The sequence below is a fragment of the Ochotona princeps genome, chromosome 2 (assembly GCF_030435755.1).
Source record: "Ochotona princeps isolate mOchPri1 chromosome 2, mOchPri1.hap1, whole genome shotgun sequence".
Taxonomy (NCBI): Eukaryota; Metazoa; Chordata; class Mammalia; order Lagomorpha; family Ochotonidae; genus Ochotona; species Ochotona princeps.
The window spans coordinates 119,637,642-119,781,820 of record NC_080833.1 but is presented as its reverse complement, the minus strand read 5'-3'; the positions used below and the strand labels follow the sequence as shown (position 1 = coordinate 119,781,820).

Below are 144,179 nucleotides of genomic sequence, written 5' to 3'. Positions count from 1 at the left end.
TTCAGGGTCCTGGTGACCAGGGTGAGCAGATGCCAGCGGGTCCCAATCACCGCTGGTCCTCACGGCCACTGTGTCTGCGGGTCGGTCTCCGGATCGGTCGGCGGCTTTCAGTGTCTGCACTCAGAGGTGACTCAGCAGGTCAGGAGCGGAAAGTCGTCTCCCCTGCTCTTTCTTTTGTTTTTTCCCTGGTTGCTCTTCCGAGTTGTGTGGATTTTTTTGGTTCCACACTGTCCAGGGAACTTCACGTTCTTCTCCCTGTAGTTCTATGCTGCTCCACTTACTCTTTTGTCGCGTTCTAGCCCTCTCTGTCTGTGAGCTCTCTCACAGTCTTCCTCCTATGTCGGCTATCTTGCGAGTCCGCCTGTATATTGATTTTCTAATAAAATTTTTTTTTAAAAAAAAAAAGATGACAAGGTTGCAAATGGTGGCTTAACCCACTGGATGACAATGCCAGCCTCATCATTGTTCATATTAACACAATCCTTATCCAGCTTCATTGTTGGTGGCAGTGTAGGCTGTACAACCACTATGGAAGTCAGTATGGCAAGTGCTAAGAGAACTGAAAATTGATCTGCCATATGATCTGGCTACCCCTCTTCTGGGAATATATCAAAAGGACGTGAATCCTGAATATAAGAAAGTGACCTGTCATCCTATATTTACAGCAGTGTAATCCATAATACTAAAGACATGGAAACAGGCCAATTACTTAGCGAAAGAGGAATGCATAAAGAAATCATAGTACATCTACTCCATGGAATATTACTCAGCCATAAAAAAGAATGAAATTTATCATTTGCAACAGAATGATTCCAACTAGAGGCCATTATGCTCGGTGAAATAAGGCAATCCCAAAAGGACAAACAGCATATGTTCTGTCTGACATAAGACAACCTTCACACAAAATTCAAGATCAATAGATACACAGATAAACATGTATTTATATGTATTCAATTATAGGAACTGTAAGAGAGACTGGCACTGCAGTATGCATCTCTACTCCCAAATAAGACAGACTCCCAATGAAACCGTTAAATATGGCTTGGTAATAAGATGCTGAACTTTCTTCCACTGTTTATATCTGTAATGACATTGTGCACTTGAATAGCAGAATGATGGAATTGTGGCTGCTACTGAAGGACTATACTATTATAATCATATGGGGGAAAACAATGGGAGGGAGGAAGAATAGAGGGTGGAATGAGAAATCCCTCGGCTTATGGAACTGTATCACAAAAAATAAAAATAAAAAAAAACCTTATTACAATTTCAACTACAATAAAGATTTTAGAGTTTCCATCTATAGGAGGATGTTGGAATTAGTGCAATACGTTCATGAATTATGTCAATTAGTGTAACACATTCATGTATGAGTGAGTGTAAACTACATACATAACTGTACATATAACATACTCTGGTAAGGGAAGCAATGACTGAGGATTTGCTTACACTGAACAAATAAATGAACAAACTTTTTACCTGATCATTCAAGCCAAAGGGAATGCAGAAAGATGCTCAAAGAACAGGCAGGTCATTGGAATTGTCAAAGAAAGTGATCTTGAATAAGTTTTCTAAAGACCTACTGAAGCCAACTGCATGTCTGACACTTGATCTTAATCTGAAGACTTTATAGCTGCTAAAACTTCAGGTGTGTTAATTGATGTGCCACCTACTAGATGTGCAACCTTAAGTATATTACATGATCTCTCTGTGCAAAAGTTTGCCCATCTTAAAGGGAGATGAAAATAGGACTTTTTTCGTGTGGTCATGAGAATTGAAAGTTAGTATGAATAGAATGATCGGAATTGTGATGTTTGCTATGTATTATCATTAATCATGTGGTAACTTTCTTATTTGAGATTTTGCGCAAACCGCAATCTGCCTATTCAGCAAGGAAAGAGATGGCTATTTTACTTAGCCCCTTTTCTTCCTCTCCTCATCTTTTTCCCATAATGAAAGGAAGTATGCTCCAGGCTTGTTTCCTGGTCACTGGGAAATCATAGCAACACTGATCTATAAAGTAGGCCAACAATCAGGCAAGGCCAGGTGATGATATACGTGGACTCAGCAGATGAGAAATGCAGACAGCACATAATGAAATGAGATCTATCATGGGAGGAAATGCAAACTAGTTTATCCAGGAAGAAACAGCTCAATATAGAGTCAATCTGGAAAGGAAGAAAAGGAGAGGGCAAGGAGAGGGAAACAAGGAGCTGGGAGAGGAAAGGACCGTGGAAAGAATACAGCCAGACCATGCCTGCTCTACAACACGACCCCAGAAAAAAAGCTGTGAGTGCCCCAGGGGTGCTCACTATGAGTATCTCATCTTTTGGACAGCTCATTTTTGCTTGATCTGGATTTTTCCCAACTGTGATAGAGGTTAATGGTCAAGTGTTGATGTAATTGTACAAAAATACATTGTCATTTGGGTCATTTTAACAAACTGAAAAAAAAAATGACAGACTATCAGAACCACTGCTGGGCACTATGCCTTCATGACAAACACAGATACCAAACGTACAACAAAGGAAGGTCTCCGTCACACTGCGTAAACACAGCCTTGTCCTCTGAAGTGACTGCACCTGTTCAGAGGGGGGCCTGGGTGCTGGAGGAGGCAGTACTGTGGCTGTACTTCTACTGTGCAGCTGCAGCCTGCTTCCTGCTTCTGTCCAGATGGGGTGACTCATCTCAGGAGGCTTCCGCTCCCCGGCATTCAGTACTGTGCTGTGAGTATCACACTGAGCTGTACACAGCAGTGATTCTGGAAAAGCCTCTCGATCTTTGTCGGCTTAAAACTGTTATCAATGGAAGGAATCAACAGAGTAGCAGCAGAAATATCTTAGGATGGCGCCATGCAGCCAGTGAAGCATGTGGTTAGCAGAGGCTGTCAGGATTTGAACAAATGCCCCCTTGATAGTACCTTTTTCCTAATTTCTGGGATGCAGAACTCACAGGGGAGCAATCTGCCAACACAGAGATTAAACCTGGAAGGGTTTTCAGAGCACCTGGGAAAGACACATGTGAACTGGAGGGCTAACTTTCTGGTTAAGACACAACTTGGGCATCAAGAACTGGACTGACTTATGAAGCAGTTTGCAGGTTCTCTCAGTTCTCCCCTTGAATCCATCCCCAGTACTGATGCTCCCTTTGCTCATCCCCATTGTACAGTTCTAAATCAACCTCGCTGCCTCTCTGCCCAAAAGTCCCCTACTCTTCAACACCTCCTCTAATTTCACTGCTGTTCATCCTGACTTTCCCTTTAATCAATGAAGTTGTTGTAGCCAAAGTAATCTATCTAGAGTGCAAATCTGGGTCTGATGCCACCGTGTAATAGGCTAGATCTCATTGGCATCCCACATAGGTGCGGATTCAAGTCCTGGCTGCTCCACTTCTAATCCAGCTTGCTACTAATGCACCTGGGAAAGCAGGGGGATGGCCCAAGTCCTTTAGTCACTGCGCCCACGTGGGAGAAACAGAAGAAGCTCCTGGTTCCTGGCTTTGTATTGCCCAGTTCCATCCATTATGGAGATTTGGGGAGTACACCAAAGATGGAAGATGTCTCTCCCTTCCTCTCCTTCTATCTCTACAATTCTGCCTTTCAAATAAAAATAAATCTAATGTTTTGAAAAGGTAGAAGTCTGATCCTGTCAGTCTCTCATCCCCCAACTTAAAATGTCCAGTTCATGGATACAATAAAACTTAAATGTGCTTTCATGCACCTGACACACTGAGAATATGATGAAAACAAAGGGGCAGGTACAATGAAGAAGCAGGTTACACCACTAGCTACAATACCAGCATTCCATATTAGAGAGTCGGATGCTCTCATCCATCTCAAACCCCTATTACTGCACCTGGGGAGCAAACAGCTGATGGCCCAAGTACCTGGGCCCCTGCCACCCACGTGGAAGACCAGGACAGAATTCCACAGACCACTAAATGATCACTGAAAAAGTTATGATCCAGTGCTGTAAAAGAAGAGGGGTGAAAACCTCTACCAGGTGCTTTCTCTGTCCTGGGAGGTCATGAGAAGACATTCCTATAAAGGCAATATATGAGCGGAGATCTGTAAAATGAGTAGCTACACACCAGGTCACTGTGTCTAAAACTATTCCTAGAACAAGGAAAGTATTTAGTATCATAATCAAAATGTTTTAAAATGTAACAGTAGGAGAGAAAAGAGAACAACAGAGAATAAATTAAAATGTACTACAGGTTAGCAAAAGCTAGTATTATTTCAAGCAATATAAAAACATATCATTCGTGGTGGACACTGGGCCAGCCAGGAAGAGAGAAGCACATTCCAGAAAAGGAATCGCCTCTGCAAAGCCTCGGTGGTGAGAACCTGTGTTCAGCCTCATTTTTGAGTTGGTTGAGAATCCACTGATCACCCATTCAGCAAACACTTACTTAGTTCTCTAATCAAAGCTACAGACACCCTGGAAGTGAAGAAGAGGGAGGGATAGTTCTCTGTCTTGATAAGCTGAAAATGCTGAGAGAGAGAGAGAAAGAGAGAGAGAGCGCACAGGATGTAAACAAATATCACATTAATCCATTCAATGCAGGGAGATAGGCAGTTAGTCTAACACTTAAAATGCTAGTAAAGATGCTTGCATCCCATATCGGAGTACTTGTTTTCAATTTCTGCCTCTGCATTCTGACTGCAGTTCCCTGCTAATGTAGACCCTTGGAAGCAGTGGTAATAGCTCAAATAACTGGGTTCCTGCCCCTTATACAAGGTACCTACATTGAGTTCCCAGCTCTTTGACTTCAGGCCAAAGTGGGCATTTGGGGAGTGAAGCAGCTTTCCCTCCATTCCTCTAATCAACTAATTAAATTTAGTAAGTAAATTTAAAATGCATGAATAAATCAAATAAAGCAAGGACATAAAATCTGAAGAAACCACTATCAGCTGAGGAAAATCCCAGAAAGCTTCACAAAGGAGGAGGTTTTTGCTTTGCTTCGTTTTGTTTTGTCGAGGCCTGAAACGAGGTTCAGAATTCAAGTGAAAGTGTTAGGTATGGGAATAGTCAGGAGAGGTGCAAAAATCCAGGATAAGAAGCAGTTGGAATAAAGGATTGGAAAAGTAGAAAATGAGTCTGGGGAATGGTACACTGGGCTGGAACAAGTTGTCTAGGAATGGAGAGAGCTGCAGATGGCAAAACATGAGGTGGGAAATAGAGGCCAGGCCATGCTGGCTCTTCTCTGCTTGGCAAAATGATTTGGAATTTTCTTTACAGGAGGAAAATAAGCAATGAACATTTCTGACAGAGCAGCACATACTCATTGCTGTGTATTAGCAACAAATAGATTAGTGGAAGTAGCAGAGTAGAACATTAGAAGATTGCGAAATCCCGAAGTTACGGTTACTCAAGACTCAGTCTTCTTGTTGAACTTCCTCAATTTCCTGTTCAGGAAAACCTTATCTTTTTGGGCTGAAAACTAAAAAGTTTTAGGCCATGAAGAGGCAAAAGTGAGCATCAAATCAGGATACTTCCATAACTGACAGTCTCATCAACATACCTCGGAACTCTCAGGGTCTCTCCTCACCCCTAGCCATGGTTTCACTCTCAGTGCTAATTTCCTTCCTCTCTATGGGTCCTTGTTACATTAAAATCTGTTATATCTCCATCTCCATATGGGAGCCAAACAGAACTACCTTGTTCACTCACCACCAACTGATAACTCAATACAGTGTCTCCCTCAGTGGATACATAATGCATTGTCCTAATGAGATAGCATTAAATTATTACAATCAGAACTTTTGAACAACCTAAGGGAAAATGTACAATTAATCCAAGAAACTTTTTAAGAGGAAAAAATTATACACTTCAATATGTGTGTAACTCTAAAATTCTGAACTTTATTTTCTGGCACTGACTTCTTCTAACACATTAAATTTTTCTTAAAAGTAGAAAAGTATTTTAATCAACATCACCATTTGGGTCAGGACTCTAGGTTATAAGTTACAAGATACTATTCAAATGGGGTCAGGTACCAGAAAAGCACAGGCCCAGGCCTGTCTTCAAACATTACTGAATCTATTTATTCAAATTCCTCTAGCAGGAATTTATCTTTTTCCATACTTCAGCCCGCTTCGTCTCTACTGGCTTCTTTCTCAACCAGGTTATCGTTGGGTGATGCCAAAGAGATAGAAAGCTCTTGGCTTTGATTTTTATCACCCTGAAAAAACAAAGAAAAAAAAAAAGAGAACTACTTCTCTTTCCTACTAGTTCCTACTAAAGTCTTAGAGTTGACTCTGGGTCACATGACCATCCCTGAACCAATCTGGGGAGCCACTGATTGTTCATGCTCAGCCCTACAGATAGGGAAACGTGATGACTTCTCCTGAACTACCAAAAACATAAAGCAGAGAAGGAGTTCCTGGTAGTATGACCCCCCCAAAAAAAAAAAACCCTGAGGTGCAATTAACAGTGGGAGGTGGGTGCCAGACCAGGTCGTCTCCATGCTCGGATCTCTAACTCCAGTCACTGTGTGCACGTGGTGAGCTGGCCCCGGGCCTGCCTGGAATCCAGGGGCTGCTCCCTTTGGGGTGAGTACACCAAGGAGGGAGGTCTCGGGAGCTGGACAGGCCCCGGGGCCAAACCACCACCATCACTGAGCGGTAATGGGACTGGGGAGGGGTGCGACCTTGGGCCTGGGGGTTGAAACTTCCGGCAGCCTGCTGGCTGCTGTTGGGTGCCAGGCTGGGATCGTCTCCATGCTCAGATCCATGACTCCAGCCACTGTGTGCACGTTGTGAGCTGTCCGGGGCAGCCAGCGTGCCATTTGGCACCAGGCTCCGCCTGCTTTCCACCCGGTGGCAAGCTCTGGGGTTTTGGTTCTTTGAATCGCCGCTTAGGTAGCTCCAAGTCAAGCCCACTGTACTTCTGGGATGTGAATCAATCCTAAAGATTCCCAATGACAGAGTAATTTTTCCTTTTTAGAACTTGTAATCACTGAACAATGCTGACCACTAAACACCAGTCCATGCAAAAGCTAAGACTCGGGGCTTGTCTAACAGGATCATATCCTATTACCTGACATGATGATGGATCAGGAGAGGGGTCATATTAAGCAGGGCCATGACATTAACTAGCACACGAGAGAGCCATATCCAGGGGTAGATTCTGTAGGGGGGATGTGTGGGCCAAACCCCGTGGAAATACTAGCCCCATTGGTTAGCTCAAGAGTACGGGTGGTGATGGACTAAGCTAGGTGTGACCAAGGAGCCTGTTGTCACTCACAGGTAAAGGAACCGACAACAGGCTGGACTGGTCAAGGCAGCAGCACCTGTATGTGCATCCTGAATAGGGTGTGGGGTGGGCCGGGCTGCAACGTTCACCAGCTCATACAAGGCCAAATGAAAGACCAGACTATGACAGGCACTGACTGACCTAAAACCCAATGGCATATATGAGAACTGGGTCTGGAAGTAGATCAAGTGGGGGAACTTGGAAAACTGCCCTGGTGAGTCACAGCTCCCGCTGGTGAACACATGGTCCAGACCTGGGGTTTGAACAAGCTGGGCAAAGTACTCCAATGGCTGGCCAATGTATGAGTTGATAATGGAATGAAGTGGACTGGGCAGGACTGAGAAAACCTTAGCCCACAAGCAAAATTAGAAACCAGGATGGAGGACAGGTCATGCCGAGTTAGGCTCTTGCACCTACTGGTCTGCGTAAGCCAGGAACACTAAGCCACAGTGTCTAAGGCGGGGGTTGGGACAGGTGAGGGGCTGAGCCAAGCTGAGTCAGAGCAACCACTGGCATGCGCGTGATCTATGGCTGGGAACAGGCCTGGTTGGGGAGCTAAGGGGACACCCTAACGGGGTTGAGGATCCTACCAAGGGCCATGGAGGCTGGAATGGGGGCTGCGTTCTGATCAGGGTACGGTTTTAGTCTCCCTTGGCAAAAGTGTGGACTGGGACTGGACTCACCAAGCCGGGCCAGACTCTAACACCATCTGGTGTTCTGAAGGACCGGGATAGATGTGGGACGGACTAGGTTAGGCCTCAACCCCTAATGAGCCATGTGTGAGCTGTATGTGGGTATGGATGAGCTGTGGCTGGGCTGAAACATCCAACAGCAAGAACCAGTTTGGGTTGAAGGCCAGTCAGGAAAAGCCACTGTTCCTGCTAGGACAGGAGATGAACTGAGTAGGGTTGGTTCATGGACCCCCGGTATGTGCAAAATCTGGCATCGGGAGAGGTTCTGATGGAGGAGCCTGGGCAACTCCTCTGGCAGGACACAGACCCGGCAGGTAAGTGCACAAGAAGCATGATAGGAAACAGCCCAGAATAGGCCATAGAAAGTCTCCCACTGGCATACATTTGACATGGGTAAGGGGCAGACCAGGCTGAATCAGTTCACAACATCCACTGGCGAATCCAAGCACCAGAACAGAGTGTGGGTCAAGCCGGGTTCAGTTGCAACATAAAACCAGTGCACATTATGGAATGCCAAGGTGAGCTTGCCTGTACCAGATGTGACTGCAGCGCTCAACCAGCACACATGAGAACCAGGAAGGGAGGGGGCGGAGCCTGCAGGGAGACTATGGGGGGTTCCCTTGCTGGACAGCTACTCCCACTGGAGAGCGTGAGCTGGGATGGGGGCAGACCAGACTAAGGAGGGCTACAACACCTGTGTGCCTCATGTGGACTAGATCAGGGAAAAACCAGGCTGGGCTGATTGCTCCTACTGGTACAATCTACAATTAGAGTGGGTGAGGGATGTTTGGGCTTAGTCACAGCATCAGCTGGCAGAAGCTGGCACTGGGGACTAATTCTGTCAAGTCAAACTACAGAACCACCTGGAGAGTGCATAATCTGGGAGTGGGAGAGGCCTGGGAGGGAAATAGTGGGCTCCTCCCTCTTGGGTTATCACTCCCACAGGAGGGCATGAAAACTAGGACAGGGGCTGGGGTGGCTAGACAGAGAGACACTCAACAACATCTGTGAGGGCTGGATAGTTGAGCTGGTTAGATAGAACTAGGCTTTAATGCCCATTGACATGTATGAGAGCCGAAGGGGATGTGGGACAGATTGGACTAGTCTGCTACACATACTGGCAAACCAGGGTAGGGGGTGGGCCTGGTTGGGGTTATTGTTTGTCGTTTTGGCTGGGCTGCAGCTCCCACTGGTTTATGTGAGGGCTGAGTATGTGCTGGGCAGAATCAGGCTGGACTGCAATACCCACTGGTTCCAGTGGAAGTCGGGGCTGGAAACAGAACCAACCCAGCAATTGCAACAACCAGCTGATCAGGGCAACGGACTGTACCAGGCCCCGCACTTGCCAAGTAAACACAAGAATCTGGTCTGGGATCACCTCAGACAAAGTTTCTTTGGTGATCTCCCCAATCGAACTGCCAGACTCAGAACCCTAACCATGAAAAGACAAAGGACAGAACAAGTCAATCAACCACCTCAACTATATGTTGCCAGTGAAAAATTGGGCAAATAGAGACTCTAAGTTGGACTATGTCAATCAGTGGATTCTTCAATGATCTCATCATGCTTGGAGTGGTGAGATTGGCAGCAATTCATAGCTGTTGAACTATCAAAACCACTTGAGCAAGACCCTAGAAGCATCAGGGACCAGGGTGGGTGGGAGACTAGGTGAGGTTTCTCCCTTAAAATCCCCCTTTACCTCAGATACATGAAGGAAACAATATGGAAATAGTAGTCTTGCCCACTTTCCTATAGCCCTTGAACCCTTTTACCCTAATTAACTATGTAAAGATTGTCAAAAATATAATAAAAAATGGAAAAAGTTAAAAAAAAAAAGCAGTGGGAAAATGGATGCTAGGAAGGCTAAACAGGTGTCATCATCCCTAGTTGCCTACAAAGAGGTTGAGAACCACATTTGACGGACTGTCAAAAGAAAAGTTATTAAGCCTCTTGTGATTATCAATGCTGTGCAAGTATTTAATGGTAAGAGATGAGATCAAGTGCCAGTGAACAGCTGCAGGAAAGGAGACAGCAGGGCTGGGAAGGGAAGCCAAGCAGCAGTCTCTGTTAGAACCTGAGAGTTTCTCCCAAGTTTGTTTTGCTACATAAGATACCCAATCTGACTCAGACACTTCTCAAGTTGCAAAACTTGCTCTTAGATTCAGCAGATATATCTGAAACCATTTATGACCAACAGTTAAACAGGAGGAAGTTAAGGAAGATACAGACTCATGAATAAAACTTGGCCATACAGCTAATAGAGCCTACATGAATCACACATCAGTTAGGCCTCAGTGATTTGATAGTTATTTGTCGGTAGAAATAAACCAATCCTTGATGAACAAAGTGAGTTGATGCTGGTAGAACTGGAAGGCTGAAATGAAGGGCTCCTATCATTAATTATTCAAGTAATCACTCTCTTTGTAGTATTTGTGTGATATTTGGTAATTAGATGTTTTAATGATTCTCTCCCTTTGGCTTTAGCACTGATTCACATCCAAGCTTCCTTTATCTAGACTTCTCATAGAAGATGAATAGTGTTCTTAATAAGAAAACTTGTATTTGTAGATCACTTTGTACTTGATAAAATGGCTCACCAGAATCTTCCAGCAGCCTTTGGAAATAAGAAGGAAAAATATTACTTTCCCAAGGAATTACTGGAATATCTGGGATGGAGTTAGACTCAAGTAATTTGCCAGCAGGTACTGACTTGCTCACAGGGGAAGTAAAGCATCTTCCCATTGTCACAGTGGAACACATGGCACTATGGCTTAGGATCTGGCAGAGACACATGGAGCTGCTAGAACAGAACTAAGAGTCCCAGAAATCATAAATCAAGTCACAAACTTACCATGGCTTAAACGAAAGACTGCCAACCTAGGAACAGGAAGGAAGAAAAGCCATATCACAAAAAAAAAAATCCAAATCAATGTGTTTCATAAAATTTTTAAAAACCACGTGTATTGTGGCTGAGAATGCTTCCTGCATCCTTGGAATCTTTGCCAACTTAGTCCTGAATCTCCATAGGGTGACAGAAGTACCAGCATCTGTATGGCTTGAAGAAATGTCATAGACAAGAGGGACAGCCTTGCTTGCTAAAAGTACTACCACATCTTTCCCCTATTTTTGCTTCTTTCTCTGGGCTGGAAACATAGTAAATGTATTCAGGAAGTGCCTCTTTGTCTCAATTAGAAAAAATATTGGTTCATTGAATTAGTGCTGGGTTTTTTACATGACTCTGACATCCAGGCTTGGAACTACAATCCTTAAAATTGTAGTTACAAAAACAAAGACAGCTGAATTCACTCTAAGTCATTCACTTCTTCATTCATTAATTCCACAGATGGTTTCATGAACTTGATGCCAACAGCTACAGTGAAATCAAGGATGGAAAGATGGAAAGTTACAGTCCCTAACCTTGGTGGTTAGACGTGCAAGCCATCCATCACCACAGAACAGTAACAGCAGATGTTTAGAGTGCTTTACCACAGGCTGGGCACTGTGCCATGTGCTTTCCCTGTATGATTTCTTTTAATCCTTACTTTAACCACTGAGGTTTTATTACTGGCTCCATTTCACAGATGAGTAAACTAAGCATCAAATTGGGTAGCAGACTTGTCCAAATTCACATCATCTGTTAGAAGTGGAGCTGACTCTATACACATGCTCTTCGTTACATTATGAGTATACTCGTGTGGTGATGGATTGAGTTCGGTGGTGCCAAAAGGAAAGATGCAGTAAAATGCCCATGAAGCAGTTATTAAGCACTAATAGGAGACAGAGCATTTGAGCTCTGCCATAAGAAATTGGTAGCATTTTCCCAGACCAAGTAGTTTGGAAAGGGTGTTCCAATCAAAGGGACCAGCATGGCCATGAAGGCAGGAGGAAGTTTGGTGTGTCCCATGATGCACATTAGATCAGCATAGTTTGGACACTGAGTAAGAGTGGGGAGGAGTGGGAGACAAGGTCAATGAGAAAGTCAGGATATGTGGATTACTATCATGTGAACTGATTGTGTTATTATTTTTATACATGAAACAAATATGTACTGTAATTGTAACTGGTAATTAGCAGCTCTCACTGCCTGAGTAGCATCAGTGTGAATGTGACTTTAGGAGACTAGGGTCTAACCTTCTTAATGAACTGGTTAATTGTACTATGTCAGTTTAAGTCATAGATCTCTCACCTAAAGACTTAAATGTTATATTTGTTTCGGTTTTGCTTTCAAACTTGAAGGAAATATAGTGTTAGAAATTATATGTGGAATCTAAGTTCATTGGCTCAGATTTATGAATTTGGATGCATCCTCACTCTACATAGTCACGGATGTGTACAACTATAATCAGTTTTGAAAAACTCGATGAAAATGCACCAACATTTTAAGAGCTGCCTTTAAGTATTACAGAATTGTCTGTATTTTCAAAACTTTTCATAGTGAGAATGTAACCATTTTAAGAACACAGAAAATAAATTCTAGCACAGAGACTAGATTCTTATTTTTAAGTCAAACTTTGCCAAAGGTCCAATAATAAAAACAGTAGTTTGTATTTCACTTCCACTTCAGACTTATCCCCAAAGTCAACCCACTACCTCTTGAACATGTTTGCTTAATCACATGAAAATGCTATAGTTCTTGCGCAGTTCTATGAAATATGTGAGTTTATGTAAGATTTGGGTGGCAAGAACACAACCCAGCTGTCCTTCCTAACTTCCCAATGCATTTATAACACTGCATTCAGCTCCTCTGTTACTTGTTTACTTCTGAAGGTGTAGGAAATAAGCATACACTATCACTTCTTATTCCGTTAGATATTGACAATCTCTTTGAACATCCCAGTCAGGGCAAAGAGGACTTTGCTCCTGGCCTAGCCTCTATCACCCCGCCCCTATCTTCAGTGCTCCAGTCTTACAACATTCAACTTTGATAGCATATGGATCTCCAGTTATAACTAAATCTACTGGTACTTTTTCTGCCTGAAAACTAGTAAAACCACTTTTAGTGGTTATGTGAATGTTCTGCATCTAGGAATTGAGTCGTACCAATGAGTGTGGTTTCTTTTTTCCTGTACAAGCTTTTGTTTCTCCTGAATCCATCATCATCTCTTAGCTTTCCCCTTTCTTCCCAGGAAAGCTCTGTGCTAAGGCCCTCTGCCCTTCATTCTCTGAGATGCTTGTTCTATGGATGTAGCTGCAGAGTGTGATTGATGCCCCCAAATCCATTCCATAACAGATGGCTGAAGCCAAGAGTCACATCCTCAGTAAGGATTCTCCTGAGGCCTCCCCTAAACTTCCTTCACCACCTTCAACACTGCCTGTCTCCTATTCTGCTTTGCCTCATGAGCACACATCATTCCACAGTAAATAGGTGTTTTACATACTCATTTATTATCTGTTCGTCTGGATGTAAACGCCATAAAGGGGGGTGGGATTTGTTGGTTTTCTTTTCTACTCTATTTCCAGTGCCTAAAACAGTACCTGACACACACAGTAGGTCTTGAATGGAAAAATCAAATCCGCTACATTTCCTTTACTGGAGACTCTCCCAGAAATGTGCAATCCTGGGAAAAGAATGCTAGCTCTCTCTGGATGGACAGGAACAAGGAAGCACTTACCCAAGTTGCTCCTGGCAGTCATCGTATGACCAGGAGGAAAAGCAGATTTAGTACGAAGTCAAAATGAGAGATAACAGAGCAGCAGGATAGTCCAACTATTGGGTGTTTGTTCATCCTTGAACCATGGGGCCATCCTGTGGGCTCTCCCTTCACTGTTTTTCATTCAGGTTCATCTGAGTTAACTTTTCCATTACTTGTAATCAATATCAACTGTGGCAGTAGAAATGTTGAGCACCTGTCATTTTAGGGACACCTTCACTGCTTTTCTGATCCTAAAACACATTTTCACAGACCCAATGTTGTCTTTTGGTTTGCTTCCCACTTTTGATAAAATTTGTGGTGGATAACTTTATAAGAAATCTTTTTTAAAAAAAGATTTATTTATTATTATTATTGGAAATCCAGATATACAGAGAGAAGGAGAGACAGAGAGGAAGATCTTCCATCAGATGATTCACTCCCCAGGTGAGCCGCAACGGCCAGTGCTCCAATCCGAAGCCGGGAACCAGGAACCTCCTCCAGGTCTCCCACGCAGACGCAGGGTCCCAAAGCTTTGGGCTGTCCTCTCCTGCTTTCCCAGGCCACAAGCAGGGAGCTGGATGGGAAGTGGAGCTGCAGGGACCAGAACCGGCGCCCATATGGGATCCCGGGGCGTTCAAGGCGAGGACTTAGCCGCCAGGCCACTCCGGCGGGCCCTATAAGAAATCTTTAATGGAAATAAGTTTTTCTGAGTCACCAAATGTCAAAATGCTTTCATTTCTGCTGATGAATCATTGATGAGTTGGGTAAGGATGAAGGTCTGGGTTAAAAATCATAGTGTCTTGGAATTTTTAAAGTATCAAACTACCTGTTAATCAGTAAGTTGCTTATGAATTATTTGGGTGACCTTGCTTTATTCTAGAAAGGAAAATAACATTTAGCACATAAACATATAGGATATCTGATTAAACCTGTATTTCAGGTAAATAATGAAATATTTTTAACATCTTACTCTTTTTTTTTTTAAAGATTTATTTTTATTACAAAGTCAGATATACAGAGAGGAGGAGAGACAGAGAGGAAGATCTTCCATCCGATGATTCACTCCCCAAGTGAGCCGCAACGGGCCGGTGTGCGCTGATCCGATGCCGGGAACCAGGAACCTCTTCCGGGTCTCCCACGCAGGTGCAGGGTCCCAATGCATTGGGCCGTCCTCGACTGCTTTCCCAGGCCACAAGCAGGGAGCTGGATGGGAAGTGGAGCTGCCAGGATTAGAACCGGTGCCCATATGGGATCCCGGGGCTTTCAAGGCAAGGACTTTAGCCGCCAGGCCACGCCGCCGGGCCCAACATCTTACTCTTAAAAACAACCATTGTTTCTATGACACAAGCATAATTATTTTATACATTATATATCTTTGATTATCTGAAATTTGACAGTATTTCTAGTTGTAAATTTTCTGGCCTTTCAGGAATTCTTATTTATTTTCAGTTATTTGTTTGAGAGATGGGGGAGAGAGTGAGAGACATTCACTCTCCAAACATTCACAACCATTGGAACTGGGAATTTGGCCATGGTCAAGGTTAGAAGCCTGGAACACAACAAGGATCACCCACATGGTTGGAAGGGACCCAATCACTTCAGCCATCACTGTTGTCTGCTGGATCGACGTCAATAGGAAACTACGCAAACCAAAGCACTCCGATGTGGGACACAGTCATTCCAACTGATAATTGCTAAGTCAAAACTCACTCCAGTGATGCAGTGCTGAGCTCAAACAAAGAGGCATATTAACATTTTTAACTGGTGGGTTAGCAAAGACTCACAGAGGCCTAGCCCTATGTCACCTTGGGTTGAAGGAACTCAAGTCAGAGGGAAAATGCAGTGACTTGTTAACCTTAGAGTTTAAGCACCTTTAAAGACAGTAAATTACCACAGGGACCCAGCGCAATGGCTCAGTTGACTAATCCTCCACCTTCAAGCACTGGTATCCCACACAGGCACCGATTCATGTCCCTGCTGCTCCACTTCCCATCCAGCTCCCTATTCGTGGTCTGGGAAAGCAGTAGAGGATGGTCTAAAGCTTTGGGACCCTGTACCTATTTGGGAGACCCAGAAGAGGCTCTGGCTGTGGCTTTGCATCAGCTCAGCTCCGACCATTGAAGTCACTTGGGGAGTGAACCAGTGGATGGAAGATCTTTTTTGCTGTCTTTCCTTCTCTCTGTAGATGTGCCTTTCCAATAAAAATAAATATTTCAAAAAAGAAAGAAAAAGAAAGTAAATTACCACAGCAGAAGCATGGGAAGAGTCTAGTTTACTCCACACAGGGTTCTATAGTCTAGTTGAATTAGCTAATACCAGATCTGGGCACTCAACAGCCATTTCACATAAGCATCAGTGTGAAACTTCAGGAAAGGGTCATAAGTTCAGGCAGAAGATTCTTTTTAAAAGTGAATATTCTGTACATATGTAGAACTTTCCATGAAATTGCTCCACTGGGAATCCAGCATATAAACTGTATGCACATAAACTGAATCCAGCATATAAACAGCACAGAAGATGATTTGCTTGTAAGATGCATGTTTCTTGAGCTATCACAGAGTGAACTAGCCAGAACGCAAATGAAGAGGCAATAAGATAGAAAATAATCGTTTGGGGAAGTGGTAGTAAAATTAGGCAAGGTAAAAATTAGTAATTAAGAGAAGGGCTTTGTAGAGAGAGACAGAAAAAGATTAAAAAAAAAAAAAAACAAAGAATCATTGCATTAGGCACAAGTCATCTGGTCTACTCTTTCATTTTTCTGGTGACAACAGCGAGGCTAAGAGACGGCGAGAGACTTGCCCTGAGTCACAGTACCAGGCTACACCAGTTCTCCTGATTCCCAGTCCGATGTTTACTCCACTCCATTGCTGCTGCTGTTTGGGACCTACTGCACAGCAGCCCTCTTAATCATTTTGACAGCTTCTGAGAGTGATAAACCTCCTCTACAATGATCTGAGTCAGCTCAGGGTGGCGGCTTCACCAAATGTCTAGTTAAAAGGCATGGAAGCTGGGGTGGGGGTAGGAGGGAATGGAGAGAGGCTTCAGAGGGCATGCAAAAATTCCCCCAACCAAAAATACTGCCTGTACCCACCTACCCTCCTGCGTGCCTGAAATTACACCTGGAAATGTCTATTGAAATTCAAATGACTACCTTTAACATTTTGCTTAGATCCTTATAGAAACTTCTTAACGAAGATGAGTTTGACCGCTTGTAACACAGGACAAATGCGTTTTGATTGGACAGAGAATGATTAGACAATGGTCTGCAATGTATTAGAATCCATCAGGTACAAATGGCATCAGGTGACAATCTCACCATCATCATTTCATGTAAGAACAAAGCAGCAGATTACCTCGTGCTCTAATCATTTTCCTGTCATCAGATTTCACTTTTGGTATCTGGTGTCACAGTAAGAGGTTCTAGTAGACCTCATTTCCTTGATTACTTGAATAATTCACATTTTATATGTGAATACGGGATGTTTTCAGCAGAACAAAATCCTTCTAAATAGCAATTTTGTTTCAGCTTCAAGAATTGCTATGCCTGAAATCAAACTTAAAAATGCTATTTATCATCTTTGAAGGTCATTTGCTTGCTTTTCCCTGTGGTCAAAAGTTAGAAAAAAAGATAAAGCTAAAAGGTGTCCATGGGTTTTGTCAATGAAGTGGTGATATTTAACTCCAGCAAGTATAATGGAGTGAAAGAGGCTCAGGCTAGATTGTTATGTTTCAGGAAGTGAACATAGGTTGAGAGAGAGAGAGTAAAAAACAGTTAATGTAGATAATTTTTATGAAGTTAGACCATAAATAAAAAGAGTAAGAATTTCATTGAATGGTTTGGTTGGGTCTTGTTTGTTGGTTGGTTTTCTCAAGTGGGAGAGACTTGTAAGATCTATTACCTTGGAATAAAGAATTAGGGCTCCATCTCTTTCATCTGCAATATTGTAGACACACTAATACCACCCTAAACAGAGGCTAGCAAGGTTACCTGACCAGTTATCTAAAGAAATGCTATTTGAAATCAGAGTCCTTCAACATTTTGCGTTTTGTAGAGAGGTTGATGCTGCCTCTAGGTTTTGCAAATGTTTGTGGTTTTCAATGGGTCATAAGAGGTGGTCATTTCTGTACAGCACGTTTGGAGAAGGTTACAGTCTTCTTGGGTATAGCAGAGTGAACACTTGATTAGCAAATACTCTTTATATGCCAGATACTAAAGAAAGCATTCTACTAATAACGAAGCATTCGATCCTCACAGAAACTTTACGAAGTTGTCAAGTTACTATCTTTCTTTCACAGGTAAATAAATTAGGGGTCCAAAGAGACCCGAAGTTACACAGTTAAGAAGAGCTAAATAAAGTTATTATAAAATACACTGTTTCATGGTGAGGCACAGTAATATTGAATTAGTTTCACTAATTAAATAACATGTTACAATGTCTTACCTTATTATATCTTTTCCTTTCAAACAGAAATAAGACTTTTAACAATGGAGTTGGATGGGGTGATGGGGAGGAATGGGCACAGCAGTTGAGACACTGCTTGGGATGCCTGCATTTTGATTATGAGTTCCTGAGTTTGAGTCGCAGCTCTGATTCTGGATACAGCTTCCTGCTGATGTGCACCTGGGAAGCAGCAAGTGACTGAAGTACTTGAGTTCCTGCTACTTCTGTGGGATACCTGGGCTAGGATCTGAGCCCTTGGTTTCCACCTGACCAAGCCTTTACTGCTGCAGGCATTTGGGGAGTGAACTAGTGGATGGTTCACTCACTTGCTCTCTCTCTCTCTCTGCCTTTCAAATAAGATAAAATAAACCTTTAACTCTAATAGCTCATTTTACTAGGCACAGTAATGTTTATTGTCATATTTTATATTGCTTTTCATTCAAAACAAGTCTTTGAAACAAGTAAGGCAGAAAATACCTCCATCTGACGATAGAGGAATAAAACACACATTCTCTCTTTCACACACACACACACACGCAGTAAACAGAGAAATGATAGAATCCAGACCAGCACACTGCCCAAATTTTCTTGAGAGCTACCAGGAGCCTTCAGGAATGAGATTCAATCTTCTGTTTCTTTTAATAAATAGCACCTAGTGTCTAGGATGGAGAAAATAAACCAGTTCCATCAAAATTCCAGAATATAGGCCCTCTAGCCACTTGATCAGAAGTCTAAGTGAGAGGCTTCATATGTAATAGCCAAGGAAATGACTTCCAAGAGGAATAAACTCTTAAATAAATGAAATAAGTCTTGATGACCACTACTTTTCTGCCTGCTTCAAAGTGACTTCCAAAGAATCTGTTGAAATAGCAATGCTCTCAAAAGAGATGGCAATTTTGCTATTAGCTCTAGGGAAAAAAACAGAGGACACAAATTGGCCTACTAATTTGTTAACATGTCATTTTTAAAAATTATTATTTATTATTGTTTTATGATACAGTTCCATGGGCTCTGGGATTTCCTGTTCCGCTCCCCAGGTCCTCTCCTCGTTATTGATTTCCCCTCTAGTATTACAATGGATAGTCCTTCAGGTAGAGTCATAAGTCCATCATTCCACTATTGAAGTGTTTCTGGACTTTGTAGGCATGGACAATGGCAGAATCCAGGATCGTACTGTCAGGATAGATTCAACTCCTTCACTGGAAGTCCATCTTTGGTCTGGATGCAGAGAGACATACTGCACTACTGCACTGTCTCCACATCTGGGCCTGTCAGTCAGTCTCCTCTACACTTACATCCCCTTAAATACAAATCAAGAAAGCACAGTCCACAACAGGGAGAAAAACAGAAAATTTCCATCAACATGAAGCCAAACCACATACCTTAGAATTACTAATGTGTCACTAAAGTAATGAAAAAAGAAAATAAAAAACCTTCTTGTACAAATTGATGCTACTGCATGACCCATTGGAGCTGAAGAAATGACAATAAAAACAAGAACATCATTATCCATGAGATGTACCAAAAGCAGTGTTGGAAGGAACATTTGCAACCTCAGGTGCTTACAAGCAATCAAAAAGTCTCTTATGGATGATCAATTAATGAATCACAAGAACTTATTGAAAAAGATAGAATAACAAGGAAGTGCAAAAAGGTAGCATATCATTTTTTAAAAAACTGTTTGGGGCCAGTGGCATGGTGTATTAGGCTAAGCCCTTGACTGAGTTCTGGCATCCCATGTGGTACCAGTTCATGTCTCAGCTGCTCCGCTTCTGACCTGACACCATGATTATGGCCTGGGAAAGCAACAGAGGCTGGCTAAATTACTTGGGCCTCTGCACCCAGAAGCTCCTGGTACCTGGCTTTAGATCAGATCAGCTCTGGCCATTGTATCCATCTGGGGAGTGAACCAGTATGTGGGATATTTTCCTCTCTCTCTTCTTCCCTCTGTAACTCTGCCTTCCAAGTAAAAATAAAATACTTAAAATTTTTAAGAAGACAGTATGCATTCATTAATAAAAGAAATCATATTTTGGAAGAAAATGTTGGAAACACACTGCAACACTTAGGGGTAGGCCCTCACTTCCTACAAAAGACTCCAAAAGCAGTAGAAATCGAGACCAAAATAAACAATTGGGACCTCATCAAACTAAGAAGCTTCTGTACAGCTAGAGGAACAATCAACAAAGTAAAAAGGCAACCCACAGAATGGGAGAAGATCTTCGCACACGACGTAGATGATAGAGGGCTAATCTCCAGAATATACAAAGAGCTACAAAACAACCAAAATGTCAAAACAAACAAGCCACTCAAGAAATGGGCACAGGAAATGGGCAGACATTTCACAAAGGAACAAACCCAAATGGCAAATAAACATATGAAAAAATGCTCAAGTTCCCTGGCAATAAGGGAAATCCAAATTAAAACATCAATGAGGTACCACCTGACGCCAGTAAGACTGACCCACATGAATGAAAGCACCAACAACACTTGTTGGCGAGGTTGTGGGGAAAAGGGAACCCTACTCCACTGCTGGTGAGGCAATCAGTATGGAGAATATTCAAACAACTCAAAATCAACATACCGTATGATCCAGCAATAGCACTCCTAGGAATATATCCAGAACAATTGTTTTATGAGAAACCAACATGCACTCCTATGTTCATAGCAGCACAATCAGTAATTGCAAAAACATGGAAGCAGCCAAAATGCCCATCAACAGAGGATTGGATAAGAAAGCTATGGTTCATCTACTCCATGGAATACTACTCAGCTATTAAAAAAAACAAAATGCAGTTCTTTGTGGCCAAATGGGCCAAACTGGAAACCGTAATGCTAAGGGAAATGAGCCAATCCCAAAAGGTTAAATACCACATGTTTGCCTTAATTTAAGATGATATGATGTTATGTATAACATGTTATGTTATGAATGTTATATGTTGTATATAAACTAAAATTAAAATGTCAATGAGGTAGTCACAGAAGGTGGCTGGGAACTCGCATTTACTTTTAACATATTGGTTACTCATTACTATGTCAATTAATTCCATAATGATGTAAATTTTTGCTGATGGTATGTTGGAGCTTTTAATTGACTGGGATGATACTCTGCTGGCTCTGTCTTCAGACCAGAGAGGGTATACCTAAGAAGCCGTTGAACTTGACTGGACAATAAGATGCTAGACTCTATGTTTGGTATATGCTTGCAATGGGGGAATCTCAACTGAACTTGAGCTGTGGTTATGCAACAAGGTGGAGGAATCCACCATGGTGGGAGGGTTTGGGGAGGGGTGGGGAGAACCCAAGTACCTATGATACTGTGTCACATAATACAATGTAATTAATGAATTAAAAATAATAAATAATGAAAAAAAAAAAGAAATCATAAGTTTCAACTACAAATATCAGCCTCACTATGGCCTTAGCCAACTTGGTGGTAAGAGCTATGCAATGTGATTACTACATCGCCAGAACTTAGCACAACATTTGGCATATTATAAGTGCCCAATAAATTTGTTTCAATGTTTGGTGGACGTTGAATAATGATCATGTCTGCCACCTTTGCTCCAGTCTTCAAAAAATATTGTGATACTTAGGCAATCCATCTGGTTAAACATAGAATTTAAGTGACACCAAACAACTCTGACCTGAATTTCCATAAAATTGTCTCACCTTTTAAAATATTTAATATGTTTTGTATATTCTGATTTTATGAAGCAGTTTTGTTATTGGTGGATAAGCTTCAAGGCCAACTTGTAAAATTTTATGTGACCATAGTGCCCAATAGCATTATAGAATCATATTCTTACCGTAATCATGTTTAGTTGGTGAGCTCTATTTGGAATTTCAATCTGACATAACAAAAGGCTTTCCCCTGCTCAAGTCCCAGCTTCAGATTCAGCAACTGTTTTCTAAGCCCCCCTTCTTTTCTTTTTTTTTTAAGATTTATTTATTTTTATTGGAAAGGCGGATATACAGAGAGAGAGAGAGAAAGAGAGGAAGATCTTCCATCCGATGGTTCACTTCCCAAGTGGCCGCAACGGCTGAAGCTGAGCCAATCCGAAGCCAGGAGCCAGGAGCTTTTCTGGGTCTCCCACGTGGGTGCAGGGTCTCAAGGCTTTGGGCCGTCCTCGACTGCTTTCCCAGGCCACAAGCAGGGAGCTGGATGGGAAGCGGGGCTGCCAGAATTAGAACCAGCGCCCATATGGGATCCCGGTGCGTGCAAGGCAAGGACCTTAATCACTACGCTATCACACCAGGCCCTAAGCTCCCTTCTATCCAGTAGACCTTCCGCTAGCTGTCCTCCACTTCTCCCCCATGCACTGCATCCAAATGAGACCTGCTTATCCTCCTTGATTCCTGAATCTCAATAATGGCGCCACCATGTACGCAATGATCAAGTCTGACATTTTAGAATCATCCCCCAAATGGGTTTCCTCTTTCCCACAACATATACCTTTATCCACCCATACACACACACACACACACACACACACACACACATCCATAACAGATTACCAGTACCTATCATGTGTACCAGTACACATGGATACTACTTTATCTTTCCAGCATCCTGCAAAATATCTATCTCTGAGCTTCAAAGAAAATATCACTATGTATTCAGTAAGCCTTACGCCCCCTGAATTTACTTGAAATCATTTGATGTCAAACATTAGTAAATGTGTGCAGGGAGGACAATACTAGGGTGCTGGATGGGCCTCTGGATATTGTGCTCTCCAAAAGACTTACAGCCATATTCAGAACCTTGGAGAGAACCAGCAAAGGAACACAGCACAGTGAAGTGGCAATCGCTGCTGGGGCTGTAAACATTGCCCAATGCCAGAAAGAAGTCAGGTTAGATTTTCCTGTCACACAGGTTTTCTTTCCAGTTCTTGAACACATCAAGTCTCTTCTTGTCACAAGGATTTTTGCCCTAGTTCTTTCCCCGTTTTGAGCCCTTTGCTCCCTTATCTCTGCAGTGCTGTCCATATTCACCATTCAGGTCTCCATTCCAATGCCTGTGAAAATTCTTCCTTCAGTCATATTCTCTGATTTCTCCACTTCATTTTCTCCATCAAAGTTATCTTTATTTGAAACCTTGTTGCTTATCCATTTCCTTCCTTGCATGTTGTCTTCCTATCCTCTACAGAAGGTAAGCTCCATGAGATAACAGACCATGTCTGAACGAATCATTGTTACATTTTCAGTGTTCAGAACCGTGTCTGACATGTAAAAAATACTCTATAAATAATCTGACAAATAAGCAAATGAAATGAGAGAAGCAATGAGAATAGAAAGTTAGATTTGAAGTTTAGGGGATTCTTAAGGATCTTGAACTGAGCAGTTGTTGGATTTAAAGCAAGACAGTTCAAGATGTCATGCAGAGGATGTGTTCAAACAACCCATGCTGGGGTGCCAGTGCAGAGGCATAGCCGGTTAACTTTCTGCCTGCAATGTCAGCATCCCACATGGTTACAAGTTTGTATCCTGGTTACTCCAGTTCCAATCCAGCTCCCTGCTCATTGCCTGGGAAAGCAGTGGAGGATGCAATGCCTTGGGCCCCTGTGCCCACGAGGAAGACCCAGAAGAAGCTCCTGACTCTCAGTTTTGGATCAGCTCAGTTCTGGCCATTGCAACCATTTGGGGAGTAAACCAGCAAATGGAAGACCTCTTCTTATGTTTCTCCTTCTCTTTCTGTAAAATTTACCTTTCAAATAAAAATAAACAAATCTTTAATGTGACCTGTGTAGCAATGAGCATCTAACACTTAACAATAGTTCTGCCATTACTGTAATTTGCTGAATAATTAACATACTTTTGAACTAAAACTAGGCAAAGGCCCATATTCCTGTGTGTCTCTCTCAAATGTAGCTACTGTTTTCCCATTCATTCATAGAAAGGAATTGATTTTCTCAATGATATCAAGTGGAGACTGAGCAAGCAAATAACTATGAGATTTTTTTGATAACTCAACAGACGTCAGTGAGTAAGAACAACTGTTGCCCCTGCAGCCCTTACAGAATTCTTGAGCAATGACAGAATCCCAAGGCTGGGAATTTTCCATTCTGCCATCTCTGGCCAGGGGAAGGGAGGTGTAGAGATACACTGGAGTGCTAGAACAAACTGTCTGCCCAGGAACTTGAAGATATTTTCAACCTGTTAACCATACTGAATTTGGTCTATGCAAGATTTCACATTACTAATCACTTGATGAAACATCAAGAGATGTGACATATATATAGTACACGTCCAAGATCTCTTAAAAATTCAGAACTTCAAAAAACACTGGCACTTGAATTCCCATGTGATATTATTCACCTTCAGTAAATAGCAATTGCTTCCTTTAAACAAATGTGAACTCCTGAGACTATCACAGCCCCTGGCCCTTCGCCTGTGTAACACTCAACCTGCTTCACTGATTTACATGACCTGCATGGCCCTGGTCATAACTAAGTTTGAGACTCCATACTACAAAATATACTGATTAGATGATCCTAAGAACTAGAGACATGGGAACCATTAGGAAATGTCTATAACAAATTACAGTATCTATCGTCCCAAATAAATAAGTCTGTGGTATATTGTATGAAACATGTAGTTGTATGTATTATAAAGACATTTATGAGGACATTACATGTTTTTGCTTACTAAATGTTTTGGGGCAAAATATATGCTATGCATGGATGTATGTGTAGACCCATAAATGTGTGCACATGATCGATGTTCAGTTAGTTCTATTGAATGAATTAATGAGATGCACTAAAAATCCTATGACCTACTGCTAGACCTCTAATCTTTTAAATCCATCATACTTCTCTTTATTATTTCTTTTTTAAATTCTTTTGTTGTACTCATTTTAGATCAAGATTGAGAGTAGAGCAGAGAATTCATCAAAACTTATTAATAATTATAGCTAATTAATCAACCACCAATTGGTCAGTTTGCAGCAGTGTGATGGAGTTTGATAGTGCATTCATTATGTTACAGAAACCGGAACTACTCAGTCTGAACATGTAGGTTTCAGCTACTGGTCTTGGCTCTGCCATTAATGGGCTGTTACCATTTGAGCAGGTGACTTGTGTTCTGACCCAAAGAGTGCTCATCTCTAAAGTTACATAACCTCAAGTACTCCTTCCTCTCTGTTCTGAGGTCTCTGAAACTATGATATCAAAGACCCATGGTAGCAAGGGCCTGAAAAATCTAAGCCAGCAGAGTCTAGCAAGGAAACACCTTTATTTCCCGCAATAATTAAGGCAAGGAGGCGTCCAAATGCGTGGATAGCAACCCATGAAGGGCCAACAGAATAAGAGAGGAAGAGAAGGTGGTGATGAAGAAGTCCAACTGGAGACAGGAGATTATACGGAAAGAATGGAAAAACACTGCTAATTAGGTCATTTAGAAACTGAACAACTGAATGTAATTCTTGCTGAAGCAATAAAAACACAGCCAGGGGATGCATAACAGTAGAAAGAATAAATGGTAATAGACAAAAACAAGATCCTCAAGCAACTTTGGATAATAAACCCATGTAAGATAATAGCTGTCAGATGGAAAATAACATCTGAATTTCAACCCAGTCTCACTTGAGTACACAAATTTTTTAAGATATATAAAGGAAGCACATTATAAGTGCTTAGAAAATACTTGCTGAATTCAACAACATGTTTAAAAGCTGAGGTGTGCTTTGAAATTTAAAAGCCTCTTTGAAGCAAAACAAAAAAATACAACAAGACTCATTATTTTAAAATAAGATTTACTGTAAGTATATTTTAAACAGAAATCTTTTAAAGATATTCAATTAAAATAACTCAATTTGGAAAGATGACTTGAGAACAAGCTACAAACAAGATAGTGTTTCACAGAGAGGGTATACCTAAGAAGCCGTTGAACTTGATTGGACAATAAGATGCTGGACTCTATGTTTGGTATAAGCTTACAAAGAGGGAATCTCAACTGAACTTGAACTGTGGTTATGCAACAAGGTGGAGGAATCCACCATGGTGGGAGGGTTTGGGGAGGAGTGGGGAGAATCCCAGTACCTATGATGCTGTGTCTCATAATACAATGTAATTAATGAATAAAACAAACCAAGATAGTGTTTCAGAATCCATGCTCTACATTTATATGCACTTGGCTAAACACAGCATCAAGCACAGAGGCATGAACAACTTTCAGTGAATAACATCTGTTGCTACACAGGAAACTACCCCAAGTTAATGACTTAAAGCAACAACAGCTTTCTTATCACTCATAGTTCTTTCAGGTGACCAGTTTCAACAGGAAATTCTTCTGGCAGTCTTGGATTCTCTCGAGTTCTTGCTGTCAGATGGATATCTAGCATGACGTAATCCGGAAGCCCGACTGGGATGCTGGGTTGAGTGGGCCTCTCCCTCTCCATGGGGTTTTTCCAAGTAGGATAGCCAGACATCTTATATAGCACAAAATTTGGAGTTGTCTGGGATCCTTAAACCCATGGGCCTATTGTGACACACTTATCTTTGCCACATTCCACTGGTTAATGCAGGCCACAGGACTGGCCCGGGTGAGGCCACCTGCATAATGCTATAATCTTCAAGTGTGTGGTTTGAGCCTTTCTGCAGTCCAGCCACTTCAGTTTGCTCTCCCCTTGAGTCCTCAGCTTCCCATTGGGCAGGAAAACACATTTTGAGCTATATAGCTGCAGCCCAGAGCCATTCTTGTGACAAAGAAAGAGTGACAGAGACAAAGCCTGGCAACTTAAACCAAGATCTGAGTAGAACCACTACTAAAAAGCATAACTGCCTAAATCGTGGCATATCTGTTGCCTCCAATCAGAGAAACTGGACTGTCAGCTTGAATTACAGAGCTGCTGTGAATCAGCAATTGATCACACTTCTTTCCTCTCCTTTATGAATAGGAAAGCCAGTGCCATTTTCTAATCTATTTTTCACCACTATATGCTGATGAGTAGGGGGACAAATAATATGTCCTCCTTCTTTGCACCAGAGGAACTTCCCAGGAGTCTCATTCTATGAAGACTCAATTTAGTGTCAGTTTCCTGGACTTTCCACTGATGCTACACACGAGTGAAATTTGCAAAAGTGAATGTGTTTTTCCTGTGAGAAAAACATGATACTGCAAGAGGCAGAGGGGAGTGGATGGTCTCCAAACCTCTTTGTATTCATATCTCTATATAGACTCCCTTGCTTATGGAAACTGAATTTCCCAGAAACTTGATTTAACTTAGAATGTGGCAGAAATGACTCCATGCCAGTTAAGGGACTAACATTTATAAGCCTGGCAATTTCCAGGGTTTTCTCCTTGGGAGACACTGAGCTTCCATCTAAACAAGATATTGTTTACCCTTCTAGAAACAACACATTATGAGACAACATTAAGGGGCCACATAGAGAGATCCTGAGACTACATGCAGAGAGAGGCCCAGCTGTGCCCACACCCCGAACGGGACTTCCTGGCTAACCTTGAATGACAAAATTCAAGAGAAATCAAAAGAACTGCATGGCTGAACCCAGTCAACTCACAACCATATGAAGGATAGTAAAATGGTTGTTTTTCACCCCTGAATTTGAGGATAGCTTACCAATACAGCTATGACTGATAAAACATCATTAACACTTGAATGTGGGACAACGTATGTCATTTGAGGAAGTCATATTTTCCATGCCACCCAGAAGCTGTTTTGTCTACTACCAACATTGTTCAACACATCCTTCTCACATAGGAAAGAAAAATGGGGTTTCTTTTGCCCACTTACTTGCTCTCTCCTAGAAAGCTAAGGTCTTCCCTATCACTGACTCCAGCCTCCGGGGGCCTTTGGGGATGTGGCCTTGATGCAGTAGCAGCAGGACATGATGAAAGCGGTGCTAGGGAGGACCACTTGATAACAGAGCACAGATGAGTGGCAGGGAATACAACACAAACTGACCTGAGTCCAAACTAGAGTAGATGGAAAAGGGGAGAACTTGTTTACGGATACAGTTTGAGTAACTAAGGAAAATGAAAGAGAAAGGACTAAGGATTAAAAAGACAGGGAAAACAGTAATGCCATTACATGAAAATGTTGACATTTGAAAAAAGAGTCGCTAGTGAGAACAGATCCCCTTGGATCTGGACTCACTCATGTGGACCAGAGGGCAACTGTGCAGAACTTCCTCACAGGGAGCCAGTGGTAAAGAAGGAACCACCAATGATGGATAAAAGAGAGGTAGGTAGGGATCAGCATCCTATCATCTGTCTCCATGCTTGGCCTACTTGAATTGGACATGGCCTTGAACTGGACATGGCCTTGCCCCACCAGGCAGTAAACAGCATGGTCCAAGGTAGTCTTCATCTATATCTGACACACAGAATACCAGAGGTCTGTGCAGTCATTCTGCTTCCTTAGAAAATTGTTGGGAAATCCAAGAAACACAGTGGAAATTCAGCACCAGCAAGGAGAGGGCACAAAAGACCAATCCTCCACTTTGGAATGACAAGGATTGTGAACTTGACACCCAAAAAAGATTGTTTTCCACCAGCCCATTATGCAAAATTACCTTCCAAGTAGTACAATTTAATTACTTATTCCTCAAATAAATGCTACACTTGGAAGTTAAGTTCATAATGCCTCCATATCCTTCAGATTTTCCTTTGGAGTAACATGTCTTCAATATTTGTGGAACTAGCTATTTCTATATTGGAGCGATTCCTTAGACAAATAATGCTTGTGATAATGGTAAAACGTAACTTAAGATACGTCAGTTCTAGCACTGGATGTGACTACATGTTTTATTGGGGCTTAAAAGTTTACAACAATAAAGCACAGTGGCTGGAAATGACCCCTTGAAAACCATGTTCAAATGAATTTGAAATACACGTGCCTCTGTATCACACTGAAAGAAGTGTGTGGCTAAGTCATCATGTATTAGGGGCCAACTGTAGTTTACATACACATCACAAATAGTAAGCTGAACTCAAAGAAATACACCAACATACCCAGTACCTACTTCTTTATGTCTACATGGAACAAACCATAATGCTCAGTGATACCTGTCTTTTCTCTTTCCTTGGGCACATTGCCAGATCATATTCCTAGCTCTTTTTTGCATCCAGTGACCCAATACAGCCAATAGCAGCCAAGGTGATGAAGGAGGAAGAAACTTTTGCCACTTCCAGCCATAGATCCTAAAACAAGCCCTATTAGATTCTCCATGTTCATTCTTTTTCATTTTCCACTGGATGATTACAGGAAATACTAGGGGATCCCGGGCCCCAGTATTTGTCATGATTCTCTGGAGAAATAGAACCAAGAGAAGACAGAATTAATTGGTTAGTTATCTAGAGAGAGAGAAATATATATATATAGATATATGTAATAGTTATATAATAGTTATATATACATACATGAATATTTGCATACATAAATGTCTGTACATTTATATATCATAAAACACCAAATCTATATAAATGAACTGTGAGAAGAAAGAGAAATGCATCTTTATTGTGCCTTGCAACTGAGATCTTTATGTTATTACAGCTGTTACTTCACCCTGATCCAGTGCCATGATATGAATTAAAGTCATTTAACTCCAAAACCAGGGTTCCCAAGGGGCAGAGAGCATAACTCTGAATAGATTCCAACCTTCAGGGCAAATTGCCCAAATTTCACCTGGCAATATGGAAATTTGCCCTTAAAATTCCAACCCATATGATTTCACCACTGGCAGTAGAATGTAGAAAAAAATAATTGAGGAAATATTGGTGTTAGCAAGTTTTTGACACATAATAAACCACACTAAAACCAAGCGTTTTATAGTGAAAAGAAGTTATTTTAAACCTTACATTTTAGATTCTGCAGTCTGGGTAAGCTCAGCTGGTCAATTCTGTCAGCCTGGGTCAGAATCTACTAACACCAGCTGCGATCTCTCACACACCTGTGATTAGCAGCAGTTTGGCTAGGGGCTGGCCAGTCTAAGATGTCTTGGCTGGGACAGCTTGTCTCTGCTCCATGTGTTCTCTCATCCTCCAGCAAGATAGCTTGAGCTTGTTCACTAGGTGGCAGTGGCAGTAGCAGAGGTTATAAGAAGACCAGTGCTAAAGAACAAGTGCTTTTCAAGCTTCTCTCCTAGGCAAAGCAAAACACAAAACTCCATCAAAAGGCAATGTGGAGGGGAATCATTAACCATCTGGATCCAAGGAGACTGGATTAAATGGAGCCGTTACTGCAATCAACCTATCCCCATATCACTGGGATGAAGAAGGGAAATGGATAGTGTATAAAAACGTATCACTAAGGGCAGCACCAAGGTCCATGCGCTAGTCCTCCTCCTGCAGGTGCCCAAATGTGCACTGTTTCTAGTCTTGGCTGCTCCATTTCCAATCTACCTCCTGCTTGCAGCCTGAGAAAGCAGTGGATCATGGCCCAAGTCCTTGAAACCCTGCACTCTCTTGAGAAACCTGGAAGAAGTTCCTGGCTCCTGGATTCAGATCAACCTAGCTCTTGCCATTGCGGTCGTTGGGGAATGAACCAATAGATAGAAGATCTTTCTCTCTCTCCTTCTCTTTTTTGAATCTGCGTTTCAAATACAAATAGATACATATTAACAAAAACGTGTCACTGACTTTAAAACTCCTTAGGTCATTTCTTCCCATCTCTGAGTGCCAAACCTCCAGATAGATAACAGTGATGGGATCTATAGAAGCACAGAATGAGTTGACTTTTTTCTGGAGCACATTAGAAATCACACTTGGAAAGCAATGACCGACTCATTGTTCCTGTGGCTTGCTTAGCAAAACCCCAGAGGCAGGGATCTGTCTCCATCTGGCAGAAGCATGGTTCCATAGGGTGTGAGAAATCTTCCTGCACAAGTGAGTCATAAGAATCAGCTGCCAGGCCTTCTTTGTCCTCCCCAGTGTGACAAGGAGGATGTAACCAAAGCCGTGAGGAATGCATTCTCTCTCCAAAAGGGGTGAATAGAAGAAGACGTCAGGAAGAAGAAAATGACTCCTGGAACTGCTGCCCAAGTTGCAACCCAATCTGCTGTCTGCTAAAATGTCCCTTTTGCCTTAATTTCTACGTCCAGAAGCTTCTCTTTGTGGCTTGCTGTTGTTTCTGTAAAAATATCCTTCACTTGGCAACATTTTAGCCAAGAAAAACAAAACATCTAACAAGAAAAAAAAAAAAAAAAACACAGCTCACTCGTCATTTCAGAGACTTGGGCCACAGCAATAAAGAATTCTTAGAAGTTGAATTGTGTCCCCCACCAAAATCTGAATAATAAAGCCCTAACGATCAGCACCTCACAGTGGGTTCTGCATTTGGAAACAGGGTCATGGCAGGGTAAATCATTAGCATGGGGTCATGCTGGACAGGCAGGAAGGGAGACCACCCCATGAGGAAGGCAGATGGGGATGGCAAATCAAAAGCCGAGCAACAGCAGTGACTGCCAGGAAACCATCAGAATCTAGGAGAGAGTCTTCCTCCTGCAGGAATCACCCCTGACAACACCTGATCTCAGCTTTCAAGCCTCCAGAACCACAGAACAATGCATTTCTATCACTTAAGTCCATTTGTGGTTCTTTGTTAGGGCAACCCAAAATTGTTTTTAATAAGAGAGAGCACACAGATGAACAACCATTCCCTTATTTCACTCTTTATCCAAAGGTGGTTGGTCTCACTTTCAGATGAGAACACTAAGTCTAGCACTTGCCCAGTGACAGCCAGGATGGCAGAGTCAGACTCAGACCCTGGTCTCCTGACCCTGCCCACTTACGTTTGAACAGATTATCTGTGTATAAGGTGGCTGACAGAGGTTGTCAGTGAGAAAAAAGGCCTGGAACTGCACTTCTCAAGGTAGCTACAACCCCAGTGTACAATAGATTGGTTTTCTGAAACAATTCATTCTTTTTTTTGTTTGTTTGTTTGTTTGTTGTTTTCTTTTTATTTTTTTTTTAATTTTATTTTAAATTCATTAATTACATTGTATTATGTGACACAGTTTCATAGGTACTGGGATTCTCCCCACCCCTCCCCAAACCCTCCCACCATGGTATTGATTCCTTATAAACTTGATGATATTTTAAGTGCTCTTCAGGCATTTCCTATTTAAAAGAACGCCGTGGGAGATCCTTTTGTGCAGCAGAGGGTCTTTTTTGGATCATGAATGATCACCTGCCTCCTGCTAAATTCATTTGGCTTGCAAGCAGCATTTATATTCACATAGGAAATTTTTGTGCAAGTGGGACTGCCTTGCATGGACTGGCGGGGTTTGCTAAATGCTGGCACCACCATCCAGGTTAATGATAGCAATGAAGGCCACCCACAAGGAACACTGACTTTTAAATACATGTGGTGTCTGAAGTGACTTCCTCCAATTTCAAGCCATTTTAAACATCCTCATCTGAAAATCACTGCTTGGGTAGAGAAAGGGTAAAATATCATTTTGTTCAATGCAACATATAGCTGTTAATTGCTCTCTAACTCTTACTGGGCTCTGTTAATTACTGAGCCAGACACCTAGGTGTTTGCAAATGTGCAGGTGCTACATTTCCTTCTCCGGGACTTCCCTTAGGCTGCCTATACAGTATAAAATGTACCAAAGGGCACATGTGGCCCACTAGGGAACAGCTGATTGTGGCTGCAGTAACCAGAATCTTACTACTTTAGTAATTTTTTTAGTAAGAGCCTCATCTTGGAAACACAGGATATCAATGTTTTAGATTAGTTTTAAGGTTCTCTTGTGCAATTGCTTTTACTATTGATTAATTCATTTCATAAGCATCAATTGGCTAAGTCTCACATACCATCTTCAGGTCTGGAGATGACAGAATGAGTGGGCCCCACACCCATCCCTTACATCCTTGCTGTCCAGTGAGAAGACACATGTACAAATCAACAGCTACACCAATGTGGTAGGTACTCTATTAGAAGGGGGAGAACAGCACTCACAGAGCTCAAAAAAGAAGTGCCATGCTTTGCTGGAAATGGCAGAGGCTGATTCCCAGAGTTGGTGCCATTTTCACCAAACCTTGAAGGATGTAAGTAGGAGGATGCTAGCTACATGAGGTGATAAAATGCATTTCACCAAGTGATAGCAGGACACTCTAAAAGGCGGCAAGGAGAACCTGGTGTTCGGAGACTACTAGGTGGCTACAAATAAGAGATGATGAGGGAGTCATGGCAACTGAGTTAAAGGCCATATTTAGAGTGAGATCCTATAGGAACTTGGACTCTGGACTGCCACTGAGGGATTTCATCCCAGAACAGACAGAAAGCTCATGAAATTCGGGAGATGCTCTGTACTATGCAAGTGCTGGAGGCACAGAACTGAGAAACTGAACATGGAGAGAAATACCATGGATTTGGCAATGTGGGTAGCTGTGGAGATGAAGACAACAGTGACTTAGGCAGTAGCATGGAGGTCACAGGCTGGAAGGTTGTGTGACTCACAGAGAGGAAGGGTCTGGGATGACTCACAATGCTGGCTTAGCGATCCAGGTGTACTTACTGAAACTAGTGATGTAAGCAGAGGAGCAAACTAGTATGACTTGGCCCCAGACTATTCATGCTGCATAAATTGCAAGGAAACCTTTTTTTATTTTTTCCCACAAAACCAGTGTCTCAATTCATTCACTGTATTGTCCTAGGGTAGAGAGAAGGGACAGGGAGAATCAGTGTATGTTGCAAAGTGATTAGAAAATGAGAAAGTATCTAAAATGATGAAAAAAATCAACCTTCAAATAAACACATCCTAGAGATGAGGTCATTGAGGCCCAAGAGCGCTTAGTCTCCTGCAGTTCAGGAATGAAGGGAAGGGATCAGCAAAAGAACAAACACAAACTGTCCTGCCCTCCCTCACCACCCGTAAACTTAACATTTCACACAAAGCCTTGGTTTCTAGCAGTCAATATGGAACTATATTCATCCATCTCCTCTCAAACAATCTCATGGTCACTTTGACATACATTTCTCACAACTGAATACAAGTTCCTGAGTGACTGGTTATACATAGTCCCCTTCTTGGTCTCCAAACCCCACTTTCTACAGGAAGGACCCCAGCTACTTCTCTTCTTTAGGATTCCAGCGAAGTAGCTTTGGCGCTATCACACATCTCAACACCTTAAGTTTTTTACATGAACCACATCTAGAAGTAGTCTTGACTCAGGAGGTTGTCAACAAGAGAGGGAGATGTCCTATTTTATTCAGGATTTTCACATGATTCTGTAGAGTTGTGGAGACACCCAAGAATTAAATGTTTCTGTGTGGGAGTACAGGTTTCCTTTTGTGGATGAGGGAATGGAAGAGAGTGTAGGGTAAGAGTCAGGTTTCAAGGATATAAAATCCAAAATAGGATAGGGAAAGAGCAACACAAAAGAAAAGATGATTTAAGATCCCCACTTTAAGAGTGCTCCCCGGGCTTTTATTTCAGATCCTTTTGCCTGGTGCAAAAACTGCTTTGGCTATTTTTCTCTCACTACGAAAAGAAGTTGGTAAACAATAAAACTCCTAAAGAACATGAAGAAAGACTAACTATATTTACACAAACTAGACCACATAGCAATCACCAACTCAGAAACCCAGAGAAGTCCTACAAAGCTTAGACAAATAACCTGAAAGGAAGCAAGACTTAGGGGAGGCAAGAATTCAGAATCAGAACATATGCTACCCAATGCATTCTATTGCATTTGTCCCATTTCAGTACAGTGAAGTAGGCTTGTAGGCTTATGGCGGTCTCTTAGAATGCAAAAAAAAAAAAAAAAAAAAAAACTTTTTCTGCAAGGAAGCTTTTAGAAGTTTTATTTCTACTCCTTCCTCCAAACAAATCTGAGATTTGTTTGTTCATTCTGACTTAGCAACTCTTAGGAGGCTATAGCCTTGAATCACAATCACAGAGCACGTGAGTCCATCTTACAATCACATAAACGGGAAAGTCAGGTTCAGAGTTACGTAGAGTGGAATCCCCGTCTGGCTACCTTAAACAGAAAAAGAATTTATTAAAACACAATTATTTGTTCAGAAAATCTCCAGAGAGGCCAAATCGCCAGGCTTGTGCGTGGTCTAAGGACAACAGTTGGACCATTCTAGATCTGGCTACAGCAAGAAAACTCAACTCCTGATGTTCAGCCCTGGAAGGCCAAACCTCTGCCTCTCTTATCCCCCAGGTCAGTGTTCTACAGTCACTCTCATAAAACAAATGGGTTATAGGTCTTATTTTCCAACTCTGTTCTTTTTCTAGCAAAGTCTCCCATGGGTGTTAGCAACTGACAGAATTTGGATCTTATGAATATGCCATAAGCTACAAAGAAGCTGGGAAAGGAAGTGTGTGATTTTCCCTTTGGGGAGGTGAGTTTCACAATGCAGAAAATTCCCCAAGCACAGGAAAAGTTTCCCAACATGCTTCCCAGAAAACAGATACATACGGCTTCAGAGGTTTCAGAAGTTTCCTGCTGGAAGAAGTAGCAAAAATTAAGTTCTCTCCTTTTACTAGAACTTGTGAGTCCCAAGCATTACAACTCCCCTCTGTGTACTCTTGTTCCTCGTCAGGCTGGGAGGCTCCCTGTGGCAGGAGAGACTTTGTTTTCAGTTTTACATGCCACATTGTTGATGCCATTCACCCAGAAAAAGTTCTGCAAATGTGGTCGCTGAAATTCATGACCACAACAGAATATTCTTAGCTTATTCATTCAGTGAGCATTTACTGGACACCTATTGCGTCTCTTGACCTGTGCTGGGCATGGCAGCTGATTCAACACAGCAATTAGACACACCTGTACTGCACCCTGCAGCTGACCCAGCCTGCTATGTAAAGTTCACTGAGATGACATTCGGTGTCTGTCATCACAGCAATTGTATATCCTCGGGATAGGAAGCACCACAGCTTTCCCTGACAAAGCATCCTCTGTCGTCACTTAGGGAGGCCCATCCTGGTTACACCGGCATTGGTTCCTGTGGACTCTGCTTTAAGACAAAGAAGCCAAAAGAAAACTGATATTGAATTCCAAAGAGATGTAACACAAAGATCTGGCGGGCCATTTAGGCATATTCTTAAAAATGAGCATTCCAGGCCTGGAGGAGAGACTCAGTCTATTTCAACCTCTTTCTCCAAAGGGCAGTGGATGCTCAGCTCTCTAGGCTGTCATGTTCCTGAGAGCCCAGGGCACTAACTGACTCTTTTCTTTATCAACAGTTCCTGAATCCTGAAAAATGTGGATGAGTACAAGGAAAGAAAACCATTTATCACAACTCTGCCACTACACAGATAGCCATAACTCTGAAGAGCAGAAGGGAAGGCCTGGGAGGATAATTTCATTTCTGTTTTGTGTTTAATATTGGGATGCTAAGAGACCCCAAGAGGCTCAGGTCTGTTTCCCTAGAAACATGGGCACAAATATTCTTCAAAGGAAACTAGGCAAATCCACTATGGACAGGGTCCCAGGAGCAAGCCAAGTCACAGACCCCAGAGTAACCTTGAGCACCAGCAGTGTGGGGGCTCCTCTGTCTTAGTCTAACAGAGGTGTCAACAGGAGGCAGTACAAGTTACAGACCCAAGGCATCTGAGTGTACAGGTTTGAAGCATATTGGATTGGTGCCTGCATCCTACCTACTCTAGTTTTCCACACTCTAGGTCTTGGTGACTGTGACATTATTCTTCGGTTCAGAGGTTCCTTTTGAAACCAAGCCCCCAAAACTAAAGCTTTTGATGTAGGTTTTATCAGGCCCTGGTCTCTCTCCCATAGCTTGCAGTTCTGTCTTCCTGTGGGTAATTGCAATTCCTGTGGGTAATTGTGGGTTAACTGTTTACTAAAGATTAAGTCTAAATCAGGAGAGTTGCACAAGGGTCAGCCTATCCTTGCAGGAGTCAGGTTTGTAAGACTCAGAATTCAATTTCTGTCTCTATGGTTGACATTCTGGCATGAGAGTCTATTTTGAGGTTTGCTGCAGGAACTTGAAGCTCTAATCAAATAGCAGACAAACTACCTGTAGCTCAGAGATAGGCCACGGCTCACTTTGCCACCACAGCATCTTCAGAGGAATATATCAGCCTCCTGTTGCTGACCAGTCCAAGAAAGACCAGGGGCTCTGACGACCAGCCATTGGCCCACACGTGAGCTGATCATGCACTCTCAAAGCCTTCTTGGATCCATGAGATTCTCTGCCTTTATTCTCTTGGAGAACTCTCAGAATTTAATATTAGCTGACTATCTCCTTGCTCTGTATATTCAAAAAAACTCCTGTTTTCTTCCACCACCCCAGTGTCAGTTATTAGCTTGCCACACACAGGGTGTGTGGACCCAGTTTTGAAGTTCTATAGCACATGAAAAGATAAAACTTTGAACAGTCACATCCTAACCTATTTTACATCTATCTTTCTTTCTGACCAAGATGGAGCAAAGGGAGTTGAAGCTACCTTCCTTCCTACACACACACACACACACACACACACACACAGGTATATGGAACAGGACAGTAAAAGAAAGGGCTACGTGAAAGAGAACACAAACCAGGTGAGCCTTTCAGCTGCCTGAGATCTGTGCCTGGACAGTTTTCTGGACACAGAGCAGACAGGAAGATGCCAGACAAAGGGATTTCCCTGAGTTGTATTGGGAGTGTGAGGAGGCCAAGGTACCTAGATTTCATGGGGTGAAGTATCACAGAAAGCAGTGCTACACAGAGAGACAAAGCCCCAAGGAAATGAGGGGACTTTCTGTGAGTCTTAGGCTGTATACTTTACTACCTACATCCCCCCATTCCCAGGATACCAAAATCTGCAGATGCCTGTGTACCATACACAATTTATAGCGTCTCCATATAACCTACACTCATCTTACATACTTTATCTCTAAGTTACTTGTAATAGCCTCATACAGCATAAGTGAAGTACTAGTCGTTGTTAAATTGTGTAATAACGATAAAAGTCAATACATCTTAAGTACAGACACATTTTTAAATAAATATTTTCAGTTTGTGAATGATTGAATCTGTGTATGTAGAAGCCATGGACATAAAGAGCCAACTGAATGGGTTAGTGTTTATAGGAGCATATGAGGAAACCTCCTGAGGCATAAGAAAAACCCATAAGAGAGGAGCAGGAGGTACGATTTCTGAAATTCAAACATTCTGGGAGCATTTTATAGTGGAGAAGCCTGACCTATCTTGGGCATCAGGAAAGGATGAGCAAATTAGGTGTACGCGACAGGTTGCCTGGTCTCACCCAGCAAAGGTTAAAAGCAAGCCTTGATCCTGAACACACCTGTATCTTAGGACAAATGAGAAAAACATTCAAGTGCCAAAAACTCAACACTCAAACATGGAATACAAAATGTTTGGCATAAGGGGAAAATACAAATCAACAGAAAAATACGATCCCTGAAGAAAAAATACAAATCAACGCAAACAGGCTCAAAAATGACACAGAAGACATAATCGCTGAACAAGGAAGCTACCATAACTACATCAAATAACTACGTTCTCTAGGAGCTGGCAGAAATCAGGAGCACAACAAAAAGAGACATGAAGGCTTTTGTAAAAAATACAAGTTTAACTTAAAAGTTTAAGATTTATTTATTCTTTTTGAAAGAGTTACAGAGACAGTGAGACAGAGAGAGAGAAAGAGGAAAAAAAATCTTCTGTCCATTGAGTCAGTTTCAGGTACCCGCAAGGGCCAGCTATGGACCACGCCAAAGCCAGGGCCAAATCATCAGTCGGAACTCCCACATGGGAGCAGGGGCCCAAATCCTTGGGCCATCTGCTGTTGCTTCTCCCAGACCATTTGCAGGGAGTTGCATTGAAAGCAGAACAGCCAGGACTGGAACTGTCACTTCTATGGGAAATCGGCATCATAGATGACCAGCTACACCATAATGCTGGCCTCTTACAATTGTTTTGATTAACACTTAGTAATGGTGCATATTTATGAAGTGTATTGTGAAATATCAGTAAATGCATCCTCTCTATCTAACTCTAATATTTGGAGCCACCACATTCTTCTGTTTACTCATATTAAATTTGGGGGAACTATAGTCACCCCAATGTGCTATAGAACACAGAATTTACTCTGTGATCTGACACCCGTTCTTCTCTAACTCTTCTCTGTCCCTCAAACTGAACTTTCAGTGACCTGAAAATAATACAATGGAAAATACTAAGATCAGGTTAAACACTGTTGAAAATCAGGTTAGTGAAGAGCAATAGAAATATCCAAAATGAAATACAAAAAGACAAAATACAACAGAATTGAGCAAATCATAATGAACAATGGAATCATTTTAAGCAATTTAATCATTGTGGACTGGTGACCCTAAACAGAAAAGAAAAAAAAGAGAGAAGGACACAGAAAAAAATGCAAGTCATATTGAATAAAACTTTTCCCATATTTGATGAAAACTATGAAATATTTAGAAGGAAGTGTGGAAGTAAGGAACAAAGCATCACAATTAAATTGTTTGAAATCCATAAGATAAAAATATTTTTAAAGCTAGAAGGAGGAAATACCACATATAAAGGAACAAAGATATCAATGATTTAAGACTTCTCTTGGGAGACAATGCAAAGTCTAATTACATTTTTGCCTGCTGCACTCACACCTGTCCCTGAAGTAACATGTTCAAGCCCCAAAAAGGAAAAAGTCAACTAAGGACTCCCCCAGATACTTGGAGTTTGAACACGCCAACAAATAAGCTATGTGTCAAAGAAGAGGTCACAGGGGACGGCACAAAGTATCTTGAATTCTCCACCAGGAAGATACAGCATGTCAATATCAAAGGTCGTAACATGCAGCGAAAACAATACTTAGAGGGAAATGCATAGCAATGAGGCACTTATGTTAGAAAAAAATAAGAGGACAAAATTTCCATTTTAAGAAAATAAAAAAAGACTAAATTTTTCATAAGAATAAGAGAAAAATAATGCTGACTGTATAAATAAAATAAGGAATGCAACAAGGAAGAAAATTGATAAAATTCAAAAGCTGGTTCTTAGATAATATCAATATACAAATTTCTACACACATTAGTCAAAAACATTAAAAAGAAAGATATGAATGTCCAACATTACAAATAAGAGAACACTAACAGCAGATTCCAATATTAGAAGGAAAACAGAAGTTTATCAATAACTTTACATCAATAAATGCGGTAACTTAAATGGCACAAACTCCCTCAAAAGGCATAAATTACCAAATCTGTCTCAAAATGAAGTATAGAACCTGCCTATGGTCATCTACCTATTAAAGAACTCGTATAACAACAAATCTTTCCAGGAAGAAAATCCCAGCCTCAGATGACTTCATCAGAAAATTCTACCAAATGTTTAAGGAAGAAATACCATCTACCAATCATAGCGAAAGGAAAAACCGAGCAGTGTGGCAGGCAAAATAATAACTGCTCACAAACCTCTGGTCATCCTAACCCCTGAAATTACGGGTGAAGGAGAAGAGGGCTTGTACATATGGTTGAATTCAGGATTCTGAGATGAAAGATGAGTCTGCATTTTCTGAGCAGGCTCCATGTAGTTACAAGATAAGCGAAAGAGGAAGACAAGGGAGTTAGAATAAAGGACATATTGGAAGGTACTGTACTATTGCCTTTGAAGATGAAAGAAGGGACCTTGGAGTGAAGGAATTGGGGCAGCCTTAAGAGCTGACAAAAGCAAGAAAACTGACTCACTTCTAGAGCCTTCAGAGAGTGCTGAGCCTTGCCACGACCTTGATTTTAGCCTAGGAATATTCATTTAGACTTGTGATCTCATAAGCTATGAGATAATACATTTTTGGCATTGTAAGCCAAAAAATTGTGCTAATTTGTTATAATAGCAACATAAAGCCAGCAGAAAAAGGAAACACTTCCAATTTATTCTGTGAGACTAGCACCATCTTGATACCAAAATCAGGCAGTGACATAACAATAAAGAGACTTGCACACTGTAAACAAAAAAAATTTTATTACTTTTAGCAAAATCAACCTAAAAACAATATGAAGAGCATAATCCATTCTAACCAAACAGAATTTGTTTCAGGAAACCTGTTTTGTGTTCACATCCCATTGCTTTTCAACCTGCCCCAAGTTTCTTTTATGGATCTGCCCTCCAACAACCTACTCTATGTCATCATTTGTCCCTGTGGTGTCCTTAGCTCAGAATTGTCTTCATAAGCCTTCTCTTCACTCCCTAAGTACATAAAGTACCCCATGTGCTCACACCTTCACTCAGGTTATTCCACTGCCCGTAACTGTAGTCTCGTCTTACACTCTCAACGGGGACCTCTCACTAAGCCTTCACATCTTGGAGCAAGTGTCATCTGAGGTTCTAAAAAACTTGCATTTTCTCCTCCAGGCACCCCTTTCTCAGTCCTCCTCTCCACAGAACTGTACTAGGACTTCTGTTATGAGACTTCACCTTTTGGCTCAGCTATCACTTTCTTCCTAGGGTGTAGATTCCAACATGGCAAAACTGATGTTCAATTCTCCATCAGATCTCCTGCTCTGGGCACAGTGCCTGGCATGTGGTAAACCCTTCACAAATCATACATCAATAGATACTGTAATAGGGAACAGTTGACAGTCTCTTGAGGCACATTCTAATGTTCTGGGGGATATAAGAAACTTATCCAAAAGGAAGAAGTGACACTCAAAGAGGATTGAAAACCTTCCCAAAACAAATGCCTCATTTCCATCTAAAATTACATCACATGCTTAAGATGCATTTAGAGTTTAGCCGTATCAAAGCACTGATAAGTATGATGGCTTATTTGAAACAATAAGGAAGATGCATCTAAGCTTTTTTTTCTAATGAGAAACCTGAAATTCAGAAAGGGTAAACGATTTGCCTAACATCATTGCGGGACATAATGGCAGAGCTGCAGGTTCTACTCCTCAAATGGTCTACACTTTAGCATCACACTCCACTCCTTTGAGCCCATGCCACATCCTGCCCCTACCTGAGGACATAAAAATAAGTGACCTTTGTGCTGGATTTCTTGTATCATATCTACATATTCCTGAACTTCCTGCCCCCTGAATGATGTCCACACTCAATACAGTGCTGGAAGATCTCCCATTCCTAAAGTGATTGTCCCCTGAGCTCTCGACTTCTACGCATTGCTTTCATGTCCAGCGAAGCACTCCTTTCCTTCTCCCCAGATGCCAATAACAGTGGAAACGAGACTGTCTGAAGATGAGGGTGATACAGACAGGCTACCAGTTCAATGAGCCTTTCCCAGGTCACATCTCAGAGATCACCTGACCCTCCATGCAGTGACTTCCACTTTAGGAAAGCCGGGCGTCATTACCCAACCCATGTTCCTCAGAGTGGCCCCTTTCATTGTTGTCTGACATTTAGCTTATCACACACATTTCTCCAGTCTTTCCACTGGGTCTTATCATGTTTGTCAGAGAACTTTTATCCATTTTGTTTAACTGCCTTCAGGCTCCCATGATCTTGGATACAGTATAGATGACGTCTTTTGCTTTTAGCTCTAGTTCTTACCTGGAGAATGTCCTTTACAGTCTTCCCATTCAGATCCCATCACTCTCTGTCATCTGGAAAAGGAGCTAAATTGCTTCCCATTGATCATTCACTTTTTCATTTGTTTAATGTCATATTTTAATTTCTTTCTTTTAAAACAGGAAATTGCTCAATCTCTCCAGTCCTCTGCCAAACTTCTCAGATTTACATTTTTTTTCTAACAATTGCCAAAGCATGTGCAGAAAGATGTTGTCCCATCAGCTGTTCCTTCATCTTGAACAACCAATAAGAACACATAATAACCTTTGTGCAATGCTTTCCACATAAGTAACTGGGTCACAAAGTCTGGGCACACAGCAGAGCAGGCTGTAAGCCCCTGAAATAGTGATAACAGCTAACACTGTGAAATCATGTCACATATATTATCCATCTGATGGCTCTTCCCAACTCAAGATGACCATATAAAGTAATCAGGACAGGCAGTTTCCAGCAATAATAAAGATAAACCATCCCAATGCTAAGGGCTCCCATGCATTTCTGTTCCTGTGTTGCATTCATTTTCCCCATTCTGCCTGTAACCTGGGTGTGCTCTGGACTTCTATCTCCTTGAGAATTGCACGTGTTAGAATGCTCACCCTTTGCCCTCAGAAAGGCCACTCCCCATTCCAAGATATCTGTCATTCCAGGGGACTTACATGCTCATAATCTTTCCCCTGACTCTGACTTCCTGGCACTTCTAAACTCCTGGTCTCCATTCTGACTTATAGTTGCTCCAGTGCCTCTGCCCTAGAATAGACCCATGGGGCAGCTCAACTGCATTTTACACACACACATACACGGACACACACACACGTACGCATTAACACAAGACCTTTGTAAGAGTATACTGAAAGTTTAAAAGCGCAGAGTGAGTTGTTCATACGAAAACCACTCTGAACTGGACACCAGATCTCCACATGTTGATGAGGGGATCTCCTTACCCTTTCTGGAAGGCCACCAACTTGTTTCTCTTTCCTTTGTCTTCACTTTTATTCTCTTTCTGTCCCCCAAGTTCATATCCATTTCCGGGGAGAATCAACTAGCAACATTTTAGCAATTCTCAAGCTCCTTGTCAGGAAATGCTCATCTTCTGTTCCACGCTTCAAGATATTTGCAAGACAAAAACAGGAGGCAATCTGAAGACAGCCATGAAGATAATCTTCCAGAATCACAAATGCAAAGAAACTGAGGCACAAAGAATTTTTGCTCTCTTGGCCAAGACCAGAGGACTAATAACCTGGCCAATCCTCTGGTAACTGAAAGAACAAAGCCTCCAAGAAACCACCGTCCACGGAAGCTCCCGGTGACAGGTTCTGGATCTATTTTCAGATACAGTCAGTTGTGACTCGAATATTTTAGGTGAACAGCATGGCCTTCCCCATCTAGCTCCATGGGGCGGGGGGGTTGTAAAATGGAATTGTGATGTACAGCCTGCTTGATGTGTGTCTCATGTTGCTACGGGATTATGGGTGTTGTCTCCTATTGCCTCAGGAAGTGTAAACACTAATGTTATTTTTGCCTCCACTGTGTGTGATACTTATTGAGCGATACAGATAAAATTAGTTTCTATTCCAGTAAGCACAACAGCCCCGTTGAAAGAGATTCTCGGGTTTTTACTTTCCTCTTGTGTTTTTTTTCTTTCTTTCTTTCTGATTCTGTTTTCTTTATTACAATGTGATGTGGGCTTACTTTCCACTCATAAATCAAAAGTTCCCAGCTTTAATAAAAAAATAATTATTTATTCCAATGGTAAATGTTCACTAAGATTTCTGCTCTCCTGATGCACTAATTTAGCCTGAATGGAGGCCCATACTAGATTTTCTAAGAAACACATCTCACAGTAAGGCCCCCAAGTAATTCCCTGGGGAGCTCCTCCCCAGCTCCTCAGATCCTGTGCCTTGTATTCCCAGACACTTGTTGCCAGCACCCCGACACATTTTAAGTGGGACCATCCAAGAAGATAAGAACTAGGACTGAAGTGGAGATGCCAAAGCAGGTGCTAAGAGAAACACATCCAGTCCCACAAGTACACTGCAGCATCAGGAAGGCCTGGCTGCAACACCAGAATCTTGGAGATGGAGTGAGGGATGTGTCCAGGCAGGGCAAGAACATGGATAAATGCGGGAATAGTGAGAAGGTAGGTATCATGAAGCCAATGCGAGAGTAAGTCACAGACTCCAGTCACTGTCACCAAGGTGGGATTTGAGAATCTTTCATCCACCTGGGGGAAGGGAGGGACTTTCAAAAGTAGAAGGGGGCAGCACCTGTGCAAGGGCTGGGAAGGTGATTCCAAGTCCCGCACTCATCTGTGTACTCAGTAAATGCCTGGAGAATAAGCACTATGTATCAGCCATTATTTTTAGGGCTTGAAAAACAGCAACAAAAAAGACAAACATAGGAAGCAAGCAAGAGACATTGAGATTAAATAATCTCAGAAGTGATTGGGGTTGGCATTGTAATGTAGCAGGTTAAACCATTGCCTACAATACTGGCATTCCCATTTGGGTTTGAATTCTGGCTGCCTCATGTTGAGTCTAGCTCCTGATAATGCACCTAGAAAGCAGCAGGTGCTCGTCCCCTGCCACTCACATGGGAGACCAGGATGAAGCTCCTTGCTTCTGGCTGTGAACTGGCCCAGCCCTAGACATTGCAGCCATTAGGAAGTAAACCAGCACATGAAAGATTTCTTTCTCTCTGTCTGTCTGTCTGTCTCTCTCTCTCTAACGATGCCTTTCAAGTAAATAATTAGTTAGTCATATAATAAGTGCTATGGAGAAGAGGCTGCAACAGCTTTAGGCATATCCCATGGTGAGCCCTAGCAGGCTCTAGGCACTTGAAATGAATGCAGTCGCATTTACACAAGCTCCAGAAGATGGCTTGGTGTGTGAGAAGGCATGAGTTGTAGGTCAGAAACTGGAGTTCAGGGAGAGGGCAAATGAGGGAAAATATCACCAGAAGAGTGAGCATGCACAAAGGCCTTGAAGTAGAAAATGATCTCATTTGTTGCTATTGTTTGAAACTAACAGGAGTCCCAAACACACAGATTTTTAGACTTTGAGTCTTGTGTTGGTGATGATGAGTGAAAAGAAACTTAATCCAATTTCTGTGTTTAGCAGGTGGGCTGAGTGGGAAGCTCTGCCCTTGACAGGTGTCTTGCATGAGAGGGTTGGTAACAAAAGCCTGAGGTGAGCTTAGCTGCTGTCTCTGCTTCTCCACTCACCGAGTAGTCCTCCCTCCACAGTAGTCACTAGTATCATCCTACAACCTCACCAGACGGTGAACCACCGGGGCTCACATGATCTTTGTTTTTATTTTTTTGTTATACAGTTCCACAGGCTGAGGGATTTCCTTCCTTCACTCCTCCATCTTGAACTGTGAGCATCCAAAACCATGAGCAAAATAAACCTTGCTCCTTTGTAAGCAGCTTCTTAGCTATTCCATGATAGTAGTGGAAATCTGACTAATACTTATTCAATGATGCAAATGAAGGAACATGTGCAAGAGAATAGATGAGAAGGAGCCTAGTGCCAAATGAGTCAGGACAAGCCAAGAGCAAGATCAGAGAGTATCGCATCATTGACACGGACAGAGAATGAGGTCCAAAGAACCAGTAGAAACCACTAATACATTTTTTTGAGAATAAGTAACATGATCTTACTGAAATTTTTAAAAAGTCACTTTGACTGTTACGTTAAAAAAAAAAAAAAAATGGGTTAGGAAAGCGAAAGAAGCTATTTGGAGGGCTCAGGGGAATCAGAGAGAAGCCAGTTCTTAGAATCCAGTGTAGCAAGAAGATTCCAAGGAAGAGATAGACACTGGAATCAGAGGGAGACTCAAGCAGACCTTGGGTTTCAGGAACGAAGCTCTAGGTTGGAGCACATCTAGGTTGCCTGACACTGTCAAGGCTCTTACAGTGTAGCTGGGTCTCCTGAGCAGGACTTGGTATGTAAAACAGGATCACATAGGCTGGAACAATGCACATATAAATTACCAGGCACCACAACCTAGAGGGCTTAAATAGGGACGACTGATCCTCTCACCATTGTAGAGAATATAAGCCCAAAAGTTAGGAGGCTGGCAAGCGCACGCCCATCTGAGATTCTGGGTAAATCTTCCCTTGCTTCTTTCCACCTTCTGTTGGTTGCCACTAATTTTTTTTATCATTTTTGGCTACATCAAAGCCTGCACCGTGACAGGGCATTCTGTCTTCTTACAATAGTGTCAGTTTTACTGGTTTAAGGATATTACCCTAACTCCAAGATAATCTCATCTCAATTACATACATATGCAAGGACCTTATGTTTACCTAGGGTCACATTCTGAGATTTTCGGGGTTAGGACATCAACATAACTTTGAGAGGCACAAAATTTCATACATAGTAGAGCTACTGAGGTGAGGACCACCAGAGCCTAACATGTCCTTTCATAAACCACAGTTTCTCTGGCCCCTAAAATTTGCAAACCTTCAAAAAGTTGTTTGAAAATGTATATTATGAAAGCATGATGCATGGATCTTAAAAAAACTTTTGCATCAACATAATCCTTTAATTCTGTTGTCCATGAGCTTTTTGAAGTACCCACATGTTAGTATCACAACACTGATGCATTCAATCACAAAATATACATAATAATAACAATTTAATAGGAAAAGCTGAAAGTAATGAGAAAGGAAAAATTCTATTAGTTTCTTCCTCTGCTCCAGTGGAGATGACTTTGGAGACCAGTGCTCTAGCTGATGAGGACTGTACAGAGGCAGAGGAAAGGGAGAAGCAGAGGACAAGAGGTAATCCTATTTTCCACATGGCGCAAGGGCTGGAAAGCAGCTGGTCCCAAGAAATAGAAAGCCATGCATGCTTGCCTGAAACACGCTAAATTACTAGCCCACTCTTGAGCTTTACCAGTCCTACTGGCAAATGCCACTGGCTGAGCCATGAGGAAATATCAAGGTAAAGCATATCCTGCCCAAGATTTGTAACTGTCGGGCAGGAACACCCAAGGGTGAAGAAGAGAAGCAAGCAAAGCAATAGTGGATGCCTAGAAGAAATGTGAATGTGGCTAAAGCAAATCCGATAAAATAACACTATCTTCTATTGAGAGTGTTTGCGGACCCGGCTTGACCTGCAAGTGGTAATCTCCCCTTCAGCTCAAACTGAGCAACTAATTTACAGTTTACTCCCTCCAGTCATGAAACGAACACAGAGGAAGTGGAGGACTCCATAGCCAAGAGTTCCATCCACACCGACCTTTTGACCACTCTGTAGGCGACGCTTGTTTAGTGCATCTTCAGCCCAGATTTCGCATGGCCTGTCACATTTAATGGGAATCATGCTCACTATCACTGACTGAGCACCCCTTGGCTACAGGGCATTCCACTAGGAGACTGACATATCTCGTAATACACACACTGTGTTCTTAATTTATCAACAGGGAAACTCACACCTAGGGGGATCAAAAATATACAGCTAGTCATTCACAAATTAAAACTAGAATTAGGTATGTTGGGTTCCAGCAGCCTGAGCTTTGCATGCCAACTCGCCCCTCGAGTGGACACTGAGATCTGAGAGCTCTGGGCCCAGCCTCCCTTTCTGGCCAAGCTTGGCATTACTAAGACTTCCTGAGACTATCACACCCTCCCTCTAGCACGCTTCTCAGCCTTGAATGGCAATGCCTGTTGCCTGTTCCCAGACCACATTTTGAGAAAAAAAGTCTTAGAGGCTGATCAGGAATGTGAAATCTCCTGGGTCCCTCTTCAAACCTACTGAATCAAAACCAGCATTTTAACAAGATCTCTAGGTAATTTACATGCGCATTGCAATTTGAAAGGCATTGCCTTAATCTATAATACCCGTTCTCTGGCTTCTCAACAGGCCACTTTTTTCCTCTTATTATCACTTGAGCACATTAAAAAAAAAAATACTAGGCATTGTGCTTAGAACTTGGGACCCGACATTAAGCACAAACTCATGACAATATTGATAGATCCATGAGGGAGATATGCATATAAAGTGTGTTTTTTAATATGTAGTGCTATGAACAAAGTAAGAACAAGATGTAGTATCTAACATGCCTCCAAATCTCCAAGCTACATCATAATACCAGGCACCCAGAAAGGTTCAATGATTCTTTCTGGATAAAAGCAAATGAGGAAATGTAAAGGAAGAAGAATACAAACTAATAGGAAAGGAAGAGGGAGAAATGGGGGTGAAAATAATTGCATTAAACTAATATTTGGAAAATGAGAAATTAAAACCAGATGTATCCATGAGTGACTCCCAGACAGAAAATTTTGAGAGCTTGCATACCCTAAGATCAAGACCACTGCTGCCCTCAATCTCTTCTCAAATTCTTTGCATTGATATTGTATTGTCATTCTTTAAGCTATTGGTCTAAAACTCTTAAGTTCATCCTTGACTCTTCCTTCTCCTTTCCAAAATTCTATTGCCAAATTCTATTATTCTATTCATTCATGTATCAGTTAGTGTCTACCATGTGTCCTAAGCCAGACCTCAGGGGTGCCAGAGGTCATTTAGAGCCAAATGTACAAGTTCTTATGGGAGTCAGAGGGTCATTAGCTTGGGATGAGACACAGGTGTAAACTTGACCCCACCACTTCCCAGTGTGACCTTGGGGCATTTCCTCTCCCTCTCTGCAACTGTACCCTTACCACACACACACTGGTAAGGAACACACGAGACACACACCACTGCCATCACAATCAACCCGGAACACGGTTGGACTTGAACATTTAACCAGAGCACATAGTTTAATCAGAACAGAAGAGAGGAATGGAAGAAGGCCTACTGTATAAAAGCTGAGCCATCTGCTGGGGTGGCAGCCCAGGAGGGTCAGAAGCAGAGCGAAAGGACGCTAGAAAGGGAAAGGTCCTCTCCTGGAGCACTTCAGCAACCTCTGGGTTTGTGGCAACCTTGATAGTGACCAGAAAACTGAAGTTTTCTCTAATAGGGAGAAACATGAACAAAATTTGCTCTGCCTGAAGTGGCAACTAAGAGTGGCAAAACTAGAGCAGGAGGAGTCCAAGATGGATCAGAGTTTCAAGCTGAATACACTGGTGCCACCAGAGAGAGTTAGCGTGGTGGGGAGGCCACACTAGCTGGCAGGAAGCTGATGGCAACTCGCTGACATGGAGCAGGTGGCTGTGTTGAAAGCAGAAACTAGAAGCATCCAGTGGGTAGATGGGCATGCTGACCTTGAGTCGAAAAATGCTGGGCTTGCAAAACCAACTTGGAAGATATCATGAGAAATGATCCTTAAAACCACTAACCTGGGCCACTGGCCTGCAGGCGTTCAGGCTGGGGAGGAGAGCTCGGTAGCAGGCACCTTCCTTAGAGGGGAAAAAGCAGGCAGAAAATAGGAAACCTACGACTGGCAGCCACAGAGACTAAAAGGAATAAAACAGTGTCAAATTCTTCAAATAAGGACTGAGAAACTTTGAGTGGCAAAGACAGATTCAGGGGCTCAACGGAGGAGTCAGGCATACTTTGTAACAGTTTCCCCATAGCTTGACATAATCCAACCCTGTAAGTCATGACCTCTTGAAGCAGCCATCACATCTTGGACTACAGAACCACTGCAGAGCATCCCAAGTCCATGGCCTCTGTGCTACGGATTGGGCAGAACTTGCAGATGGTTAAACTGGAGCTGGCTCAAGAGTAGAGGCTTGATTTGACTGTGGTGTCTGGAAGGCAGGCATAGGAAGATGTCATCAGATTACTGGTAGTTCTCTGCAGAGAAGGCTGATGATTTTACTTGATGTGGGCCTAGTTTTGCTTTTGGCTTACTGTATGATTGTCCTTCCACAAGCACTCACTCCATCACTGCCTTCAGATATCAGATTACAAAGGCTATCTGTGAACTGTGAACCCCCAAACTACAAGCCAAACATTTTCCTTCACAAGAAGCCCCTCTCTGATAGTTTAAAGTAATGATAGGCTGGCTAATACACATGGCCATCCCACATTGAGTCTCTTAGCCTGTCCTGATAGAGAAATTGTTTAGTTTGACTTTAACATTGCTGGTGGGAAGAGTTAACCAAAAAAAACTTGCTTCCTTCATCCTGCATTCCCTGAACCTGAGGGTTCCTGTAACCCCATGCCCATGCCCACTGTGACATATATAAGTTAGACAGAAATGCATCTCTATTTTCAACAACTCAGAGGTGATTCCTCAACAACTTCTGGTAGTTTGTGCTACCCATTCTGCTCACTCTTGCCAAGGTCAACTGGAAAACAGGCCCTTGTGACCCAAAGTTGCTCAAAAGCATACTTGACAAATTGAGTAATGAGTCAATCAATAGGAAAAATCAAGTCAGCGGTGGCCCTGCTTCTGAAAGGACAGAGCAGAGGTCATGTGCTACTGAGGGAGCGGATTGTGAAGGAGGTGCTGGGGCCAGCGTCCTGGGACCTCGGCTGCAGGGTTCGAGCTCAGTGAACTGAGGAGCTCTGTCAAGCCCAAGAACATCAAAGCTTGAAGCACAAAGCAGCATTTGTGCTGCACTCCTAGAATGAACTCCAATGAAGCAGCTCGCGAAGAGTGACATTGACAGTGCCAAGCACAAAATCCAAGGTCCCAGAACTGGTGCCTACCTTCTCACCCTGCAGATCCTGTATGGTGCTAAAAACAAGAGGCACCACTTCAGAGAAAGCAGGCATGCTGGCAAACTAAGAGCGGGAGGACAGAGCACAGTGCAGAAAGAATTAACATTGAAAACATGCTTGTTCCGGGTCATGAGACAGAGCTTGGAGGGGAGGTATAGCAAATAACGTTCGCTCAGATGTCTAAGAACACTTGTAGTTATTCATTTATTGTTCAGCTCCTACGTGCCAGGCACCAGGTTGGGCAGCAGGGCACACTGGCAGAGTCCCTAAAGAAACGAACAGCCTATTGAGAGAGACCAATGTGAGCCCGCAACTGTGAAACAGTGGGATAGGAGCAAACACATGCAGCTGTGTGATGCTAAGACATGGAAGGGAAGCTCAAAAAGAAACCCAGAATGACAGAAAAGCTTTTGTTCTTCCGGGGACTTCAAGAGCTGGGTACAGTGGAGGAGGTTCTTGAGAAAGAGGAAGTTCCCCGGAGGTGGGCAATTTGCAAGAGACACAAACTTGCCCTGACTGCTAGGCGACTAGGGTGAACTTCCCAGTTACTTAGCTAGTAGGGGACCACACTTAGCACCTGGTCTATGTGCCCAAGGACAGCTTTTCTCTCCTCTTTTTATTGACATGAATGCAGTAATTCTCTTACTGCAATTAGTTTTGCTTGGCAGTCAGCAAACTAGAGTTCATCAGGAAAAGACATAAGGAAGAATGAGTTTATCTGAATAGCAAACTTTTTAAAAATGGCTTTAGAAATTACTGTGGCGGTGCCGTGGCCTGGCAGCTAAAGTCCTAGTCTTGAATGCACCAGGATCCCATGTGGGCGCCGGTTCTAATCCCGGCAGCTCCACTTCCCATCCAACTCCCTGCTTGTGGCCTGGGAAAGCAGTCGAGGACGGCCCAGAGCCTTGGGACCCTGCACCCGCGTAGGAGACCTGGAAAGACATTCCTGGCTCCTGGCTTCAGATTGGTGCAGCACTGGCCATTGCGGCCACTTGGGGAGTGAACCATCAGACAGAAGATCTTCCTCTCTGTCTCTCCTCCTCTGTGTATATCTGCCTTTCCAATGAAAATAAATAAATCTTTTTTAAACAAAAGAAATTACTGTGGCCCCCTGTTTATGGAGCTATTAAGAGCAGGAGAGAACGCCTTGTATTTTTCCATTACGTTTTATGGTGGAAATTGTTTGCCATGACACTCAAGACTCACCTAGGTTCTCCAAACACCTTCTGAGGATGTTAAAGGGTCCAAGTGTGTGGCTAGTGAATTCCACTTTATTGGCATTCAATTGGATGTTACAGGGTCTTCCAGTTTGAAAATGAAATCTCACTGACATGATTTTCCCATGATGAGGACACCACAGTTCATGGGGGCTTAGCAGGAGTCAACCTGATCTTTACGTCCTGAACTGCAACCTGACAAGTAGCTCAAATGAACAAAGGTAATAACCACATCTCTTGTTGGAATGATTTTATTTTGGTCTATTCCTTGCAACCTGACAACTATTAAAGCACAAACCTGGGGCGTTTTCCCAAAATACCTTCGAGGCACTTCCAACCTAACATGAGTGCAGCCACAGCCCCAACTCATTTTCCCTCTGCCTCCTTTGGGTGCATGTACTTGATTACTGAAGCCAGACTTTCCCTAGACCTTCCCCTGACATCCACCCTGTTACCAAAGTAAATCAATTTTGTCTCCTAAGGGTTCTCCCCAACACAGAACTGCCCTAGCTCACAGTTACAGCATCTGTCAGCACAATATCCTGAAACTCCGCCTCCTCCATCCTCCACACACACACACACACACACACACACACACACACACACAAACAGGATTCTTTTGGAAAAGGCAAATCCACCCAAGATCCAGCGAGCATCCCACTGCCATCTGACTGCTGGACAGTACTGCCGAAGCCCACGTCCACACACAACACCCTGAGAAACACCTTGGCTGTGAGCTTTCTCCCTCTAAACATACCAAGTCCCTTGAGACCTCGATGTAGGTATCCACCCTTCAGCCATCTTCACCCCTGTCTCCCCAAAGGGTCTCAATGAATCCTTCAGATTCCAATCTAAGAGCTACTATTACAGAAGATGGCCCTGGATGTATACTTCTCATCTGGCCGCCATCCACGGCCCTGGATGTATGCCTCCTGAAAGCATGCGTGAACTTGTTAACAGATTCATTTTCTCCGCTGATCCATACACTACAATGCTTGGCTCGTGCCAGGCAGTGTTTGCTGGGTGAAAAAAACAGGTGACAGAGGGCTTCAGCACACGAGGAGACACACACACCATCAAAAGGGAAAACCACCCCCTGGTTAACTTTATATAACGTGAATCAAGGTGTCAGAAAAGTTAAAACAAGGATGAAGAGCGCTTTTAGATCTGCACCAATTTTTAAATTACTCGTCACATCTGTCTGAGCTAAAGACTAACCCTGGTCACCTCCTGGGGCCTACTAGTCAGAATTTCATGCACTTGGGCACTGGATTCAGCAGCCATCCTTACAGGATCACAGAGTGCTTTAAAAGAAGTCACCGCCTTTGAACATACAAGTGTAAAGAGATGCCCAGGAGAAGCAGCTGCTCAATTATTTTTCCTGTTTGGCACATCAGATCACAGTCGCCGGCACTACAGTGGCCCCATCACACACAAAGGTCTGTATTTGCAGCGGCAGCTTCCATGGCACCACTGAAGCGAGGCGGGCCTTTGTTCATTCATTCATTCTCAGGCAAGGTTGGGCTGCCACTCCGGGCCACTCCCTGTGCGGAACCAAAGCCAACCCAGATCCCTGCGTGCTGGGCTTCCTCTAGAGAAGATGGATAAGCACACATGACTTGGATTATGAAGCAGATGCCACTTAATCCTGCCTGGCTCTGTCAGTGACCTCAGGCTCCCCTTGTGCCCTGCAGGCCTTGGGGAATCTCAGAAAATCACCAACGCTTTTTAATGACAGCTGGGCGATGGTGTTTGGGCACCAGCCACTTTGGGGTGCAGAGACACTCAGGGCACAGTCCTCACAAGCCCACTCTGCTCCCAGTTCTGTCCTGTGTAGTGCTTTGTTCCAAAGGCCGTTTCCTAGGGAGGAAAGGATGTGGGTGTGTGAGCAGGTGGGGAGCAAAAGCTGAACTTGTCCTAGAACCAACAGGCCGGCATTCTGGAGACTGGATTCTGCCAGCGCCCTCGCTAAACACAGCGCTGGGACGCCAAGAAGTCAAAGTCTGCGGAGGCGTCCACACTTCAGTCCTCCTCCTGTCACTTAGTGGCACTAGCTGTGTTCTCGGATGCGGACCACTCCCACGTCAACCCGAGCCACTCCACCGCCCCCAAGCGTGCCGGAGCCCTGTTGGGATGCCGGCTTCTCAGCCCCCTGTGGACAGCGCCGTGCCCTCGGGGGCTGCCCTGACCGGACCCCGGCCCCAGGCCCTGGTCCGCACCCCGGGCCCCGCCCCGGCCCCACGTGCCGGCACCACCCCGGCGCTGGCGGCCCTTTAAACACCCCCTTCCTCCTTACACACACGCGGCCCCCCACCCCCCGACCCGGACGGCAACCGGAGAGGGACAAAACTCATGGCGTACAGCCAGCTTCCTCCGCGGAGCGCGTCCGGGGCAGCCCCAGCCCGCGGGGTCCTCCAGCCCCAAGCCACCGGCCCCTGGCGCCCCGCGGGTCGGGCTGCGGGCCTCGGGGAACCCGGGCGCGGTCCGGCTGCGGGGCGGGGCCGACGGGAGCGCGGAGCCGGCCGCCGCCGCTGCTGCCTCCGCCTGCCGCGCGGGCCGCCCGCTCGCCCGCCGCTGGGTGCGCTGCACGCGGGGGGCAGCCGCGGTGCAGAGGTTCATGCAGCGGCGGCGGCGGCTGCTGCTGCTGCTGCGGCCGCCGCGGAGGCAGACAGACCAGGCGCTGCCGCTGCCACTGCCGCCGCCGCCCTCCCCCGGCTCCATGCCGCCGCCGCCGCCGCCTCCACCTCCTCCTCTTCCTCCTCCTCCTCCTCTCCGGCGAGGGGCGGGGGGCTCCGGCCCCGGGTGGGCAGCACTCTTCGCAGCGCCGCTCCCCTCCCTGCCCTCCGCCTGGGCGCGGGAGCCGGCGACAGCGCCCGCCGCCTCCTAGGGGCGCACGCTCCACGCGCCCTGCCCGAGCGAGGGGGCGGGCGTGGGCGGGCGGGCGTCGGGGCAGCGGCGACCCGGCGCGGCGGCCAGAGGAGGGGGCTTCCCCGGAGAATGCCCGGCGGCGACTGCTCCCTGCTCCCGGGTACGAGCTGAGCCGGACCGCGAGCGAACGAGCAAGCGGCGCGGCACGGCGCCATGCCGGCCTGACGGGCGCCCCCCGGCTGCCCGCGCGGGCCCCCGCGCTGCCCCGCGCCGCGTCGCTCCGCGCCGGCGCCGGGCGGCAGGATGGGCTGTATCCAGAGCATCACCTGCAAAGCGCGGATCCGGCGCGAGAACATCGTGGTGTATGATGTGTGCGCCACCATCGACCAGTGCCCCACGCGCATCGAGGAGACCTCGCCCATCGTCCTGCGCTACAAGACCCCCTACTTCAAAGCCTCGGCCCGCGTGGTCATGCCCCCCATCCCCCGCCACGAGACCTGGGTGGTGGGCTGGATCCAGGCGTGCAACCAGATGGAGTTCTTCAACACCTACAGCGACCTGGGCATGTAAGCTACCGGCCGCGCGGCGCCCAGTGGGGTCCCGGCCCCCAACCCTTCTCATTCCCCTCCTCGGTCCCAGTGCTCTTTCTAAATCTCCCTCCTGACTCCCCACCCACCGCCCCCTCCCTGCGCTTTTGTTTCGGTGACAGGGCGGGTGTAGGGAGGCTCCTCGCGGAGGCATTTTTTCCCCCCGGTTTGCTTCTGACTTCCCAGACACGCGGGGAGAACGCTGGGGAGGAACCCGACGCCAGAGGGCTGGAGAGGTGTGTGGGGGGGGTCAGCGTGGCTGGGAGTTTGGGGGCGCCGTTTGATCTTTGTAGGGCTCCCCGGGAAGAGTTTGGAAGGAACCGTAACGAGGGGAGTGGCCCGCCGTGCCGGGGACACATGGGCTGTGCCGCGTGTGTCCTCTGGGGAAACCAGAGCGATCTTGCAAGGGAAGGTTCCCGGCGTCCGAGTACGAGTTGGTGGTTCTGTCCTTGCCCCATCTCGGCTGTTGGATTCGAGCTCTGGACCCCGGGGAACCTGCAGGCGCTGATGTCTAGAACCGCAAGCCTGGCAGAGCCGCCTGTGCTGCGCGTCCTCGGGCCGAGGTCTGGGGCGGTGGGCGGCTGGAAGGTACCGGGCGCGTCCCTACGGAACAGAGCTTGTTGGCCGCGTTCGCATAGCTTCTGTCTGGCCCCGCGCGGGGTGCTTCTGGCACGCCGGGAAAGGACGGATGTCTTGTCTGTCTAGGGTCTTTACTTTTCAAAACTTTCGTAATTGCGCCGCTGGAAGGGATTCCCTGTCGCCCACCGCCTAGTCCTTTCGGAGAGCTGGGAGCTCTCCAACTTCTTTCAGCAGTGCTGGTTGGTGCGCGCTGCCGGGCAGCTGCGATGGAGACCCAGGTTCGCTGCAGCTTCCTCGGCCGCCAGGGGCCGACAGCCGGCCCTGGGATCCGCAGGCTGTGGACCATCTCGGGCCAGACTTTATTTACCAAATTTTCATAACTCCCTTCCCGGCTCATTTCGGAACTAGAGGTGGTTGGCAATCTGGAGTGGCTCTTGGGCCTGGAGCTTGCTCTGCCGGCTGTTACAGTGTCGATCTAGAACACCTGAATTAGCCTGCAGCCTGTGGGGAAACCCTTTTTGTGGAAATTCAACCTCCTTTCACTTTATTAATCGAAAACTCTAGAGCTCCCGAGGTTCACCTATTTAATATGGATATGGGATGGGGGGAGTGCTCGTTTGAAAAGGTCAGACCATCTTTTCAGAGGTGCTGGCAGGCTTTTTATTGGGCTCTGGGAGACGTAAGTTAACACTAGTCAGAAGTGCTAAAAGGAATTTTGACAGGTCGTTCTGCTTCTTTTTCCTTCCCAAGGAATTTGCACTTTTCAAAGCATAAAAAGCTCAGTGCTGGAGAAAGCTCCCTCCTGGTGAACAAATGGGAATCTGAGTTTCCAGTCTGCCTTTGCACACTGTGTTCCTGCCCGTCTTCGAGACAGGGAGCTGTGAACCATGGGGGACATATTAGTGTGGGTGAATCATGCCGTGGGAAAGAGGACACACCCTCCCAAGAAGGGTTGGAAGCTGTTGCCGATGCACATGTGTGTTTAAGACCACCCTGTCTTCCCAGCCCAGGGCAGGGAAAGCCACAGTCAGGGCACCAGCCTTGCCTCTCTTCCCGCTGGCCTCTCCTTGATGGAAGATCCCAGCTGCCTGGATGGCTGCTGGAGGCTCCTGGACAGGTGAAGCGATGGCGGTGACAGCCTCACCTTTCCAAGACTGCACTGCAGGATTCTGTTGCCTCTGCTCTTTGGTGAAGTCGTAAATAGGAAGGAAGCAAGTCCTTCTTTCTAGAAGACATGTTTGACTTCTGGAGCAATCCGTCTCAGATGCAGACAGACATGGGAGCTCGACTTCCTTGACATCTGTAAGAGAGCGTGCTGACGGTGGAGCTGGCTTAAGACAGCTTGAGTCGGTGCACGTATATGCCTGGATCATCTCCCACGGAATTCTTACGTTTGAACTTGTACAGTGTTTGCTTTTTAAAAACTCACTTTAAGGAAATAAAGGTACTTGACTTTGGTGTTGATGCAGGGGCGCAAACATCCCGCCTCAGATGTTATAAAACCTATTCTTAGAGTTCCATGTCCAGAGTCGGCTTGCCTCTTCATGGTTGCAATAATTGCTGCATGTTTAAGGCCACTAGGAGCCCAGATTTTATTGAACCAATTTCCACAAGATGTTTCTGCCCTGAAAACTTGGCCAATGTAAACTTTCTAATGGGAGCTCATATTGCATGAGCGCTGGGGCCAGCCTGCAGTTCTTGTGCCTGACTTTGCTAGTACCTGGAGTGGAGGAGACAGGCTAAAAGCTGAATTTACATTCTGGTGTAGTGTTCTGTCACATGCATCATGATGTGGCAAAGGTTAAAAAGCACCTTCTCAATTTTTTTTCTTTTTCTTTCTTTTTTTTTTTTTTTTAAAGACTGCATCAGAGGAAATCCACAACTTGAAAAAGGAAGAGTATCTCCAAGGTTGAAAGAAAACCCAAGTTTTTGTGGTTTTGGTTTCATACATTTCCCAGAAGAGCTAGGGGTTCTAAAAGAGCATTGAAATATTTGGTGGTCAGAGCTTCGTGTGGACTTGAGCTCAAGTGATTCGGTACCTTCCTCAGCTGACTCTGTACAAAGCAGGCTGGCAAGTACATGGGCACACCTATGCATTTCTCACGCGGCCCTGGCGAGTCCTGCTGGCATTAAACAGACGGTTCCCCATCTTCTTCCTTTGGCAGGGAGGGCTTCTTGGCTTGTCTCAGTCAATTTCAGCGGTAATCAAATATTTACCAAGTTCCATGGGTAGTATAGGCGTCAGCAAAGTAAACAAAGAAATATGCAGGGAGCCTTACCGACCTCCATCTAGGGGATGTGGACACAAACAGAAAACCAGGGTTCCTAGCAGTGTGGGAGAAGGGTCTGAGAGAGGTAGGGGACTAGGCAGGGCTTTTTTTTTTTTTTTTTAAGATTCATTTGCTTTTATTGGAAAGTCAGATTTACAGAGAGAAGTAGAGTCAGAGAGAAAGATCTTCCATCCGCTGGTTCACTCCCCAAGTAGCCGCAGTGGCTGGAGCTGAGCTGATCCAAAGCCAGGTGTCAGAAGCTTCTTCCGGGTCTCCCACGCGGATGCAGGGTCCCAAGGCTTTGGGCCGTCTTCAACTGCTTTCCCAGGCCAGAAGCAGGGACCTGAATGGGAAGAAGGGCCTCCAAGATTAGAACCGGCACCCATATGGGATCCCGGTGGATGCAAGGAAAAGACTTTAGCCACTAGGCTACCATACCAGGCCCCAGAATTTTCTTTTTTTAAAAAGATTTATTTTTATTTATTTTGAAGGCAGAGTTAAAGAGAGAGGAAGAGGTGTATAAGTAAAGAGAGAGAAATCTTCCATCTGCTGGTTCACTCTCCAAGTGACCACAATGGCTTGGGCTGGACCAAACCAAAGCCTAGAACTCTTCCCAAGTCTCCCACATGGGTGGCAGGGCCCCAAGCAGTGGGATCATCTTCCCAGTGCCTTCCCGGGCACATTAGTGGAGAACTAGACCAGACGTGAAGCAGCCAGGACTTGATCCTGCACCCATAGGAAATGCAGGTCTTGCAGGTAACAGTGGCTTAACCCTCTGAACCACAAAGCTGGGGCCATGGGCAAGTTTTCTAGAAGTGAAAGGACTCAAGGTAGACTCCGCAGGGCAGACAGCATTCAGCTAGGTGGGCACAAGGGTCTTGTTGCCCATGGGGGAAGTCACACCTGGAAGAGCTTTTTTCAAGGGGACATGGGTTGGTTGGAGGGGAGCATCCAAGGAGGATATGGGAGCCGAGATATGTGGGCAGCTGGTAAAGGGTCACTTGCTCTGAGCCCACGTCCGTGGCGTTCTGTGAGGCTGGTCAGTTCAGGAGTGATGGTGGCAGCTCTCAGCTGTGGACACCAGGGGCGTCCTTTGCAGCCGTTGCCCACTGCTCCCCTTCAGAAGCCAACTCCTGCCTAGCTTTCCTCCTGAGCCAAACTCGTCAAGGACTTGACTCCATGCACTGACCTATCCCATCCCCTCCAAGTGGCTTGCTGTTCGGAAATCGCTCTTGCTAAGTTCTGTGATTTGCGTGTCGCCAAATCCAGCGGCACTTTGGCGAACTACCTCTTCTGTGGTTTTCCATGGAAGTGGTGCTCTCTGTCTTGTATCAAGCACACGTTTTCACGTTCATGCTCTTTTCCCAGCTATTTCTCTGTCTATATGTTACTTCAAAACATAGTGTAGCAGGACCTTTTTCTTTATTGTGTCCCCTCCCTTGGTCGTTTAGCCCGCCGCGGTGGCTGGGTGTGTCTGTGGGGTTTCTGTTTGGCTCACTGGCAGGCATCTCTAGCTGTGGCTACACACAGATGACCTCAGGTTCGCCACAATGTCGCCCCACCGTTCTGTGAGATAACACCTCGTCTGCCTGGGTTCCTCAAACTCTTAATAGCTGCGTGCCACCTGTGGCAGGTCTGTACATGCGCAGTTCATCACCAGACCCTGCTGATCCCACCTCTAAGGTGTGCTCAGGTCAGCCAGCCACCACTTTCTTACTTCTGCTGCCATCGTCTTTGGACATGACCCCATCAGCTACCCCCTTGCTCCTGCACAGGTGTTCCTACTGGACTTGCTACCTCTATTCTTGACCTTCCGCTCTGTGTCTCAGTAACATTAGCAAAAAAGCAGGTGCTGTTACATTTTTTTTTAAAACTCTCCAAACTTTTTTTTTCAGATTTATTTATCTTTATTGCAAAGTCAGATATATATGAAGAGGAGGAGAGACAGAGAGGAAGATCTTTCGTCCACTGATTCATTCCCCAAGTGGCTGCAACAGCCAAAGCTGCACTGATCCGAAGCCAGGAGCCAGGAGCTCTTCCGGGTCTCCCATGCAGGTGCAAGGTCCCAAGGCTTTGGGCCGTCCTCAATTGCTTTCCCAGGCCGCAAGCAGGGAGCTGGATGGGAAGTTGGGCTGCTGGGATTAGAACCAGTGCCCATATGGGATTCTGGTGCGTTCAAGGCGGGGACTTTAGCTATTAGGCTTTCGTGCTGGGCCCCAGTACGGTTTTTAATTGTATCCCAGCTGAAGACATCCTTGAATTGAATATCATAGAAGGGTTAAACAGAAATGTCTCTGTCTCTCCTCCTCTCTGTGTAGCTGACTTTGCAATAAAAATAAAACAAATCTTAAAAAACGAAAAAGCCTGTGCCTGTACTGTCTGACCTTCCTGCTCGAAGCCATGTCGACTTCTCCAGTTCTTCAAGGCACCAGCTTTATGCCAACTGAGAACTTTCCCGAATGCAGCTCTCCGTCTGAAATGCTCTTCCTGTCGACCCGGCTCTGCTTCCTTCCTGCCCCACCTTCCTGTCTCAGCCATTACCTCTTCAGAGGCCTCCTGTTCTCTGCCTCCATAACACTCTGTTCTTCTCGTTACAGTTAAAAATTGTTCAGCTTCTGACTTGATTCCTTTGCCTATGAATTCCCTGAAGGTAGGCACTGGAGCCATTTTGTTCTCTGAATAGTACCTGGCCCATAGCAGATATTCAATAAACATTTGCTACAAAGCAGGTGATTCTTTTTTTTTTTTAAGATTTATTTTTATTAGAAAGTTAAATACAGACACAAGGAGAAACAGAAAGGAAGATCTTCTGTCCACTGATTCACTCCCCAAGTGGCCGCAGTGGCTGGAGCTGAGCTGATCCAAAGCCAGGAGACTGGAGCCTCCTCCAGGTCTCCCACGCGGATGCAGGGTCCCAAAGCTTTGGGCCGTCCTCGACTGCTTTCCCAGGTCAGAAGCAGGATGCTGGATGGGAAGCAGGGCCGTTGGGATTAGAAATGGGGTCCATTTGGGATCCTGGTATTTACAAGGCGAAGACTTTAGCCATTAGGCTGCTGTGCTAGGCCCAATCCACTTTTCTAACCTCAGGTAAATCTAGCCCTCCTTAACAAATCATATCTCTTCACATTAAACCCAAGTGGAAGCCACAGAGCTAGTGGACCATGAGCCTCTCAGCACAATTGTGTAGAGGACCTCTGCAGTGGGCTTTGCTCTTTTGTTCTGCATTGCCCCACCTGGCGGTCTACTACTCAGCCTACTGCTTGCATCTGTCATTTCCTTTGTCTCCTGGTGGTGGTCTGCATGCTGGGGGTGGCATTTTAACACACCAAAACCTCCCTCTCACTGACCTACGTGGCACATGTGGTATGGAAGCCTGCTAGCACCGTTTCGTGTGCAGCACTCATGCACCCAGGATCCTTGCAGGAGCTGGCTTAAAGACCTTTTTGAGGAGCTCCCTCTCCCTAAACTGGAACTTCCCTTCTCCTGGTGAGATCTATGTTGCTGCATGTACAGTGTGGCTTTGTCGGTGGCCCTCACTGTCACTGAGATGCTGCCTTTGGGCCGTTTTGCTCTTACGAACCAGATCAGCCCATCTGTGCAGGGAACCTGGTGAGAGTCCAGGCCACTTGCCCGGGACCCATCTCTACTTCCCGTTATATCCCTGGCACATCAGATGGAAAAGTAGGATCCAATTCCTTTATGAGAATCCCAAGTGCCCTTGAAGGGAGATGTCCTAACCCCTTTTGCCTCTAATCTCCCCATCTCTGCCGGAGAGGAGGGGCAGAGGATTAACTGTTTTATCAGTAAAGCATTAAGCTCCCTGGAGATAAAGCACAACCCGAGAGTTGAAGGGGGCTTGGAGGGATTAGGGTAAGAAGTAGAAGGGGAGAAACAATTGGGAACTAACAAAATGCAGCTCCCTGGGCACAGCCTAGGATGCTGATCTGCAGCTGTAGAGGCCTTGGGTAGATTCGGGACAGACCACAGGAGCGTAGGACCATGGGGTATCAGCAATGTTTCTGGAGGCAACCAGCTCTGCAGAAGCAGGCATCATATAACGGGGCAAGAATGAAGATTGGCAGTTGATTAAAGAGATGCAGAAGCTGCTGTACTGTGGCCAAAGCCCTCTTAGCCTTGTTGATATCCTTGTTGGTACGTCTCCCAACCATCCTGGGAGCTGGGGACTGTTATGCCCCTTGTACCGACGAGAATGCTGAGGCCTGGGCAAGGGAGATGACTTTGCCTCAAACTACATATCTAATCAGTGGCCACCATGGGACTGTAAGCTGTGCCTTCTCACCCTGTGTCCAGCCTTTTTGGATACAACCACTGCTCGACCTGCCGTGAGGACGGGTGAACCCTCTGTTCGGCACTGCCAGAGCTGATGCTGCTGGGCTTGGCTGGACACCAGGACTCCTTCAGATTCACATTTGAAATACTTGCATAAATCTGACGAGATAGCTTGATGGTGGGACCCAAACCTGAGGGTAATTGTATCCATCATTTTTCGTGCAGCTGTGTTTGGACTGCAACTCATCACATGAAGTCAAGTCTAGAATTTTCCTTTTGTCATATCAAAAAGTTTCAGCTCTGGGGGTGCTCAGTCTGTAGCTGTGACCTTGTTCTTCTCCTCAGTTTCTGGGGAAGTCCAGGGGCACCCTGAGGCCCCAGATGGGTTTTAGCCTGCTCTCCTTAGCCCCCGTGACCCACGGGAGGACCCAGATTCCTGATGTATTAACACGGCACAGGTCGCAGAAAGGGCACACCAAGGGCAATGGTGCCCACAGTGTGATGCAGTCCCCATGCGGGTGGGGGCCCTATGACCAGTTGCCTTTCATTCTCACCAAAGTGTGTGTGGTCTCCAAGGAAGGTACTGGAATTAGAATTGTCAAAGGCTTTGGTGGAGAGGGAGAAGATTATGCCTGTGCTGGGATACTTATCCAGATCTCAGAATGACTGATGAGTCTGGGAGATGCTGCTTGCAAAGGAAAAGCTGGGGGACATCAGCTGGTACATGTTAGAGACTTGGTAGAGGGTCCCGTGTGTGCCACTGTGTCCTTCACTGTCCATGTGTCCTCCTTGAAGTTGCACCTGGTGAAGCCAGTTCTCATATTGCAAGGTGTAGGGCAGCTCTGGCACTACCCCCTAGGCCTCAGAGCCAGCACTTAGCCGAGCCAGCAGTCTGGCCCATGTCCTGTGGCTACTCTAATGGACTGCCTCACTTCCTGAGAAGGAGGCACCCTGAACTCACTCCCGCAAAGTCATAGTAACAGATCTGGCTGTGCTGTTTATCTCCTCAATTCTTTGAGTAAGTTCTCCGAGTTCTGTTATGTGAACCTCATGGGATCTCCCATGGTGAAGGTACCAGCAATTAGCTAGGAGAGGGCAGGCCGACTCAAGATGGCAGGGGAGCAGGTGACGGGCGCTTGGAGAGGCCCCATCCTCACCTCTTGGCTGATCTGGGCAGCTGGTATCAACCCTGTGCCTCCATCCATGGCCCACACAAGTATCAGATCCTGCACCTTGAGCTCTGGGGGACCTCGGCTTGCCCATGAGCTCTCCAGATGTGTCTCTGGATGCCTGTTCCTTTTCTCAAGGCCCCCTCAGGCTACCATGAAAGCTGTGTGGACACTGCTTCCTCATTAAGTTCTGGGCTTCAAGCCAGATGGAAGTGCTCAGTGTGCCAGCGGAAGATCTCGCTGCGGGCTCCACCACATGGGGGCTCGAGTTGGAAGACCTGGCTTCCAGTACCAGCTGTGTGACTTGCGGCAGGTCCCTGCCCAGTGCACTGTCTACTTTACCTGTGAGTCAACAGATAATGGGACGATCCTCCCTGGGTCTTCCATGAGGAGTTGGGAACCCAGTGAGCAGAAGCAAGGGAAAGGCCGTCCACACCGCAGCGTGCTGGTGGCCGAGTACTGTGTCTGCTCCTGTGATTCGAGGGCAACTCCAGGTCCTCCTGAGAGGGACAGAGAGGTTGTGGCTGTGGTCCTGAGACTTCCCTAAGCAGAGACACGTTCAGACACCTGAGATTGTCACTGACTGGGCAGCTGCATCATGTCCCACCCACCCCACCCCGCCAGCTCATTCAGGCAGAGGAGGGGGGTGACCAGGTTCTTTCCCACTCATACTCAGAGAAGGGCCATGGAGCCCCCTCCTACCCAGAAGTCTCCTTCCAGTTCTGCTCCAAAAGAAGCCCAGTGTGAGCTCCTGATCCCGACTGTAATGCCACCATTTTAACCCATCCCCATGGGGACCACCTGCCCGATCCAGAGCCCTCTCTTGGAGATGCCGCTGGTTAAGCTCAGGTAAGAAGCCACCATGTGTCCAAGGCAGAGGTGCCAGGGCAGAGTAAACTCTCAGGAGGGTTGTGAGGCATCCAGCTAGGGCGGACACTTGAAATCATTTGTGCTCCAAATCTCTTTGAATCTTTTGTTGCTTTGTAAGGGAACCTCACATAATTAATCTCACAATAATCACAAAGCATGTTTAGGGCAGCAGCCATTTCAGTTGTAGATCAGCAAGCTGAGGCCCAGAGTGATGAAATTTATGCTGAAGTTCATCCTGCCCAACCGTGGGAAATTCAGGCCTGGGGTCCAGGACTCCCACTTCCTTCCCCAGTGTCCTGCCTTGGCCAGTACATGGCCAGTCAGCCAGGGACAAGAGTTGGGCATGAGAAGACATATCCTCAGAGGCATGTATGTTGGACATCTCTGAGTCAGCCCTTGTGGGGGCTTTGAAGGATAGCAATTACAGCCCCAGAAAACAAGAGAAGGGAGGCAGGGGCCTCTGCATCCAACAGATGCAAAGACTCATTTAGGCTGTCAGACTAAAACAAAATACCTCAGGCCACGCGCCATCCAGTACTCCCTCCATGGGATTCCTCTGCCAGGCCAGCCTCAGGAAACCTCATCTGACTGCTACTCCTGCAGCCTGACCTTTCCCAGCTGGCCTGTGGTGACCTACTGAGGTCTGAGACACTCTCAGATGGCTGACTGATGGAAAGGCATAGCTCAGAACCCTCAGGGCCTGGGTGGTGATGGCAGGGACAGGCTTGGGCAAGGCTGGGAAAGATTAGATGCTGCTTTGCCCTGGGTAGGGTGGGACCACAGGCAAGGCTCAGAGGGGAAGGAGGGGCTTGTTAGGGAATCAGGCATGCTTGTCAGAGGCCAGGATCTTCCCCATGTGTTTCTCTGCTTAAGAACAGCCCCGCTGACCTGCCATCCAAAATGGGTATTATGACCATTATTAATTTATTGTTTTAAAGATGTATTTATCTGAGAGGCAAAGTTACAGAGAGAAAGAGATCTTCCATCCACCGGTTTCCTGCCTCTAATGGCTGCAGTGGTAAGGGTGGGCCAGGTCTCCCATGTGGGTAGCAGGAATCCGAACACTGTACCGTTGTCTGCTGTTTTCCCAAGTGTATTAGCGGGGAGCTGGACGGAAAGTGGAGCAGCCAAGACACAAACTGGCACGTATGTGATGCTGTGATAAAATGCCAGCCCCCATGTATACATACACACATACATGTATGTATCTGTGTATGTGTGTGTGTGTAATGATTTAATTGAGAATCTCCTTCAGACTTCATGAACCATCATCACATTTTTAAGGGAAGGTGAAAAAGTTGGTGCCCCACACTGAGCCTCAAATTCCTGTTAGAGAAGATCATTTTTCAGCCTGCCTTTTGCCGGGATGCCTGCATACCTTGGGAGATGGGCAGGGATCTGGTTGTCATCTGACTCCCTCCGAAAGCACGAGCAACCTACTCAGCTTAAGGAGAATGACAACTCATTGCTAAACACTTCACCAGCACCGAGTGTATCATATGCATCCTGCCACGGCCCTCCTCATGTGAGGGAGGATAAAGCTGAGTGCTGGAGAGAGGAGCTCTGTGCCTACCTTTAGCCAGCTGGCCAGTCACAGAGCCACGTTGAGAAAGCAGATGAAGCTGATGTCAGTCACTCTTGAAGGTGTCATACTGCCACAAATGGGGTGAATGAAAAAGACCAATGAATATACAAATGAATGACTGCAGATACAGGGAGTGCTCAGGTGCTCAGGAAATTGCCTGCACATGTACGTTTGTCCTGGCTAAGGAGATATTTGGCAAGTGAAGGGTTTGGGTCAAGTGGGAAAGACCAGTGTCCTTGCAGACCAGCTGCTGCATTCACTCAGCTGCTTAGGACCTGGTACTAACGAGACCAGGATCGTGGTGTGAGACCCAGCGCCTGAGCTAGTGTGCCTGGCCCTTCCATCTGCCTTGCAAACTACTGCTCATAGCAGTCTGAGTAGGCAAACAGCCAGAACAGTGCAAGGGGTTGGTCAGCAGGACTTTGCTGAACTGTGGGGCCCTGGGACAGAGCTGGCAAACATCCAGGCAACCTGTCACCCATAGAGGGGGATGCTGAAACCCAAAGAAGTGCAATGACTCGGTGATGAAAGAGACAAGCACCACTGAGATCCAGGGCCACCTGCCCCCTAGCCAGTGTCCCTCACCTCTGGGCCTCGACCCCCTGGCTCAGTCTGTGCATTGTTGCTCCCAGCACCCCTAGCCCGTCAGCAAGAGCCCAAGTCACCACCTCTTTTCTCATCTCAGCCACTTCACCCCTGTGTGCTGAGGGTCCACGCCTTCAGACGCAAATGGCTGCCTGCCCAAGAGAGGAAGCAGCACAGGATGTAGGAAGAAACAGCAGCAGAGAGGGACTCCGAGGAGCTGAAAGGCAATCACACAGTTGCCAGAAGCAGACACTAACCCGTTCCCTGTATCCAAACACAGTGATTAGCAAGCAAGAAAGGAAGGGGGTCTCCCCAGAGACACCCATGGCAGATGGCAGGAAATGGGAGGGCTTGGCAGCTGGAGAGAGGAGGAGAAGCCCTGTCCTCCACCCTCCATGCCTCCCATCAGTCCCTACCCCCTGGCCTGGCCCAGGTGCTGAGGGCATCCATGGGCCTTCAGGCCTCCTGCCCACTGACAGGCAAACTATCTTCATGGCTCCTGGCTGCTCCACAAGAAACCAGATCCAAGTGGTGTCAAAGATGACAGATTGTGAGGGGGCCAAGGTTCCTCCCCCGGCAGCAGGGCTCAGCTGGGAGGCCCCAGGGAGCACAACAGATGGGGGAAGTCTGAGAGGATATCCTAGCAGCCGGAGGCCTCTGTCTGCTGTGGCTTTCCGTTGGGTTTTATCTGCTTTATTATCATCAATGAGGCGTCTGAGCACAGGGGCACAATCTCTCCTTGTGCTGTGTGGGCTCGCTCTAGAAGGCCTGGGGCTGGGGAGGAGAGAACAGGCCCCGGCCACCCCCACAACCTGCTGGCCTTGGTGGGCTTGAGGCTGGGCTGTAGAGCAAGGACCACAGAGGGAGATGAGTCTGCACTTCCGAGCAGCTGGCATTACCACCTGTGTGGGTGACTCCTAGGCTGCCGGTTGGTTGGTTGGTTGGTTGGTTGGTTTTAACCACTCCTGGTAGTCTCCCATGAGGAAAGCTCTGAAAATACAGGGAGAAATCAAGTGGCCCACTTCCACAGTCCTGACCCAGCCCTGGAAGAGGTCTTCTGGTCTATATGGGCCTGCCTTGTCCTGTTTGCCTGGTGTGGCTCTCTGAAGTGTGACTCCTGCCTGCCATCCTCTCAGCTCGCTACCTGACCCTGTGGTGTTTGTGGCCAGGCCCCCACGTGCCTTTGCTGAGATCTCTTATTTGTACTGTGTATACGTGTCCATCCAGCCGTCCACCTGCGTGACTGCGGAAACTGACTCTCTCAGAGAGGTCACTCCTTGATGCTGCTGACGCTGTCCCGCATGATCCGGCATAGAACTGGGATGCATCATCACAAAGCCTGCGGCTCCCCGGCAGAAGTCAGCTTCCAAAGCACATCCCGAGCCCAGATCCGGGCCAGAACATCCAGCTCCTAAACATTCCTAGGCTGTTTCCCTGTATGCCTGGAAGGAATGTACTTTCCTTCTGTGCGTAAGCTCAGCTGTGGTAATCGTGCTGTGCAAATGTCTGTATTCCTGGTCATTTCTATCTGCTTGATTTAGCAAGGCTTGAGAAGGTCTGTTGAAATTTTTCTCTGTGCTCTTGTGTCGGTGACTACTTCTGGAGTTCTTTCCGTTTTTGCTTTGTGCATTGAGTGTTCCTGTTCCTCCTCATTCCTGACCCCCAGGGGGATATTCCATCACACTCAACCCCGCATTCAAGGAGGAATTTGTAATGGAGGGTTTTTCAAAGACATTTAGTCTATTGCAAAGTGCTTATGGCACTCTTCTGTGCCTCAATTATAGACAAAAGGAAGTTTCCGTGGTTACTTTTTCTGGTTTGAATCAGTGTCTTTCAGAACACATTATCTGTCTGGGCAGAGCTCTTTGATAAAAACAGACAGAGGTCTCCTAGCACTGTACGTTAGGGCTGGAGAAGGTCTGGGGTCTAAAGCCAAGGACAGGGAAGTTCTGCAAGTTACCCCGCAATGCACTGGGAGCGACTGACCGGGCCATACTGTACCCACAGCAGACTCTTTCTCTGAGGTGCTGTGAGGGGCTCTGTAGAGTGACTGTGGCGTTTGTACACACAGAGCCTAGGTCTGCCTTGACAGGCCAGATTGTTCTGCTGGAGGAAAAAAACTTCATTTCTCAGAAGTCTCAAGGCCCCTTTAAGGCACAGCCGTTGCATCTCCATGCAGCATCGGAGAATCAGAAGTAGCTGGCTCCAGGTCTCCCCACACCTGTTTTCTGGCCTTATCCTTGAGGTTCATTTGTCCTAGCATCTGGCTTCCGGAAAGCAGGAAGCCTGTCTGCTCCCTTGTCTTCCAGATGGCTCCGAGAAGGACCAAAGGAGGGGCAGAGGGAGGGTACCAGGCGGTGAAGCAGCTGCCATTTGGGAAGTCCAACCAGAGGCCCTTTGGAGGCATGCATGCCAGTTACCATCCTGGCGCTCAGCAGCACAATAGGGGAAGGGGTGAAGCATGGGTGTTCCCTGCACGGAGCTGCTCTGGGATGCGGAATCTGCAGGGAAATGGGGACCCTGTATACCTAGAAGCCACGGGGAAAAAAAAAAACACGGCTGCAACTCTGTTTGCAATAGTGCTTGCATGCGTGTGACTTCTTTTGGTCCTCACCCACACTTCTAGAAATGATACTGTTGTTCTCCCTGTAACAGGTGAGAAAACCAAGGCTCAGTAAGCTAAGCAGTTTGTACAGGAAGGGGCCTCACATGCCATTTGATCCCAGATTGATTGCTGCATTTAGATAGCTGATGCTATACTCAGAGAACTTAGAAACTACATAGAGCTTGGCAATCCGAGTCCAGCTCTTCTCTTTGAAAGATGAAAAAACCAGACACAAAACAGGAGGAAGGGGGACCACCCAGGCTCTACTAAAAGTGAAGAATCCCCAAATGATGGAGTCTATTTTAAAATGTACCTGCACTTCATACAACATCTCAGTGCAGCGAGTTTCATTCTGATGACTGCTTTTCATTTTCCTGAGAAACCCACTGTGTGAAAAGATGATCTGCAGGAGTGACCCAACAGGCCGTGACCCTGGGAGAAGAGAGTCATAGTGTCCGTTGTCCACATGGCAGCTTCCTCCTTGTTTCCACTGAGTTCACTTGAGCCGCATCCCACTCATTCACCTGCCTGCCAGGTGAATCCTTTCCGAACACAGATCATTGGTTCGTCATCTAGGTTATGTTTTTTGTACTGTGTGTATTACTTAACCACAGATCAGGAAAAATACACAATATTTGTCTTTGGGAAATGGCTTATTTCACTAAACATAATGGCTTCCAGTTGCATCCATTTTGTTGCAAAAGACAAGCTTCTAACAGGCACAAGATGAACAAGAATGTTTACACAAATTATATCTCATTTAAAGCTCATTCAAATTCACACAACAACTCTATTTTTTTCACATAAAGAGACCGAGGTTCTTGAGAGACCATGCAGTTTTACCCAAACACACAGTACTAAAATCAAAACTCAATACCAACATCAAAGAATTCTGCACCTGTACCATGGACCACGATCAGGGGGACAGATGCTTTACCTGAACAGGCAAAATGCACCTCAGAGTCACCAGGGTGTGAGAAAGCTGGGAACAACAAATGCCTGGAACATCTCAAACACAACTATGACAAGCACTCTTCCCAAACCGCAACTGTGTCAAAGGTATTTCAGGACTTGTCTACAAACAGGAAAACACTCTGTAAAATGTATGATCATAGAATTGAGCTCTTTGAGTCACCAGCTGTGTAGAATCCTCGCAGCTCACTTCACATTCCTCTGAGGTTTCCAAAAGTGTGGGCTCTGGCCTTAGGGCCTGGGTGGTGGCGTTGCTAGAGCATGGTGGTCAAGAGCATCAGAAACCACCTACCATCAAACACTCATTGCCCTTAACTTCTCTATGAGAGAAGACAACACATTGAAAAAAAAAAAAGCCTCTTGAGCCTTGGTACCCAGATTCAAATCCTTCCTCCCACACTTCCTTGCTATAGGACTCCCTAATTGTACCTACTTCCTAAAACTGCTGTGGTGATTAAAATGAGTAAACATTTTGAACAGGCATTTAGCTGTGGATCGCTCTAAACTAACCAGAAGACAAAGCTGGCCTAAGTCCTGCCAGGCAGGAAGCAGTGAATGCTGGTGCTCCAGGGCTGTCTTCAGTGCGCTGTTCCCTAACAGCCATTATCCAGTGTCTCACTTTCCCGTCCTTCTGGACTTCTCTGGGCTTGGAGTTGGAAGCTCAGCTTAATGTGTACCTGTTTTGTACTCTCAGCCTCCCTCTTCTAAGTCACCTGGGTCCTTTTTAAACCATCCCAGGTCCTCCAGATAACTTTGTATCTTTGCTCTTGACTTAGCAGAGCTCTGACCTTGGACCACCTGTGGCTTAGTTACAGGTTTCAGAACTCTCCTGAGGCTGGTAAACAAGTCCCTATTCCCAGAGGAGGTAGTCATTCTTAACAATTGCTTAGTCATTCTTTGGTCAAGCCTCTTATAAGCACCAGCGCTGTGATAGGCACTGGGGGATCATGAAAGTCAATGTTAACTTGAGAAGTAAACATTTAGGAAAAAATGGCTCACAGTAACCTACTGTAAACATAAAGCTTTGTGATCTCAGATACAATAAAACCCTGAATGAAGAAGATAGAAATTGGCCGTTGGGGTCAAGAGCATGCGCAGCAGAGCAGAGGTGGCAGTAACTGGTGGGCATCAATCTATCGAACCAATGGCCTAAACCATCCCCTGAATTGTCCTCAGGGAAAATTCTGGGCCTTCTAAGCCATGCTAATAACAGCCATCCTTCATGCAGGTAGTAGAAACAGAGCACTTTGATTCACAACAGTCTCTCTGCTCCCCTCAGTAGCTTGGGGAGGAAGGCACAGAAGGTGGCATCTCTGTTTTGCAAAACAGCAGCTGAGACTCTGAGAAATCATGGATCTAGTTTAAGGCAAAAAAAAAAAAAAAAAAAGCCCATTAAATGAGAAAAGGATCTTAGTCATTACCCATTTGTCCACTTCACCAAACTACCAATCTTTGGTTCTGAATGCGACCACCAGCTCTGTGTTCAGCCAACCAACCAAAAGTGTTAAGTCCCCTCATTTGGAGAGCAGAGATGGATGGGCTGCATTGGTGCCAAGAATGTGTCCAGCTTGAGCTTGTCTTTGATAATGTACATATCCAAGACAGAACGTTCTGCTGACATAAAGTGTTGTGGCCCGTCCTGGAATCATAAGGCAGCTGGAAAGGGAATTTGAAAAAACATCTGACTCATTGCATCCACTCCTCCGTGGAACATAGAGGCTGCTGAAGGTCCTCCACCCTCTGTTCCTTGTGCCCAAAGTCTTCATGCCCTTTGAAAGTCCAGGCAGAGCACTGATGCCGTGATGGCATCGATACTAACTTGCAGGATTCCCTGCCAATAAAGCTGTCAGGTGCAGCCTGGAGAAGTTGACTTCAGATAGCAGAGGTTGACAGGTAGAAATACACCCCAAATACAAAGCCATGCCTGAGTAACATGGGAAAAGCGCCTGTGAGTTACAGAAGCCATTCTGAGGCAGGGGTGGTGGCTCCTTGGCTTCTGTCTTTCACATGACGACCAGATGGATCTGACCCAGCCTGAGAGCACGTGTCCTCTCCCTTGGGTTTTTTTTTTTTTTTTTACCCATCTGTGGCATAGTTTGAGATCCAGGGAAATGGGCAACTACTGTGTGCCTTTAAAGTGAGAGCTGGTAGGTGGCGTTGACTGCCCCCTACTCCTGCCCTGCATATTTTTTCTGAGAAGCCTTTGGCCATGGAGTGACCAGAGAGGATGGTCCCTTGGGATATCACAGAGAAATTTCTGGGTGATGATGAGGTGCCACAATGGAGATCAGAGAGGGGGCTGTCCCAGGTCTCTCCTTCCCTCCTGGGCTCTATACTTTTGATGTATGTGTCCCCTCACAGCTGAAGATTTTGCCCTAGGACAAGTTAGTTTACACCGTGCTACTTAAGATAGCTGAGGCTGGGAGATAAATGACCACTCACTCCAAGTCTGTCAAGAGCCAGCAGAAGATGAATGGGGATCTTTCTCTGCTCCCCTTCCCACCCACCCCATTAGTCTCATTCTTCCAGATCCTTCATGGGGACAGCTAGCCTCCTCCACCCCGTCCCTACCACCGCCTTCAGAGGGAGGCAGGTTGCACAAGAGCTAAGCCTTTTAAACCATACTTAATGTTCATGAGCCTTCCTTGTATAAAGCATTTTAAGGGGTCCTGTGATTCTGGATTTAAATCTGTCTCATTTCCCACAAATGTATTGCCATCTGTTGATTTCTTTCCTGTGCCACGCACATCAAGACCATTCATAAGGGGAATGAGACCCATTCGGAGACCCCTCCCTTATTCACAGCTCTTTCCCATCCAAATTCCTAAACATAATCTGTGAAAATGCAGCGTGCACACACCCCCCCACACACACACTGTCAAGCAATTTCAGGTGTCAATACTTGATTCCTGAATAATCAGAAGTCGGCATCCATTTAATCCCATTAACCCTCAGGAAGCCTGATTATGGAAGCCATTTCTGGGGGCACAAGATTTCTTTGGTACCTTCCACCTTCTGTATTGGCTGCCTTGGTATTCTCAATATAATTGCCCTTCTTTACTTCTGTCAGAGTTAGTTGGCAGGTTGTCTCCTGAGTCCTTCAGGCATGCTTGCTTGCTCTCTCGTGCGCGTGCGCACACACACACGCTCTGAGGGCTCTAGCGCTGGAGACAGACTAAACAAGATATCTGCAGAGTGGTCAATACCTGATGTGGTCATGGCCTGATGTGGTCAGGGCTCAGTACTTATAACTTTTTTAAGATTTATCTGTTCATTTGAAAGGGATAATGCCTGGGGATGGTGTGGAAAGACGGGCAGATCTTCTGCCAGCTGGTTCATACCCCAAATGGTCTCAACAGTTAGGACTGGGCCAGGCTGAAGCTAGGAACAGGACACCACATCTGGGTCTCCTAGATGATTGCCAGGGGCCCAAGCACTGCTGCTTTTTCAGGCAGTTAGCAGGGAGCTGGATCAGGGGTGGAACAGCCAGGACTCAGACATGGGATGTCAATGTTGCAAGCAGCAACCTGACACACTATAACACACCAGCCCAGGGCGGCTTTTATGCTATTACACTATTAACCAAACACTGGCAGACCCACCAGGGCTCATGTATTATGTGTATTGGAATCCTGCAGCTTGTCTTAACGGTTGGCACAGGGCAAGAGCATGGTTCCTTCCTGGTGAACCCTTCAGGTCACCCATATTTCTAGACCTCAGTGGAGCTTAAAATTAATCCACTTCTTTCCATATGAAGTGGATCTAGTGGCCAGTACAGTGGCCAGCCCATGTCAGCTTCCCATTTGAGTGCCAGTGCGTGTCCCAGCTACTGTACTTCCTGATCCAGCTCTCTGCTTATGACCTGGGAAAGCAGCGGAGAAGGGCTTAAGTCCTTGAGCCCCTATACCACCCATGTGGGAGACATGGAAGAAGCTCCTGGCTCCCAGCTATGGATTTACTCAGCCCTTCCATGGCAGCCATTTGGGCGTGGCAGCCCTTTTGGGAGTGAACCACCACATAAAAGATCTCTCTCTCTCTCCCTTCCTCCCTCCCTCTTTCTCCTCTGTGTGTATGTGTGTGTGTGCAACTCTTTCCAAATAAAATAAATCTTAAAATTAAAAAAGGAAGTGGGTCTAAAGTGCTTTTATTTGCTACAGTTGTGGGATCAGAGATTTCCAAGAGCAGGTTCTGACTTTGGGGAGCTTACATTGTGGTTGAAATAAAAATTCTGTACACAAATCTCAGGTAATTATCAGGATTCTTCAAATTACTATCCATTTCAATCCTCACATAAAAATCATCCCCCTCTTTCTCAGCTAGACTCCAGATCGCATGGGGGTGGGGGTGGGAGGAGGGACAAGATGCCAAACATCTAAATAGGTGCTGACTTCTCAGGGGACTTTAGGACTTGGCTACATCCCAGCCTCACTTACGCAGTCTTCCCAGGCCTGGGCAGTAGAGGTCACTCAGGAGGCCCAGCCATCTGGGGGAGTCCAGACTGGGAACTGATTTTGGAGGCCGAGGCCCAGGCTACCACAGATGCAGCCAGGACCCCAGGACCTCCGTTAAGTGCATGCTAATCTCCCCTGTCCCTAGCAATTCTGCGTCATGCTGCAATGTCCCCTAGTAACTGGGTATATACCTCCCACCTGTTCCTTTCTGTGCAGACATGCCTGGGGTCAGAGCAGGGCTAGCTGGCACTGTGCCAGCTTGATGGTTGAACTCTACCCAGTGAGGGGAAACCCAGGACGTCACATCTCAAAATGGCCAGCCCTGCCAGGATGTGCAGAGAGCACCACAGGTTTACAGGGCAGCCCTGGGCCTGGCATGCCCAGCTTTGAATGTCAGTGCACATAGGAAAACACCCAAAATGTCTTACACTGTGCATTAGGCACAAACCAGCACTTTGGCACCTTGCTGTGCTGTAAAAGGGGGACACGCTTGCTTGCCTTACAGAGTTTTAATACACATCCTGCATCGATTAATTTAACAAACATTTGTTGGGGGGCTTGTCACAGGCCCAGCTCTCAGCACATAGTCAACACTGAATTATGAAGCTTTGAGGAAATATCTGTCTCAAACACAACTGTGAAAAATATACAGGGAGAAATAGCCCACCCTTTTTTTGGAGCTATTTGACAGGATCTGCAACTCGGCTGTTTGGAGACTATGAAGAATCTTGTGCATTAAATGGAGTAAAAGCCACAAAAATGCTTGTGTCTCCAGACTCCTGGTGTGCTTACCCCATTCATGCCTCATCCCCTTGTGATGTAATTGTATCTTCCCCCGTTGGAGACCAAGCAGGCAGAGAACAGATGTCTGTGTCTTACATGTGTTATCTCCAAAACCCAACACGGCCCCCTCCCTAGGAGGCCATAGGTTCATCTACATTGGCCCACAGTTGGCAAGAACCTTCTGTGAGTTCCCCACGTGCTCACTTACCTAATGATGTCAATGGAGCATCGTAGGTGCACCAAATGGATACCATACACTGAGTATGTCATGCTACTCCAGCTCCACTGCGCTTGCTTACAGAGGCCTTGGTGTCTAGAGATCAGCTTGCAGTCACAACTCTGTCAGTAGCCAGTCCAGCAGGAGGCTGGATTTCTCCAAACTAAAGCGCTGCTTCTGAAAAATGGATATGTTCATGATTGTAACACCCACCTCCCAGGGCATCTCAGAGTAACAGGATTATAAGAAACTTTTTCGTTAACGTCTAGTCACTTCTTCTCCATAGTACAGATGAGTGGTAGCCCAGAGACCAGAGCACACATCCATCATTTCAATTAATAGATTTCTTTGTTGGGTTTTACCACTAGGTATTTTCTTAAAGTACCTTACCAAGCCATCCCGTGTTTCCTAGTGACCAACTGCTTTACCACCTGTTACACAAAGGGAAACTGAAGCATGACATATTAACAATTCATCATCAGCAACCTAGCATGAGACTGAGGCTTCCTGCAGGTGCGGTTTCCCTTGAACAGAGATGATGGTGTCTCTCTCTCTGGCTCAGCTTAGAAGTTGAGTTTCAGATTTCTTGGTTCCCCATTATACCCTTTGCTGAAGGTCCACAGCTTCATAATGCTACTGTTTCGCTTCCCAGATTCATGTTCTAGCCCCAGCTGTGTCCAATTTGCATATTCACTGTCGCCATCCAGTCCACATCCTCTGGACAGCAATCAAGCTGGGCCGGTACTCTCCTCTGATTGTGGTCCCACTGTTTCCAGCAAGTCAAGTCCTTTTCTCCTGATTGTACTGTGAGAAAGTCTACAAATACGACCTGCACATTTGAAGGTTTGCAGGGATGGGAAGCATCACTGCTGCTCCTAGAATGTCCAGGCCACTGTTACAAAGACTGTCTTCTGCCTTGAGGAGCCTACTTCTGCCAACGGGCGTTGGAAGCACAGGTGCTCTCAACTCTTTCCTGCGCAATTGCAGCCGTCTTTCAAGAGGTCTGCGCTCCCTCCTCATTCTGCATCTTGTATCCTGCCTCCGGCAGTGGTCATCGGCTCCTGCCTAGTCTCCCTTCCAGAGGAATCCAGTCTTCTTTCTCCACCCTCAGAGCAGCACAGCCCAATTTAGCCTTTCATAAGAAAGCGACACCAAGGGGGCGACCTCATGAGGCTCTTGAGCTCTGGTCGCTGGGTCATATTGTGCTGTGTGGTTCTGGGGGGGGTCACAGACCTGGCTGACAGTGTCTGCAGGAAGAACCACCTTTGGGATTTGCTAGTCTAGTTCAAGTCAGCTCTGCAGTCTTCTCACATGCCAGACAACATGCTGGAGTTCAAGCTCAAGACCGTAGAAAAGCCAGGCCTATATCATCTTGTTGGTCTTCAAATGCTGCCTCCTCCAGGAGGCCTTCTTTCATCTCCCAGAAGCTAACTCTTTCCTTAAATGTTCTTACCTATAAGACCAGAATGCAGAAAGGATTTTTAAGGTGCCTGATTTCTGCTTTGTGATTGTGAAACCCATTCAGGGAGCGCCAGTGTAAACAAGTACAATTACTAATTCGTTCCCCAAGTATTTACTTGAGGGATTGCATTGTTCCAAGGAGTAGTGATGCAGTAGAGGGCGAAGCAAAACAAAGTCGTTATCCTCATGGAGTTTCCATTCTGGTGGACAGACACAATCAAAAGATTAAATAAAACCAATGAATAAATTCTCAAATGGGTTTCCAGTGAGTTCACTGTGTTCAATAATACTTTGTGTTCAATAGTACTTTTAGTGTAGTTGGAATCTATTGCCAGTGGCTTGTTAGATTAAATGGATTTGTTATTCATTTTAGCTCTACAATCTGTGCACCTGAGTGTAATTAACATAAGTGATATCTTCTGACACCTCAGATGCAAAACTTGGCCCCAGACTTGATAGCTGTCATTCTGCAAAGAAAGCAATGTAAATGCAGTGGGTTGTTTATATGAAAGGCACCCACAACAGTAACTTACAGTGTGTTTGGGGCTCGGGGAGATGATGCCTTTTCTTGCAATCACTGTACTATTGAAACTAAAGAAGGAAGACCACAGGATAGGCAGCTTCTTGAAGGACCAAAGACAGTGAGCCAGAGGGAAGAAGGGGAGGATGAGGGGAACCGAGCTGGTGAAGATGAAGCCTTCAGTGAGGAGGGGACAGAGAAGGAAACAGACCCAGGAAACCTCGTCTCTTTACCCACCACATCCAGTTGCTGCTAACCACTTTTCTGAGGAGAGAGGAGTTTTGGTTGCAACATCCCAGGTTCCAGTCCCAAGGCCACACTCATTGACTAGGTCTGAAATGTCCTTGAAAGCAGAAAAGAGGAAAAAGAGAGCTGAGAAAATAGAAGCCTTGACTCATCAAGAGAGTCCACCTACATGCACACGTGCACACACACACGCACACACACACGTTGTGAGAAGCATGCTTGGGACCAGCTGCTGCAGGGGTTAGGGTCTGCTGCAGCCATGTTAGCCTTGATTTCTTCTCAAGCTCTCGCAAATGAGCTGTAGAGAGGATGTCTGTAGGTATGGGACAGATGGAAATCAGAATTTTGAGTCTTAGACTCCTGTAATAGGACTGCTTATTCTTGCCACATTGCTAATATTGTGGAGCAATCACAAGAATATGAACTTGGAAGCTCTGGGTTCTGGCATTCTTTCCTTTAAAAAAAAAATACTTAATTGAAAGAGTTAGAGATCCTTCGTCCTCCAGTTCGTTCCGTGCAGGGGCCTAAGCACTTGGGCCATCTTCTGTCACTTTCTCCAGATGCAGTAGCAGGGAGCTGGATTGCAAGTGAAGCAGCCACGGGACTTGAACCAGTGCCCATAGGAGATGCCAGCATTGCAAGCAGTGACTTAATCCCACTGCGCCGCAGAGCTGGCCCGGTTCTGGAATTCTGGCATCTCATTTGGGTTGTCAGTGATTCTGTGGGATAGATAAGCAGGAATTATTCCCTCTAATGGAATAGAGGAACTGAGTCACGTGGGGTTCATTTATTCATCCTCATGCAGCTGTAACTGCTGCTGGTTATCAGGACAAGTAGCACAACACAGTGAGAAAAGCATCGGCCTTGTTAGATAAGAGTCATGGATCCAAGTTTCAACTCCTGTGCTGTTCCTCTATGTGGGACCTAAAATGCATTTTTTGCTGATACTTAAATTTATTATATATAAAATAAATAGGATGGACTAACAAAATAGGACAATAGGTGACATCTGTTTTCCCATGCAGCCATCTTGTGCTTGTGGAAGACATAGCTAATGGATCATAGCACACTGTCCCGCTGAGCTTGATGCAGCCGGGGAATCAGTCAAGTGCTCCCAGGAGCCAGCAGCCACCGCTGACACAATTACTGTGTGCCCCTCAACTAACTCTCCAAGTTCATTGTAGGCATCAGAAACTCCCTCCCAGCCTCTTGCTCTTTCCACCGGGTCATCTTGTAAGATTACTGTTCTGTGGAATGAGGAGACAGGAGAAAGGAGGTCTAGGTGCTGGCCCTTTTCATGTCCGCTGTGAGCTCAGTTTCTTGTGTGTGAGTAGAGCGCAAACACCTGCCTCTGGTGGGAGCTCTGAACCGGAGCGGAGGAGAGCAGGCACTTTGCTGAAGCGTAAGGTGTCGTTCCAGTGCATTCCCATAGGAGATGGTGTGTGCGCACTCTGGGCTGGACACTGTCCGAGAACCTGAGCATCCACTCCCCTTGCTCCACACATCTCAGTCCTCTTCCCTCTTAGGCACTGAGCAGGAAAGCTGAGTACCTACACTGCAGTCAAGCTGCTTTGCGGCCTCTCTGCTTCATCAGAGCCAGATGGCTGAGGGTTTCCATATTATCTACATGTTACCTGCCATAAACTCTTTGCTTTTCCTTCCAAGGCATCTTTCTGTTCCCCTTTTACCTACTTAGATCCTCTTTGGTTCCTTTATTGTTTGCTATTGCTTACCCATCAAGTTAGGATGCTGCAGAGAGAAAGCAAGGGTCCACAGAGTACAGCAACACTGCACTGAGTCGGCAGGCATGCCTGGAGATGGCTATCCGATTCCCCCATGTCACTGATCTGCTCACAGGAGCCGGAGCACAGCTAGAAGTCAGCTTCTCCAGCCCTCACACCCTGTCCCTGCAGGCTCAAGCTCTCCGATCCCAGGCTCTGTGAAGATTAACGTGTCGTCTTTAAAGCACTTGGCACTTCTTGGGAAAGGCCATGCTGTGAATCCAGGCATTGCTGAAAGACTGAACTCTTATTAAATCTCTGACACCCTCCATGCATCAGAATCCTTACAGCCTTGTTCTGTTACATCCTCAGCGTCCTTTGCTCATTCCCAGCTGGTCCCCTGGGCAAGCAAATTACTGGCAGGGTTTGCTTAAGCAACTGTACTTAGTCTTGCTGTACTTAGAGTGCAAGTGAGTGGCAAGTCCTCTTTCATAGGGAGGCTCCAGAAGAGGCCTGCCTCGTCTCCACGATCCTCTGGCTCCATCTTGAGCATCCAGAAGCCCCTAGAGATTTCCCAGGTCCTACAAGACTAGATCTCTTCCTTTATATATTAAACACCAACTTTCAGAAAATAGATTTGGTCAATCCCGACTGAAATGCCTTGGATTATTCAGTGCCTTTGAACTGCCTTTGCAAAATGCACATGGAATGTGCCTGTTCAGAGGAAAGAAAACTCTCTTGGGCCTTCATCTCCGCTCCCTATTTGACTAAGTCATGGTGTTGAGTCAGACGCCCGTGGCCACGGTGAGTGCCATGAGAGCCAGAGCCTGGACACTGTGATGCAAACTGCCTCATCAGAGGTTCTTGTCTCTGGCTGGGCTCTTCCCCATTCCTTTGCAGCTCCGCCACATAAGGAGACCCCGGCAGTGCCATCTGTCTGTCTGCCCTTTCTTTGGATCTTCACGGAAGATATCTTTCGCTTTTGGACTGAGCAGACAGCAGAAGCTTACACCTTATGGTGCATGAAGCAGACAAGGGCTGTCCATGCTTTCATTGAAAGGTCTGATCTGGAAATACACATCAGGCTGTGTACAAATACAAATCAGCACATCAGGCTGTGTCAGTCCACTTCAGCGTGATGGCTGCTGACAGCACATCTCCTTGCCCACCATCCTACAGTCGGGCATCCATTCTCAGGGCGGGCACCTCTTGTCGAGGAATGGCTTCCAGTTTCCAGCTTGGAAAACAAGCCTGTGTCTTCAGCCTCTCTGTGCTGTCACACTTTATAGTTGATATAATCCTGTCCCTTTCTCTTGCTTTTTGTAATTCCTTTTTTCTGGGATAGATATAATCTCTGTCCATAGAGGCATCTAAAAAAACATTCCTACTGGAGTAGGTCCCTGCTGGAAGTCATCTCGGAAAGTCAGCTGCTGCAGGTGGACCCCACTTCTTCAAGGAACTTGTAGGAATTCAAAAGTGGCCCAATTAATGTGTTTGCATAGTACTATACCTGTTTTCATTGCAGGTTTAATTAGCTTCTTTAAAAATAATTCTTCAGGTAAAAGATGTTAATGGCTTCTCATCCCACCCTGCTGAGCAGAGCCAGAGAACTTGATAGCTTCGGGCCAAATAAAAGGAAACAGTACTTTACACTGTGGGTAGTAAATGCGTGAAAATCCTCGCTGAGAAACAGTATGGGCTGAAATTAAAAATAGATTCCAGGAGCGAACTTTTGGAGAAAGTCATGAATGACAGCTATAAATTGGGTTATTAAAGGGACATTAGGAGACACTTCCTAAAGGTTTAAAGTCAGCACTGTGGCTGAGTGCCCCATATTGTTCTGTGATATGTCATGGCGCCTCCTTCAGGGACAGAGCACAAGGTAATGACTGCTGCTCTGACCTACTGAGCTAGTTTTAAATTCTCATGCTCCACTCTTTCAACAGTAATCAGTTCAACCTCTTTTTTAATTGTCTGGTCTCTTAAACGGTGACTTCTACAGAAGTGTCTGAAATGATCTGGCAAACTGGAGCGTGTTCAGCCCCCGTCCTGAGCTCTGGGGCTGCCTCTTCAGCTGCCTGATTGCTTGACCAAAGCCATCACTGCCCCTCGCTTGTGGGAGTTCTTTCTCACGGGAAAGAGAGGAAGCTGAATTCTCCACCCCACTTCCCCCGAGGAACCACTGCTGATACAATTCTGTGAACCAAATAATACATGATATATTGCATATTTATTCCAGAAATCATTAGGTAAAAACGGTCTTAGGGGCCAGCCTGTAGCATAACAAGTAAAGCTGCTGTCTGTGGTACCACCGTGTCATATCGGCACCGGTTCATGTCCTGCTGCCCCACTTCCTGTCCTTCTCCTGCATATACACCTAGGAAAAGCAGTGGAAGATGGCCCACAGGTTTGGGTCCCCGCCACCCATGTTGGAGACCTAGATGAAGTTCCTGGCTTCGAACTGGCCCACTGCTGGCCGCTGTGGCCATTTGGAGAATGAATCAGCAGATGGAAGATATCTTTCTGTTTCTCGGTCTCTCACACTCTCACTGTCTCTGTAACTCTAGCTTTTAAGTAAATAAATAAGTCTTTTAAACAAGAAAATAGAATAGTAGGCTGAGGGGCCTGCTTTGTATTGTTGTCGAGAAGGGATAAAGTAATCCATTTCCTCTCTGTGAAGGGAGAGAATGAGCATTGTAAGGCACCATGGGGAAACCTTGCACTTCCTTCCTCGGCCTGGACAGGAGCGGAAGAGCAAAGAGAGAGTGGCTGTGGGAGTTAGGCAGCTCAGGGCTTGGGTGTGGCTTGGCACCAACTGGTTCCATGGAGAAGAGACCCTGTAGCCACTGGGCTTGCAGTGAGAATGAAAGGAGACTAATGGTGGGCGTACAGTGCCTTGTCCATTTCCTGGTACAGATTTCATGTGCAGCAGATCCCATGCTTAGAGAGGGCAGACAGATGTCCCAGAGCAGCACAGTTTAGCACGGTGAGCTCAGACAAGGAGAAGCCAGTGGGAACAGCAGCCTGGGAAAGGTCACAGGCTGCAGCCGGAAAAGCCCACAGCTGTGCAAAGGCCTGTTCTAATTAAATAGGCATTGACTTTGCATTGGAATGCATTCCCAACCACTAGAGGATTCTACCTTATACCCATGGTTCCTTTTATCTATCAGATGGCTCAACTCTGCAGAGGAGTATTATTTGAAGTGTTGTTTAAACATTTTAACAAATCATGGGCAATCATTGCCCATGTGTAGAATGTGGGAATGACTCCCCCCCCCCATGTGATGGAGACACAGCATGTGGTTGGATTTCTGTCACTACCATCTCCTGGCCGAGTATGTAAATTGAAGGGGCTTTTTTTGTTTGTTTGTTTGTTTGTTTGTTTGTTTTAACAGGAGATTGACTATGTAGGTACATCTTTGAGAAAATGTGGCTGGAAATGGAAAATGATACAATCGGAACAAACATCCTGTCTGTCCTTTTCGTTCTCCTAGCAGCTCTTGAGGAGGACCCAAGGAGGGTTGAGGTGCTGCCAGGCAGCTGCTGGGTTAGGGCTCACAGCTGGAAAAGGCTCAGCCCTCATTCCCTAGCCAGACAGTCAGGGGAGGAGCCCTGGGTTCCACCCTCCCACAAAAACCGTATTCTTTTGGCTTTCTAAGAGTCAGCAGTCTCCTTGCCCCGCCAGCTACAGTTCCCCCAACTAAATTTGTGGCATTGCTGGTGATCTTCATCTGACCCCAGAGAACATTTGTGTCCTAGAAGACATTAAAAGTACAGAGAACAGCCCTAACAACTGCCTTTTGGCATTCATCGTGATTCACAACTGGTCTTGGAAAGTTACCTTATAAAGTCATTTCATCACACGGGTGAACTAGGCTTAAAGCCCAAATCACTGTGTGTCTTAAAATCCTTCGGGATAGGAAGTAACAAGGCTGACCTCAGTGACTCCTGCAATTGATGGAGTGTATTGGTTTTTGTATTGGTTCCCCCACAGAACCTGAGAGAAGAAGCTGATGAACTTGGTGACTTGGTCCTAACATGAGAATCTCTTTCTAATTAGGTGGAATGGTGTGGTAAGGGAGAACAGCAGTGAAGTGTGGATTTCGCTGTTAGAGGCGTGGAGGGAGTCTCCTGCATTGCTCCATGCAGTGGTGCAAGATGCTGTGTAACCGCCATCTGAATTGTGGCTGTCATTCACCAGCCACTCTGCTGTATATATACCCTGTTTTTGTCCTTAAATGTCTCGTTCGATCCTCAAGAATTACCAATAAAAACGAAGAAGTATCATCCTAACAGTCCTGTCTGTGACACTAGCATAATGTATGGGTGCCAGCTAGTGTTCCAGCTGCTCCAGTTTCGATCCAGCTCCTTGCTACTGACTTGGGAAGAGCAGCAGAAGATAATCCAAGTGTTTGGGCCCCTGGATCCACTTGGAAGACTCAGACAAAGCTTCTGCCTCTTGCCTTCGCCTTGGCCGGACCCAGCCCTGACCATTGGAGCCGTCTAGGGAGTGAAGGATGAAAGATCTCTTTCTCTCTCTCTCGGTCTTTCTAACTCTGCTTTTCAAATACATAAATATTAAAAAAAAAAAAAATAAAGTATTAAAGCATTTTACAGATGAGTAAACCGTAACATAAATGAAAATGACTTGCCGAAGGCCATGTTGTTGAGTAATAGTGCCAAATTTAGAGCTCAGTGTTCAATGTGTCATATTCTTCACTCTGAATATTGGCGGAGAGCAGGTTTAGAATCACCCTGTATAATGAGGAGAAAACAAAAAGCCTACAACTTCTTTCAGTTACGAGAGTTGCTTAATTCCCATTACACAACATTAATGATGGGCAAACAATGAATGTGTCCTATTCATTTTAGTTAAGTCTTATTTCTTGAAGATGGCCAATACACGCCATCTTCATAGCCTATTGTTCTTCCCATGAGGAAATTTGCTCACAAATTTTGAGTGTAGGGGTGTACCAATAGGCGTGCTTTATGGCCTGCCTTCCTTTTGGCCTCTGATGGAAGCAAAAGTGTCTCTCCAAGGGAATGCATGGGCCTTGCTGTCATGTAGTTACAAACCTGCATTCAGCTGAACATCTCTTGCCCTGTGGGGCAGGGCTTCCCAAGTCCCCTGGGCTACTCCGGACTATGCTACTGCTGGGGTCTTGGGCTGAGGAGCTGCAGTTAGCACGTGATGTCATCTTGTATTTTCTTCCATAAAACATAACAGGACCTTGGAGGCTCCCAATTAGGAGCTTCTTCACCAGACTTTGGATCTTATCCAGTCCCTGGACACCAGATAACCCCAACACTAACCCACATGAGACCCAACTTGGTCCAGTGTTACTCTCTCCATGAATCCCAGCTTGGCTCCTCCCAAGTCCCCCCAAAATGAGACTTCTCACAGATCCCTATGGCTACCCTGAAAATACAGGAGAGAGCTCTCTGTCTCTCACACACACCCCTCCCCTTGGGTCTCTTTCTACCTCACTCCTTTCCCATTGAAGTAGCACAATGTAGGTCCAAATGCTCAGAGAAGGTGGCCTTGGTGTTTATTAGGCACTCCCTGACTGCCGGCATGTAACCACTCCGCTCTCTTGTGTCAAGCAACTGGGTAGCCAAGGCTTGGTGTCGGATTTCCTAGTCTGGAATTCTCATCAAGAGGATATCTGCTCTCCTTGGGTGGCTTCCCAGACTCGTCACGGCTCTGTGAGCAAGAAAAGCTAGCCTTGCTGTTGTTGGTTCTCAGCAGATTCACTGTTAGAGAAGATAGCCATCATTGCTTCTCTGCCTTTTGGCTAAGATCAAGTGTAGAGAAGGTAGCCATCCATTGCTGAGTACCCCTTCCTCCCACGAGCCCTTCCCGACATGAACTAGTACCATTACTTCAACTTCAGAGCGGTCCTGCCTGGGCACTGGAATGGGATTTGGCTGCCTTCTGAGCTTTTGAAATTGCCTCCCACTCTCTTGTTTAATTTGGTAGGGCTGGCCAGATATAGCAAAATACGGTATCTTGTGCCCACAGTTTTGGGATCATCTACCAAGCTTAATGATAACAGCATACTTTGATCTCGTGCTTCCTACTTCCTACCATAATGTCTGGCTACACAGACCTGTGAGAAAGAATGCAAGGTATAGGAATCAGGAACTGGGGCTTAGACCTATTTTTGTCATTTAGTAGCTGGTATCCTCTTTATACCTCAACTCAAGCATAAGGTTCATAATGCTTATGAACCTTTCTCATGCAGCATTCTTAAATAGCAGCACTGTTGGCGCTGAGGACAGGGTAGTGCTGTACTGTGCTCTGTAGGACATGTGGCAGCATTCCTGGTTTCTAACCACTCAGGGCCAGGAGCATCTCTCTCCCAGCTGTGACCACCAGAAATGTCCACACCTCTGGCCAGGAGTCCCATGGGGAGTGAAAGTGCTCCCAAGTAAGAACCACTGCAATAATGCATAGGATTATCTGGATACATGAAATAGCTGTAGAAATATGACAGTGCTTCAACAAGTTCATGGGAAGTAAAACTGGAAGTGTTTCTTTGGGTGCAAATGTATGTTGAAGTCGGTGTAGGGGTTTCTCAGAGCTCACACCTCCTGTAACCTTTTTTGCAGACCCCACCTCTGGGCCATGTGCTTGTCTGTAGCATCTTCACTGCTGGCTTTGTCTGCACTGCAAGGAAGCAGCATGTGTTCAGCCACTTCTCTCTGGCCCCAGCAGTCCCTTGCTATTGTCTGTGCTTTACTCTGTAATTCAAGGACCTTTTTGTCAGCATATTCAGTGTCTCCTGTGTATGAAGTGCAGAACCAGAAAGGTGAGGAGGAGTTCTTGTTTCTGTTGACGTTAAATTCTCTAAGGGAAGAACATCAAAGCACAGAATGACAGAGCTGCAGAGTATGCATACCTAAGAGTAGCAAGAGGTGATTGGGGAACAGAGAGGAAATCTTGGAGGAGATAACGTATGCCTGCAGATTCAGTGGGATCTCCACCAGCAAAGATGGGGCACCTTGCGCTGTTGGAGTCAAAGCGGAGGAGCAGAGTGGTCCCAAGTGCACAGCACGTAGGATGGGGGAGAGGGCAGCAGAAGGGGAAGCCTAGTGGGCGGTTTGTAAAGATTCCTACAGTATCCTTCATGGGCTCAGCAGCAGGGAGCCAGGGCTGGTTCCTGGGCAACGGAGTGGCATGGTCAGTGCTGTGCTTTAGAGGGTTGTGTAGCAGCCATGTCTGGAGTGGATGGGAGTGAGACAAGGCCGGTTTCTGATAGCGAGACATCTGAGCAAAGATTTAACTGTGGGAGAGGAGGAGAAGGAGGAGCGAAGGACTGGGCGGTGAACAGGGACCAAGACTCTGAACCCAGATCCCTGAGGAGAGTATTTCCTTTAACAGAACAGGAGACGAGAGGAGGAACATGGTGCATTGGAGAAGGGCCAAGGGAAAATAGTCAAATTGAGGGTTTCCCAAATTCTTCCACACCCATGCCTGGAATGGTCTCCCACACTTCCTGTGGGGGGAAAAAAAAAACGAGTGAGTGTTAGCTCAGTGCTTTGTTTTTTTCCATGGAGATGTAGCTTATCCAGTCCAATTATTTTCTGGGCTATTTTGGGGAACCCCCACCTCCTACCAAAAAAAAAAAAAGATATTCAGTAAAAAGGAGAAAAAAGAAAAATACATTTCAGCCTGGGGCCTTGGTTCCTGTGCAGAGCTCCTTTTGTATGAGCCCAACAACTCAAATGTAAGTTAACAGCAGGGGCAAAATTGCATGGGGAGCGTGTTCCATATGCCCTTTTTCCCTAATCACTTCACAATGCTGCAGTTGCTTGGAGTCTGTGGCTGCAGGAGTGCCCTGTTCCCTTTCTCCCCCAACCACTCCGCCAGCTCCACAGGGGCTGGGGCTCTGGGCTGTGACAGCTGGGCTTCTGCAGCTCATCCACCTAGACAGGCCGACAAAGCCTGGACACGGGGGTGCCCAGCAAGACCCGCGTTCGCGTCCTGGCAAAAGGCTTCTGTCCCGGCCAGGGACACCTTCGTCACATCCACGTCTTGTCCCCTCTAAGGGCGATCTAACTTTGGGCTATTTTTCCTCCCACTCGCCTTGCTTCTGCTTCCCCCCCCCTTTTCATTATTTCATTCCAGCACTTGATGCCACTATGATGTTGAGATTCTTAAATGCAGCTAAGAAGGGACAATCAAAACGATGGTTCCCAGGACACCCATCCATCTTCCCCCACAGACATGCTTAGCCATTAATATTTATCTGCTAACCAGGAGGAGGAATGCTCCGTATGTCACAGAAGAAGGCTGTCCTGCCTCAGCCTGGTTAGTCCTGGGGGAACGTGGGAGGAGGTGCCAGTGGACCAACCCTTGGATGTTGACAGTGGTTCCTGCTGTGACCCTCCTCCCCTCAGTGCCTTCCGTGTGGGCAGCTTGTCACAGTTCACTGGGCTCTTTCACTCACATCAGCCCATTCAGTTGTCACAGTGGACAGGAGCACAGGTATTAAGCCCCCACTTCGCACTGGATGGAGGTGTCAAGAGGGGCATGACTCAGTGTCCATTCAAGGACAGGTCCCAGTCATCTGATGGCCAGGCAGACACTGTCCACCTGCTGCCTGCTGCCTAGGCCTTTGGCGCCTCTGCCTTCTCTAGCTGCCAGCTCCCCTACTCTCTTTCACTGCTCGCTGGAGCCTGCATAGCATGAGGAATAAATCAAGGAGAAATAAAATGAATGAAATGCGTGAAACAGATGAGTGAAAAATAGATACATGAGGAACGAATGAATGAATTAATGGAAGAATGAGTAAATGGGAAATAAAACCAGATGAAATACAAAGAAAAAAAGTGCATCTCCTGCTGCCGGGGCTAATTTGGATACAAGTTTATTTTTGTTGGCTTAGCTGCCGTTTCTGTTTCTGCATTTCCTTCAGTTCCTCTGTCCTGGGCATTTACTCCTACAATAAAGCTTATACTATTGAGCCCAATTCCATAGGCTTCTGTCTTATCAAATAGCAAAATGCCTTGTCTGGTTGCGTGGCTTTGTGTTTATACTGCTTATTGCTAAAGCAGTCACAGGTACAGGCCACTGTAATTCTGTGTGGAACCTTTGCCATCAGTAGACCAGGGCTGTCGCTCGAGAGTTCTGCTCTGGGGGCCGTGTTCAGCCCTCTGTGGACAGCTGTGTGTTCTCTGTCCTCCCTAGCCCTCCACAGTGGCAGTTGCACAAACTTGTGAACTAAATTTAGATTTCAGACCTGAAAAGGTTCTTCCTTACCAACATCTGTTCTAACTGGCAGTAAAATATTTCTAAGTTAAATTGAGAATCTTGTCTTTATTTGGGAGAGAGAGAGAGGCAGATAGTACTGCTGTTCATTGAATCACTCCCCAGTGCTCACAGTTGCCGGAGTAGGGTGCAGCTGAAGCTGGGAGCCAGGACACAGGCAGAGAAACCCAGGTCTCCTATATGAGGGGAATGGACCCCACTATGTGAGCGATCACCTGCTGCCTCACATGAACAAGAGGCCAGGTTGAAGTGGCACTAGGGCTAAGAGCCAGGCACTTTATATTGGATGCAGGCATTCCACAGAGTACCTTAACTGCAGTGTCAAACCTTGACAGATCCTCATAGCTGTTGACTGAGCATCTAATACGTGCCTGACAGTTCAAACAGAGCCGTAAGTATACACAGTTGACCCCAGCAGAGAATCAAGATGAAGAACCTCTGGAGTACCAGGTCTTGAGTACCCAGGAGAAAAGTGGTCTCACCATGGAAGGGGGCTACAGAAAGGTGGGAGGAACCTCACAGTCCCAGGTTCTAGGGAGTGACTCAGTTGCCTGCTGCCCAGTGTACCAACTGGTGCAAATGGAGTGGGGTGAGGACTGTCAGTATACACCGTGACTTGGCCTGGAGCAGGAGTGAGCTTAGAAATGGATTGCCAGTGCCTGGAGCTGCCAGCGGCTGGGGAGGGAGATAAGCGAAGTAAGTCAGCCTGTTGAGAGCCCTTGTATCATTTTGTTTCATCTGTACACCCTGTAAGGGAGGATCTTTGTGTGGAGATTGGCACTGAGCATTCAGAATGACTGTGTCATGTGCCATCCACAGGAGGGAGGGCAGCCTGAGCTAAATCCCCTCCAGCTTGGACATTTCTGAGCGTCAATCCCATCTAGCCTGACTCGTTTGGTACAAGAGGTACTTCCTGGTTTGCCAAGGGTTTAGGAGGGTGTAACAACACCTTAGGGTGCACAAGTGAGCTCTGGGCTCAGACCACAGGGGTCCATTTCCAGCTCCAGCACTTACAGAATGTGTCACCTAGGTCAACACAAGCAGCCTTTCTCTGCCTCAGTTGCCTCATCTATAAAATGGACTATGAATAGTACTCACATTATGACCTACCTCATGAAATAAGGCTACAGACTATGGCCATACATAATATCTCCCTTCATGCCCCCACCCTTACTCCTTCCTCCCCAGCCTCTCCCACCCCCTTAGCATTTCCTGAGCTTCCAGAATGTTCTTCCCACAAATAATCACATGACCAATTCCCCCACTGCCATCAGGCATTTAGTCAAGTACCATTTCCATGCAGCCTGCCTGGACCGTTCGACCATTCCTCAGTGCTCCCATCTGTGGTATGTGCCCCTAACATGCTACGTAATTTACCTTGCACCTCCTCACCTGGTTGTTGTGTTTATTGCTTCCTGTCTGTATACAAGTCAGAAAGCTTTGTGTTACTACTGCTATGTCCCATAGCCAGCAAGGAGCCTGGCGTGTACAGGTGTGTGCAGGTCCTCAGTCCTGGCTGTCAGAAGGATTAGCACAGAGCTGTCAAGATGGAATGAGATGGTATTTTTTAATAGTGTCATGCGGTGCTTGATTCTTAGGAGGAAAGACTCCGTGAACAGCTTTCATTTCTGGCTTTGATGTTTACTGTCACTTGTAGTGCAGTTTCATGTCTCACCAGCAGGGGACAGCCGTGTTGGCAGACTGGTCTGTGGTTTAAGTCTCTCCCTCTTGCCTTTGGACTTCCTCACGGAGACAAACAAGTGCTTGGGTTGAGCTGTGGGGCCCACTGAGGCAGGTTGCTAGGTGACCCTGGATGTGCCTCTGAAGAAACTGCATCTGGAAGCACCCAATGCCTTCCTTAAGGGAAGTGGAGCCAAATGGAAGAGTTCCACGGGTCTAGGAAAAAATTGTACTAGCAATGCCTCGTCCCACCACATCGTCCTTACCAAGGCAATTGCAGTGCCCAAGCTGTGGGGTAGCAAGTAAGGCTGCCACCTGAGGTGCCAGCATTCCATATGGGCACCGGTTCATGTCCTAGCTGCTTCACTTCCAATCCAGCTTTCTGCTAATAGCCTAGGCAAAGCATTAAAGGGTGACCCACCTACCTGGGCCACTGAATTCACATGGAATACAGGGAAGAAGATCCTGGCTCCTGGCTTCAACCTGTCCCAGCCCTGGCCATTGTGGCCATCTGGGGAGTGAACCAGCAGATAGAAGATTTAGTGCTCTCTCTCTCTCTCTCTCTCTCTCTCTCTCGCTCTCCCTTCTTCCCTCCCCTTTTCCATCTCTCCCTCACGCTCCCTCTGTAAATAAATAAATCTTTTTTAAAAAATACAGAGCACCTGCAATTAGGAGAGCTCTGTGCAGAAGCCCCATTCCCCGCCATCAATAATGTAGAAGAAGCGGAATTTGCTTATGTGGAGAGAGCACATGATGGAATGAGAAACACACATTTCACAGAGGCGGCCTGGTGGTCTGAGTCTGGTCGGCTGCTTCAGGACCCACAGGACACAGCCAGCTTGGGGCTGGGCCCCTCTGGCCTCATTCCTTCCACAGCCCCCTGAAATTAACTCTCAGGGACCCCAGGGTCTCTCTTTCCCCCTGCCACCCAGCCACCGTTCAGTCCTGACCCTGACTTGTGAGTGGCTCAGTCAGCATCAGGAGTGCCAGGCTGGTTGTCATGGGGTCTGAGGGCTCAAAGCCCATCAGGTAGACTGAGGCCTTTGCACTATTTAGAGAGCATCCTCCGAGCCTCACTTCTCAGATTTCCTCTTGGTTCTTGAGACTTCCTAGTTCTGTGATCTTGTGCAGGTTACATCATTATCTGTGCCTCAGTTTCCTGCTTCATAAAATGTGGGATAGTAATAACTCCTGCCTTACAGGGTTATTCTAAGAAGCAAGAAAGTTAAAATGTGCCAAATGCATAGAGAAGTGTCTGGCTAATAGTGCGTGTTTTTATTATTACTATGCCTATTGGCCTGTAGTAACTACAATAGAGACATAGGGGTGTGCTGGGAGCCCCAAAAGAGACACCTGCTGTAGCCTAAGAGCTTTGGACAGGATTTCTGGAAGAGGCAGCAATGAACTAGATCTCAAACAATGACTGGGTACCACCCAGGCAGAGAAGCCACAGATGTTCCAAGAAAAGCATGACAAGAGCCACCAGCGAGAGGCGGAGGCACGAGACATGCTGGTGTGTGCTGACAGCTGTCAGGAGACTGGCGTTGCCATGGTGTGAGGTCCACGTGGAGCACTGTGAGTGGTGAGGCTGGAGCTGGGTCAGACCCCGGGGGCCTGGAGTCTTCAACAGCTCAGCCTGTTTAGCTCAGAATCCCACTGTCCTTCCTGCTCTGGATTCCCAGGGCCTGGGAATGATCGCATTCCCCAAGCCCCACAGCCACAATGATTGCAGCTTGGCATAGGACCCAAGCTGACCGATTAGCATGTGCCTGGGATTTCTACTGACCTAGTGGGAGAATCCTTCCCGACCCTGTTGCCAGAGTGGGGAGACAGAGTGTTGAGCCTCTAAGGCCACCTCCTCACCCTGTGTCGAGTCCCCAGCCCTGACCTCTAAGGTCCCAGGAGTCACCCAGATTTCTATACTTGCTGCTGAGCTTCTCTGGTATTAAAACAACGAATCCTTTTTTTAAACCTATGCTTCTTCGAGCTGGTTTCTGATGTGTTCAAAATTAAAAGACATAATGATTAAGGAGCTTGGGCTTCGTCCTCTGAGGAGTTACTAGAGAGTGCTGAATTGGGGTTGGCTGTGCCATGGCAAGGAGGCACCCGACAGCATCACCATGGAGGATGAATTAGAGAAAAGAGGTTGGCGACAGGACGCTAGTTAGGGAATGTTTTTCCTTGTCCAAGAGAGCAGTGGCAAGGGCCTGACCTGAGGAAACTGAAGTAGAAAGAGAGGAGAGAGACTGATCTGAGAAAGTCAGAGGCTGCCTCAGCTGTGTCTGCCCCTGCAGAAGCGCTTGCACCAGCTGTAGGTGGTCTGGATGTGGCCTTCGAGGTCAGGGTCCATCAGAGGCAACCAAAGCCTTGTCGGTGTCCCACTGCCAGTAGGCTCTGTTCCCCATTCATCTGCTTCCCTGGGATTCTTTGAGAGGTGCTGTCTGGTGCCCAACCTTCCTTATGATGGTCCCCAATCAGAGGTAGATCCCACCTCAGCTGTGGCTGCACCTCCTTCCTGGAGCTGTCAACGTCCCATGTGCTCCCCCCACATTACTCCCACACCCGAGGGGCTGCCAATAGCTGCGAACAACCCGTTCCTCAAGAGCCCAAAGAAAACCTGAGGGTCGCTGGTCCTGTGGCATAGAGGTTAAACCACAGCCTTTAATGTTGGCATCCCACATAGGTGCCAGTTCAAGTACTGGCTGCTCCACCCCTACCTGTTGCCACCATCGAGGGAGTGAAATGGTGGATGGAAGGCCTCTCTCTCTCTAACTCTGCCTTTCAAATTAATAAAATATTTCAAAATAAAACCTGAGGACAGAGGCTACTGGGAGAGGGGAGAAGCAGCTGGAAATAGCCGAAGAAAGGACAAAACTTTAAGGGCAAATTTTTTCAAAAAACTCATTTGTTTATTTACTTATTTGAAAGGCAGACCCTCTGCTGCTTCACTCAGGAAAGGACGACAGCTTTGCCAGACCAGGAGTGAAAAATTCCATCCAGGTCTCCCACATGGGTGGCAGGAGCCCAAGCACCTTGGCCATTATCTACTGCCTTTCCAGGGTGCACATGGACAGGAACCTGGATCAGAAGCAGAACTGAGAATGGAACCAGCACTGCCATATGGGATGCCAGTGTTGTAAGTGGCAGCTGAACTCGCTGCACCGCAACACCAGCTCCTAAAAGCACATTTGTATATGCCAGCAACTTTGTGTATGTTATTTCATTTAATTCTCACAGTAACCTTTACTTGAATATCTTGCATTTTCATGTTATAGGTAAGAAAGCCAAGATCCAGCAGGATCAAATGATAAACCACACTACACAACTCACAACTGCTAAGGCAGGGTGAGGATTTGAACCCACATCTCTACTGATTCACGCAATGCTTTCCCTCCCACCTGTGGACAGATTGCTCTAAACCATTTATGAGTGTGTTTCAGCAGATCTCGATTTTGAGGTGTAGGTGAGATTTTCTCATGTTGGGTAATACACTTGGCCAACGTATAGATATCAAGCTGGCAGTGTTTTTCTTGACATTCATTGTCTGGTTTGGGGTAGGGATGGGTTGGGTTTCCTAGAAAATGGAGATGAGGCACAGTTGCTCTCTTATTTTTGATATCTGCTGCTCTGAATTCAAGGTCAACCACCATCCCAGCTCATCTTCTGGCATGGGAGAGGGGTGTTCCATTTCTCCTACTTCAGGAACATCGGTGCCCTGGGCCAAGAAGCCTTGCCCTCACTATTGGCCATGGGGTCAAGCCAGCAGTGCTCCCGGGAATGATCCCAACTATCCTGGTGGAAGCAATATGGAAGGTGGGGGGGGTGGGGGAGAATCCAGCTCCTGACTTATCCACTTTCTGAAATGCTGCTTCAGCAGCACACAGATCTGGGAATTAGTCTGTGATTCAGCAAAGCAGTCAGTGAGATGGGGATATGGCCATTAGTTTTTCCAAATGCTTGTGAATATAGGCCAGGAGTATACAGTAGGCACTTAAACAGCAGATGACTGGTCATAATCTTCAAGGCCATTATGTACCCCAAAGTGTGCCCTACCATGAGTGGAGGGAACATGATGTCGTCTACAGGAGTGAGGACCCGTAGTCAGACACGCTAATTCCATCACCATGACCTTGGTCAGTTACCTGCTATGCTGTATGTCCCAAGCTCCTCATCTAGAAAGTGACCTACCTTCTAAGTTGTCATGGAAATTACGTGAGCACATGTAAGATGTTAAGGACAGCTGACCATTCATGCAGGCGCTAATTCTAGCATTGTTATTGGGGGTGCTCAGTGCATGATAGCAAAGATCATTATTCTTGGACCATTGTCCTGGGATCCCTGCTCACAGGGCCTTTCTCTGGCCCTTTCCAGTGTCTCTCCCAACAGGGTTTGGGCTTTGAAGGGCCAAAAATATCCCCATATCTCCTTGATCACTCGGAAGTGGAAGTTGTTCCCTGCTTCAACAGCTTCCAGCTGTCAGGGCCCCTGGGAACCTTTTCCCTGGCTTTGCCTACCTGGAGTGAATCCCAATGCCTTGTGTGACCCCTCAAGGTGAGGATGTGCACAGAGGCTGGTCCCGTGGCCCTTAGTCCTTCACACTGAGTGACTCACAGTGTGCAGTCCTTTGTGGTCCCTCCTGACACAGAGCCCTGTGGAGTCTGAGAATTCTAAATTTGAATCTGTTCTCCTGGATTTGACGATGTTGAGATAGAAGAATCTCTCACATATTTGATTTGATCACATATGCCTTAATCTGTAACTTTTAAATATTTATTCATACCGTAGGTTAGCTTTTATTTTAAGGGTTTTTTTAAACTAGGAAAGCAGATTTTGTGGAGAGAAGGATCTTCCATCTGCTGGTTTACTCCCCAAATGACCATAGTGGCGGCAACAGCCAGAGCTGAGCCAGTCAGAAGCCAGGAACCAGGAGCCTCCTCTAGGTCTCCCATGTAAGTATAGGGTCGCAAGGACTTGGGCCATCCTCTACTGCTTTCCCAAGCCATAAACAGGGAGCTGGATGGGAAGTGGACCAGCTGGGATATGAACCAGGGGCCATGTGGGATGCTGGCACTACAGGGTGGAAGATTAGCTTGAAAAACCAAGGCATCAACCTCTGATTGGCTTTTTAACATTCTTCACACATGTGAAGTTTAAGCATGGATCTTGTAGTAATATTGGTGGTGAAATGTGAGATCAAGAAAGCCTTTTCTGGGGATGCGCCTTTGGTGAAGATACTACTTAGGGTGCCACATCCCTCTCACAATGTCTGGGCTTGAGTACCACCTCTGCTTCCGACTCCAGCTTGCTGTCATTGTGCACCCTGAGAGGCAGCATAGAGTAGTTCAGGTAGTTGGGTCCCCTGCCTCCCACATGGTAGACTCAGATTGAACTGTGGACTTCTGGCTTCATCCTGGCCCAACCCTTGCTGTTATAGTCAGTGGGAAACATATACCAACAGAGGGGAAGTCTGTTGTATCTGACTCAAATAAAATGAGTATGATGCTTTAAAAAGGAACAGAAGAGGTTATTCTACACTGAAGCCCTGGGTCCAGCACCCGGCACTGACTGCGTGCTGCCATGCTGCTTGCACGCTTGCCTCCTCCCGCTCACCACGGCCAAGCAGCTGGAAAGGGAAAGTGCTGGACACTGGTGTCAAGGGCAAGGCCAGTGGCATCTGCAGACAGGGCCAAGGTTCTGGAGGCAGGTGGACCCTCCTGTCTTGAGCAACTGCTTATCCATGCTTGTGTTCCTGGAAAAAGCTCCAAGTTTTCATCCTCCCACCTCACTCCACCTTCTGTTGGATTCCTGTGGGTTTGCAGTCTATAGCCTCCCTAGCAGCAGCCCTCAGGGTGCCTTCCTTAGGACTCAAGTGAGCATGGTTGCCTTACCAACCATGATCAGCCTCAACAATTCCCGTTACCATCAACAGTGGAGTTTTCTCTGTTCTTGTCTCAGTTCTCTCTCCTGCCTACCCACATGTTCCCAAATGACCTTTAGTCTGATCGTGCTCTTATGGCTGCTATGTAATGTGATGGACACCACACAGATGAATGAACATGCATTTAATGCCTTTTTGCATCACTAGCTTGCTGTGTGCCTTTAAACCAATTACTTTACTTCTCTGAGTTGTGTGTGCTATATGTGCAAAAAGAGAATAAATCTGACTTTATGGCTGTGTGACAATGTAAAGCAGAGGCGGGGAATGCCCAGCCCACAGGCCATATGAGGCCGCAAAATCATTTGGTCTAACTCTGCCACAACAACTGAGGTGGGATTTGAAGCCCAGTAAATCTATAACAGGCTATAAAAATGAATTAAAAGATAGAGTTACAGAGAATGAGACAGAGAGACAGGTTTTCTTTCCTCTGGTTCACTCCCCAAATGACAACAGCCTATGTTTGGCCACACCAAAGCTAGGAGCCAGGAGCTTCTTCCCAGTCTCCCACATAGGTGCAAGAGCCAAGCACTTGTGCCATCTTCCTCTGCTTTCCCAGACGCATTAACAGGGAGCTGGATTGGAAGTGGAGTGGCCTGGACTCAAGTGCCTATATGGGATGCCAGCATCGCAAACAGCACTATACCACAATGCCAGCCGCAATAGGCTGATTTTTAAGTTGATAATTTTGCATGACCATATTTATATTTATTTAGATCAGCCATGGGCCCCTTGGCAGAAAATAGATTCTTCACTCCCAATCAGGAAAAGGTATACACAAAGCTCCTGGCATAGACAGATCCTCGATAAATGGTGAAACAAGGGCCTTATTTGTCCTTAATCTCAGCACCGTAACCCAGTGCCTCACATGGTCCATTTTGATTTTCACATTAAGGGGCAAGGAGCTGGGTCTGTGGGGAGGGCTGGACTGGATCCACAGGTCCAAGCAATGAGGGAGCCATGACCACGCCCCAGCTGGAGCTGCATTTGTTGAATCCTCTCTGTCCTTTTCTCCCTTGCCTGCAAAATGTCATCCTTGAAATTCAAGTAGGGCAGGAGCCCTGTGAGCCTAGGGAACTGCACACATGTGATGCAGCCTTGGCAAGGCTGGGGCGGGGGATCTCACATGGCCACTTATGACCCGTGTCCTTTATTCCCTTGACCACTTAGTGAGTCTGCTGATGTGCTTGAATCACCTGCATAAATATTCATTCCCTCCCTGGCTAGGAAAGACGCACATCGCAAGTGGCAATGTTGAAACCGTAATGGATTATCTATGGCAAGGAGGAGGCAAACAGCTCTCATAGGGGGCAGCTCGGAGAAGGGTTAAACTGGAGGCTTGGCTTTCAATTTATAGCCTCATGAGCACATGGAGACCATTCGAATGCTTGCTTTCTTGCTCAGGGAGATCTCACACAGGAAGCAGAGGCCAGACCTGGCCTTCAGATTGGTTGCTGGCTCTTTTAAATATGATCATGGTTGGGTGGGACTTCCTTTTCTGTCTCCTCTGGATTGTCTTAGCTCAAAGGAGGTAAATACCAGGTAGTGGTATTGTGCTGGTTGTAGCAGATACCACTGAAGGCGCTGAAGGCAACTGTGTTTGCTAAAATCGTATTAACCCATCAGGGCTGCTTGGAGTAATTTCCCTGGAAAGCTGTGAAAAGGGTTCTCAAGTTGAACTGGAGACAGCTCTAAATGTGTCCTTTTGTTGGATAACAGAAGGTGAATGCTAATGCTGAGAGCAACCTGGGAAGCCAAATGCTGTTCTTAGCTTCAAAGCTCCTACTAGCTGGCTCCACCTTTTAAGCCCTCTGCCCACCTGGAGTAGCAGCTTGGTCAGTTCCCGTTTTGTACAGTCAGAACTCAGAAAGGTAAGACTTGCCTCGTGGCCAGCAGTGGGGGATAACTCCTGGGTCAACCAGTTCACATCTATGCTGCTGGCCCTGTATCTGTAAAATGACAGTGTGACAGCCCATGAACAGGTGTTCAATAGAACAGCCAGGGAGGGGACATCATGAGCTAAGGCAAAGACTCACATGTCGTGGATGTCACACATCATGATCGTCTCTACTCCATTACCAACTGGCTCACCCAGAGGGAATCATGTGAGTCTGTCTGCCTCGGTTTTCTTCTCTATAAAAGGAAGGATTAGATCAAAGGATGGCAAAAATATCTTCTACAAGGTCAGAGAATAAATAGTTCAGGCTTCATGAGCCATGCAATCTCTGTCATCATTTTTCAGCCCTACCATTGCTGCTCAGAAACAAATGAAACTGTGAATGACTGGATGTGACTGTGTGTCAATAAAACTTTATTTATAAAAACAGGCAACACATTGTAGCATACCACCATGCCCTGCATTAGATGACTGATAACATTCTGATGATAAAATTATGTTTTATCTTGTGAAAGCATAGAACCTGCTAGAATAGGGCCTGGCGCAATAGCCTAGTGGCTAAAGTCCTAGCCTTGCATCCACCAGGATCCCATATGGGTACCAGTTTGTGTCCCAGCTGCTCCACTTCCTATTCAGATCCCTGCGTGTAGCCTAGGAAAGCAACAGAGGATGCCCCCAAAGCCTTGGGACCCTGCACCCATGTGGGAGACCTGGAAGAAGTTCCTGACTCCTGGCTTTGGATGGGCTCAGCCCTGGCCACTGAAGCCACTTGGGGAGTGAACCAGCAGACAGAAGATCATTTTCTCTGTAGTTCCTTCTCTCTATAAATCTTTCCAATAAAAAAAAAAACTTTAAAAACAAACCTACTAGAATAGAAAAGCATTTGTTCTTTTACCTGCCGTGTGCTTAACAGAAGTAATATATTAGCCGTCTTAGTATAAACTTAAAAAATTCTTAGAGTTGGAAGCTATCAGAACTTCAAGGGATCTCACAACTTACAGGTTCCCACCACCTCCTCCAGGTAGGAGGTGGAAGTTCCTTGTGCAAGTTCCTGCTCCTGGTCTTCTATGTCATCTCAGCAGATGCCCACTTCCCCCCAGGCTTCTCCTCTGCCTGCTGTTCTTGATGCAAGCGGTCTTCTCTTCCTTTCGACTCTCCCTGCCCCAGTGATATTAGTTGGGCCTATACCCTGTTCCTGCCTTCCCTTTCTGTCTTGTCCCCGTGGATGGAGCTGTAGCTCACCGTTGAAGTCCAGGTTGGCCTCAAAGGACTACTTCGGGCTACCTTATTCCCTGTGTTAACTGAAATGATTAGCTTCTGGTTGGAAAATCAAAGCTGAATTCAGCTAGTCAAACTGTGAACTGGAAATAACTAGTTGAATGCCTCAGCTGGATGTTTTGCAAGCCTGAATTTGGTTGTAGGTTTTAGGCTTTGCTTACAGGTTGAGGACATGCATGCTTTGCATCAGATTTAAACCTGCAGATTTATGGAGGCTATCAAACGCACTGACAATCAGAGAATGGCATTGAAAATTGAAGAACCCTGGTAATAGCTAACAGACTTGATTGCTGATCACGGAGGTGCATTTGTCGCTCTCACTCCCACATGCCACGTTCTCTGTATGCAGGACAGGTAAACAATGGGCTCAATAATCACTCTTCCTACACAGCCTTCTCAAGGCACAGCAAATGCTTTCTTGTTCATGGCTGAGATCTTCTGGGTCATGTAGAGGTTCGTTCTAAGGTTATGTTACCCAGAAACTGGCTACTGGGCATCTTTACAGCACAGACGGCATGCTAGCTGATGTAGGCTGCTGCAGGATTGAAATCTGCACTTCAGACCCAAACCTGGGATACCTGTGGACCCAGCACCCCTTCACTGCAGTTGTCTCCCATTGGGCTTGCAAACCGCTGCCCAGGCTTGTAGGGCAGGCAGTCCTGCAGGGTTTCTATTGCAGCTGCAGTCCCGGCTCTGTCGATTTGTTTGGTTCAACTTATGTGCTCTTCACGTACACAAAGAAGGGGCACCATCCAAGACAACTTTTTAGTTAAATGCACTCTTCCCAGCTCAAACATCCAGTGTCTTCTACCTACTGGTATGCCCACAGTCAAGCCATTTGTGCCATGAACAGAACAACTGACTGTGTTGTCAACAGAGATCTGTGCCTATGAAAGACCACATCCAAAGGAAGAGAAATGCCATTAAGACTAGCATAAAATGGAGACACCAGGAGCTGTACTTCTCGGTGAGTAAAAGAAGCATACTGTTATTGTGCTAGCCCAGTAGAGAAACAGCAGCTTGTGCCAAGGATGTGGAGGTACCAAAGCTGCAGTTGGCTGGCTAGCAAAGAAAAGGTGCCATTCGGGGGTCATTTCATCTACTATTGTGTTTACAGAGCACCAACAGCAAACAGCATGCTTCACCAGAGGCAGAGTACAGAATCAGAAGAGAATCCCACCCAGGGAGTGAGGAGTTTCCTAAACCTTGGAGGAGAGAGAAACCATGGGAAGACAGGAATCAAGGCCAAAGTCAAGGAGTGCAGAGATTGCAAGAATGCTGATAGGGTGCTGTGATTGGAAGAGACAAGATGTAGAAACCCTGATGGGCAGGGCCTCCAGGCTGCCTGTTCTGATGCTGTCATGTTACAGATACTTGTGGGACAAGGGATGCTCCCAGTCACCAAGGAGATGTTTGGAGTCTGTCCAGTGCATTTTCCGGGTCAGAAGTAGGCATTTCGGCCAAGGACGATGAGCTTCCTGTAGGAGAGCTCCAACTGTAGAAGTAACATCAGGAGATGATGGGTGGAGTTGGGGAAAGAGGGACTTTCTGCTTCCTGAAAGGCCTAAAGATGGTACTTCATTCTAACTTCACTGTTGGGGACACTTTGGTTTTAAACTGTGACCTTGCCATTATCCTGATGGAAATTTACTCCCAAAGTGTGCCTTCTTCACAGACCCAGCCAAATCATTCCTTTCCCTGGCTGAGTGCTGCTGCTGAAGAGGAACGTAGATGTGGGCATAGCCAAGCCTCACAGATGTGGGAACAGCATTGCCCTCCAGGGTGTAGACAAATAGTACAGGGAGTCCAAACCCCTGGGAACCAAGGCCCACCTTCTGTCGGGGCCCTGGAGAGCAGAGGCTTGGTCCTCTCTCATGTTCTAGTTGACTCCAAAGCAATCAGGAGTCAGCACACAGCACACAGTGAGCAATTCTAGTTAATCCCTGAAACAAATGTCACAAGGAGAAGATCTCCAGCAGCTCCACTAAGAGACGTGATATGCATGGAGGCCACAGGAGCCAGGCCCTAGCTCATCAGAGACCCATTCTGCTCAGGGGCAGAGATACTAGGAACTTGCAGCGCCTGTGTGCACTTGCGCACACACACCTTCAAGTACACAGGAAAAGAAGACAGTGCACTGAGATAGGAGCAGGCTTCCTAGTAGGCAAAGCACTTTTCACACCTTTGACCTTGTTTGCTCTCTACAGACTAAGGATTGTGGTTTCTCTTTTATGCACAAAGAAGTTGCAGCTCAGGAAGATCAAAGGATTTGACTGAGAGGGAAGGTGGGCAGAACTGGGTGCAGAACCTACCTGACCCTTGGCTCATTGCACAGCTTCTCCTGCCAATTCAGGGCTATTTCTCTGGCAGCCCTTTCCTGAGCCCTTGACCCATCCAAGGACAGTTACTGCAGTGTCCTGAACTCGTCTGCCTCATCATCCCTGCCAAGCGGGTAGGGGTTGTTACTTTGTGTTCTCAGATCCTCAGACCTGCCTGACACATAGAAGCATCCCTCCAGTTTGGCTGCCAGGTCCCAAAGGCCCACTGTTCCCTTGACCTTACCTCCACCCATCTTCCCTATGCTGACCTCAGGTGCACAAAGTACTTTCCCATCGCAAGGCCTTTGCCTTGGTGTCCGCCTCTACGTAGAAAGGCTGCCTCCAGGTGCTGGGTGGCTCTGCCCCCCACTTCATTTGGGTGTTGCTTGCTGTGGCAGTTGTGGCTGCGTCCTCAGAGACTCCAGTGCTGCACCTCGGCTTAGAAAGCGGCCCCATCTCTCATCACCTGTGTTATTTGATGTCTGTTGCCCTCTGCCGCGCTGGCATATGCCCTCCCTGAGGGCAAGAACTCTGTTTTGCTTCCTGTTGTGACCCCAGAACTTACAAGGCACTCAGTAAACATTTATTTGTCACATTGGCAAATCGTTCATTCCATCTCATGTTGAGGCACCAGAAAATCCATCTTAAGGGGATAGTAGTACCATATGTCCTCCTGAGTGTCCCACTTCTTATCCCAAACCTAAATTTGAGAGTGGCCAACTCTGTGCTAGCAAATGGAGAAGTCACTCTTCGAGACAAGACCATTCCCCTGGCAGACAGGAGTCCGACACGGTCTGTCTTGTAACCACGTCTTCTGAGTATTGGGAGAAGAAGCTTTTAAAAGCTAAGTTGTACCGTTGTCTCTTTTCAATTGAAGGACCCTCATGGTCTCTTCCTGGGTGGGCTTCAGGTCTTCTCCCCTCCATGCCCTCTGATACCCAGAGCAGCAAAGGGTGAGGACAGCTGTCTCCTCTCCATTCCCGTCTGCTGTGTTGCAGAATGGACCACAGTTTTCCACCAAGTCCTGCTGGAAATCTCCTGGCTGGAACCCTTCCCAGACACCCAATTTTCTTGCTTGAAAGTGCATTTCTTCTTTTCTCCTTGAAAATTAATACAAGAAAATTTGTCTCTCTCATAAAACCTATCGAGGTGGGAAGTGTGGAGTGCTTAGCATTCACACAAAACTTTGTACGTGTCACTTTTTCCCCCAAAAGCAATAGATCTAGAACAACTTGTGTTAATGCCAATTCTAAAAGATCCCCACTGCTTTATATAGAAACTGGTGAATGAATGAGCTGCCACTGGGTTTCAGCCCAAGTTCTGTCTTTTAAGAACCTTGACCTAGAGTGCCCTCTCTCCTGCAGCCTCAGTCTTCCCAATCTCTAAGTTGGCTTTAAACCATCTGCTGCCCAGGTTTATTTCAAGACTTCAGTTCGGTGGTATGTGATTATTATGATGATGGGTAATAAAAACATGTTTTATCAACATGCACCACATTTCTCAAAGGTGCCCAACACAGGGGAGGCCTTTGATGAAAATGTTAAAAGGATAAGTGGTATCTTTTGAGTCATTTTGGGCCCATAAAGAATTTACATACTTAACAGATGCCTTCAGGTTGGCACATTCTAACAGGGTAGGCATTGTGAAGCGTTCTGGTGGGCTGCCTCCCTCTGGCCTATATGTGACCTTCTGTGGGTTCTGGCACTTCCTGCTGATGTGTCTGCCTCCCACGAGACAGAGCCACGTGTTTCCACAGCAGCATCCATCTGCATGCAGGTTCTGCTCTCCTGGCTCACTCAGCAGCCCCTTCTCTACCAGGAAATGCAAATTGGTTTGCTCTGTTGAAAGCTGAAGGCATTTGGCACAGAGAAGGCCAACTCCAATGAGAAAACTCCTGGGCTGGTGCCTCTCAGAAGGGTGACAAGCGTTGCTTCAGTCCAGACAGCTGGAGAAAAGAGTGTGACACCTATATTTGTTGCCTCCCCCTAATTGGGATGTCATTCTCCAGTTTAGCAGATTCCTCTTTCAAAATGCAAGTGCACTTTGGGGGCAAATCCTAATGCTCATTCATACCCTGGTGTAAAAAATACATATTTAACCAGTGATGACTCTAAAGCTTTTTATGTGTGTTCTTCCATCACATATCCAATTTCATCTTCGTAACACCATGTAGTTGTGAGGAGCCCTGTAATCTACGTGGGGAAACTAATGCCAGAGCTCAGGTGACAAGCACAGTGCTGAGAGTAAGGGAGATGGGCCTTCAGGCCCAGCCCTGGGCCCTGCAGACCAAGTGTGTTACCAGACCGCACTGTCTCCCAGCAAGTCTGTAGTAGCCAGGATCCAACTGAAAGAGGGATGTTGACTCCAGGGCCTGTGGAAGGAGAGTCCTGCCCAAGGGTTTGTCCAGAAGGCATGGTGCAAGTAGGCTCACTCCTCTGCCAACCACCGTCTCACCCCCACTTCGTACCTCCTTGACCAGGACAGATGTGCAGGATCTGGAAGACATCTTCAGATTGAATGACCACCGGACTGGGCACAGCTTGGCCCTGTTTACTATAGTATTTCTGTATTTTAATTTTTATGAAATTTTTAATTAAAATGTTAATTGAAAAAAAATCCCTTTAACATAGTCAACTTAACTACACTTTAAGTGAATTTCCCAACAATACAGACATTAGTCTGATTGGATTCATGACCCAGTTCTAGCACCTAGCAGAGAAAGGACTTTGGATAGGTTACATCATCACATGTCTGAGTTCTCCATCAATGAAATGGGGGTGACCCTAAGGGTGCTTCATGGGTTTGCTGTAAGGTTGAAATAAGAGACTGCAGGATGTGTAGCATGCAGGAGGTGTTCATGGAGACCCATGGCCTCATTGCCATGGTGCCATCCATTCTTGGGTGGAGAGCAGGATCTCGGACAGAGACCACCTCCTGGAGTGACCACACCAGTATGTCTTAGCCCCTCCATGAATAGTGTAGACAGCAGCAGCCAGAATGGAAAGTCTTGGGTCAGGCTGTGATAGCCGGGCCATCCAAGAACTCACCTCTGCCTCATCTGGGGCAACACCACAAGGGCCTTTTCTTCTCAGCCTTCAGGGACAGATTCCCAGGAAACTGCCCTCCAGGCTCCTGATCTTAAAGTCCCATTGAGTGCTTTTGAATCCATGGGATGGAATGCAGTAAGGGCCAGAAGAAGAGCACCCTTCCTGGGACTCACACCATTATCCTTCCTCAACCTTAATCTTGTGCCTGTCTAAGCAGAAACCCAGCAGTTAGAATGGAAATGTGGTGAGTGAATAGGAAATTTGGTCCCTGGGAAATCTGTGCTGCCCCTGGAAGAGGACTGCAGAGCTGCTGCAGAAATGCACCTGAAAGCTAAGACTGGGGTAGCAGTGCCACGGGAGTCTGGCTGCATGTGGGGGCAAAACTGCAGTGAGATAGTAAGGGAGGCCGTGCACTGAGTTCTGTCTTGTTGTTAACAAAGTCTTTGGGTGCCTGGGTCATGCAATGTACTGAACTCCATTTATATTCTCTTTGGTAAAATCACCATGACCTGGATTGACATTTAACCACAGAGCAATAGAGAATAGAAAACCACTGGTGACAAAGTAGCCTCTTAGAAGCCGGGACATCTGTTCGATGGCTGGTTATGTTTTAAATATTGCAGGGAATTAGATAATATTCAACATTTACCAAGTGGGTATTACATACCAGGGGTTATGAACTGTGATGACCTCTGCTCGGTGGGTGCCCTCAGAAACCCCGTGCAGGTGACAGAGCCCATAAGACCTAACAGTTTGCTGTGGTGAAGATGTGTTCTTTGAGCTTGGGGGTCTGACTGTTCTACCCATGTCAAGTGACTCAGAAGAAGTGATACTACCAGTTACTTGTAGTGAAAACAAGAAACCCACTCCATGTCCAGAACAGACCACCGGGCAGCAGGGACACTGTGTGTGGTGCTCAGTGGAGATCATTACTGCAGTCAGTTCTCTGAACCTGGGTAACTGGAGATATCCAGCATTTTCTTGCACATGGTAAAATAATGCCTGTTAAACCTCTCAACTTGGGCCCGGCGCAGTGGTTCAGTGGTCAAATCCTCACCTTGGGTGCACCAGGATCCTACATGAGTGTCAGTTCTAGTCCCGACTGCTCCACTTCCCTTCCAGCTCCCTGCTTGTGGCTTGGGAAAGCAGTCAAGGATAACCCAAAGTCTTGGGACCCTGCACCTACGTGGGAGACCTGGGAGAGGCTCCTGGCTTCAAACTGGCTCGGTTCCAGCTGTTGCAGCCCTTTGGGGAATGAACCAGCAGATGATCTTTCTGTCTCTCATTCTCTCTGTGAATCTGACTTTCCAATCAAAATAAATATATCTTTAAAAAAATTCTCTCAACTTGATAGCTAAGTTGTTCACGCAGAGACCACTGCCAGGGATGCAGAGAGCAAATATGAAACCCAGTATGTGAAGCCCTACTCCCTGTCCCTATTATGGAGGGGGTTCCTATTTCTAGCAAACCAGGTGAATTCGGGGTTCCCTCGATGCAGAATGCAGCAGATATGTGGATCCTGAAACACAGCCTAGCTGTTTGACCTGGGGAAGACGAACAAAGAAAGGCCAGGTCTGGGCCAGCATTCATGGGTCAGTCAGCAGCCCGGTACAGTGGCCCCCTCAACTTCACACTTTCTTCCATCCTCTGAGTCTCCTAAAGGTGACCAATCCTGCCGGTTGTTCTGTCCATCACCATTGCTGCATCCTTCCTCATCTCTGTCCAGCAGAAGCGTTTCTGCTTACTCTCTCACTGTTCACAGTTTTAGGACACAGGACTTCCAAAAACTATTCCTCGTTGCCACCACTCTGCTCATGTCTGTAACTCACAGCCTGACCCAAGACTGCTGCATCCCTTTCTCACCCTACCTGCTTCCTCGCAGGCCCAGAGGAGCTCAGCGTCCCAGAGCTCTCAGCTTTCAGAAGCTGGCTCTCAGAACTGCGGGCTGTGAGCTCTATGTGTTTTCCCTGAGTGACTCAGCTCAAAGCTGGCTGGCACCAGAAGCTGCTGTTGCATGCCCAGCCACCACCCAGGGTGCATTTCTGATACAGTCACTGCTTCAGTGTCAGGAAGGGGTGGTGAAATGAACCATGAGCGGGGCTTCAGGCGGCAGCACGTGGGAGCGGAAGCCAGAGCCTGCTCACCAGCTGTATGGGGTGGGGGTGGGGGGACCAGAAGACAATGTGTAATGTCCACACAGCGTCTCTCACTGCCTCGCTCTTCAAAGATGCCCAGCTGTTCAGCGTGAGCATCTGAAGTCAGGCTTCAGGAAACCCAGAGGGATGGCAGGGTCAGAACCAGCAGTAAATCCCTGCTCTTGTTCTTTTGAAGACAGCCCTTCATCTTTGTGGAGCCTGTGACTCCAGGCCGATTTCCCTCAGCAACTAGCTGGCTTCCTGGGTCAGAGGTCAGATGGTTTGGGGTGCAGGCACACCTGCTGTGGTGGGTATTCAGGGAGGAAGACCAGCTGTGCGGGGAGAAGATGGCAAGTATAATGGAGCAGGCAACTGACTTCAGGACAGTCAGGAATATTTCTACCCTACTTCACAGATGAAGAAACTGGGGTATTTGGCTGTCAAGGGATTTGGTCTGGATCATGTGACTAGGAGACTTTGGCACCAAGAATTCAATCTATCATGGAGCAAGTTTTCCTTTTCAAAGTGCCTCCATCCCAAGGTTGTACACTTCAAGATACGTTTCCCAGAAAAGAGGTGAATGGGCAGTGACCTGCGTGTGGGGTCATGGACAGTCCGTCTCCAGCAGTGACTCCTGGGTGGCCACAAGGACTATGAGACCCGAAGGAAGGTGGAAAGCCCAGTTTAGGTTCTTCCCAGCAGCCAGAACAACCGGGGAGGAAGATCTGCTGAGAGCAGCAGAGGTTCCTGGGCCGACTGGCAGTTTGAGTTTCTTAGAGACAGGCAATATGTTGGTACCAGATGTCATTTTAAGTGAAAAACCTATGGTTATGTTACTTAGATGATCTTCTTTGTTTACTCTAACCCGTAATCCAGGAGTCATTCTAGATTGAGTGTGGGCCGTTGAGCATTCCTGGGAAAACCACAGTTCTGTATTTTTAGATGTTCCCATTTCCAGCTGGGGAATTACATGTGTGCCCGCAGCTTCCTGCATTCACTGCGCATCTCTGTGTTGGTTCTGTCACTGATCCACAGGAGCCTACACCTTGCTCCCCGCTGCAAGGGGCGTCACCTCTTCCCACACAGTTCCCGATGTGCTCAGTGACTCTGGTCCCTGGGGTCTGCTCCCTGGGAGGTGTCACCGAGTGTGTCACTCAAACTATTCCCTGCCCTTTTCCTCCTGTCCCCCTCTCAGCAGGGCCAAGGAGAGGGGACAGTGGAGAGGTCTGGGCTCCCTGCAGATTCACAAGACTGGGGTCAAGATGTGGGAATGGGCATCATGTGCCAGGGCTATGCCTAACCACCATGGTGCTCAGTGAGAACAATACTGCTGCACCTCTTGCTCTTCCTTCCCTGGGAGCTGGCCCCAGCTTTGCCTCCCAGACCAGGCTGTTTCTTCCACTTGCTCAGCTCCTGCAGCAGCCTGTGCTGCAGCTGATCCTGTTGGTGTTGAGTGCCCTCCCTGCCCCCTCTGCCGTCTTTTTCCTGTCCAGCCAGCTCTGTTCCTGGCACTTTCCATCTCCCCCAGGACACTTCCCTGACTTAGTGAGTCCTCCTGGGACCGGCCGGCCATTATCCCCAATCCCCAGCCCGGCCCCCTGGCCTCCACCATCAGTAGGGCTACAATGTTGTGTAGTATTTGCCCTACTTGAAGGAAGGAAAGTTGCCTGTGCAACAGCTCTGGGGAGCAACAAGAAATGCAGCTAACCTGGATGGGCCTCCTGGGCCCCCATTGCAGGGGTAGGCAGCACACTTGCCCCTGCAGGGCCCTACTAGGGAGGTCAGGGGAGACAGAAATGACTATATCCTTGAGAAGGGCAGAAGCATCCCGAGTGTCAGCTCAACTGCCTGCCAACTGAATCACTTCAGCTCCCTGAACCTGTTTTCTTAATACAGAAGCTCCTTAACTTATGATGGGTTTGCATCCATATAAACCCATGGTTGGATGCAAAGTTTCCGAAGTGGAAAGCGCATTGAAAGCACCTGGCCTAGTTGTCATCACAGCTTAGCTCAGCCTACCTTCAACATGCTCAGACACTTAGATTAACCTTCATTTGGGCAAAATCATCCAATATAAAACCTGTTCTGTAATAATAGTCTTGTATGTCTCATATAACCAGTTGAGCACCTCTGCCCAAAACACAATGGCCATAGCACACACTGTCAAGTACCCTCTGTTTTCCCTCACAGACAAGCACTCACTGCCACTGTCTAAAGAGTGTGGCACCTCACATCACCAGCTTGGATCCAGCTGTACAGGACTGCAAGTACAGCTTCTGCTTCAGAAGTATTCAGAAAGTCAACAATTATGATAGACTGAACTATCAAAGCCAAAAACAACTGTATGCATCTAAGTCATGTGCGGAAGGGTTGTTCTGGGAACTAAATGGAGAAATATGTCTAAAATGCCCCACACCCGTGACATTGGGAAGATGTGTAAATGCCAGCAGCTGGTATGTTGTTGTGACTCTTGTCACTCTGTCTTGTCCCTCCCTGTCATGGCTCAGCCCCACTTAGCCACCTGACCTCCCTAGTGGGCCTCTCTGGGCTGCCTCCAGAGTCTGTGATCATTAGGGTTCATATGAGCATCCATATAAAATAACTCATTGCAGAACTGAGACACAGTTCTGTAGGGCACCCTTGCTTGATTAGTCTTCCAAGGAAAGTGTGGAGACCTAGAAGCTGAGGAACATCTGCCCCACAGAACAGGACAGCATGAAATTCACAAACATGTTCCAGCAGGAGGCAGCATGTCCAAGGTCACTTCCGGGACCACCTTGACTGGAAAATGCCCACACTACCATCAGAATGGAGGTGTCAGCACTGTGTGGGCACATCCCACTGCAGAGCCCACCATGGCCTACAGGTGGGTTCCTGCAAGGGGCACAGGTTGCAGCTTCCCTGTGTACCTACCCCCATGGCAGGGGAATGGTCTCCTTCTGTCCCTTCCTCCAGGCTGCAGCATCCTGCTCCCTGGAGACCCTCTTGAAACCCATTATACCATCTCTCCTGGTTCTTCTCCCTTGCTTGCCCTGATTTTCCAATTCTTGGCTACGAGCTTCAGCACATTGCTCAGTATAGTCTGCCCCATGGCTTCTGCTCAGGGCTCCAGTCAGCACTGTATACTTGAGTTCAGCCCTGCAGCCCCACCTCCTGCAGCTCCTCCCAGTGCTGCAACTCTGACTACATGCTGCACAGACTCAGCACACTCATCCACATACACACACGCATCCACATGGCCACATCCTGCCTGTCTCCCTTTCCTGATGTCCCTGCCCATCCCCACAGCCACCATGCAGTCACTGATGCTGGGATTATGCAGTGCTCTCTCACAGCAATGCTGCCCTCTCAACACGTTTTTTAATGCCTGCATTACTCCCAGGGCCCAGTCTGTACCTGCTAATTTTGTTGCTTTCTTTAAAAACATAATGAAAACCCTGCTCATGTGACCTGCTTCTCTGCCATTCACAGACCCCAAGAGGCCTCTGCTGATCAAAACTCGTGTTCTGCAAAGAATTGCTGACACACTTTCCTGAGTTTGTCCTTTGTTAATTTGGCACACAATCCATGTCATAGAACCTTGCATGTGGTGAGAAAGATGTCTTGTGTAGAAGAAGGATTTAAGATGGGGGACTTGTGAGCTCTGGGTCACAGAGGGCCAGGTGTGTAAAGGGCATTTGACCCAGAGAGGAAAAGAAGAGGATATTTCATGGGTTCCTTATTTCTTGATGAGGATAGTGAAAAGAAAAGGGGGTTGAAATAGCTGCTTGAAAATTAGAATTTAAGTTCTAATTTTAGACCTAAATTTAAGATCTAAAAAAGCCCTCTAATTTAGATCTAAAAATTTGCATATTTTTCCTGTGCTTTATACCCATCATTTGCACCTAGAATTAAGAGACAGAGTAGCCATGTCTTTCTATCACCTTGCTGCCTGATAACCCATCGTGGGCCATTTCTCACATGCCCTACTTTAAGAACCCACATGGAAGGATGGATATAGACACAGTATTTTTAAAGAAAGAAGAAAAGAACGAGAAATGGATGGATACTTATTTATGTGTAGATTACATAAGGATTTCTTCATCTGTCCAGAATGCTTCTCTGTGTAGCTCCTTCAAGGAATAGCCACACAGGGTGTTTGCCTCTTGCACATCCTTGACTGTACCAGTGAAGTTACAAATAAACTTTGAAGAGCATAGATTTGAGGCTCACAGAGACCCAGATTAAACTACAGCCAGCCACTTTGTGGGATGCTAGACTGCTGGAACCAGGTGTTTACCTATATAATGGGGATGGGACGACCATTCCTCTTCTCCCTTGCTAAGTGGCATGACTAGGAGGACTGTCAAGCCACATAGTTCCTTCATCCATCAAAAATGAGGATTAAAGTATGAACCTGTCACTCCCACTGTATTACACCCAAATAATTAGATAGGGTGTCACTACTTTTAAGTGAGCGTGTTAGGGATGTTGTGCCCAAACTAATAGACATGCTAAATATGCAGCTCTCCCTCCAAGGAGCCCCTGCCTTGGGTCCCCAGGATCAGGCCTGGAGTTCTGGGTGGACAAGGCCAACCTGGAGTTTCGAGCAACAGGAGACCACAGACATCCCTGGATGACAAGCACAGGCTCAGGGAGTTGTGAGGTATGAATGGAGTTCAAGAAGAGGGGCCTCCTGGAGAGAAAAGGGTAGGGCAGGACTAACAGAGACTGTGAGCAGGTTGGAGGGATATGGAACACTGACTACCTGGAGGGGCCCCTGTGAACATGCAGCTGGTGGGAGGAGGCAATTGGGCATGCCAGACAAGGTGGAGGGCCAGGTTGCACCTATGGCGGCCAGCCTGGGATCCCCTCCTTTCCCACAGTGCGGCCTGCCTCCATCAGCATAGACAATCAGCATCAACAATAGCTCAGTCATTCATTATTTCTCTCATGTTTACCAAGTATATTACAGGCAGTTTGGGCTGTTTTCTCCGTGAGAGTGAAGTTCTGAAACATTCCTTGAAAAGGAGACTTCGGGTTTGGGCCTTGGGTTTGGGGGCAAAAGCAGCTCCCGATAGTGTGGTGGCTGTGGGGGATGCCCCTGCCGGGCCAGACCCAATGCTGGGGACTCAGGCCAAAGCTACTGCCGAAAGGCAGTGACCGAGTCCTCAGCTTTGGGTGGCCAGTGCACCAAGTGGTGCCAGCTCTGCTGCTGGCCACCTGGCGGCGAACTCTGGGGTTTTAGGATATGAAATTGCCGTATAGGGACACACATGAATAAGGTCAGTGTTAGTGTAGGTGAGAGATGAATTCAAGGTGATTCCCACTAACGGGGTCATGAAACTATCGGGCAAACATGGGGACTTAGACCTGAGGGTTTGGAGGGGAGTGTTCATAAGCTCTGTTTGGGCCAGACTGATTCAACAGCCCAATTAGCAATCCTGAGATGAGCTGTTAGCATAGAGCATCACGGACTGCCACACACCAGTCGACACCAAAACTATGGATGGGGGCCTTACGGGTAGGTACCAGTACTTAACTGGGTGGTGGAATAGTGGGCTGATCACACTTGGCAGGTCAAGACACCAACCAGCACGTGAGAGAACTAGGTCCGGGGGTAACTCTGTGGGGGGAATTGTGGGCCCAACCCTGTGGAAATACGAGTCCTGCAGGTTAGCTCATGAGCTAGGGTGGTGATGGGCTGATCTAGGAGTGACCATGGCACCTGCCATCACTTACAGGTAAAGGAACAAATAGCAGTCTGGGCAGGTCAGGGCAGCAGCACCCGAAGGTGCATCCTAAAACAGGATGTGGGGTGGGCCAGGCTGCAACTGGAAAAGGGCGGACCAGGCAGAGCCAAGCAAACCTTAGCTCACAAGAAAGAATAGAAACCAGGATGGAGCACATGTCATGAAGAACTAGGCTCTTCCACCGACTGGTCTGCGAAAGCCAGGGATACTAGGCCACAGCATCAAAGGCAAAGGTTGAGACAGGTGGAAATCTTAGCCTATTGGGTCAGAGAAACCATTGGCACGCACGTAATCTAGGGCTGGGAATAGACTCAGGTTGGAGCTGTGAGAGTACACCCTTGCTGGGTTGGGGTCTCCACAGGAGAGTGCGTGGGGCCAGAGTGGGAGCTGCATTCTGGTCTGGATATGGCTGCAATCTCCCTTGGCACAAGTGTGAACTGTAGCTGGGCACACCAAGGTGGGCTAGATGCCAGCATCATTTGGCGCTCTGGAGAACCTGGATAGATACAGGACGGACTAGGCTGGGTCTCTGTCCCTGCTGAGCCATGTGTGAGCAGTGTCAGTATGGGTAAGCCTTGGCTGGGCTAAAACATCCAAAACTAAGAACTGGAATGGATTGAAGGCCAGCAGTGAGGGCTGGCCCATGGAACCACCAATATGCACAAGGTCTGGCATTAGGGAGAGGTTCTGATGGAGGAGCTTGGGAAACTCCTCTGGTAGGACACAGTCCCTATAGGTGAGCGCAAAAACCATCATAGGGAACAACCCAGACCAGGCCAGAGGAACATACCCACTGGCATACATTTGGCATAGGCTGAACCCATTCACATCACCTGCTGGTGAATTCAAGCACCAGAATAGAGTGTGGATCTGGCCGTGTTCGGTCACGACACAAACCAGTGCACATTACAAAATGCCAAGGTGGGGTGAGCCGTACCAGATGTGGTTGCAGTGCCCGAACAGCACTCGTGAGAACCAGGGGGAAGGGGCAGAGCCAGCAGGGGGAATGTGGTCTCCCCTGTTGGACAACCACTCCCACTGAAAAGCGTGAGTAGGGATGGGGGCAGACCAGACCAGGCAAGGCTACGACACCAGTGGGCCTCAGGTGAACTAGATCAGGGAAGGGCCAGATTGGGCTGACTGTCCCGACTGATGCAAGCAAAAATTAGAGTGGGTGAGGGTTGAGCTTTTCCGCAGCATCAGCTGGCAGAGGCTGGCACTGGGAGCTTAATCTGTCAAATTAAACTCCAGAGCCACCTGAAGAGTGAACAATCCGGAAGTTGGAGTTGGCCTAGTCAGGAGATAGTGGGCACCTCCCTCTTGGGTTGCCACTCCCACTGGAGAGCATGAAAACCAGGACAGGGACAGGGGTGACGAGACAGAAAAGCATCCGCCAGTATGTGTGTGGGCTGGATAGTAGGGTTGGTTGGGTTGAACTATGCTTCAATGCCCAATGACATGTGTGAGAACTAAATGGGATGTGGGACAGACTGAACAAGTCTGTGGTACATACTGGCAAGCATGGAAACCAGGGTAGGGGGCAGAACTGGTAGGGGTTATGGGGAGTCACCCCAACTAGGCTACAGCTCCCACTGGTTTGCGTGAGGGCCGAGTATGAAGTGGGCAGGATTGGGCTGCACTACAATACCCATCGGTTCACACGGAAGACAGGGCTAGAAACAGAACTGACCCAGCAATTGAAATGACCAGCATGTGCATAAGCTGATTGGGGTAATGGACTGTGCCGGACCCTGTACTGGCAAACACACACATGAATCAGGTCTGGGACCACCTCAGATGAAGTTTCTTTGGAGATCCCTCCAACTGAACTGCTGATCTCAGAACCCCAAGCATGAAGAGACTGTGTCAGCCCGTGGATTCTGAAGAGATTTCATCATGCGTGGAACAGCGCGATTGGCAGCCATTCAGAACTGTTGAAATATCAAAACTGCTTGAGCAGGACCCTTGGAGCCCGCCTCACATCGGGGAACTGGGCTGGGTGGGGGGCTGGGTGGGGCTTTTCCCTTTGTTTCTCCCCTGACTCCAGATACAAAAAAAAAAAATGATGATGTTAGTGTGGAAACAATGGCATTACCCACTTTCTTGTAACTCTTGACCCTTTGTACCCTCAGCAACTATGTAAAATGATTAAATAAATAAACAAACAAAAAAGAAAAGGAGACTGGATGTTTTGTGCTCACCACTGAGTTTCCCGGTTCTCCTGTTCTTGTGTCCCATTGAGAAGCAGGGGAGGGTGAGAGAGAATATGATGAATGGTGCAAGTAGGTTCAGGACTTGTCTTAATCACTTCCCAACTGTGGCATCTCGAGAAAGCCATCTAGACTTCCTGCATTTTGATCTCCTTGTCTGTAGGTCCATTGTGTGAAGATCTAATGAGATCATTTATATGGGCAGCATTTTGTAAAATGGAAAGTACTGATTCAAACGTGGTTAGAGTTACTTTCCTATTCATTCAGAGCATGTCCATGATGGTGGCAGGTGGTGCAACCCATAGAGACCACACATAAAATACCACCCACCACCTCTTTGCCCAGACATGGGCGCTAGAAGGGAGGCCATCACCTCCCTTGCAAACTGGTTGTCCCTCATGATGGCCCAACTGTATGTTCAAGTGACATGGAAGCCACTACTTCTGCTCTGCCCAGAACACCTTATGAGGCCATTGCTTGTGTTGCTTCCTCCTCTGCTCATTGTGCATCCAGGACTGAGCTCGGCATTCAGGCAACCTGCCCTCTCCAACCTCAGGTCTCCTTATATGAAGTGAAGATAATGTTAGGACCAACCTCACCGGCCTATTGTGAGTGCTCCTCAGTTACTAACTGTTGTGCCCAAACTATGAACAGCACCTGCATGACTGTGAGTTTTTCATGATTGTCACCACCATCCTTCTCTTCGCAGCTGACCTAACCTGGCGTCTTTGCTGCAACCCTATAGTGACGTGTCTCTATCTCCTATTCACATTTTGTACTAATATGATCTGCCTTTATATCTGTCCTCCCCAAACAGCATGGATACTCTCAAGGTTGGGACCATATTTTCTGAGCCTTGGTGTCCTCTTTGCCCAGGACAACACCAAGCACATGGTAGATGATCAAGAAGTCACTGCACTAATGTGAGGCACACTGATTTTGATGGGGACTATCTTCTTTCCAGTGGGGTAAACTGTTGCCTTAGAAGGATGGAGTTAGTAACTTGGGATCTTGGATGGAGATCCAATTGCCCTATTGCCATTGGAGAAGTAGCTTCCTCCCTTGACCCTTGCTGACTTTGAGCTGGTTCAGCCAAGTCTTCCATCAGATCAAGTGCTATCCTCAGTGAGGCACTGTCCTGCCTGTCCAGGAGTTGGACAGGTTCTTGTATCAGTGAATGGTCCTGATTGTTTCACCCTGGAAGATGCCAAGTGATTCTCTGCGGCTGTGGGCACAGGAGCCCCTAGGAGTAGTCATACAGGGTAGAGGCCCCTAAGAGCAGTCTTGGAAGGTAGAGCTTTCTGATTCCTGCTGGTTTTAACATCACCTGCACCAGGATTCCAGGTCTGAGGGTGAACAGTGAGAGAAGAATTTCAGGGCTGTGGAAGGGCCTGGGGTGTTAGATCTGACCTGGGTATGGTCTCAGGACCTCACTCCTATTGTCAGAAGACCACTTCTGTTGGAGGAAGTTATGTGACCCTTAGTCCTCCCCTGCCTCTGCTGTTCAACTGTACCATCTCTGCCAAGAGGAAGAAGTGTCCCAGTGTGGCTGGGGACAGTAGGAGCCTGGTCTCAGTGACACCACCAGCCGCAGGGCTCCGAGTCATCAAGGAAAAGCTGTAGCTGTGCTTAACAGAGTCCATTCTTCCCTGGAGACAGCTGTTGCGTACCTGCAGGCCAGGGCCACCCTGTGACAGTTCTGCTGCAGACCCTTCTCCTACTTTCTGGACCCTTTCTCTGCTCCCAGGTCCTATATACAACTCCATCAGTGGAGCACCCTGCCCCCTTTCTGGAAGTCTTGAAAGAAGTCATCCATGGCTGTTCCTCTGAGGTCTTCAGTTCAAAGCAGTCCACTCCTGGGGCTGCCTCTTGGACCTTTCTGATCTCTCATCAGGCCTTTTGCTTTCCTCTTGCCCACCCCACCATGCTGCTCTCAGGCTGTCACTGCCCCTGCTGTGGCCCCTCCCCTCACTTCATGTTATGTGCTTCCTACCTGCAGACTGTGGCTGGTCCTCAGGTTCCAGCAGGAATCAGAGCATGTTCCTCCTCATGGAGGGACAGACACTAAAACATAGGCAGCCTCCCATGCAATCCATGATTTACATGGAGCTGGTTGGGGTGGTTGGAGGCCAGATTATGTAAGGTGTGAGAACAAGTTAGTAAAGGGAAGCCTTTATAAGTGTTGTACACTGGGATGGGGACAGGACCATCCCAGCACAACCACAATTCCAGATTAACCCAATGTCTGGCTCCTGTGCCAGAGTGGCTGAGTACCATGGGACCAAGTCCCACAGCCCTGCAGAAGTCAGGAGGGCTGGGACAGTCAGGAAGCTGTGCCCTGGGGCCCAGGCATAACTAGGTGCCACTCTGTGAAGCCTGGAAAATGCAGTGGGTGTAATGCAGCTAATGACAGAACACCAAGTGGAGCTGGGGAGTCTGATGCAGGAAGAAGCAGTAACAGACACAGGCGTTGTCTCCACTACCTCTCATTCTTCCTTACCTGTGGTCCTATGCCTGCCAGCAGCCAGGTCATAATTATCTTTGTGACTTCACAAATTTAACTGTCAATCGACAAACACAGCAGGTGGAAAGGGAAGATAAATAAAGCAACTTAAAAATGGAATGCACGGCACAGTTGTGTGGGAATCTATCCTGGGTTCCAGACCCAGCTCTGCCACTCACAAGCAGGGAGAATAGAGACAGAGCTGGCAGTTCCCCCTTCTAGGGACCAAATGAGTCAGCCCACGGAAAGCACCTTGGATGGTGCCTGGGGGAAACGGGACTTTCTGTCCTTGAGTGGTTATATTTGGCTGCAGAAGTGGTTGCTTAGGTGAGCAATCCATGGCTTGCTGTTGATGCCATCCCAGGCATCGTTTAAGGCCTCTATGTCTCTGTTTTCTCACATGCAGAATGGGGGTGTGTTAGAGACGTCACTTGTTAGTGGCATTGCAGACTGAATGAGACCAACACCTGTGACAGCTGAGGGGAGGCACTCCACCTGGACAAGCTGTGTGTGGCTACATTGTGGGGAGAGGAAAGTTTGAGGATCTAGAAATTTCTGCCATCTCTCTACCTTGTTACTAGCCTCTATCCATACATGCATGTGTCAGTCTGGCCCTGCTTCCACATGCTACAGTTAGATGTGCCTTCTGTGTGCCAAGTCGGGACCTGTCTAGTTAGACATTTCTGTGGTCTTGTCCGCAGGGCACACACTCCACTGCCAGCACCCTTGTGTCTTCTGCCGCCACCTCTCCCAGCCCAGCTCAGCTGTTGCTCTCACTACCCACATCTGCCCTACTCAGCATGCAGTGAAGTAGCACACAAAGTACATCAAAACAACCAACCCTGATGTGAAAAGTCTGCCACTAGACCACCTCACCTCTGCCTTTCTGTGTTTTTTATGTCTGCCTCATCTGTTTCCCACTTCTGCAGCTTTCCCTTCCCTCTGTGGACACAATTTGGTGGGAACTGGGAAGCCTCTCCCTTCTTCCCACCCTCATGTGCCCTGTCCATAACCAGTGAAAGAAATGGGGGACCAGCAGAGCTCTGTCCTCCTCTATCATGCCTATCCAACCCGAAGGCCACTTGTGAGCCAACTGGTGCTCTGGGCATGGAGAGATAGATAGAAGGGGCAGCCAGCTCTGCCACCGCCTCACTTAGTGACATTGTCGGGTGATCAGCCTGAACCCCTGCTCCCTTATGTGAAGAGAAAGGAAGGACACAGTGCCCTACTTTGAGGTTGCCAAATCAGGCACTTAGTAGGATGCTTGGCCAGGAGTGATGTCCTGCAGATGTCAGCTGTTTTTCTCAGCAGTAGCATAGCAGAGTCAACAGTTGCTGGCTCTGGCAAGTCCAGCCCCTGTCTGTCATGATCATGTCAGTCTTTTCACTCCAGTGGTTTCCTTCTGTGGCTCCCCTGACCACAGACAGCTTTCTGACCTTGACCTTACTTTCTGGTTGCTTGGGTTCCTGACCCTCCAGACTGCTGAAGCCCAGGAGCCACCACCCCAGCCTCTTGCATCAATCCCCCTGGTACCCACAGTACTCAGTAGTCACTTCTGAACCTCACCCTTGGCTTGATAGCCTGGGCCTGGGGTCTATCAGGACTTGCCCTGGCCCATCAGCCTTTCTGCCTGTCCTCAAGGTGCATCTCCCAGAACTGCTCCTTTGGTGCAGCTGAGCTCTGCAAGCACTTCTACAGGGCTGGATGGTGAAGTGGGTGGGCATGGGTGTTAGGCAATACCTGGAAGTCAGTGAGGCCCACACAGCTTGGTTTAAACAAGATGACAGTGGGCATGCCCTGGTCTCAGTCACTTCTCACTGTGGGCAGGGAGGCTGGAGAATGGCAGGAATGTTGTCTTAAAGCCAGGGGGGGCTGCTGGTGGCCGGCAGTGCTGCTTCCATCTGGTGCCCAGGACACCTGCTCCAGTCCGTTTGTGCATTCTGCCAATGGATAGCTCATGACTCCCAATTCACCTTGCAGGTTTAACTACTTTGTCCTTATCAATTCCTCATTGACCTTTTAGATTTGTTTTCCTTCATGATTCCCAAGTCAAGTAGGATGAGATCACAACAACTGCCATCCGTGGACCCCAAGGTGGCATCCTCTAGGGGTCCACCAGAGGATTCTGCAGCACAAACCCATTTGGGTAACACAAGGAAACAAGAAGCATGTCCTCCAAGTCAGTGACAAAGCACAAGGGAAAAAAAGAAAAGAAAGAAAGAGGTCAGTGTACACAGTGCCAAGACCTTTCGTGCTACAGGCACTGCAGGATTTTTGACTGCAAAGGGAGGCCTGGCTTTGGGACTGGGATGCTGGTCAGGTACATCTGGAGGGATGCTTTCTCATTACTTGACACGCAGGTCAGAAGTCTGAAAGCCAGCAAAGCAGAGCACCCAGCCGGGCCAAGAACTGCACCAGGTCTCCAGGTGCAGACTGTTCAGAAAACAATCACATGGTGCCAGGAGCCTACAGAGGAGAAGGAATGGGGTCTGAAACCCACAGGAGCTGTCTGAGACCCCCGTGACCTCTTACCCCTAGGAGAAACACCTGTAGGGTCCTTGATTCTGCAAGGGGCAGCTCCTACCCTTGGAATAATCACCGTATTTTTCATTTCTGAAGTTGTTAATGCCTTCTCTCTGTAGCCAAGATGTCGGCACCATCAGCATAAGGACCCAGATCATCAGTCCAACAATCAAGTAGAAGTAGCCTCCTCATGAGATTGTCTGTTTCAACAGCCAATTCTTTGAACCAGTTTCTACGGAGTCTGATGGTAGGGGAACTCGCCCCCAGAGTCACCCAGAAGGCACGAAAGAGAGGCCTTTGGCCAGGCAGGTAGTTTCTAGAGCAGGGAGTTTTTAGACTGAGAACTCTTCCCCCGTGGAATTGTAGGTGGTGTGTGTGTTCCAGGTTCTCTGTTACCCATGAAGTATATAGCACAATGAGAATCAAGTCAGTGCTCAGAGAAATCTTAAGACAAAAGCATGCAGCAGCTGCGTGTGTCTCTCCTGGGTGTTGTGACTGCATCCTTTCTCTCTATGGCAGTGTCCACATTATGTACAGAAGGTGTGGCCATCTGTTCTGTTTCTTTGTCAAGATGAAAAATATCTATAGTCCTGTAATCCTGGAATACCACTTTTCACATTTTGACACATCCATCTACTATTATCTTTTCTCAATGTCGACTATGGTTATACCTGTAACAGCATAATTCCAAAAGAAGAAGAAAAAGAAACTTCATCCCCTCTCCCCCTTCTGCCCACCACTTGTGTGACTTTAAGGGATGGAAGTAGCAGATGCAGTCAGCCGCCATGGGCTGGACTTCATGCTGGTCCCTGGTGCTCCCCGGCATCACCACCTGTCCCCTCCAGCCTCTCCCAGCTTGGCCAGGCTTGCCTTGCATGCTGACTGTCAGAAAGAAGGCCCTCAGAAGCCCCAGGGAGATTCATCCTAATGACCTGCAGTTCATCTCTTCAGCCCTCCCTCTGTCCAGTGTTACCACCTCCATTGCCCATTTGCAGCAATCTCACCTCACCAGCCAGCCTGCCGACTCTTCAGTTGCTGCCCCTGTCCATGGCAGCACCTGCTCTGGGCTCCTTTGGAGTTGCCATGCAGCCTGTCCTCACGATGCACACAGTCTAGCGGGAGCATGGCAGTATGGGTCAAGCGAATGCAACATGCTAGAATGCCTACAGTAGGCCCCTTGTGGGAGGTGACTTTGAACTACAAATTGAAGATGAAATGGAGCCAAGCATTCCAAAAGCTAAAAGAAGACAGAGCCAGTTGAAGGGAACTGCATGTCCAAAGACCTGGAGGTGGGAAGGAGCTTGTCACATTCAAGGACAAGAAAAATCAGTGTCGTGGGAATAGTGCACCAGGAAGTGACGGAGACAGGACAGGAGAAGCAGCAGGCCAGACATGCCATGTGGATGCTACTGGTGCTGTGGAAAGCTGTTACAGAGTTTTCAGAGCAGTGACTCAATGTCCAGCTCATGTTTGGAAAAATCCAGTTTTGTGGCTATGGAGGAAGGGACCTGGTAAGAAGAGTGTTGCGTAGTCCAAGGGAGAGATGAAATGTCTTGGAGCAGGGTGGTGGCCATAGAGTTGGAGAAGGCACCAATCCCAGCCACACAGGAGATGGCGTAGAGAGATGTGTTGATGAGGATTACAGGGCAGGGGTCCTGCCACTTGAAACGCATCTCCTTTGAGGTCTTCCTCCAGATCTTGTTCCCCTGGGCACCTCCCTGCTCTCAGCCTCAAACCCCTGGTTACACACAAAACACATAAGAGCAGCGTGCTTCTCTCTTGCGAGGGCTATCAGCCCCAGGAGGATGGAGATCGGACTCTGCCTTGACTGGCAGGCTCTTGTACTTCATCAGGAGCCAACAGTGCTCACTGCCTGGTGATAGGCAGTACCCTGGGCGGCGACACAGCCTGGGCCTGCACACGCACACTGCAGGCACAAAGACGCACACATCCTGCTTCCCCAGCCCTAGCCAGTGGGGAAAAGAGCCTTGCTCAGCATCTTCAGACCTGAGCCGGACAACTGGCCCCGGGCCAGAGACCGCAGGGTATACAACGGAAGTGTGTCAGTAGAGACCTCTGAGAACCCAGTAGGCATGAGGTGAACTGACCACAGTGAGGCAAAAGAAGTTCAGTTTCAACAGAACGTGAAGAGAGTAACGAAAAATCCTCGATGTAAACATGGAGCCACTCCTGACACCGAGGACTCGTGTAATGCTCTTTTCTGCCGTGGGAAAAGGGGGCCTCCCATATGCCAAGACGAAAAGGATGTGGTCAGAAGGGGAGGCGGCAGAGGAAGGGTGGGAGGGCAGTATTTACAGGCTCCTTGGAAGCTGACATAAACAGTGCAGAATGGGGAAGAGCCTAATTTTAAAACTCTCTAATCATGATATGAGCCCTCTGGGAATTAGGGCGCAGACCAGGGCCAGGGCTGGGACCTGGTGTCTTAGAGGCTGCCCAGACACAATGGGCTTCCTGTCTCCACCGGGTGACCTGGGGCTTTGACCTTGCTCCTCTCCTGCCCTCTCCCAGCCTAGACCAACCACCACTTGCCCTCCAGCTTCCTCCACTGCCCTCTCCCAGCCTAGACCAACCCCTGCTTGTTCCAGGTCCTCTTCTTCCTGCCCCTCCCTGCCACAGGCTGTCTCCAGCTCCACTCCTGGAGGGAGTTCAGGAAGGAAGGAGGCTACAAAGTCACAGTGGCCCATCCGTGATAATGGTACCACATGGCCTTCCTGGATGTGGATGGAAGAACCAGGATTCTAAGTGTGCATCCCTTTAACCCAAGTGTCCGCCTACTGCATGGCAGTTCCTTAGGTGCAAACCATGAAGGTGAAGAGAGAAGGGAGAGGCCTGGTCCCTCCCCCACTAAGTGCACTGAAGTTAACACAGTGCACAGCATTCCTCTAAAGAGCAGGCTCAACGCCGCGGTTAGACCACAGGCTCTTCCTTCCGGAAGCCATGGGTCAGCCCAGGATATTATTGGAGCAGATACCCAGACTTGGCATTGGAGTAGGTTCTTGGTGGGGGCCCGTATTCCCTGTCGGATTAGCGTCACGGGGGTGGGCCACAAGGTGATATGTAGACCTGCGGAGAACTGTACAACAGTGGTTCCAAAATGTTCCACCATTTTAACCACTGGTGTGGTCATAGCCATATGTATCAGCTAAGATAACCAAGGCTGTTATTACTTTTTTTTTCATAGTTTTATGGCCATGAGGTCAGTAGCAGGGAGGCCTCGCAAGAGAGTATGTGATTTAAGATCAGATCTCAGATTTACCACTCAGTTCTGCCCTTCACCAGCTGTTTGACCTTGAGCAGGTTCCTTCTCGCATAATTGGAAAGAGAATGATACCACCTCATACAGTTGACATACAAAATGGATATGATTCTGTTTGTGGGAGTACTTTATAAATGTAAGACTCAGTGGCTGGGGACCAGCACCATGGCATAATAGGCTAAGCCTCCAACTACAGTGCCAGTATCCCTTATAAGCACCGGTTTATGTCTCAACTGCTCCAACTTCTGATCCAGCTCCCTGCTTATGGCCTGGGAAAGCAGTGGAGGATGGCCCAAAGACTTAGAACCCTACATCCATGTGGCAAACCCAGAAAAAAGCTCCAAGCTCCCATCTTTGGTTTGGCTCAACTCCGGCCACTGCAGCCATTTTGGGGAGAGATCCAGCAGATGAAAGATCTCTCTCTCTCTCGCTCTGGCTCTGGCTCTGAGTAAAAATTACATTTAGCAAGATAAAAATAAAATAACCTCCAGATGGAGACTGTCCAGGCTCCCAGAGCTATTCATACAGCTCTCCCACCTGGAGCCCATCCCTAATATGCAAGGTTCAAGTACCACTTTTTCTGCATGTTTTAAAGGTGTAAGTCAAACTAAAGGAGTGCTGAACCAATTAACTCTGTCCTCCTGCCTGGACAAATAGATGCATAACAACCTGAAGGTTGGGTTGAATTTGGAATTCTTCAGCTCCTTGAAGTTATGTGCCAGAATAGAGCATCAGAGGAACTGCTAACCCCCAGTCTGGGACCTTGCTCTATTCCATGCTGAGAGGCACCGCCACACATACGTTTGTGAGAACACTTCATATATGGCCTCAGCTCTGTGCATACCCCAGTCATTCTCACATATTGCACTGCATTGTCCTTGGGCATACAGGCCTGGAAAAAAGGCCCACATTGACCCTGCAGGAGTGCATATAGGGCTGGAAAGACTGAGATCCCAGAGCATGGTTGGGTGGGAATGGCACCTCCTCAGAGCCCCACTGCCTCCTTGTCCAATAAGGAAATTCATGGTCAAAAGACAGCAGAGTGGCTGCTCTGCTTGACTGAATGCCCAGGAAGTTCTCCAGGTGTGAAGCTCCACCATGTGTGATTCCCCCAACTTCCATCCCACACTGCATCAGAGGACTGGTATCACTCGAGCCATGTGTGATTCCCCCAACTTCCATCCCACACTGCATCAGAGGACTGGTATCACTCGAGCCATGTGTGATTCCCCCAACTTCCATCCCACACTGCATCAGAGGACTAGTATCACGCGAGCCCCTGCATGCCAGCCCATGCCTTGCCTCCAGAAATGCTGCTGGGGCTTACTCCATGGCATAGCAAGTTAATCCTCCACCTGTGGTGCCAGCATTCCATATAGTAGTGTCAGTTCAGTTCCCAGGTGCTCCAGTTCTGATCAAACTTTCCATTTATGGCCTGGAAAAGCAGTGGACAGTGGCCGAAGTCCTTGGGACCCTACACCCACGTGGGAGACCCAGAAGTAGCTCCTGGCTCCCAGCTTCAGATGAGCTCAGCTCTGGCTATTGCAGCCATCTGGGAAGTGAACCAGCCGATCTCTCATCTCTCTCTCTCTTTCTCTCTCTGACTTTCAAGTAAAATTTAAAAATCTTTTAAGAGAAAATAAGAAAAGAATGCTGCTTCCAGCCTCCTCCACTCCTGCAGGGGCACTGGGACGGGAACAAGGGCAGGGAGGGGTGCAGGAGAGCTGCTCTCAGAGATGCTGTTTTGCTGTTTGTGGGCACTAGGGGAACCTGGCTGGGTCTGGAAGGAGCCTGGACATTAACTCAGAGACTGCTTATTTGCATGGAATTGAGAACAGGAGCTTATTTGGTGGAGATTGGCCTGTTTCTTCTATACATGAGATGCAGAGAGCATGAAGGTTACAATAATCGATGTTTTCCTTATTAGGCCCATTGGCAAGACCATTAGCTGTGAGCTTTCGGTCAATGGCTGATTGAAAGAAAAACACTGTTTGTCACAGTGAGAGGAGAGTTGTAGGAGAAGGCAATGCATGGGATGTAAGTGATGTGGACATTGTGTGTTATAATTTACATAGCGTGTGCTCATCTATCAGCACTTGATTCTTGTAACAGCTCTGAGGTGTAGGAGGTTATTTCTCTGCCCATTTTCTACATGAGGAATCCAAGACTGACAGGAGCGATCAGCACTAGGCCAATACGCTCTTGAATTGGAGCAGAAGCCCGGGTGTCCAAAGGGTGCTGCTTTTTCCTCTGTCCATTGCACTGGAGACTTCCAAGAAGAAGGACTTAGGAGACCAGGACCTCAGAGGAGCTCTTCCCCCATGTGTGTCACAATAGAAAAGGCAGGATTGTCATCTGAGAGATCCAGCTTCAAATCCTAACACTTCCGCTTTCCATCTGCATGACCCTGGACAATGGGCACAGAACTTCTTTGCCTGGTAGAGGCCAGAGGACAACAGTTACAATTCTTGCCATGAATGTGAAAGCCCTGCACATGGAAGGGATCATGGCTGCTGCTGTCATTCCTTCCCTGCCCCCCCTTCTCTGTTACCTGCCAGTACGCAAGCTTAAAGATCACTTCACACCATCCAATGCACTAAGTACTCCTCGTGTGTTATCTCATTGAGTCTCACACCAACTTAGACCAAGTATGTTCTGTTACCACCTGTTTTATGGAAGAGGAAAGTGGCTCACAAGGGCAAGCAAGTTGGCTAAGTTCACACAGCCAGAAGTGGTAGCACTGGTTCAGTCTGGCTCCAGAGATCCCAGAGCCTTCAGTACTCTCACTGGACTGGCACTATGTTCTGTCTCTTGCTTCATTCCTTACCCAGCTTCTTCAAGGCAGCACCTGAATTCACTGTGCTTGCTCCTTCCCTCCGTGACCCCTTACAGAAAGACCTCCACTGCTCTATTTTCACTGCTGCCTCAACAGTTAACAGATCTCCTGGTTTTCCTTAAACCTGTTCTCTTCGATTGCTGTGGCTTTTGACACTGTTGACTCTGTGACCTTCTCTGCCTGGGAAGCTACTCCCCCTTTCCTGGCTGTTCCTCTGCCTTCCAGACTCTTCTTGGTCTCTGATCATCCTACGATCCCTGCCATCACAAGCTGTATCAACTGAAACTCTCTGTGCAGATGACTACCGACATATACATCCCCAGCCCTGACTTCTAAGCTCCACACCAACTGTGCAGCCAGCAACGCACAGTGGTCATGTGTCTGCTCAACTGGGCAACAGCATCAGGTGTCCAAACTGAAGTTCATGATCTCCTACTCCTGGCTTCAAATCAACTTGATATTTATTTATTCAACAAATAATCTCAAACTTCTCCATGTGCCACACATAGTGATAAATATTCTGGAGGTGTAGCAGTGAATAAAATATTAGAAAACACTGCCTTATTTGGGTTTTGGGAGTGAGATAAAAGCAAACTGATCCTTAGAATCGTAAGTTATGCAATATATTAGAAGGTGCTATGGAAAAAAGGAAAATGGTGGTAAGGACCCAGTGCAGTAACCTAGCAGCCAAAGTCCTCAATTTGCATGCACCAGGATCCTATATAGGCACTGGTTCTAATTCTGGCAGCCCTGCTTCCCATCCAGCTCCCTGTTTGTGGCCTGGGAAAGCAATCAAGGATGGCCAAAAACCTTGGGACCTTCCACCCACATGGGCAACCTGGAAGAAGCTCCGGGATCCTGCCTTCCACTTGGTGAATGAATCAATGGATGGAAGATCTTCCTCTCTATCTCTCCTCCTCCTTCTCTCTCTCTCTCTCTCTCTCTCTCTCTCTCTCTCTCTCTCTATATATATATATATATATATATATATATATATATATATATATAACTTTACAATAAAATTTTTTTAAAGAAGAAAAATGGCGGGGGTAGGGAGTGCTGGGGTAGTAAGTAGCAATTTTACATGCGGTTGGAAAGAAAACTTGCACTGGTTCAAGGAACAGTAGACGCAAAGAGAGCATGCCTTTCAGATATGCCAAGGAGGGCTACTCCAGGTACAATGAATGGTCAGTGCAAAGGCCCCGGTAGGGGAGAGTGTTTGGCGTGCTCAGTGACTACAATATAGAACAGAATCCCAGGCTAGTGAAAGAGAAAAGGAAATGAGATCCAAGAGAACTTGGAGACATTGTGTGAGACTACACAGATGATGTTAACAGCTTCGAGTTTTCCTGAGTGGTTTAAGGGGCATGGAAATGTTTTGACCATGGGAGTGACATGGTTTTATATAAGCTAAGCAAGATCCACATAGCTATCATGTTAACAATAGACTGGGGGAGTGATGAGTGGCCTGGATTCCCACAGCCGTATTAGAGTACTTGGATTTGAATCTCAGTTCCACTCCTGATTACGGTTCTATGCTACTGCACATCCCAGGAGGTAGGAGCTGGTAGACCAAGTACTTGGGTCCCTACCACATATATGGGAGGGTTGAGTTCCCAGATACTAGCTTTGTCCTAGTCCAGCTTCAACTGTGACTGGCATTTCAGGAGAAAGGCAGTGAATATGAGCTCACTATTTGTATCACTGTAATGAATAAGATGTATGTTTTGAGTAATAGACTTGGGCAGCAGAGCCAGAAACATTAGCAAAGAGATCCACTTAGGGGACCGTTGCAGTAATCCAGGCAAGACAGTTTTTGCTGGGACAAGGGGAGGTTGCTGGAAGGAGCTGAATTGTAATATCTGACGGCATCAGTAGGATTTGCAGTAGGGAGAGTGGTCAAGACTCTTGAATTTTTGGCAGATGGAGAGTTGAGTATCAGTACCTGCTGGAGCAGGTCAGGCTGAAGATGCCAGTTTGGATAGTCAGGATAAAAATTGCACCTAAGGCCATGAGATCAGATGAGACTGCCAAGGAAATGTGACTAGGTAGGAAAGAGGACATAAGACTGAACCTGGGGCCCTTCAGGATAGAATGAGCAAAGAACACTGAGAAAGAGATAAACAGAGAAATGGGAGTGATAGCCATGAGTCAGGTGCAAGGAGCCCAGTTCTGGGCAAAAGAAACAAAGACAAATGTGTCTCCTCCTCACTGTCTCTAAAAGAAGCAGTTGTAGGCTTTGCACCCTGAAATATCGTGCCGGGCATGGGGGTGGATGACAATTAACCATGAGACACACCTGGTCATGGGAAGACAGCCTGTTACCTCTGTTAGTGCTTACACACACACACACACACACACACACACACACACCACCCCCAGTCAGCCATGCTTGGTCCTTCGCAGTGACTGCCGTGTTATCTCCTGTTTAGTTGGTTACCAACCCTCAAGGTCTGTCTTTGTAGGATCTCCTCTGTGCCTCTGCCTCTGCATTCCTTCACCCCCCCAGCCTAGCTGAAGTCCTCAGTGAAGATTGCCTCGAGGGTTTCAGAAGCTCCTAAACATCTGTGTTCCCTCCCTTTGCTGTTGACTCCGCCTGCTCACATCACTGTGCTTTCTGGCACGAACATCTCCTGAGCACAAGCCCCAATACTTAAGCATGAAGCCCTAAGCCCATGAGGAGCGCACCTGCAAACAGGTGCCTCCCTGCCCAATCAGATTTGTCTCCCTCTTCCCAACCTCTGCCCTCCCAGGGAACCTTGCCTCTCCTTTCTGGAACCACCATGTTCATGCTGGATGTCACATGATGGAATCCCCGACCTGGAGATGCCTATCTTTATTCCCCCAAATTCATCTTTCCTTACAGAGCTTCTCCTCTGCCACAGCCTGCAGAGGTGTCTGGGTTTCTAAACTTTGCATTGCTTGTTCTGTGCCAGCGTTTATAAAAAGATTTATTTCTCTATCTGAAAGGTCACAATAGCCAAGGTTAGGCCAGGAACCAGCAGGTCTTCTTCCAGGTCTCACACATAGGTTCAGAGACTCAAGAACTCGGACCATCTCTTGCTGCTTTCATGTGCAGATTAGCAGGGAGCCGGATCCAAAGTAAAGCACCCAGGACTCACATCAGCATCCATGTGGGATGCTGACACTGCAGGCAATAGCATACCGCGTTGAGCCGCAGCAATAACCCAGTCCACTCGTTTTTGTATACAGATATTTGGTGACCTGATAATGTACATGTATACTTATTAACCTGCACAAGATATGGGGTTTTTCAACATTTATTTATTTATTTGAAAGGCAGAGTTACAAAGTTGGAGGAGAGAGCAGGGGAGGGGAGCAGTAACTTATTGCATTCACTGATTCACTCCTCAAAGAGGTTGCAATGCCCAGGAGCCAGGAACTCCATCCAAGTCTCCCACATGGGTGGCAGAAGCCCACGTACTTGAGCCGTCTTCTGCAATTTATCCAAGGAGCATAGTAGAGCACTAGCTAGGAAGTAGAGTAGCAGGTTCTCTTAACCTGCAGCACCACAACTCTGTCCCCTGCCCCAATTCAGATGTTTTTAAATGTGGCATATTCCCTTCCCCTTTAAGGATAAATAAATTTCAGGGCAAGGCCCAGTGCTGTATGCTCATAATAGAATCTAAAAGGATAGTAAGTGTTCTCATTTTTTTTAAGATTTGTTTATTTTTATTGGAAAGTCAGATATGCAGAGAGGAGGAGAGACAGAGAGGAAGATCTTCCATCTGTTGATTCACCCCCCAAGTGACCACAATGGACAAAGCTAAGCTAATCAGGAGCCAGGAGCTTTTTCCAGGTCTTCCATTGGGTGGAGGGTCCCAAGACTTTGGGCCATCCTCCGCTGCTTTCCCAGGCCACAGACATAGAGCTGGATGGGAAGCGTGGCTGCTGAGATTAGAACCAGTGCCCAAATGGGATCCTGGCGCATGCAGGGTGAGGACTTTGGCTGCTAGGCTACCGCGCTGGGGCCAAGTGTTCACTTTTTTAAAAAATAAATAAATATATAAAGCATAAAATGTGATAAAACCCTTTTCTTTAACAGTTTCTGCCATACTCCAGGTGCATAGGCAGGAAAATGATTCCAGTAAAGTAGTTTTTTCTTCAATAAAGATTTTTTTTTGAAGTTCCACTGTATACCAGACATGTACTAAACAGTAATGCAAAAAGAAGTCACAGTCCAAGCCACCAGGGACATCATATCCTAGTAGGAAAGACAGGCATATAAACACTCAGCTATAGTATGATCTGGCACCTGCAGATTGGATATATCCATGGTTACTGGAAGAGAAGGTTTGCTGGAGGAGGTGGTAGATGAGTCGTCACTAGGAGAAAGAACAGCGTGGGCTGAGGGCACAGCAGAAGCAGAAGGCCAGAGGTGAGAAACAGTGAGGTATGTAACAGGAAGGCCAGGTCACAGTGAGCCACATGAGTCCTGGTAAGCAAATTAGATTTTATCATGTGGGTAATGCCTATGACATCCGTGTGGCAGGGCCTTGGAAGGGTTTTGTGGATAGCAAGTCCTTGATCAGCTTGGCAGAAATGGACACTTGTATAGCCTAAAAGATGCATTGGAGAAATGGGCCCAGCGCAATGGCTTAGGAGCTAAATCCTCACCTTGCAAGTGCCAGGATCCTATATGGGCACCAGTTTCTGTCCTGCTGCTCCAATTCCCATCCAGCTCCCGGCTGGTGGCCTGGGAAAGCAGTAGAGGATAGCCCAAAAGCCTTGGGACCCTGTTCCTATCTGGGAAACCTGAAAGAAGCTCCTGGCTTCTGGCTTCAGATTGGCTCAACCTTGGCCATTGTGGCCATTTGGGGAGTGAACCAGCAGATGGAAGATCTTTCTTTCTGCCTCTCCTATCTGTAAATCTGATCTGCCTTTCTAATAAAAATAAATAATTATTTCTTTAAAAGATGGATTTGAGAGGGATCAAGAGAAACAGTTACTGGTCATCGCAATGGACCAGGTAGGAGAAGCTGAGAGCTGGGAGTAAAGGAGGCAGTGCAAGTAGGATGAAGGAAAAGAGATGGAGTGTCATTCATGAGGCACACTTCACAGGATGGCAGAATCCAGGGATGAAATCTAGGTAAGGGAGTGGGAAGAGCCAGAAAAAACCCTTACCACTGAGGAAAATGAACAATGGAAGATGGGGTGCGCAGCAGCCACTTCCCCCCCAGTGTATGGGGGCAGTGAGTACTGTGTGGGCCACATGAACTTAAAGTGCCTCCCTTATTCAAAGTCATCCCTTTTGTAGGTCACCAAATGACTCCAGTGGAGCTCTCATTCTTGGTACTTTTTCAGAGACTTCTCTGAAACCCATTATCCAAGCCATTTTATCAGCCCCATAAGCCAGTCAGGCATTTTATCAACATAACTTCTTTTGCAAAAAGAAAGAAAAGCTACTGCCTTGGGGTGCACATTAGTGTCTATTTTTTTATAAAAAGACTAAAATTAATGATATTTTCACATGGAAGGCTACTCTTCACTAGGGATTAGTCATAATTAGTTCGGGCTATTTCTAAAATCCTATATGGTTCTTGGATCTCTGGGACTGCAGACAAGAACATGGCTTGGACCCAAGAGATTTCCAACAGAGCCTCTCCAAAGTTACAAGAAAAGTAAACGATTATAATGTTGGACCCCCAGCCCCACATGGTCAATGACTACACCCAGCCAGCTGCCTTGTTCTGATGTGATGGCTAAGACACCTGTTGGATTTCTCCATTTCAGTTAATCCTCCAAGAAAGTGGTCTCTTCCTTCTATCCTGAGACAAAGAGTGCACCTTTAAAGCATTTTCTCTGTTTTTCAGAATGCCTTGGCCCACACTAGGTTTTGTGGTGTTCCTCTTAATGCTGAGCTCAAGTCTTTGCTCAGATGGTGCTGGGCAAGACTGAAATATGAACATTAAATCTGGGCAAAATCACTAAACTGACCAGAATGGTAACCAGTCCCAAAAGAAACAGTGTTGTAGCAGAAAGAAAAAAAAACACTAGAAACCAAATTCCCCAAACAGCATGCCGTAGCTGGTACAGGGCACTGCTGGGAATACCTGTCCTGCAATCCCACGAGAAACCCAAACTCCAATATGGCCTGGTCACCCAGAATGGAAAACACCATCGACATAAGATGGAAAATAAGTGAATAATTGTCTTGCCTGTTTAACTGGGGCCTTTTGCTGCCCCGGTGTGGCCATTTCATGAACCCAGCAAGCAGGCTGGGCCTCCCTCCAAGCTCAGACTCCAGTGTGATTAGATCCTACTCCAATAACACTCCCTTTTGCATTGGAAGAAATGACTGTTTGGTGCAGCTGCTGCTACAGTGGAATGTGCTCTGACTTTCTGCATTAGGTAGGACAATTCTCGTTAGTTTCTGTCAACTGTGAGACACTACAATTCTTTGCATCAATTGTCAAGGGCATGGAAATAAAAGACTCTTGTAGCTATGAGCTCACTTCCTCCCCAGGCAGCCTTACTCTCCCTCTCCTTCAGGCTGGGGCTGACTGCCATGGCATGAAGTGTACCGTGCAGCTCCATTTTAGACCACTGTATAAAGCCTTTCTGTAACTTCAGAGGAGGAAGGAGTGTGTATCAAACAAGTCACTACCTCTGAGTTGATGGATGAAGCAGTCTTATTTCTTTCTTTTATTATTAAATTCTTATGCATTATTACCAAGCATCCTTCCTGCTTCCAGCAGTGGAAATAGGAAGCTGCATCATCAAGCTGTACTAGCTCACCTTCTGCCCCCATCTCCCCATGGCTGCTCTGGAAGCAGCTGGCTTCTTGATCAGCATGAGTCCACTCCACTCTGACTCCCTTCTCCAGCACCATGTGAAGGGCACTTTGGGAGGCAGCACATGTGCTAGACTGGTCAAAAACATCACACCTGTAATCAGACAACTCCAACTCTACTTCATACATACAGTCTTTAGGATCCCTGGCATGCACTTTAACATCTTTAGGCCTGCAACTCCTCATGTGAAAAATGGAAATAAGCATTGATTTCTCTTTGAAACAACAAAGTACTTGACCAGAAGCTGGAATAGAGAGAATTCAGTAGATATAAGCCATGGTTACAAGCAGCAGTCTATGGCAGGTGGAGAGACCTGAGCTCAGAGTGAAGCATGAGTCCTCCCTCCTTCTGTAAAAGGTCAGGGGGCAGACATGGAGAGCTGGCTGGTGCCCAGAGTGGCACCCTTTGTCAAACTAAGTAGTTCAGCTTCCTTCAAGGCCAGCTTTGAAGCCAGTAGGAAAGCAGCATGTAAGAGACCAGGCTTGTCAACTCTCACATTCAGATGGCTTTCAGAAGATAACTGTTAGATTCTTTGCTCCCTCTATGTTTTGTTAAGTACTAGGTTGGCAAGTGGCTAGGATCTAAACAAACTCTATTCAGTGGAAATTCTGCTTCTACGATTTACTAAGAAATCTGTGTAACCTTGAACTTGCCCTCTTTTGTTCTTTCCACCTGAGACATTCATTTAGGTGCATTAAATTTTAGCTTTTGGATCTTCCTTAACAAATGACACACCCAGAAAGTATGTCTTGTAATGGAAAACCTCCAGATTGCTGGTTTCAACTGGTTTTGCTGTTTGGTCTCACAACTGCCTCTTGGCTCCTCCTGCTTTCAATTGGGTCAGCTATGGTTTTATTTAACTTGTTTGGGCATTGCATTTTTATTTTTGTTTTGATATGTTTCATTTAATCCCAAAACATCACAGCATAAAACTTTTTGACTTGAATTCCCCTCTGCATTGCCCATTTCTCCCCAAGTTGAGTGTGTGTTCATAAGTGGTGGGTACCTTCCCAGTATTTGAAAATGCATTCAGTTTCTTCTTTTCTTGTGCTTTACCAGGTCAAGCTGGGAACTACCTGACTTGAGGGAAGGACGAGTGAAAGCCATCAGTGACTCAGATGGGGTGAGCTACCCTTGGTATGGGAACACCACAGAAACTGTGACACTGGCCGGCCCCACCAATAAGATCTCCAGGTTTTCCGTCAGCATGAATGACAACTTCTACCCAAGTGTGACGTGGGCAGTGCCTGTGAGTGACAGCAATGTGCCACTGCTGACAAGAATCAAGAGGGACCAAAGTTTCACTACCTGGCTGGTGGCCATGAACACCACAACAAAGGAGAAGATCATTCTGCAGACCATCAAGTGGAGGATGAGGGTGGACATTGAGGTGGACCCTCTTCAGCTCTTGGGACAACGGGCCCGCCTGGTGGGCAGGACTCAACAGGAACAGCCCCGGATCCTGAGCCGGATGGAACCCATCCCCCCTAATGCACTAGTGAAGCCCAATGCCAACGATGCCCAGGTCCTCATGTGGAGGCCCAAGCGGGGGCCACCTCTGGTTGTGATCCCTCCTAAGTAGAAGTGGACTGGCCTAACTGTGTGTGGAGCACATGCTGCTGAGACACGCAGTGAGGTTGCCAGGAGTGGCAGGAGCCAAACTGAGTTTCTGAGCCAAAGCAGACCTCCCGGTTTGCCAGCCTTTGCAGCACCTGTGAAGAATAGGGCTGCTCCTTGGGTGGTAGAACCATAATCCTTAGGAAAAGTCCCTTCCTTTTAGGAATAAAGGAATCACTGATTTGACAGACTTGCTGTGATTACCATGCAAGTAGCCATATTTTGGAGCTGACCAAGATGATTCTTTTATCTGAACTATTGACCATTTCTTTCCTGTAAGATGCAGGGGATGGAAACGAAACTAAACAGTGCCTGTGGCAAATGCTGCTTCCCAACCAATTAGAAGTGGGAGTGAAAACATCCACACCAGGTGTTTGTAAGATGGTCCCATGCTTCGTCTGGAGGGTACTGGGGAAATGGGTGGCATTCAAGCCAGGTGGTAAAATGGGCAGTGGGAAGAGGGAAGGGTAAGTTGTCGTTACAGGTTACCACTTGTGTGTTTGTTAGTTGACCATCAGATGGTCAACAAAGCGGCATTTAGCAAACTGAAGAATTGGTGTCTGTGCCATTCCAAGAGGGTCAGCCTTCTGAGAACTGTCCAAGGTGCTGATGCGACCAAATCAATGGACATACTCATTGGTTCCTTCTGCTCACCTCTTCCCCCAAAAGATTACTTATTCAAAATATTTTAATCACAGTATTTTGATACTATGCTGTTATTCACAGTGCTTTTATTTGGGCTGATCATGTTTTTAGTGAATTTCCAACTTGCAACTTTTATTTACAAGAGTAAAACTTTTGTTTACAGCTGTTTATTCTATTCCCATCACTAGCCCTAAATTTACAAAACAGTTGATAAACCATCAATCCATGTGGATTTTTCAAAAGCATTTCAAAAAATAAGGGCAGTACTTTTATTCCACATTATTTATAGTTTCCACATGATTTGAACATGTAAAATGCACATACACACATGCGTGCTTACGCACAGACCAGGATGCATACAGCATCATTACTAGCAGATTTGCCAGAAGTGCCTGTGTATTTGCCCATGGTCTTCATGCATATACACTACATACACTGAATATCCATATATTTTTTATCATCGCTCTGTTTCAAAGAAGCTCAATTTGAAGAGCTTGAACATTTGTAGGAAAGAGATTCATAAGGCTTAACTTCAGAACACTTTAATGAAAATCTAAGCTGCTCACATTGAGCAGGCCTGCATTGCTCAGACTCAAGCAATAAAACTGAAAGGCCACATTTCCTTTAGTTTGACCAACATAAAAATTTCCAGAAAGTTTCCAGTATTTACAGTGAGAATTTTCCCAGCTGTTCCAACTTAAATACACCTTTTAAAAAGAGAGAAATTTTCCTTTTTCTCCATAGCACAAATTATGATATATGCATACATGTATGTGTGTATATATATGTATTTTGTTTTCCTTGTTCAGCTCCTATCCCAGGCAGACTAATCATAAAGTATAACAGTGTCATCCTAGATTCAGTGATGAGATGGTATAAGCTTAATTTCAAAAATGGGAAAACTGAGGTTCTAAGCTAGATTAATAGTTAGCCACCAAGATAGATCTTCTACCAGAATTTGGAGATGAATAATGAAAAACAGGAGCCTGTTTATTACTTGATTTAAACAGTCATTTAGTTTAATTTCCTTCAGTCTCTAGTCCTAGGGGTTGGTACTTATTAAAATGAGCGTGTTAACAGATCCACTCCAAATTTTGTCATATAACCCGGCACCCCAACCATCTGCTATTCTGAAAGATGAGTTATTGACAGTGGGGTATTTATAGCAGCATGCTGATGGCATGCCAGGTATTCACAGGAGACCTGGAGACATTCCATTTAGCAATAGTTCAGCTGTTCTGTGGGATTCCTCTGTCCCTTCCCATGCTTTCTTGGTGTGTACAAGGAGTTGCTCCAAACAGCTCCACAGCTGAGGTATAAAGCTGACTTGTTTTGCTCAGCTCTGGAACCACCAGTGTTTTGCTCAGGTTGCCATCATCATGAGAATCAGTTGCCATCACCATGAGATTTCTGGTGCTGATTCTGTAATCTAATGTGTATAGCCCCACTGGGAAAAAAAAATCTGGTTTTGAAAATCCACAATTGTAACAAACAACAGATTAGTAATGAGGAAGAATATATATTTTAAAATCCTGGCCAAGGCTATCTGCTTTCAAGTTTTCCTAGCCCAATCAGATAAACTATGACATATGCAATCGTATTTACACATAACTTTTCAAGGGCATATCTGTATAAAGCAAGGCACAGCTCTCTTTGTTAGATGTGTTCCCCCTGGGGGGGGGGGTGGAATGCACTTTTTAGAGTTTATAAAGAAATTGCCAACAATGATATTTTTGCTGAGAAATTAAATAATGAAAAACAAGAAGAATGCATGGGCAAGTGCTCATGAAAGTTAAAAGCACTGTGCAAATATGATTATCACCACCATCATTATTGCCACTGATAATATTGTGCACACCACAGTTGACTTCAATCCTGAAGTCAGCCTGCCAGAACACTTTATTGCCCTGTAGCAAATTATTTTAAGATTATCATGGTTTTACAAGGAAATGACCTCTTTTCCTTCTGTAATGTGTGGATCATTACTTTTCAGCTTAGTCAGGATATTGCCAAATGAAAGGCTCTCTTCCAGGGGAGAATTCACCTTGAAACCACCACTAGCATCCCCTCCATCCTGCCATCCTAGCCTGACCTCAGGTGCCATCAGTTTAAAGGGGCTGCTTCAGTGCCTTGATTAGTTTCTAGTTTTGTGGTCTCTGAACTATGTTTGGATTCCACATGTGAACACCCATACACACACACACAAGTTTCTTGATGGCACAGGAGTTCAGAAATTTTGTGTGTGCAAGAGCATTTCATCAGTTCACAAATTCTTAAATGAAGTCAACTTTAAGATCTCTTGGTCTGTAGACCTAAATCGAAAGCCCACTAAAATGGAATCATCAGTCCAAATTCATGAAGCTACTCAGCAGCCCGCCAAGAGAGGGTGTTGGTCTTCCAGACAGAATGTCTCCCAGGACAGTCACACTTCTTTGAAACCCATGCCTTTCCTAGAGTCCAACCCAAACATTGTCATCATTCCTGAAACATTCACCAAAAACTACAGTCGGATTTGTCCTCTCAAGAAGAGAAAATCTTGTTACTATTATGTTAAAAAACAAATTTCAGAATCCCCTTCAGCGTGACAGGTGTTTAAGTTCAACTCAAGTTTGAACCCCTGATCTGGGCTCTTTGGTGCGCATTTCACATTCCCAAGGCAGATCCATGGCCCAGAGCACATAGGAAAGTGGAAGTTCCCTTTCCACCTCCTACTCCATAGACTTTTCATAGCTCCCTCCCCTGGTGCTAGGGATGCTCTCCTAGGTCAAAGTCAAATTACAAGCTGCAGTTCTGACTACGATTTGTACAGTGTTTCATAAAAGACTACCACAAACATTTTCTCATCTCCCATGCATTATGGTGAAGAAGACAATAGTGTTTTTATTATTAACCCCACTTCACCGATAGTACATTAAAACCAAAGAGGTTAAGCAACATATCCAGAGGCATACAGATAGGAAACATCCAGAGACAGGATTCAGATTGTCCTTGTGGCTCCTGATTTCACACTCTGCCACTGAACAATGCTGTCTCGGCTTTTTCCTCCCTGGGGAGCACTGAAAGAGATCAGGAAGGAGAGAGTACAGATCACCACCATGCAGTGCCGTAGGCCCTCCCCAGCTACCGAGTGGATACATTGAAAAATATGAGAATAAACACTTTTTCTTAGGCGGAGAATCTTGTAACCCCCAGGGAGCCTGGCCCAGGAAAATGCCTGTCAAGGCCCACAGTGTGGGTGAACTGGCTGTCACTCGGCAGCTCTTAGCACAGTGCTGGTAATTAGTGAAATAGGAAATCTGCTCTCCGAATCTCTTAAACACCCCAAGTACAAAAGGAGAGGAATGCCTGCATCCTGCAGCTGAATACCCAGCTGAGCAAGGCCCTGCAGCTCCACCTTCCTCCCCATGGTGGGAGCAGCCTGTGTTGTGGAGGTGGCAGAAACAATGGCTTTCCCACCCGGACTGGCACAGCAAACATCCTTGTTAGGATTGAGGGCACCATTCAGCCTTGCCAGAGCCGGCTCCCAACTGAGTTGCAAAGAGATGTAAGCATGCACACACACACACACACACACATCGACCACACTCACACAGTCTTCAAGCTGAAAAGAAAATTAATCAAAAACCCATTGAATGCCTGAACTCTGTAATTAAGCCTAAATAACTCTGATAGAAGGGAGCTGAGTGAGCATGCTCAGTGCACATAGATATTTTTACCCTGGAGACTTATTGCTATTCATTTCTTTTGAGATCTTGAGTACATCTGGCTCCTGCAGCCCTGGTAGGATATCTGACCACAGAAGACCTGCAGGAGATTTGGCAGCTTGGTGGCCAGAACTCAGCCAAGATTACAGGTCATTTCCAGGCTATTCCCAAGCAAAGCATCTGGGAAGATGGAGTGAACCCGAGTCAGCCACACACCCTTCCATGGCAGACACCGTCACCAGCCTCAGTCTCCTTGAACAGGTCCTCTGCTCTGCAGATGGATTTCACTTTTCTTTGTGTAGAATAATCATAATGATAATGAACAACCTGTTTAAGATGGGAGGCCTTAGTTTGGGCCTAATCTTTCTGTCATTGCTATTATCAATAACTCCCATTTGCATGTTACAGTTTATACAGCACAGATTCAACTATCCTGTCTTCAATAGTTCTGGAAGATTGGCCCATTTCAGATGAGAAACTTGAAGTTGAGGTCAAGTGGCCTGCCCAAATTCACACTAATTTGGTGGTTCTTGAGGCTCTGTCTTCTAGACTGCATGCTTTTACCCCTTTGTCAGACCATCTTGCTCCCTCCTCTCTTGTCCATCCCTTGCTCCACCTCATTCAGGGCTGACTGGAAGAGGGAGCCCAATCAAGGCTGCTAATTCATCCCTGAATGCCATTGATAGGGTAAGCCCTGCTGGTGGGTCTTGGTTCAGCTGGGTTCAAAGTCTGTACCTTCAGGTAACTTCTCTAGCATCCCACCCTGGATGGGAGTGCTGCCTGGATGCTCTGAGGTAGGAGGCCAGAGCCTGGGACCTCACAGCATGCCTTGAGACCCTCTGGATCCAACTGACAAGCTGCACTGATGGAGGAAATGGCTTCACTTTCCCTGGCATCATTTTCCACCCATGTCAACTAAGACCCTAACAACCATAACAAACATCACAATAGTCAGGAGCGCCCATGCGGATGATGTCTGACAAAGCTCAAAAATGTCTAGAGTGCTACCTGATACACTATGTGCTTTCCTCCATAGAACCACAGGGCCTGGGGCTGGCTGCAAGCTCTCAGGATTCATTGTTTGGAAATGTGAAATTATCTCAGGGAAACCCACCTTTCCTGCCAGGTGAGTCCTGGCCTCTGTAGAGAGCGGAAGGCTGTGGGTAAACTTCCTCCAACCCCAGGGGACTATTGTCACAGGAGACTATTGCATAGTCCTGTAAGAAGCAGCTCTGGGAAGAATCTGTAGCTATAATTCCAAGAGACCTTTAAAAGGAAGGGTGCTGACTGTTAGGTCCAGGGAACCCCAGCCATCCCAGCCATCCCAGCCATGATTTACCTCATTTAAACTGACCAGCCATGAATAGTGTTTTCCTTTCATAGGTTCAGGCAAAACAAATGAAAATACATATACATACACACACATGAACTTTTCTATTTGAGCGTTTTACGTTTTATCCTACACAGTTTCTGGTATCCCAGATCTTGCCTGGAACCCCATAATTTGAAGGTGGCTTTGTAGATCTGGTCTTGTGGGTGCTGGTATTCTGCACTTCCCATGCTGTCAACACCCACTGGTGCCCTGTTTGGTCCCTCTTTGTCCACCTGCCCCATTTTCCATGTTCCACACAGATCTGCCATTCAGTTTGCCTCAGGGCTGCTTTGCAGATCCCTCCTGTCTCTATGCTGCCTGCCCCCTCGAATGGTGCCTGTCTCCCAGCCTGTCTCCTAATCAGTCATTCTTGCCGGGACAAATGGGACACCAGGCCATCCCAGGATCCTCTCCCCTGCCTCCAGGCTCACATTTGTCCTCAGCTAACCCAGAAAAAGTGGGTTGATCCCTAAGCCAGCTGAATACTGGGTCAGAAATGCCTGGGAGAGGGGAAATGGACATTAGAATGACAGCTGTGAGGGAAAGCACAGAGTCACAGAGCATGACTCAGCACCACTCAGAGCTCACTGGGAGTTAAGAAGGGCACCAGCAGCGCTGCAAAGTATTGGAGTTGTGAGATCACTGATTTGGGGGCTGACGTCAGGCTGGTGGAAAGATAATATTCCTGGGGGCAGAAAGGAACAGGAAGGTGGGTAAGTGGCTGCTTTGGGTCAGGCCTGGGTCAGGCTGCAGACCTAGCAAGGCACTCCCTTTGAGGTCCCGCTGGTCATGTGCTCGCACATTCCTGTGAAAGCAAACCTTCCCAGGAATTGGACAGCTGGCTGGGTTGTATCCCTGGCCCTGCTTCATGCCCATCCCTGATGTGTGGCCTCCTTTCTTCTTTGTTCCTTCCTTCCTCCTCCTCCTTTTTCTTAGATTTGTTTTTATTTGAAAGGCAGAGTTGCAGAGAGAGGAGACAGAGAGATTTTCCTTCAACTGGTTTACACCCATAATGGCTGCAGTGGCCAGACCTGGGCCAGTGCGAAGCTAGGAACTTTTTCGAGGTCCCACACATGGGTAAAGAGGCCCAAGGACTTCTCCTCCACTGTATTCCCAGGCCATTAACAAGGAGTCGGAAGGGAAATAAAACCTCCAGGACTCAAAATGGCATCCATATAGGATGCTGATGCTGCAGATGGAGGCTTAGGATACTATGCCATAACACCGGAGCCTCATAGCTTTCTTTATAAGACAAGCAGAGCACAATGGTATTACCCACTTTCACCCTGTAGCCCTTGACCCTTTGTACCCTAATCAACTAAGTAAGATGATTAAAAATTACTAAAAAAATTTTTAAAAATAATTTTAAAAAGACAAGCAGAGTAGGGAGTGTATTGTGAAATCCTCCTAAACGCTGATCCATCCAGCAAGTGTTCCTATGTGTCTAGATGCACACAGTCCCACCGCCAGGCAGATGATGCTCAGAAGTAGCTTTGGAAACCACTTATTTCTTACCTCAAGATCACACATGGCAGGGAAACCTAGAAGTTTAAATCATGGCCTCTTAGTCCTCTCCACCCAGGGAATCAGCCCATCTGCGTGTGAGGGCACTGGCCCGGTCCCTTTCTGACCCTGGGTTCTGTCCAGGAGGGTGGGAAAGGTGACAGGGAAGGACTTCCACTGAGCACTTTGAGCTCCTCCAAGGCAGGGCCCTGGGAAATGCTGCAGCCCCACAGAGACACTCAGAGGCCTGGGGATGAAAGAGCGAGCTGGTTGTCTCTCCATCGGCTCTCCTCCCTTCCCCTACCCCCACCCCACCACCACGTGCCGCAAACCAATTGGAATATTCTTCATAACTGTGATCCAATGAAATGTTAATTGGGAAAATATGAGGAAAGGTAATACATGCACTTTAGGCCAAGAACTATTTCATTAAACTGGACTTTGAAAACAAGACAACCAATTAAATTACTTCTCACTTCACTCATGTACCAGAGACTATGGAAAGCCATTACTTCTAATTAATTAATTAAGAAAGAAAGGACTTTTCCTATGCATATCAGATGGACAGAGAGGTCAAGGTCATCCCGCCTAGGTCTTTGTGTATACCTGTGTGCATGTGCACACGCATGCTCACACACCCGAGAAGACTAAAGACTCATCTGCCTCACCTAGAGAGAACTTCATGGATCTTCTGAAATAGCAACAAAACAACCTGTTCCCAAGAGCTGCTCACAAAATCAAAGGAACATGCTCTTATGGGGGACACATTCATTAGAAGAGAAACGGGGCATTTGTTGTGAAAGAATAAACAGCTTTAAACTCAGCTGGACTCCAGACTTCTGCAGCCCAAGCAAGGTTTTGTCAGTACAGAAGCAGACATTTCCAAGCACACTCTCTGTATCAGATGCCATGTCCATTGGCACAGGGCGACCCTGAGAGCTGATTCCTTCATGCAGGTCTCAGTGTAAGCCGCCTTTGTGCCCTTCACTTTTCCTGTGAAATCAGAAGACGGCCTCTTCTCAAGGTCATTTACCCCTCAAGGTCTTTAGCTTCCTGAGAGTACGCGAGCAGAGAGCTCGGAGCGTCTTGCCTTGCCTTGGAGAAAAAGGGCAGACAGAATTTGTCCTTGATATTAAGGTACTTTCTGTACAAAAAAAAATGATGCTAACACAGTCACCTGTGTTATAGAGTAAGCGTAATTAGATTCATAGAACATAATGATGCAATAATGAATATCATCATCATCGTTTAAGGCAGGTGTTATGATGACGTCATCTTGGCACACAGACATCTCTCCAGGATGGCCCTGAGCAGCAGACCGACTCAGGCTGTCTCCAAGCCTCTGTACACGGATGCTCACCTTGTCCACACTCCCTCGCTGGTCCCTGCTGTCTCTGTGTTTCTGTGCCATACAAGGTATCAAGGGCTGGCAGAGCCTAGCAGTCAGTGCCTCTGCCTTGCAGAAAGAGAAACTGACATTGACTGAAACCAAAGAGCATCACTGCTCTTCCAGAGCACAGAGAGAACAAATAGACATTAGCTAGAATTTTCTAGACTATGAAGTCCTGGTCTGTAGGTGTGAGTAGCATGGTGCTGTCGGCTAACTTCACAATTGGAATGAATTACTTGACCACCCAAACAAGAATTTGGGATTGTTTTTCTTTCTGAGACTGAAATTGTGCATAAAACCTGAAAAGAAGGAGTGTTAACTAATTTGTATTTATAGAAAATATGTGCTTTTATAGCAGTACATCCCTGTCAGCAAACTC

General features: G+C 46.7%; 1 protein-coding gene and 1 long non-coding RNA gene across 3 annotated transcripts; one reads left to right on the top strand and one right to left on the bottom strand.

Annotated features, from left to right (window-relative positions):
• Positions 1-54,777: 54,777 nt before the first annotated feature.
• Positions 54,778-135,372, top strand: FAM78B (family with sequence similarity 78 member B). The gene is made up of 2 exons (XM_004589148.3): positions 54,778-55,764; positions 134,629-135,372. The coding sequence occupies exons 1-2, from the start codon at positions 55,502-55,504 to the stop codon at positions 135,149-135,151; spliced, it is 786 nt and encodes a 261-aa protein (XP_004589205.1). The 5' UTR covers positions 54,778-55,501; the 3' UTR covers positions 135,152-135,372.
• A 1,456-nt stretch (positions 135,373-136,828) lies between these two features.
• LOC131479526 (uncharacterized) lies at positions 136,829-140,393 on the bottom strand. Of its 2 annotated transcripts, XR_009244931.1 has the most exons (3): positions 140,271-140,393; positions 138,783-138,887; positions 136,829-137,278 (listed from the first exon to the last, which is right to left on the bottom strand). It is a non-coding gene; the product is annotated as an uncharacterized LOC131479526 (long non-coding RNA). The 2 variants fall into 2 exon arrangements; XR_009244930.1 differs by lacking the exon at positions 138,783-138,887 and having other exon boundaries at positions 140,271-140,385.
• Positions 140,394-144,179: the final 3,786 nt, after the last annotated feature.

Coding starts and splice junctions, on each gene's coding strand:
- FAM78B (XM_004589148.3), top strand. CDS start 55,502: ATGGGCTGTATCCAGAGCATCACCTGCAAAGCGCGGATCCGGCGCGAG. Junction 55,765..134,628: donor ACCTACAGCGACCTGGGCAT/GTAAGCTACCGG, acceptor GTGCTTTACCAG/GTCAAGCTGGGAACTACCTG.